Source organism: Saccoglossus kowalevskii, chromosome 7 (genome assembly GCF_978046115.1).
Source record: "Saccoglossus kowalevskii chromosome 7, keSacKowa6.1, whole genome shotgun sequence".
Taxonomy (NCBI): domain Eukaryota; kingdom Metazoa; phylum Hemichordata; class Enteropneusta; family Harrimaniidae; genus Saccoglossus; species Saccoglossus kowalevskii.
Window position 1 is genome coordinate 16,952,275 of NC_140647.1, and position 106,719 is coordinate 17,058,993.

The 106,719-nt window shown below is 35.3% G+C and overlaps 9 protein-coding genes across 12 annotated transcripts; 5 read left to right on the forward strand and 4 right to left on the reverse strand.

Annotated features, from left to right (window-relative positions):
- The first annotated feature begins 1,399 nt into the window (after positions 1 to 1,399).
- On the forward strand, positions 1,400 to 9,309 carry LOC100366365 (nucleoside hydrolase-like). Its single transcript, XM_006819552.3, has 5 exons — positions 1,400 to 1,497; positions 5,658 to 5,852; positions 5,967 to 6,264; positions 6,381 to 6,517; positions 6,766 to 9,309. Exons 2-5 carry the CDS (start codon positions 5,664 to 5,666, stop codon positions 7,102 to 7,104), a joined length of 963 nt encoding a protein of 320 aa, XP_006819615.1. The 5' UTR covers positions 1,400 to 1,497; positions 5,658 to 5,663; the 3' UTR covers positions 7,105 to 9,309.
- A 1,052-nt stretch (positions 9,310 to 10,361) lies between these two features.
- LOC146740553 (cytochrome P450 20A1-like) lies at positions 10,362 to 14,057 on the reverse strand. Its single transcript, XM_085501675.1, has 5 exons — positions 13,966 to 14,057; positions 13,743 to 13,866; positions 12,202 to 12,316; positions 11,464 to 11,528; positions 10,362 to 11,078 (listed from the first exon to the last, which is right to left on the reverse strand). The coding sequence occupies exons 1-5, from the start codon at positions 14,045 to 14,047 to the stop codon at positions 10,820 to 10,822; spliced, it is 645 nt and encodes a 214-aa protein (XP_085357801.1). The 5' UTR covers positions 14,048 to 14,057; the 3' UTR covers positions 10,362 to 10,819.
- Positions 14,058 to 14,340: 283 nt separating this feature from the next.
- LOC102808722 (cytochrome P450 20A1-like) lies at positions 14,341 to 22,301 on the reverse strand. The gene is made up of 6 exons (XM_078011337.2): positions 22,212 to 22,301; positions 18,482 to 18,555; positions 18,064 to 18,233; positions 17,373 to 17,518; positions 14,900 to 15,067; positions 14,341 to 14,427 (listed from the first exon to the last, which is right to left on the reverse strand). The coding sequence occupies exons 1-6, from the start codon at positions 22,299 to 22,301 to the stop codon at positions 14,341 to 14,343; spliced, it is 735 nt and encodes a 244-aa protein (XP_077867463.2).
- Positions 22,302 to 24,270: 1,969 nt separating this feature from the next.
- Positions 24,271 to 36,354, forward strand: LOC100379022 (all-trans-retinol 13,14-reductase-like). The gene is made up of 10 exons (XM_085501178.1): positions 24,271 to 24,550; positions 27,301 to 27,483; positions 30,683 to 30,924; positions 31,490 to 31,691; positions 31,954 to 32,151; positions 33,982 to 34,101; positions 34,480 to 34,737; positions 35,133 to 35,299; positions 35,489 to 35,648; positions 35,825 to 36,354. The coding sequence occupies exons 1-10, from the start codon at positions 24,346 to 24,348 to the stop codon at positions 35,962 to 35,964; spliced, it is 1,875 nt and encodes a 624-aa protein (XP_085357304.1). The 5' UTR covers positions 24,271 to 24,345; the 3' UTR covers positions 35,965 to 36,354.
- A 3,106-nt stretch (positions 36,355 to 39,460) lies between these two features.
- LOC144348674 (ASNSD1 upstream open reading frame protein-like) lies at positions 39,461 to 41,801 on the forward strand. Its single transcript, XM_085501676.1, has 3 exons — positions 39,461 to 39,624; positions 40,700 to 40,775; positions 41,397 to 41,801. The coding sequence occupies exons 1-3, from the start codon at positions 39,481 to 39,483 to the stop codon at positions 41,444 to 41,446; spliced, it is 270 nt and encodes an 89-aa protein (XP_085357802.1). The 5' UTR covers positions 39,461 to 39,480; the 3' UTR covers positions 41,447 to 41,801.
- Positions 41,802 to 44,698: 2,897 nt separating this feature from the next.
- On the reverse strand, positions 44,699 to 64,571 carry LOC100378874 (natural resistance-associated macrophage protein 2-like). Of its 3 annotated transcripts, none has more exons than XM_085501181.1 (16): positions 64,512 to 64,571; positions 62,291 to 62,430; positions 58,479 to 58,633; positions 57,274 to 57,396; positions 55,678 to 55,904; positions 53,929 to 53,999; positions 53,737 to 53,804; positions 52,079 to 52,234; positions 51,555 to 51,713; positions 51,095 to 51,181; positions 50,311 to 50,430; positions 50,053 to 50,202; positions 46,604 to 46,677; positions 46,293 to 46,449; positions 45,548 to 45,598; positions 44,699 to 45,441 (listed from the first exon to the last, which is right to left on the reverse strand). In XM_085501181.1, the coding sequence occupies exons 2-16, from the start codon at positions 62,364 to 62,366 to the stop codon at positions 45,286 to 45,288; spliced, it is 1,830 nt and encodes a 609-aa protein (XP_085357307.1). In that variant the 5' UTR covers positions 62,367 to 62,430; positions 64,512 to 64,571; the 3' UTR covers positions 44,699 to 45,285. The 3 variants fall into 3 exon arrangements, with proteins under 3 accessions (XP_085357307.1, XP_085357306.1, XP_085357308.1); XM_085501180.1 differs by having other exon boundaries at positions 64,466 to 64,560; XM_085501182.1 differs by having other exon boundaries at positions 62,291 to 62,427; positions 64,466 to 64,559.
- Positions 64,572 to 66,969: 2,398 nt separating this feature from the next.
- Positions 66,970 to 75,651, forward strand: LOC100377682 (2-amino-3-carboxymuconate-6-semialdehyde decarboxylase-like). Of its 2 annotated transcripts, none has more exons than XM_002737194.4 (8): positions 66,970 to 67,329; positions 70,360 to 70,501; positions 71,185 to 71,387; positions 71,569 to 71,652; positions 71,801 to 71,990; positions 72,524 to 72,696; positions 73,564 to 73,662; positions 74,133 to 75,651. In XM_002737194.4, the coding sequence occupies exons 1-8, from the start codon at positions 67,273 to 67,275 to the stop codon at positions 74,286 to 74,288; spliced, it is 1,104 nt and encodes a 367-aa protein (XP_002737240.1). In that variant the 5' UTR covers positions 66,970 to 67,272; the 3' UTR covers positions 74,289 to 75,651. The 2 variants fall into 2 exon arrangements, with proteins under 2 accessions (XP_002737240.1, XP_085357309.1); XM_085501183.1 differs by having other exon boundaries at positions 67,288 to 67,416.
- LOC100378726 (GTP-binding protein 10-like) lies at positions 75,610 to 85,948 on the reverse strand. Its single transcript, XM_002737201.3, has 9 exons — positions 85,797 to 85,948; positions 84,480 to 84,691; positions 83,992 to 84,083; positions 83,013 to 83,157; positions 81,552 to 81,625; positions 81,047 to 81,099; positions 80,122 to 80,307; positions 78,387 to 78,507; positions 75,610 to 76,158 (listed from the first exon to the last, which is right to left on the reverse strand). The coding sequence occupies exons 1-9, from the start codon at positions 85,845 to 85,847 to the stop codon at positions 75,956 to 75,958; spliced, it is 1,137 nt and encodes a 378-aa protein (XP_002737247.1). The 5' UTR covers positions 85,848 to 85,948; the 3' UTR covers positions 75,610 to 75,955.
- A 175-nt stretch (positions 85,949 to 86,123) lies between these two features.
- LOC102808275 (testis-expressed protein 10-like) lies at positions 86,124 to 106,502 on the forward strand. Its single transcript, XM_085501678.1, has 15 exons — positions 86,124 to 86,259; positions 90,341 to 90,540; positions 91,613 to 92,089; positions 92,793 to 92,965; positions 93,196 to 93,424; positions 93,523 to 93,838; positions 96,097 to 96,235; positions 96,724 to 96,893; positions 97,102 to 97,279; positions 97,952 to 98,049; positions 98,661 to 98,800; positions 99,149 to 99,229; positions 100,183 to 100,468; positions 100,729 to 100,856; positions 105,938 to 106,502. Exons 2-15 carry the CDS (start codon positions 90,349 to 90,351, stop codon positions 106,025 to 106,027), a joined length of 2,697 nt encoding a protein of 898 aa, XP_085357804.1. The 5' UTR covers positions 86,124 to 86,259; positions 90,341 to 90,348; the 3' UTR covers positions 106,028 to 106,502.
- The last annotated feature ends 217 nt before the right edge of the window (positions 106,503 to 106,719 follow it).

Below are 106,719 nucleotides of genomic sequence, written 5' to 3' on the forward strand. Positions count from 1 at the left end.
CTGCGAATACTTGACAATTCTCGGCAGCATTAAGTGTAATGAAGAGTGTGATTGTCTTAAGTAGCATTTTGTATTAACTTGGTGTTATGATGTTAGTTCATATTATTATGGCGTCCATTGTTTGTACTATTATATCATGCATTGCACTGTGACGTCTATTCGCCATACTGTGATGTTCAATTATCATATTGTGATATTCATTTATTGCAGTATTGTAATGTTCATTCACCCATATTATTGTCACTGGTATATATGTACTGAAATAAATGTTCTGCGTGCCCACACAACTCCTCCGCATATACGCTGAGGTTCCTGTAAATAAATGAATAAAACGGTAGCATTCTACCTTCAGAATTGCCCAAACTCGTGATTTTGTTGTGAACACAGGCGTTGTGTTCGGGAAACTGTGACTCGCTTAAGCTGATAACACTTACACGTAGAGATACCAGACGCGATCCAAAGGAGTACACGTTAGCTCTATTCATCAAAAAGGTCAGCTGAGGTAACGCCTCGCTGTCCACAGACATTACGGTATGAGTGGTTGGACATTATAATGTGCTGCATGAATAATAATACATGGTTAATAGACATCACGACATAATAAATGATCATCACAATTTGGTGAATGGACATCACAATTTGGTGAATGGACATCAAACTTTGATGAATGATCATCACGTACCATTTGGTGATTGGACATCACACTTTGATGAATGAACATCACAATACAGTGAATGGACATCACAGTACAGTGAATGGACATCACGATATTTTAAAAAGACATTATAACATAATAACAATGGGCATCGCGCTAATACAAACTGCTATTTTAGACAGTCGTGGCTTTTCATATAAGGATTCGAGAAGGAAAACGCCCTAGCCCACCTATTACAGCGACGTCACAGGAAGTAGTGCTTTACAAATTAAAAGCACAATGTTTGTACAATTTCAATAGAACCAAATTGTGCTAATGCATGTTTTAAAAACAAACCTTAAGAATTTGCTTTCTCTGTTAGATTTATTTATTTGATTTCATATACACGGTGCTTTGTTGCACACTGTACACATCTGTTACGTTTTCTTGATAAATTGTAAAACTTACAAGATAGAATGTCCGAAATGTAAAAATATTTGATGTAACTGATGATCAGTTGAGAATAAAAGAGTACAGTTCTTTTTTTCTCCTGGTTATTTTGATTCCTGAACCCTGTTAAGTGTTTTATCTAGCCTACGCTTAGTGTGTGATAGGACACACCAGCATTTGTGAAATCGTTCCTGGATAGTTCGTTCTAGGCTTTATCCGTGTGCAGATAAATATTCTGTGACGTCAAATATTTGAATTGCAAAGTAAATTTATTCATCGTAAGTGCACACGACATGCTATTTCAAGTCCGGGGGTATAACGGGCAGCGGTAGCACTGTACACAGTGTCGTGGTACTTGCTGAGTTGAGTGTTCGAATCTCGTGTTTCAGGTTTTCATGTTGAAGTCAAGATAGGTAAGTTGCGGTTTTGTTATTAGGCTACCCATACTCTTTGGTGAAAACAGCCTTCTCAGTACTGGCCATACAAAACTGCAATTACTCACGTCAATACAAACTGATAACGGGGTCTTCTTTCGTATATATAACGAGGTTTCACCAAAGGTGGTATCTTTCTACTGGCAGTTGAAATCATGATACTGATATTTAAGGCAAACACATCTACAATTTCCATTATAATTGTTAAAATACATTCAGACACATATTGGTGTAATACGCAATGGAGATTCATATATATGAATACGTAATCCAGATCACCGAGAAATCAAATCTCGTTGGTGAATAAATATACAATTATTTTTGAAATTATATTATTTGGAAAGCGTTGTGGTTATAATGGCAGACATTATGACTGCCTGGTGAATTATTCAACAGTAATAAGGTTATAGTTATTTTAGCCACACGTTTCCCGTTTTGGATTCGTGTTCCACTGAAATAGACAGTTATTGATTGTGTCATGAATTAGTTTTCATGTATCTGTTTATAGACTTGGTTGGCTGTGTTACTAGTGAATGGCTGTGTTATGTCTGTCACCGTTTAGACTCAAGCGGCGCCTTCGTCGTAATTAAAATCATTAATGAGGAACTAAATTTGACAGTTGGTATGTGTTTGTTTCCGATTTAGCAAGTTATTACGTGTAGTAGTTATGACGTGTTAAATACTTAGTGTGATTGGCTGTATGACTGAAGATTACGCCTTATAGTCTTTATACTCCCTTGTAATTGGTTAAGTTGTGATGAGTAATAAACGAAGTTTGAGTCAGTCTGGTTAAGGTGCTCGACAAGACGGCCACGAAGCGAGAGAGTCTTGGGGACTTTCCCCCCAGGGCGTTGTGTCTTATAGAGTACTCGACTGGCTGACTAAAGACGAGAGTTAAAACGTATTTCGTTGTGTGCGTCTATTTGACTGTAAAGTTAAAGTGACTTTCCCGCAACGTGACATAGAGACACGACGATAATTCCCCCATGACAATTGACTCATATCTGAAACAGTCGACTGATTCCGGCTTTCCGACTCCAGCGAACTGAAAGTGTGCCACAAAACGCCAAAATATGAGAGGAAGCCATACTTTTGAGCTATACTTTTATAATATGCGTAATTTAACGAAACTGTTAACGATAAATATTTTTTGGTCGGCCCTTTTTTGAAACAATTTTGGGCGGACTCAGCAATGCGTATAGTAATAGTGTGAGAATTTACGCGTTTCCAAACGATCCGAAGGTGTAACATCAGTAGTAGACGGAAGCCGTAAAAATCAATGAGAAAAAGTTAGGATGGACATTCTCCTCAAACCGCATACCGTAGATTCCTACTCCGAACAACTGTCCTCTTTTATAAAAGAACAACTTGGGCTTAAAGAAAAGTGCTGAAAGATTAAACCTGTCACAGTACTAACAATTTTCAAAGAACCAGATTCCGGACCAGCCCATGTTCACTGCGTTGGCTTTCAAATGGAGAGAAGCGTCGGGTAACTGTTTCAAATGTTAATAAATTACCAAATAGTTACTAGTATGTTGTTATGTAAGAGGTAGCAATAACGTGGCGCAAAAATCGATGGTCAAACAGGAAATCACGCAGCACTTACACGCTACTGTTTGTAATTAGGCTGCCTAGAAGTTTGTGAATTGTTGACTTCTGTCTGTGATCTTTTATTGCAATTTCTTGCAATCTGCGTTATAAGTGGGCTGTCAATATTTTGCGATTATTGTGACAATCGCAATAACTCGAATCGACATAGACATAGAGATCGTGGACAGTTCCATGGCAATAGATGTCGGCAGCTTCGTCAGAAGGGATACATTTCGTATCTTACTGAACCCTGTACGATAAACTTGATAATACTGGTATATGTTATTTTGTGGCCCACTCTTCCTCGAGAAACAAAAACGCCGTGGCACTTCAGTCAAAGACGAAGAAATTGAATAAAAACATGTGCCTTGTATACATTATCAGCAATGGGTGCTGATCAGCAAGTTCGCCTTCATACGCCACAGGGGGGTATTTGAGTATGCAGTTAACGAGTAGCCTCGTTTTAAAATACATAAAAATAAAATTGGCGTAGATTGAGTTTGAAACCCATTTTTTCACTTTAAAACTTGATTTTGAGGCACCTTAATTATGCATATCATTCACAGCCGTGAAGATTATTGTGAAATATCACTAGCTGATTTGGAACGGTTAACCTCGCAATATTTATGATAAACGCTGTCATTTTATACGAGAAAAACAAATCGTGTCACTCGACAGTAACGTGTTTATTGCAGCGGTATGATAATTTAACATTTTTCAAATTATTATGATATTCAAGAGCATTTTATTGGCTTCAATTAGATACGTTAATTTTGTATTTTCATGTTGGTTCTCCATAATTGATAATAATAAATCAGACAGTAAAATATAGTAAGTCATCTTTTATTGGGCTGTAAAATACTGAGGCCCATCGACAAATGTCAAATCACTTTTCCCGCCAAAAACACATTGATAATATTAAAATCTATCATTATTGGTCATTGGGTCATTTTTAGTCTTTTGTTACCACAGGGAAATCACGTACGCACATTTGGTTCACACGCCGTCGTTTAGAATTAACAACTTGGATGTTTAGTAGACATTATAAACATATATTAAATAGATTGTTAACTAATTATATTTAGTTGTGGCAAATTTGCAAGGCTTTACTCCATGCCTTGCCTTAGAGTTTAGGATAGACTTTTTAAGATTTATAAGAAAAGAAGGAGAGAAGTGGAGACCTCAGCTGACCGTTTTGATGAATAAAGCTGGATTATCTGTAATGAACTAATGTGTATTCCTTTGGGTTGAATCTGGTATCTCTAAGTGTACATGTTATCAGCTAAATGAGTCATAATTCCCGAATACAACACATAGTGTTAACAACATTATGATTGAACACATGTGTTGTACGTACAATTAGCCATATTTGGTCTATTATTGAGCGCACTGTGTCTACCATTGTGTACATTTGCCCCAGTATTGGATATACATATGACTTGATATAAGATCGAATGTATTAATCTAGGATTGACCACATTTGGCTTAGTATTGACACAATTGACAAAATTGTTGTATGTTGGATTACCCATATTTGGTCAACCATTGGTCACATTTGATGTATATTGTTTCTCGCATTGGTTTAAAATTGCATTCTGCATAGTGGAACACGGAACTACTTTGGGCAACATATGCATTGTAGCTTCAATAGTATAGTATTTTTGTTACTTTTTCAGTGCATCTCATCATAGGATTTCTTTCTCAATATGAATATCATACAAAATCATTTAACGATTTCAAATGTATCATTACTTATACCAACGTTGTACTAGCTCACAAAGTGCTTACTGATCTAAGATTTTATTAACAAATTGAATTCTACATTACATACCTTTTATTTGACAAGATATTTTTGAAATTTGAAAATGTACATTATATCGGAATATCAGGCGAATAAGATGAGAGGACATCATTTAGAGCGTACAATTACCAAGTTTCATTAGATATAGTTGTTTACGGTAACCCTATGTAGCCCACGGACTGTGCAGTTTGTTTTACATAACATTTATTTTGTATTTGTGCCAACAATTATTTTGTTATTCAATCAGAATTGTAAATTTATAAAATCTTTGTTCTTAATAACACATGTCTGGCACTTTTCAAGTATTTCAAAGGTTTCAAGTTGCGCAGATATATAAGTATGTAAAGGTTATACGGCTAATTTGGACATCATCATGGATTCACAGGGTCAAAGGTCACATAGGAATGCCAATATCGATTTTCTCGTTCAGCATTTGATAATAATTCCATCAGTGTTGCAAACTTTTAAAACAAGAATTGCACATGGGACCACAGTTAACTTACATACATTTATACACTATTGGGCTAATAGTATCAATAATTGTTGAGACTAGCCACAGATTTTGATAATATGATAAAATGTTAAGTCACACGTTTGTGGGGACTCGTTTTGCGATCATTTACTGTGAATTATATGTATATACACATTCCCATTAATATATCATATCATATTGGTTTGATTTTATGACAATTACCAATCGAAAATATATATACAATTACCTCTCATATATCTTTATATATCATACTAGTGTAGCATGGAGAACCATCAGTTGCGAATGATAATTGACTGCGATGCTGGACATGACGACGTGGAGTCTATTATGGTGGCACTATCACAGCCAGACGTTGAAGTGCTCGCTATAACGTGTGTCAGCGGTACAACCAACGTTGATAATGTTTGTCGAAACGTCCTTCGTACACTCAAAATTTGTGATCGCGAAAAGGTAGGACGAAATACATGAATATAGTATATGGTGTAGCGTTTTTTTGTTGTTGGGCATTCACCCATGGGGAGACGTTCGATATTTGTACTAACGTTAAGTTTCCGTTCCATTCAGATTCCGGTTTATAAGGGTTGTTTCACGTCACTTATAGGCGGTTCTACCACTCTGGAGTCTGACCACATACATGGCTTTGACGGTCTCGGGGACATTCCCCAGTACGTCTTACCAGACATGACACTTCTCAGCTCGGAGCATGCAGTCAACGCGTTGGTTCGATTAATAAATCAACACGCGGGAGAGATCCATCTCGTTGCAACTGGCCCTCTTACAAACGTTGCCATGGCAATGAGGATGGACCCTGGCTTTACCGAGAAACTCAAATCTTTGACAGTGATGGGTGGGAATATTTATGGTAGGTTTAAGTTCGTTGCGTCTTTATGCGTTTAGTCATTGCTGTATCGATACATTCAACAATGAATATAAGTGTTTCTTAATGGTAACACGATATGTTTTTCCTTCGAATTCAAGGAAGAGGAAACATTACGCTATGTGGCGAATTTAACTTTGCCATGGATCCTGAAGCTGCGTACATTGTATTGAATTCTTGTCAATGTTTGATGACTTTACTAACATCCGAAATCTGTGAAGAACACTTTCTAACTTTTGTAAGTAAACATTCAGTTTGTTCATGAAAGTCAGTATACTATTTAACAACGTGGGAAGGGTTTTGATTATTTTATGTTTATAAACGATCTGGAAATAATAAATGTATAAATAACTTTCAGATATGTGAATATGTACTGGATGTGCACAGGCTGAACTGTTTCTAAATATCCCAAATATAGTCATACCTTTTAACCTGGAACTTTGTTATGAGTTGCAAACACTGACTCATTCTGATATATATCGGTAGCAATGGTTCGAAGACAGGGCAACTATTGGAACAGAGAAGGCGAAATTTGTAACGGACACTGCATGGAAGCTGAAGAAATATTTTGAAGAACGCTTTTCGCCGGGTAAGACATGTCCCTACTTCAGTTGGGATAGTTTAGCGATGATAGCCACGGTAAGAAAGGAGTCTGTATTAGAATCGGGGAAATACTTCGCAACTGTTGAACTAGCTGGAAATGTAACACGTGGTCAGATGGTGGTTGATTGGTCCAACAAACTCGGGAAATACCCTAATGTCAATATTGTAAAGAAAATGGACATGAAGATTGTTGAGGAGATAATGACCCATTCTGTCGAATGAGATTGTATTAGGACACACAAATCCACTATAATATTATTGCCATAAGTGATATTGTCAGCGTTTGGTCCGGTGTCGCTAAAACTTTCACTGAGGTATAGTATTGTATGTTCCTGTAGCATAGCCATTCACGTGTAGCGAACTTTCACACACAGTTTAATTAGTGGACCACGAAACTGTTTTAGGGAAATCAATCATGGCTGTCAACAATTATTTTGTAATAATAGATATAGCTACGAATGTAATAAACTGTTACTACTCTTCTGCAGTCAATCAGAAATGGAATCAACATGACATACCCTTCACTGTAAATCCAAGTATGTTTTTTTAATTTGACACATTTTTTCTCTACTCTTAAATCTCTTTATGTGCTTTATAATTGAAAACATAAAAGTGTAAACACATAAAACCTTGTTATCGCAAAGTTGTATTTCAACACTGTGACCACTGTTTTGAAATAAAACATTGGTATTGTTTTGTGGTAAAACATTTAAAGTATTTATAAGCATGTCCCCACTTTGAAAACATTTAAAGTGTTTATAATCTGCATAATTAGCTGTAGTCGATATTTTTGAATGTTTTGGAAATGTTTCCAGTTATAACACATTACATAAAGTGTTTCCATCAGAAACATCTATTGACAATTGTTCATTATAATAACACATCTAAAATTGCCTTAAGTAGGCACACATATTGTAAAGTGTTTCCACTAGAACATTTTTTGGCAATTGTTCATTATGATAAAACACACACACACCATGCGTTCACTAGGCACATATTTTGGAAAATGTTCAAGTTCACGACACTTAGAAAAGTATCTCAACCGAGGACGTGTTTTAATGAAGGGTTCGTCAGCACATAGTTACAAAAAAACATTATCAGCACACATTATCCACACCCGCAATATAATTGGGATAGTGTCTATGAGCAAAATGTATCAAATTATGCAATTCGCGATTATAATGATAACAATCATGATACGAAAGAGTGCGTATTGAAAATAATTACGTCCTCGACAATACAGAAATTCAAACCTTTCGTGACACTGTAGGAACAATACCCAACAATTGTGAACATGGAGTCAGATGACTAATAACCAAAATCAAACAATAACATCCTTCAGTTCGTTCGTCTTTGATATAAAGAAACATGCCTAATCGCTTATGCTGTGATCATATTGTCTCGAATGCAGTCTCTTCAGGCACGTTCAATTCTTGGGAAAAAGAAAAAAAGATAGTGGGAGAAATAGAAAAACATTAATTTCGAATCATCAAACAAAATCACCAAAATCAAACAATAACATCCTTCAGTTCGTTCGTCTTTGATATAAAGAAACATGCCTAATCGCTTATGCTGTGATCATATTGTCTCGAATGCAGTCTCTTCAAGCACGTCCAATTCTTGGGAAAAAGAAAAAAAGATAGTGGGAGAAATAGAAAAACATTAATTTCGAATCATCTGACAATAATCACTTCAGAGGCTACCATAGGAAAAGTACCCACGAGTACGACATTGGAAGGAGTCTATTTCACATAGATCATGTTTGGCCCAATAGACCATTTTCCGTTCACTGCGAGAATCACGCGTTATGCGTGAAATCGAACGTAAAAACAGGACAAACAAAGGTCATAGCGTCGTAGTCGCGTCAAACATCGCGTGGGATTCGACAAACGCGAAAGTATTTCGGGGACATTTCCATGCTTAATAATGTGCTGTCCACATTTGATGATAGGCAATTTCGATTAAGTAAGGGTATTCGCAAGCAATATTCCTCTGTCGAAGATCGGCCGGTCAATGTAAGCTACGAAATAAAGAAATTCTAGTTCAAAATCAAATCGTTCGATTTTTGCGGCAGACGTTCGACGCGCGTCTTTCATGCATCTCGCGAGATCTCGCAATTGTACGGAAAATCACCTATTAGTGCCTCGCTGCATAGCATCTGCACCAAAACAACTACCAGGGGAGGAATCACAGTTAAATTACATTACATTGTACGTCTTTTTTATTATTTATTTTTTTCTTTTTATATACCGGCCAAGTGGTTGATAGCGCGAACAGCCAATCAGCGATAGCATTACAGCTGGTGATTGTTTGCACTAATAAGAGAAAGACAATGGTGTCACTTACCATGGTTCTCTGATGGCCAGAAAATGTCAGTGTTGTTGAAAATGTAGATTTATTTTATGAATAAAGCAGGTGTGGTCCTGGTTTCTGAGTGGTCTGTTTCAATATATGATAAAATTAGAGAATTTATGTTGATAGGGAAATAAGTTGACCTTTCTTAGACGTGTCCACAGTATATTTTCCTTCCGTTTCTCCGAGTAACAAGTCTGTTCCACTGTCATCTCCTCACAGCGTAACATTTTACTTTCGCTTACATTTCTACATCGCGATCTCTTTTTATCATGGTCGTGCTAATATTGTACATTTACATTGCTGATGTACTTTTAAAATGTACAACGCATTTTAAATGAGTTTGAATTTTCACAGCACAAAAACACAATTTAAATAGATCACTAAGCAAAATAAATAAATATATTTAAAGGTATGAAAATGTTTACGGCGTTTTAGATACTTTTGAATTAGTACTTTCTCGTGTCACAAAGAAAAATCATAGCAAGTTTGATGAAGGAAAAACGCTGGCAGTGCACTGAAAACAGCAATACACCATTCCACGGATCGTTTTCATTGACTCGAGCCGGTTCGATAAAATGCAGCCAGGTAAAGGAGGCGCATGTCAAACGCGTTCCGAATGACAGGCGTGTGTACGGTGTTTTTTGATAGAAGATTAGTAACGAAGTTTTGCCAAACTATTAGAAACAAAGCCGAAAAAATCATATTCCCTAAAGGAAGGATCGCTAAATACTGAAATAAACCATGCCCTGCCAAATACGATTACAATGTACTAATTTTCGATTAAAAGTCAGCGATCAGGGTCATATGATAATAAACGAGTTTTTCTCAGATGTGGGATCTAACACAAATGGCCGAGAGGCTTAACACAACACACGACGCGCTGGGATGACGTAGTGTTCGATATGGAAGCCATGGAAACGTTTACAATACGTGTAAAATACATTGTTTTTCACACGGAAAACACGCGCCAACGTCTAGTTTTAGGAAACCGGAAATTATGTCTTCCAATGTAAGCGGTAGCTTAGCTGTGAATCATAATGGCGTCGTCAAGAGCGAAATCGTCGTCTGAAATGTGTCAGCTTCTTGGATGTATTTGACATGTAATGGCGTACGCGTGAAACAACTTTATTAACAAATTCGGATAGACAATTTAATCAAATGGTATATGGGTTGAAAAAAAATTACAATGAACTTAAATGTACTCAAATGTTCTTACAAATTCTGCGATATTTAAATTTCATTTACACCAAAGAAAGTTTATATCATCAAAATATCTACAATATCTAATATACGACAACTAATTTAGTGCCAGGATTAAACAGCGGACTAAATTATATCTACAAAAAACTCAAATAATGCGTCGTTTACACTTTGTATAGAATAGATCGTAAATTGTTGTAATAAACCACGCTTTAGCAATAATATCAAATGTGTTATTTGTTTATTTAGAAATTATAAAACTGTCTTTGCATTGGATGTTGAGCATTGGTACGTTCTTACCATACACTCATTATTAACAATTCGTAAACTCATGGCACATATTCTCTAATAACGACGGAAAATCAGAAAACAAATATATAATTCACATTGCATCACGTTTTGAGGCAGTAACCCATATCTCCGTGTCTGGTATGGTGACAAATCCATATCTTCGTTGTATGTTTTGGCCTTCGACGATCTGGAACCTCAACCGCCTACAAATGGAAGCCAGGAAAACCACGCCCTCCGCGTACGCAAAACGGTGGCCAGGACAGATCCGCTGGCCAGCAAACCCCAAAGGCTGAAAAGACATTCCATGACGCTTTTTTATTTCAGTCGGGGAAAATCGATCCGGATCGAACCTGCGAATTGAAAATACAATAAATATCTCGTGTAATTGTGACATTATAAAATTTATAACGTATACCGTTACATATTTAGTAACCAAGATTTACATATTGTGTTATATAAATGTATATATCACAAATGGCATTGTGAAATGTTACAACATCTAGTTCCGTTGTTTAATAACCACGTATTGTTAATATTCGTCAATTACAGACATATTTGTTTTAAATATAAACAAATGCACTTAAATATGAAAGTCTGCAAATGTATCATCCTACAAAATCTAAGTAAAACCAAGTGAAAGACAAAAATAACAATGTTCACAATGTTTCTATCATCTCCCCTTTGAAATGTTTAATAGACAAAGTCTATTCGACAAAAATGATAATGTAATTTTACCTATCTGGTTCAGGCCATATTTTCTCATCCATGTGAACTACACCCAATGCCTGGACGATTGGAGTCTGTAGTAAAACATAAATGGCAACAGTAACTATTGGAATAAATCACAGGCAAACGAACACACATAACATACAGCATGAATCAGAGAATTCAAAATATTGGCCTAAGACAAAGAAGATGCACTGCCCCCTGGGACAGTGGCGGATCCAGCAAAATGTATTGGGGGGGGGGGGTCCAAGCTACGCTTAAGATATACGGAGCGTAAATCGCAGAGAAGCTATGCGTAATCCAGATGATACGAATCGTCATGCGTTGGGGGGGGGGCATGGCCCCCCTGCCCCCTCTGGATCCGCCACTGTGCCACCACCATGCACACTCACTGTTTCAAAAAGAGCAGTATAAAATATCGTCCAGTGAATGTCACCAGCCGATAATGTTAAGGTAGAATCTAATGCGTTGAAAAGTTGAACTGCGAGTAGCCACGTCAAACCCCCAGCTGGTTCAGTGTGTCCTGTATGTGTCGATGTGAAAGTACAGACTTGTACTGCTGGGTACAGTAATAGGTACAATATATTTCCGGAGGTTTAGTGTTTCCAATTAGTGTTCGTCGATGTGGAAATACATAATTGTCTTCAAGAATGTTGAAAAGCTCGGTGTTACGTGAATTTCCGTTAATTGCAAGATGAAAATATTATGATTATTCGACAAACATTTTTACGATATAAATCATCTCACGTTTTTCGGAATCGTGTATCCTTGCACTGTTGTATTCGCTTCCGTATTCACTCTTGCAGCAAACGGTCCAAGTGTAGACCATCGTAGCGATTCCATTAAAACTTGCATCGTGTACCTAATAACAAATACACAATACAGTAAATTATGTTTTTAAATTATTTAAAAAAGCAATAACTAATTTACCATAATCAAAATCCTCGTATAGGAAGTGCATTGCCAGTAGAGGAAAATCAATGGATATGACCGAGAATCGTACATTTCTTTGATACACATGTCACCACATCGTGCTCCAAATGACAAAATAAAATTGTTTTAATCATAATAAAAAAGTTTTCTTAAGAAACACTTCATTTTTTCATTATTTTTTTTTTCATTTTGTCCATATTAATTTCATTTATACACGGAATGTGTGATAACATAGTACGGTGTTGTCAATATAGCAAGAAAACGTATTTTTAAACATGGACAAAAAATAAATATTTTAGAATGAACATCAACTGTGAGTGTTACTCGTGAGATGAATAATGATGCAGTGGTAGTGGGTTGTAATTTAGGTTTAATTCATGTTGTGAGGCAGAAGAAATTGGGCGTACGAACTAAACGCATATATACTATAATAAGGATAAAAAATATATTTTTTATTTCGATACTTGATAATGTAGACCAAATAAGACTATAGTTCATCATTAATTAACAATATTGCGTCTGTAGGACACACAACAGTATTTGTTAGATAAAAAACCCAAAACACTAAATACGCAGGTGCAGTGATTGTTATTGTAAACCAACCAGTGTGATTGCAGCCAGTGCGCATGCGTATTCGATAATGTCATTGTTTCATCGAACGAATACCCAGTGTGTGCTGCAAGAACAATGTATTCAATCAATATACAGCACCAAACAACATTATTATGTCCTCGTCCATATTACATTTTTAAGACATGACGCGTTATATATATATATTTGAGATTTCTAAAATAAGCAGATTTTCGCCTAAAAACAGTACATTTGTTAAAAAACCATTTGTATTCGATGCGTGCTAACTTGAGTAACATTATTTGACGAAGATTAAGGATGGGATTGGAAATAGAATTGGTGGTTATCGTCAATTCAAATTGTGTATTTCGATGTTTTGTATAAATTATACTTTTATGTATGTGTCATGTTCATAACTATTGTTCTGTTTAAAATATAAAAAAGACAGGACAAAACAATCGAACAAATTCAAATTGAATTGTCTTTTTTCGAATGGTCCTCACACGCATTTTATTCATTTATTCAATGTACAGCCCAAACGTATGGTAGACTGTGTGGAGATACTTATCAAATATACTTATACTTGATTGCAGCCCTTATTAACCATGTAAATTACATGCAGCTATGTAAATGAAGTCCTAAAAATAAACAAACTATTTTCGATACTTTTTCGAGTGTGTTTCAACGACAATGGAGAGTTTTAAATTAAAAAAAATCCCTAAAATGTTCATCTCACCCTGAAACACGTATGCACTTGGGATGCTTGGTAAACACGTTGTACTTACTGTAGCTGTGAATAGTTGTCAGGTTCAACGTTTGATTTACTTCCGAGAACATTGGTAACTTCATTGTATATCTTCTCCTGTACGTCAGACCGGGATGCCACGTGATATAAAGACCAGACCAACACTGTAACCCAAATATTATTTTGAGTGTAATTCATAATACTATTGAACAGTTCATTTAATTTTTTTTTTTTACCGAGGTCAACAGAAATGTCATACTCACTGAATGTAGATGTATGGTAGGCGGCCACCACATAAGTAATAATATCACACACCAGTGTATTATCATCTTCGGCATTATCCATTAATTCGTCTAAAAACGTTCTCTCAATTTCATCCGATGGTTCGTTGCGTCGTTTTAGGATAATCTTCCTAATGAACTCATGCCATGCATTTAACGCTGTGACAATAGCAGATATGACATTGACGAACGTTAAAAAAGACGCATTTGAGTGTGGGTCAGATTCTCATAAAGATGTCTCGGCATGAAAACAGTGTCAAAACGTCCGTAGTGCGATGTTTGCAATTAGCAGGGGATATCATACTATATGAGTTTCGAAACTGTCGCTTTAACATGATTTTTTTTGTTCGTTTTTAATTATGCAATTTTAAACAACATACCTATATGAAATGTGTTTTTCTTTTCAGTATTTGCTGACATCTTCTTGTTCAGTACTAGCATTACCTAGAAGGATAACTCATCTTATGAATATTTAAAGTATGCATGTGCAGGACATTATAATATTAACGAAAGATGATTGCTGTAACAAATACAGCCATATTTGCAGGAGTATATTTAAAATGAACCTGAGGCGGCGCCACGAAATTTTTCATGGGGGGGGCGAGATCTGCTCAACAACCTTGGTGAAATATAGACCCTCTGAAACGCTATTCCCTGCATTTTGGGGGTCAAATTTAACTGACAGCTTGATTTTGAAGGGACGACGACGCCCCAACATTTGTTTCGAGAGGACGACTGCACCCCCCCCCCCGTGCCGCCGCCACTGTGGATGGTGGCGTGAAAACATATTAATGAAGTTATACAAGCCCTACTTTGCAAAACGATAGTTCATCCGAAGATCGTAATCTGTTTAAAAGAGACACAATAAATTATTTATACACAGACGTCGCGGATGTTGTTGTACTGAAGTACTCACGGTTTCGTAATGGCGTAACATAGTTACAGTCTGTTCGTCATTTTCTACATTCTGCCCAAATAATGCCGACATTAATGATTTCATCACGAATACAGAGACATATTCCGACAATGGGATGTGTTCTTCAGGAGGCAGTGCCATTATCTTTCTAATAAAAATTTCAGTTTTCTGTGAATACATGAGTTACATTTCATATTTATTATAAACAGACAGTTTGTTTTAACCTTTTGAGCGCCATGTTTTTTTTCTTGCCAACATTTATTTATCTATTTTTCTGTATTTTTTTAAAATAATTTTTGACCAAATTGGTTATAACAGTTTTGAAAAAGAAAAAAAAAATCGGGTTTTATTTTGTGAAAGGTGGAAAAAGTTGACTTTCGTACCCAAAGAGTTAATAATATGCAAATTACCTAATTAATAAGCACATACGGTATATAGAACTATTTTGTGAATGGTGACAAAAGTTTACCTTGGTGCTCAAAGGGTTAATAATATCCAAATTACCTAATTAATATGCACATACAGTGTATAGAACTGTTTTGTGAATGGTGACAAAAGTTGACTTTGGTGCTCAAATGGTTAATGATATGCAAATTACCTAATTAATATGCACATACAGTGTATAGAACTGTTTTGTGAATGGTGACAAAAGTTGACTTTGGTGCTCAAATGGTTAATAATATGCAAATTACCTAATTAATATGCACAGACAGTATATAGAACTATTTTGTGAATGGTGAAAAAAGTTTACCTTGGTGCTCAAAGGGTTAATAATATCCAAATTACATAATTAATATGCACATACAGTGTATAGAACTGTTTTGTGAATGGTGACAAAAGTTGACTTTGGTGCTCAAATGGTTAATGATATGCAAATTACCTAATTAATATGCACAGACAGTATATAGAACTATTTTGTGAATGGTGACAAAAGTTTACCTTGGTGCTCAAAGGATTAATAATATGCAAATTACCTAATTAATATGCACATGCAGTGTATAGAACTATTTTGTGATGGTGACAAAAGTTGACTTTGGTGCTCAAATGATTAATGATATGCAAATTACCTAATTAATATGCACAGACAGTATATAGAACTATTTTGTGAATGGTGACAAAAGTTTACCTTGGTGCTCAAAGGATTAATAATATGCAAATTACCTAATTAATATGCACATGCAGTGTATAGAACTATTTTGTGAATGGTAACAAAAGTTTACCTTGGTGGTGCTCAAAGGGTTAATAATATCCAAATTACCTAATTAATATGCACATACAGTGTATAAAACTGTTTTGTGAATGGTGACAAAAGTTGACTTTGGTGCTCAAATGGTTAATGATATGCAAATTACCTAATTAATATGCACAGACAGTATATAGAACTATTTTGTGAATGGTGACAAAAGTTTACCTTGGTGCTCAAAGGATTAATAATATGCAAATTACCTAATTAATATGCACACGCAGTGTATAGAACTATTTTGTGATGGTAACAAAAGTTGACTTTGGTGCTCAAATGATTAATGATATGCAAATTACCTAATTAATATGCACAGACAGTATATAGAACTATTTTGTGAATGGTGAGAAAAGTTTACCTTGGTGCTCAAAGGATTAATAATATGCAAATTACCTAATTAATATGCACATGCAGTGTATAGAACTATTTTGTGAATGGTGACAAAAGTTTACCTTGGTGGTGCTCAAAGGGTTAATATCCAAATTACCTAATTAATATGCACATACAGTGTATAAAACTGTTTTGTGAATGGTGACAAAAGTTGACTTTGGTGCTCAAATGGTTAATGATATGCAAATTACCTAATTAATATGCACAGACAGTATATAGAACTATTTTGTGAATGGTGACAAAAGTTTACCTTGGTGCTCAAAGGATTAATAATATGCAAATTACCTAATTAATATGCACATGCAGTGTATAGAACTATTTTGTGAATGGTGACAAAAGTTGACTTTGGTACCCAAAGGGAAATATATTGTATAAAGTCTGGAACAGATGCAAGAATCAGTCGTATTTGAGCTATATGAATGTGTTCACTTTATTACAGGGGTAATCTGCTGTTTGACCACTATTAACTACTATTGACCACTAGTATTTTAATTATGCAAAGGAACATGGTAACATTACACACGCTAATTTCTATTGTAACTTTGTGTCTTAGTTGTTTAGCCCTCCACTCTACGATCTACGTATACACTTCTTTTACAGCCGCGCATAGAACTTGATTATAGTTCAATTGTGTTTTCATGACCCGAGTAGTGTCCCTGAGCGCGTTGTATGTGAAACCAACCAGTGTATAGATAGAGACACGATGGAACAGTAATGATTCGCACATGCGCAGTTCTGACAAATGTGCCTTTATCTTAATTAGTTGAATATGCATAGCTAAATGGTTTCGCAGATTACGATCTGTTTCAGTCAACTCTGATACCAAAATCATGCACGCCTCACCTCTTGGAAAACTGGATAGTAGCTTTTCACAGCCTGATGTGTAAATGAAGCATCGTGAAGTTTACGTCGCTGTTTCCCATAATTTCCATTTGCAAACTGGATGCTATTCTCACCAAAAAGAGGTTTGACAAACTCGAAAAATCCGACTGTAACGGTACGAATGATGTGAATTGTTTCAGTGTAAATTCTTTCGTTATCAATGTCACATGAAGTAATTATTACGAAATAATATTATTGTTATTATATTTCAGCGTTGTTCTTGTGGCATGGGTCATCAACACCTCCAAATTAGTCTGAGTCAAAATTATTTAACAAAATGAAAGGTATTCGTTCAATAGAATAATGAAAAACTTTAATGCACGTGCGTCCATTCATCTATTTCAAAGCGTGCGAATAGTGTTAAGTTTACTGTCAAATGTTATCTGGTCGCAAATCAACTACCCTCCCCTCCTGCCATCGACATACAATTATGGAGACGCATGTCCCATGTTAGGCTGACAAGCTCGCATGAGTTGCGCCCTCCACGGTGTTCAAAAACCAACATGTAGGGTCTGATGTCGTTCGGCCGGTGAGGGTGCCACACACCCCTACATGTCAGGCTTTTCCAGGCTGTTTACCCATACTATCCACCACACAGAAAAAAAAACGTTATGAATTTTATATATACAAAATTATTATGATAACAATCTACCTGGCCTGTCAAACAGTTTAACTGTGTCTTTCCACGCTTCCGGTGATGCGATGCTTACACAATGTGTCTTCCCGAACCAGAACGTTGCCACGTGACCATGAGTGGCGTGGAGCTGAACTAAAAACTTGTGCATACTTCCTGCTTTGGTTATATCGCTAAGGTTTCCATCCCTGAAACGTTTTTATTGTTTTTTTCTTATAAGAATATTTAAAAACTGACAAACAACATTTAGTTCAAGTAAAAATATATGTACAGTGATATGTCTAATAAAATGGCGGCTTACAAGTGGTGTACAGTTACTATAGCGATAACACTCAGCTATAGTTACAGGAATAGACGCAAGGCCAGAACAATTGGTCACATGACCAAGGTCGGTATACATGAAAACATCAGCCCTGATGGTGCTGGTCTTACTTACGCTTTGATTGTTCCTTTCATGCCAGGTATCTTACCCAATAACTTTGCAGACGCATTGGCGTCATGTTCTTCTTTCTGAAAAGTTAGCAATAGACGTTTCATATAAGTCGCGCCCTCTCGCGACGAAGTGCTTCCATGACGTCACATATCTCCGTTTATGAGTAGTCGTATGCCGTATAGAATATAGCAAATCTCAAACCAACTGGCCAACTGGAATTCTTATTCGCAAGTATTACTAATAACAATGTCTGTACGAATAGTTTCATTCAACTGTCGTGGAGCAAAATCCTCTATTAACGATATTCACGCTCTCTGTGACTCTCATGACATAGTGTTAATCCAAGACCACTGGCTTAGTAACTCTGAATTAACACTTCTAGGGAGTATACATAATGGCTTTAATGCATGTGGAGTTTCGGCAATGAATGAAGAGACGGGAATCCGCGTGGGACGGCCGTACGGAAGTGTTGCCATCTTGTGGCGCAAATCTCTTGGCAATAAAATTAAAATACGATATTTAAATGATAACAGACTTATTGGCGTGGAACTGTGTACTGAACATAATCATATACTCATACTGTGTGCATATTTGCCCACTTGTTCAGATGATAATTTTGATGATTTTCTTAGCTATTTGGCTAAAATTTATTGTATTGTTCAAGATTGCAACGCTACGAATGCTATTATTCTAGGTGATTTTAATGCAAATCTAGGATCGCTTTTTGGGCGCGAACTTGAACATTTTTGCTCAGAAAATAATATATATGTTTCAGACATATGTTTCCTTGGTCGTTCCACTGTAAACTTTACATATTACAGCGAGGCTCATGGCAGTACTGGGTGGTTAGATCACTGCCTTAGTACACCCTCTGCTCACAACGCAATTAAGAAAATACGTATTATGAATGATTTTATGTCGTCGGATCACTTTCCTCTCAGCTTTGAGATAGAGTGTGCGGGTCTGACACAATTTGAGCGCCAGAATTGTGCCGAAGTGGTCTAATGTGACCCAACATCAAATTAGAAGGTACCAATCTAGGACTGCTCAGCTTCTGTGTACCATTAATACACCAAATAACGTACTGAGTTGTCGTGATCCTAATTGTAAAAATCAAGACCATATAATCGCGCTTAACAGTTATTATGCTGACATTGTTCAATCATTGTGGATAGCGGCTGAGGATACTATACCAACTGTCAAATCTAAACGACATCACGAAATTCCAGGATGGAATGACCAAGTTCGTGACTTTCATAACATTGCTAGGGATGCATTCATGGTATGGGTAAGTAATGGAAGACCTCGTACTGGACCAATATATGAATTGATGCGTAAAACGCGGGCAAAATTTAAGCTAATGATTCGAATGTGTAGACGAAACGATGAACAAGCGAGAGCTGATGCGTTAGCTTATAAGTTATCACAGGGGAAATCTCGAGACTTTTGGAATTCAGTTAATAATATGACTAACAATGTTGGACCTCTACCATCTACTATAGAGGGTTGTGATGGGCAAACAAGCATTTGCAATATGTGGAAAAAAACATTATGAATCGCTTCTTCAGTCTGTAACAAATTGTGAAAATAAAAATCATGTGATATCTGCTGTGAATGTCATGAATTACCACGAAGATATGATGGTCACCTGTAATGAAATCAAAGTAGCCATTAATAAATTGGAAAAGGGAAAATGTATTGGAAAAAACAGACTGTGCTCGGAACATATCATATTTGCGGATCAAATACTGTGTGTTCTACTAGCCTTGTGCTTTACTGCATTCTTTGTTCATGGACACCTGCCAGACTATTTTATGGATACAATGATTGTCCCAATTGTTAAAGATAAGACTAAAGATATCACAAGAGTGAATAACTATAGACCTGTTGCTATAGTAACCGTTTTATTGAAATTATTTGAGTTGTGCATTTTAAATCGAATTGAAAGATTTATCGAGACTAGTGATTTTCAGTTTGGATTTAAACGCAAGCATTCAACGGAAATGTGTATCTTCGTAGTGAAGGAAATTGTCGACTTCTATAAAAGTCACAACTCGCCCGTTTTTGCTTGTTTCATGGACGCAACAAAAGCGTTTGACAGGGTAAACCATTGAAAGTTATTCAAAAAATTACTTGATAGGGGAATGCCTATATTCAATGTGCGTTGTCTATTGCATTGGTATCGAGGTCAAACTTTTTGTATCCGATGGGCTTCAGAAATATCTGCGTCCTTTAGAGTGACCAATGGAGTTCGACAAGGAAGCATTCTTTCGCCGACGTTATTTTCAATTTATATTGATGATCTCAGTACTAGGCTGCAACAAGCGGGTGTTGGATGTCATTTAGCTGGTAAAATAATGAATCATCTTTTTTATGCTGATGATATTTTGTTAGTTTCACCTTCTGTCAAATCATTGAAAAAGCTCGTTGAGATCTGCGAGTGTTATGGTGAGGAGTTTGACATTCTTTTCCACACTACTAAGACAGAATGCATGTCATTTTTTCCAAAAACGTGGGGACAGACAAGGGTCCCAAGCGTGTATGTATGGTAAACCTCTTGTTTTCGTCTCAGTGAAAAAGTACCTGGGCTATATGGTGTCATCAGATGGCAAGGATGAAGCTGATATGAAGCGACAATTGCGGTGTATTTATGCTAGGGCAAATTTTATTATACGAAAATTTATAAAAAGTTCAGAGTACGTTAAGTGTTTGTTATTTAGAACGTATTTATACAGTATATATTGTTTGAATGTTTGGGGTGATTATCGTACACAAATTGTGAATACTGTGCGAGTTGCTTATAATAACGCTATAAGATTGGTTTTTAGCCTTAAACGGGCTAGCAGCGCCAGTGGTAATTGCGTGAATAGAAATATTTTCAACTTTGAATCTCTTCAGCGCAAGGCATTATACAACTTCAGTCAGCGCCTACTTACGAGCGATAATGCTTTAATTCGTACTTGTGTCAACTCTGACAGTTTTTTCTTATCCAAATTTTGGACTAATCTTAGACGTTGTATTTATTAGTGTTCGTGTTTGTTATGTATTTAATATGGGACTTTTTTGGCCTGAAATAAAGGATTAATAATAATAATAATTATTGGTGGACGACCACAGGTAAAAACGAAATATAGGGTGTTGTCAACTGTGCCTCTAACACCCCTATTACGTCACGGAGCACCTCGTCGCTAGATGGCGTGATTTAAATGAGCTGTGTATATAAGTCACGAGTACACTCTGACCACTCCATTTATGATATGTCGGTGTGTTCATACCGTTAGGTATGCATAATACGTTGTGACTTACATAGATTTAAGACTAAATTACGCGACTATCAGCACTACAGCGTCCATTATAGTGTACACAGGGGTCATTCCTGTTGTAGACATGTGCACTTATTATTTCACTGTTGATAATTGACTGGCGTTCGATTCCGTGATCAGATGAATATGAGGCTATAAAACGGGATAAAACGTTAGAAACGTAAAATAAGCAACACAAAAGTAGGAAATATAAAAAAAAAAATCCAGCATAAAATTTATTCTGCATTCCATTGAACCCCGTATACATTACCTTGTAGAGTAACTGTCCAACAACAAGCATGGGTGCACAAAGTTCAGCAAATAACGTAACTACTGCCTGGCTACTATATTATTTGCAAGAGCTTTTACAGTCTGATGATTTATATACACATGACGATTTTAATATATTATGGTAATAAAGTAATACTGACCTTGCCGACAAAAAATTCCACAATGAATGAGACGATGAGGGCAATAATCAACAGCAGAGACAAGGACATGCCAGATAAAACAACCTCCATGCTGAATGTTGTCAGCACCATGTGACTAGAGTTATGTTGAGTAAAGTTCACACATCACATGATCAGCTCGTATCAGTGAAGTTTACATTATCAGGACAATCTTTCGGTCGTCGCGATGGGTCGTATTCGATCACGTGTTAAAATACATTATTGTTTACAGAAACATTCGCAGAAAAGTTCACAACCAAAACGTGTGTTCGAGCATGGAAGGTACTAACGTTAGTACCTTCCATGGTTCGAGTCACACACGTGGTAAATGTTTAATTTCATTCAAAGTAGTATTTTTCTAGCCGTGTATTCGGTATTATTTCCTTGCTTAACTTCCAATGTTGACAGCTACTATGATACAATCATTCATTAGTACTATTTACTTGTATTTATGCTGCACTGTTATTTCACCAACTGTACAGCCAGGTCTGGCTACGCTGTGTGACGCGGACAGGAATGGACCGGTTTGGCTAAATCTGCACGTAATAAAAAACATCCTTGAGGAGGGGATGTGGCCAGGGAAGGACGTGTCGTGACGCCGCGGCGAAGCTAGACAATTTGGTGTCGGACGCTGTTTCGCGTCACGCACGCAGTAGGTATAAGTTCACTTACATTCAACCATACTTTGCCGTGTATTCGGTGTTATTTCCTAGTTTTAGTTAAAAGTGAACACGTGCATACGAGTACAGTGCATACTGACTGATACAGGAAATCCTCGTTTCTTACATGCAACATACAACGCAAAACACAAACCATTTTTTATGTTCATATTACATTATGAAAACTTATATCTCTATTATTTTTAATTATACACTCTTATTATGTTTTACAATCTTCCGGGTGTAGTAATTTTCATTTGTTCCGAGCCTTTAGGGAAAAACAAATGCAAATTACTGCACTAGTTTAATAAATCTGATGTTGTAGGGTTTACGAATTTTATACCCTGTTTATTTATCCTACTACATGCAGTTTATTTTGTCCTTAATGCGCGCGCAAACTTCAAGTGACATAGCGACCGCCCACTTTATTCAAAATAACGACTTGCTGATTGGATGATGTAGAACTAGCTCACAATCAGATTGAAATCTGACGTATTGTACGGTGTGAATTTAATTTTATTTCATATATTTTATTTTAACTATATTTATTAATTATTTTGTAATTGTTTTGACTGCTTATGTTGTATTACTTTAACTGGCGCCACATACAGAACATGAACTGTTGCCTTCAGAGCCAAGTGAAAAATTGACTCAAGTTTCTAACCACCTTTTCCGGACATTTTCCCTGGCCAACATTTGATTGAGATGAGTGTCTTCAAAATGAAACCTACGCCACGCAACACGATTTTTTTCTTGTACATTGTACATTGTTTGTTAATTATTTTCTCCAGGAAGTAGCTATTTCGATTGAACAGTCATAGCAATGTTCCCTACTTAGAAGGTAGCAGAATTCAATGAACAATGGAGAAAGACAATCATATTGTTGTCAGTGGGGGAAAGTACGCACGTAACGTAGACGTAAAGTTCTGAATATATCGTTTCTGGATTGGTCGATATGAATTCTAGCTAATTTATAAAAAAAATACATTTTTAAAACGTTTAATATTATTTCCAGCTTTAAATATATTTGTTATATTTTGTTCATTTTATTATTTTTTGTCTTCATTATTATTTTTTTGCGGTTAGAATAACATTTGTTTATGCTAAAATCAAATAATGTCAATAAATTATGATTATTGGTATTACAACAGTTGATAGACTTGATAATTTATAGAATATGACATACAAATCTCGCAACTCTGCCAGACAAATTATTTGTTAATAACTGCGTGTATCATTCATATTCGTCACGTGTGTAGATAATGTTATCCGTCGTTTATTTACCGACTCACAGTCCCTCTATCATAGAGGGACTGTGACCGACTGTAACAAATTCCATTGTCCATTGTTATAAACAGTTCACCCTGCGGGCGCTGTTTCAATCTTCGGTACACATACATTTATATTTTACTCGCAAGGCATCGGGCTAGATCTGTGTGACGTTCTGTTGCACTAACATGGCTGTTTTGAGTTTATTGTCGTTTTTATTAGGCAATATAACGACGGTTATTGTATCGTCGTTTGTCGCGCTGGTCACGGTGGTTTTGGTGAAGTATATGTGTGGCCCGAAAGCAGGGAAGAATCCATTCAGTAAAGATACGACACTGACACCTAAGCCATTAGTGACGGATCAAAACGTACGAGATGACGTCATCAAACAAGGCAAGTACCGATATACATAGACAGACATCTTGTGCAACTAGTGGTTCAGATTGCATAACTCGGTGTTCATCTCAGGGTTGGAAGAGATGGCCGATCCGGGAACCAAAGTGATAACCACAGTCCCATATAGACTATAGAGGGGCTTTGCCACAACATTGACCTTTAAGTGCCCTTCAACCCGGGCCTTCAATCTACGTTTCCCATCAACGGTGTGGCCTGAGTCCTGGACTTGTGTGTGATACAAAGGGAGGGCCTAAATATACGTCCATATCCCATCGGGTGCACGTGGATTCGACACTCGCAGTGTTCAATCAGCAGTATCAAAAATATCAATAGTGTACAACTTGCCCGGACGCCACTATCTTGTGCCATGATATGTTTGAGCAATATCACTCCCTAAGTTGGTGTGGGATGCACTAGTTTTAAGGCTGCCTATCGGCTTAGTCTTTTCCACGAAACGAAACGAAACGAAACGAAACGAAACCCAAACCCAAACCCTAACCCTAACTCGCATTTTTTTTTCATTGGCCCAATAATATCTGAGAAAATTTCACACTGTGAAATACGGACGTGACGATGTTTGAGGTCGTTCAAAATCTAAAGTTAGGGTTAGGATTAGGGTTTCGTTTCGTTTCGTTTCGTTTTATTTTGTTTCATTTCGTTTCGTGGAAAAGACTAAGCCCTGCCTATCTCCTGATGATGTACATCGTCTCGTTCAAATATGGCTGATGTCGTCCATGGTCGTAAAAAATGACAAATCTACGAATAATAGGCGAGTGAATCGTGTTGTCAATCCATGCATGCGTGTTTCCATGGTAATGGAAACTGCTAATCAATTTAACTTGTTCAATTTATTAAAAAACGAATAAAACTGCTTGGACGGAATTTAAAGCGGGGGGGGGGGGAAGCCGTCACCTACGCATGCGTCGGGTGGCCATGGCGTGTCATTGTTTACAAACAAGCGCCAACTCATGAGCCTTTGCATTTTTTAGCGTGTGTTGTCGCTTGGGACTCAATTCCCGCGCGTGCGCGCGTGACGACCCTTCCGCTTTAAATGATCACAAAAAAGAATCACATATGATCACAAATAAAAGTTACAAAAATACACATACAATAGTTAAAAAATAAAATAAAATACGGATCTTGCTTTTCATTTTCGTACGAAGTTCAACATTTAATTGATAAAGTAATTCTCATATGTTCTTAGTTTATTATTACCTTTTCGGTTATTAATTTCATTACTGACATTGAAAATGTCTTCTTTCCATTGTAATCCGAATATTCTAATTCATTAGTTATTATTGTAACAAAATATTTTGAAATTGAACTTCTTTGCTCTATATTTTGTATTGAGTTGTATATTGACAAGAGGGGCCCAGTTATAGTATGTTTTAATAAATGGCGAGGAAATTTTAGGTGTATTTTATGTTCTTCAGAGATTAATATGCACCTACTCAACTTTCGACATCACTACCATAGACTAACATCGGACGGACTTATTTATCGAAAGTGACATCCACGTTTTTGGATTTGGGTTAGATTTGTATCCTTTTTTCTGCCTTCAGCCAAAAAAGTGCTTGTTGCCTTTCTGTTTTAGGATATTTGTGTCTGCTTTAATTATTCGATTGCTGTTTAGAAACACTCCGAGTTAATTAAACTGTTTGACTACATTGACTTGGTCATTTTTATAGAAAAATAATTAAAAACTATTGCTTTTGTTAAAAAATCATAATATTTGTGATGTCACACATGGCTGGATGTGTTATTAATGAGACAACAATTACAGGATAAGATCCTAATTTGTGCCAAGAACACACGTCCACATCACGATCGCTGCGTCTAGGTAATCTTAGTTACCGGTATATATATATATATATATATAAATTTATTTATTTTTGAACATATTTACTATTTACAAAATGAGTTTGGGTTGGTAAAACGTGTACTGAATATTCTATCTATACTCATAGAAAAAGTAGTTGAATAATTCGGATGAATCGTCAGCATATTATTTTTATTTGATTATTTTACCTCCCAAAAATGTGACATTGTTTGAATACATGCGATTTATCATAAATTGGATAAGAAATATTGTTAATTACAAGAAAATCGCAATATTGCGGTCTATGATGAACTCTGTCATGATTCTATATTATAAACCTTTGTCACCATGAATGAGAGAGAAACCAGATACGAACACGTAAGATTGTGTACTCTTTTTCAACTATGAACAATTTACTATTGGGCGACGAAAAGGCATTTGAACAGCGCATGTACATGTCATGCATAGAAAACACACACATATCCGGGTTGCCATAACATTACAATAAATAACATGCAACGAATTGTAGTTGGCTGTCCAATTATAAAATATAAAACCATTATCATAATGATTAATTGTATACTTTTGAATTGATCTACTTTATTATATATCTACTGGGTGCTATTTATGCTCTCATTTATATGTAATATTTTATATAATTTAACAATAATATAAGGAATAATGCACACAAATTATATTTATTCACAAATAATTATTTATACATTTTATCATAAATACGAGCGGAACATTTTCGGGCCTTGTGTTGGAGCTGGAATCCTGTCTTCAATACAGGCCTAATAATGAATATTTCTGGGGCGTAAGTCTTCACTAGTTTTCTGTTGTCAAGGGATTGGGATCGTTCGATGAAAGTATGTCATTCAAATTTGGAAAAGTATTATATATTAAAACTCATATTTTCATATACTAGGATTTGCTGTAAAGAAAGTTCCAGATAATTTAGATGCTATTGTCATTGGTAGTGGTATTGGAGGTCTCGCAGCTGCCTCTCTTTTAGCTAGAGCAGGAAAGAAAGTATTGGTATTAGAACAACATGACCAGGCTGGTGGATGTTGTCATACATTTATTGACAAAGGATATGAATTTGATGTGGGTAAGATATCTTAACATTGTATGTGTACAACCCTGACTGGTGAATGATGTCATACATTTATTGACAAGGGATATGAATTTGATGTGGGTAAGATATCTTAACATTGTATGTGTACAACCCTGACTGGTGAATGATGTCATACATTTATTGACAAGGGATATGAATTTGATGTGGGTAAGATATCTTAACATTGTATGTGTACAACCCTGACTGGTGAATGATGTCATACATTTATTGACAAGGGATATGAATTTGATGTGGGTAAGATATCTTAACATTGTATGTGTACAACCCTGACTGGTGGATGATGTCATACATTTATTGACAAGGGATATGAATTTGATGTGGGTAAGATATCTTATCATTGTATGTGTACAACCCTGACTGGTGAATGATGTCATACATTTATTGACAAGGGATATGAATTTGATGTGGGTAAGATATCTTAACATTGTATGTGTACAACCCTGACTGGTGGATGATGTCATACATTTATTGACAAGGGATATGAATTTGATGTGGGTAAGATATCTTAACATTGTATGTGTACAACCCTGACTAGTAGATGATGTCATACATTTATTGACAAGGGATATAAATTTGATGTGGGTAAGATATCTTAACATTGTATGTGTACAACCCTGACTGGTGAATGATGTCATACATTTATTGACAAGGGATATGAATTTGATGTGGGTAAGATATCTTAACATTGTATGTGTACAACCCTGACTGGTAGATGATGTCATACATTTATTGACAAGGGATATGAATTTGATGTGGGTAAGATATCTTAACATTGTATGTGTACAACCCTGACTGGTGGATGATGTCATACATTTATTGACAAGGGATATGAATTTGATGTGGGTAAGATATCTTAACATTGTATGTGTACAACCCTGACTGGTGAATGATGTCATACATTTATTGACAAGGGATATGAATTTGATGTGGGTAAGATATCTTAACATTGTATGTGTACAACCCTGACTGGTGGATGATGTCATACATTTATTGACAAGGGATATGAATTTGATGTGGGTAAGATATCTTAACATTGTATGTGTACAACCCTGACTAGTAGATGATGTCATACATTTATTGACAAGGGATATAAATTTGATGTGGGTAAGATATCTTAACATTGTATGTGTACAACCCTGACTGGTAGATGATGTCATACATTTATTGACAAGGGATATGATTTTGATGTGGGTAAGATATCTTAACATTGTATGTGTACAACCCTGACTGGTAGATGTTGTCATACATTTATTGACAAGGGATATAAATTTGATGTGGGTAAGATATCTTAACATTGTATGTGTACAACCCTGACTGGTGAATGATGTCATACATTTATTGACAAGGGATATGAATTTGATGTGGGTAAGATATCTTAACATTGTATGTGTACAACCCTGACTGGTAGATGTTGTCATACATTTATTGACAAGGGATATAAATTTGATGTGGGTAAGATATCTTAACATTGTATGTGTACAACCCTGACTAGTAGATGATGTCATACATTTATTGACAAGGGATATAAATTTGATGTGGGTAAGATATCTTAACATTGTATGTGTACAACCCTGACTGGTGAATGATGTCATACATTTATTGACAAGGGATATGAATTTGATGTGGGTAAGATATCTTAACATTGTATGTGTACAACCCTGACTGGTAGATGTTGTCATACATTTATTGACAAGGGATATAAATTTGATGTGGGTAAGATATCTTAACATTGTATGTGTACAACCCTGACTGGTGAATGATGTCATACATTTATTGACAAGGGATATGAATTTGATGTGGGTAAGATATCTTAACATTGTATGTGTACAACCCTGACTGGTAGATGATGTCATACATTTATTGACAAGGGATATGAATTTGATGTGGGTAAGATATCTTAACATTGTATGTGTACAACCCTAACTGGTGAATGATGTCATACATTTATTGACAAGGGATATGAATTTGATGTGGGTAAGATATCTTAACATTGTATGTGTACAGCCCTGACTGGTGAATGATGTCATACATTTATTGACAAGGGATATGAATTTGATGTGGGTAAGATATCTTAACATTGTATGTGTACAGCCCTGACTGGTGAATGATGTCATACATTTATTGACAAGGGATATGAATTTGATGTGGGTAAGATATCTTAACATTGTATGTGTACAACCCTGACTGGTGGATGATGTCATACATTTATTGACAAGGGATATGAATTTGATGTGGGTAAGATATCTTAACATTGTATGTGTACAACCCTGACTGGTGGATGATGTCATACATTTATTGACAAGGGATATGAATTTGATGTGGGTAAGATATCTTAACATTGTATGTGTACAACCCTGACTGGTGGATGATGTCATACATTTATTGACAAGGGATATGAATTTGATGTGGGTAAGATATCTTAACATTGTATGTGTACAACCCTGACTGGTGAATGATGTCATACATTTATTGACAAGGGATATGAATTTGATGTGGGTAAGATATCTTAACATTGTATGTGTACAACCCTGACTGGTGGATGATGTCATACATTTATTGAAAAAGGATATGAATTTGATGTGGGTAAGATATCTTAACATTGTATGTGTACAACCCTGACTGGTGAATGATGTCATACATTTATTGACAAGGGATATGAATTTGATGTGGGTAAGATATCTTAACATTGTATGTGTACAACCCTGACTGGTGAATGATGTCATACATTTATTGACAAGGGATATGAATTTGATGTGGGTAAGATATCTTAACATTGTATGTGTACAACCCTAACTGGTGAATGATGTCATACATTTATTGACAAGGGATATGAATTTGATGTGGGTAAGATATCTTAACATTGTATGTGTACAACCCTAACTGGTGAATGATGTCATACATTTATTGACAAGGGATATGAATTTGATGTGGGTAAGATATCTTAACATTGTATGTGTACAACCCTAACTGGTGGATGTTGTCATACATTTATTGATAAGGGATATAAAACTGATGTGGTTATATATCAATGATAACGACTATTAAATTCTAAATCAAAATGATGTTCATTTACCGGTATACAAGCACAATATCATAATATTACTCTTCATTTAAATACATTTCATTGAATTATAGAACCCACCATAATATCTTAAATTTGACAAACCTTCAGGTATTCACTACATTGGCGAGATGACATACAATAGTATGCTAAAGGTTTATGTAGATCATATTACCGATGGACAGTTACAATGGGCTACTATGGCTGATCCGTTTGATACAATTGTTATTGGTCAAGGGGATGAAGCTAGACACTATCCGCGTTTCAGTGGAAAAGAGAAATTCAGACAGGGACTTGTAGACAAGTTCCCTGATGAAATTGTAGCCATTGATAAGTGGATGAAGTACATTGAGGTAAGCAGCTTATGGACAATGCTAAATACCTCTTCCTCGTTGATAATTATGTTATAACTTAACGTCTCTAGTTTGAGCGAGTGTACCATCTTTCCTCACGATATCCTTGTGACACCATATCGCGTGACATCTTCCTTAATAACAACCTTACAGTTAAAACAATCCACTTTTTTATAGCCAATATTCAAATATGCAGTCAATTTCATTACCATTATTCAAATATACATTTATAGTTCCATAACCAATTACATTTTTCAAATACGGACTTTGTTCTATGGACAATATTCAAATGTACACACGATATACAGATATACACGTTGCTCCATATGGTCAATATTCAAATGTACACACGATATTCAGATATACACGTTGCTCCATATGGACAATATTCAAATGTACACACGATATTCAGATATACACGTTGCTCCGTATGGACAATATACAAATGTACACACGATATTCATGATCAGATATACACGTTGCTCCATATGGTCAATATTCGAATATATTCATAATATATTGCTTTGTTGACAGCCAATTGAGTTATGATATTATATTATTTTAGTCATCGGAGAATACAGATCTTGGCCAGGTTATGACTAAGCTATTGCCAATGTGGTTAAATAAATTCCTGTCATCTACTGGGTTATTCAATCTGTTCACCAATTATTACAAGTATTCTCAACGTAGTGTCAAAGAGATGGCTGAAGAGCTCACGACAAACAAAGATCTGCAAGCTGTGATGTCATATTGTCACGGCGACTATGGTATGTTCATTTCTTCATATTTGACTTTCATTATTGAACTTAAAATTGTAACTGTCTTAATAGCTTAAAGCAAACGTCTGTTGGGTGATTTTATGCAAAGACGAATTATTAATTGTTAATTTTATTATATTTTAATGTTTAAATTATATATATATATATATATATATATATATATATATATATATATATATATATATATATATATATATATATATATATATATATATATCATCAAGTTAACCATTTATCATTTTGTTGACAGGTACCTTGCCAGGCGATGCCAGTTTTGCCTTGCATTGTGGACTGATGTTTCATTTTTTAAAGGGAGCTTCCTACCCGGTTGGCGGAGCTAGTGAGATAGCTTTCCATATCATACCTAGTATAGAGAAGGCTGGCGGTAAAGTCTTGGTTAGAGCGCCAGTATCTCAGGTTTTACTCGATGGAGAGGGTGGGGCGTATGGTGAGTGTGGTGTTATTTTTTACTGAAATTATGTTTTGCAGATGAATATGCCTATATTCCTATATAATCGCTATGCTCTATTCTCTTCTCCATTGTCCACACACTCAGAAATATCAATATAAAATTCTATATAGTGTTAATGTTATGCAAAGTACCGTATGTTCAAACCGTGTGTAAAAGGGAGTGTTTAATTATACAAACCTCACTTCATGGGTATGTGGTCAGAATGATGCCTCTCGTTTTGATAATCAGAATGCTTGGAGTACATAAGTTTTTTTTCTGTAGTATATACTCACGATTATAGGTAGAATACAACTTCGACTTAAGCACAATTTCGCGAAGGCAACTAATGGGAAGGCATGTCTGTGTCATGCGAGTCTTTATTCAAATCAACGTGTTAATATAAACTGTTAGTGACGATATATCCTTTAAAATCAGACAATGGTGTACGACATATCTTGGTGGTATAGTACTATACAGGGCGGAGACATCACAAATGTTATTTGAAGTCACACTTAAAAGTGATCTTTGAAGTTTTCCAAATGTTCTTTGGATTTTTAATATCCCTGTTTGATTTATATCACGATCATTTGAAGACTAGAACGTGGAATTACATTAAGATTAATTAAATCTTAAAGCACTATCCTCCAATCAGATTCTCGCATTTGCCAGACTAAGTCACTGTTTTATAATTGTAACTTCCCCAGAGGTAATATCAGATTCTGCGCTTGATAGTAATTTAACAATACTAGTAGCTATTTTCCCATTAAGGTTTCTCTGCGCTTTTTCAATGGATCTCCTCTAATTTGTGACAAGGTCGAACAACCGGAAATATTCTAATCACTAAAGTATGGTGTGCTACCTGGACCGAGTATTATACTCGATTATACAGTAGTGTTGAAACTTACATTACAGGAATTGTTTAGTACTTTTATTTATTTCACCAATGACTTATTCATGTGGCTTAGATTAAATAGTTCATTTAACTGGAAAATTGTTTTATTGCATTTTAATTAGGTCTGATTGGCTTTGTTGTGCTAATGTGTATCTTCTGGTGTTATTGTAGTGTAATAAAGTTATCTGTGCTGTTTGTGTGTGTGTGTGTGCGCGCTTCATATTTAAACATCGCGGCTTCTGAAATGTCAGACGGTAATCATCGTGTTTAAAAATGTGATAGTGAGGGAGTATGCACATACTTGTATATTATTATTTACGTATACAATGTAGTGTAACATAGAATATTAAATGTATCTGTTTTATCCTGTTTTATAAATATAAAAGAAGTGGGAACTTATTCGCCTTTTAAGGTGCTGAACTATAAACAGGCATTACATAACTTTATTTTGGAAAGTGTTTTTAAACACCAACTTCTGCTTTATTATTCCCAGTTGCACGATTGGAAATTTTCTTTGTCAGGTTGACAAATTAAGTCAGCATATATAATTATGCAGATGTATGGCGATTGTGTTGACACTCTATGTCATTATTCAGTTATGTAATATGAAAGATTAATTTTAATAAACTGAAGCAGTTGTGGCCTCACAATAGTATGTTAGGATTAATTTACGTACGTGAGGTAACAAATAAATAAACATTCTGACAAAGCTTCACGATCCAGAATGTCACATTATCTGAAAGGTGACATTAAGATAATGCCCTGGAGTGACATCGTCATATTGTCTTCACTGTGTGTTATTATTTTGTGAAAACCATTGTGGTATAACTTTAATGTACATTACAGAGTATCTATCCATGCGTTACCGAGCGCGTCATTGGTTTGAGTCTTCTATGTGGCACCTTCTTGAGCTTTGTCTCGCCATCTTTCTGCAGGTGTTCGTGTTCATAAAAGCAGTGGTGATGTTGATATTCATGCTCCAATAATAATATCAGATGCTGGATTCTTTAATACGTTTCAGTCTCTTCTACCACCACAAATTATGGATAAATCAGGTTAGATTATCGTTTGTTTGCGTCGACAGACAAGCCGTAGATCTTGTCATAGAGATTCCCATCTCCAGAATAAACTGGTTCAGTGTTGTATTGGGGATATTTGGCCGGCGATGAACGTTCTTGCTGTTTAAACCATCTATGATTTGATGTTTGCATATTTATATTTAGAGTAACATGAATATTCAGTTTGGTGTTTGTGTTATTAACTTCATAATACTAATGACATTTTGGGTTTTGATCAAAGCACAGATACGGGAATTATGCTCCCAATAGTATGTGTGACCATCAAATTCATGATGTGAGAATGTAGAAAATATATATTCAAACAAAAGTAAACACGTGGTTGATATCATTTATGATGTCTCGTTCTCTTTCCAGTATATAAACCGTTGGTGGACAAGGGAAATATTAAACATGGTGTGTCATGCATGTCATTGTTTGTCGGACTGAAAGGATCAAAGAAAGAACTTGGTATAGAAGGTCGTAATTGGTGGTTATTTCCTGATAATGATCTGGACAAACAAAGCAGGGATTTTTTATCACTGAGTGGTGATGAGATCGAAAATCAAGACATACCACTACTGTTCATTTCATTCCCGTCTGCTAAAGATCCAACGTGGGAAGAACGTTACCCAGGTAACCAACTAGTGTAAGAATAGAATGAATCTTTCTTTTAAATCGTGGCCTCTATGTGACGCATTTTATGAAATAAAGTTCATTCTATCACGGTTACTAGTAGTAACCGTGATTCTATGTCGTTTTGATTCTGAGGTCAATAAACACAATTGTAGCAATTTACTATATTCTCAATGACGAAGGATATCAAATGCAAACACGGCTTTCACCAATCTACGTTTTCTTGACGTCACAGAAGCGTGTCATCATTAGAGAGCGCAATTTATAGAATAATACTTTTGTGGTGGTGGTTTCACTGTTAGTTAGTTAGTTGATTATATACTTGTATTTTCATTACTGGTTATGGGTATACTATTGCTGTCATTGTACCTACCGTTCACTTCTATCACCTTCAGGTAAAAGTACATGTGCTGTCATTACAATGGCCAATTGGGAGTGGTTTCAGGAATGGGAAGCTGAACGTGTTATGAAGCGTGGTGAGGTGTATGAAAAACGCAAGAATGCATTAGCTGATGCATTGTGGAAACGAACATTAAAAATGTTCCCCAATCTGGAAGACAAGGTATTTTGTTTCAATTGATTAATTTTGTTGACTATTCAGCTTAAGGGCCAAGTTTATTTACTATTATAAATCACCCAATACATGTGTATAAGAAAATATTCATTTAAGTTTCTTAATCACCTTTTCTCGGCTGATATGAATCACGGAACACATTTGATGGCAGGTGTGCTTTGTTTTTGTACTCAATAGGTGGAATATTTTGATATTGGCTCACCAGTAACCAATAAATATTACATTGGTTCGCCAAAGGGAGAAATTTATGGTTTGGATCATCAATTAAGCCGATTTGATGCTGATACTATAAGTGCACTGAGATCTAAAACACTGGTTCCTAATTTGTATTTAACAGGTATGATACTCTGTATTGTTTTAACGCACATTTCAATAGGTATCTAGATTGTGCTTGTTAACCAATAGCATATTGAATGCCTATCTATATAACTGATTATATAGTTTGAAGCTAACATCGGAACACTGCATTGCCATTGCATTGATTCACTGTATGTTTTTCTTCTATTTCCACAGGGCAAGATGTGTTCTGTTGTGGATTTGCAGGTGCATTGATCGGGGCTTTACTCTGTGCAGGCACTGTACTCAATCGAAATCTCTTCATTGATGTCACAATGCTACAGTACAAAATATCACGCAAGAAAAAGGGAAAATGAGTATGCTCCGATAATGGATCTACTCGAATGATGTGACCTTATTTTATATACCTCCTAGATCGTCAAATAAATCGGTGGAGAGAGCAACTGCGACCACCCACATATTCGGTATAGCTATTAACTCATTAATATTAATTCGAACTAACGACGGTGTTCCAATATTACCGTAATTCTGGATTGGACAATTTGATTTCTAAATAATTTAAAACGACCCTAGCTTTATCCCCTTCACTGTATTATATTGACATTAGAACCTTATGTATCGCATTTATACTGTAAATCTGTGGAAGAAAGATGTACAATCTGTTGAATCAGTCCTCGAATGTTTAGATTGTGGTTGTTTCTGTAACCACTGTTATTTTTTGAATAAAACTAATTATTACTTTCAAATATTTGGCTCTTAGTTACTTGCATCTTTTATTAGTCCCCGTTCAAACAGGGACTTATGTTTTGCCCTGTGTGCGTGCGTGCGTGCGTGCGTGCGTCCGTGATCACCTGTATCTCGAACATGCATGGACCGATTAAGTTCAAACTTCACTCATACATCACACGTTATATGGGACATATGCACATGCATTTTTTTCATGATCCGATTAACGATAGCCGAATAGCGGCCATTTTAAGGCCGAAAATGCATCAAAATCGCACATTTTCACCATTCCGGACCCGGGTCTCAGTTATGCATGGACGGATTTTGTTCAAATTTGGTACATACATTAAACATAATAGGACCTTGATGCACGTCTTTTTTTTTCGGATCAAGTTCGAAATAGCCGACTGGCGGCCATTTTGTTTTAAAGAATTCAGTTCTGGATCCGTATTCGAGACATGTCTGGATTGATCAAGTTCAAACTTCACACACACAAGGTACATCATGTCACAAATATGTATGTGCATTTGTTTCATGATCTCATTAACGATAGCCAAATGGAGCGCTTTAAGGCCGAAAATGCATTGAAATCGCACATTTTCACCATTCCGGACCCGGATCTCAGTTATGCATGGACGAATTTTGTTCAAACTTGGTACATACATTAAACATAATAGGACCCTCATGCACGTCTTTTTTTTTTCGGATCAAGTTCGAAATGGCCGACTGGCGGCCATTTTGTTTTAAAGAATTCAGTTCTGGATTCGTATCCGAGACATGTCTGGATTGATCAAGTTCAAACTTCACACACACAAGGTACATCATGTCACAAATATGTATGTGCATTTGTTTCATGATCTCATTAACGATAGCCAAATGGAGCGCTTTAAGACCGAAAATGCATTGAAATCGCACATTTTCACCATTCCGGACCCGGATCTCAGTTATGCATGGACGGATTTTGTTCAAATTTGGTACATACATTAAACATAATAGGACCTTGATGCACCTTTTTTTTTTCGGATCAAGTTCGAAATGGCCGACTGGCGGCTATTTTGTTAAAGAATTCAGTTCTGGATCCGTATCCTAGACATGTCTGGATTGATCAAGTTCAAACTTCACACACACATGGTACATCATGTCACAAATAGATATGTGCATTTGTTTCATGATCCGCTTAACAATAGCTGAATGATGGCCATTTTAAGGCCGAAAATGCATCAAAATCACGTATTTTCACAATTCCGGAACCGGATCTCAGTCATGCATGGATGGATTTTGTTCAGATTTAGTACAATGTGTTGTACATATGCAGGTGCATTTCGGTCATGATCTGCTTTGAATGTATATGTCACTCAAATATGAACGGAACGGGGACGTGTCATTGACAATGACTTGTTGAGTTATGTGATAAATAAAAAGTATTTCTCATTCGTTTGATGTATTCCCCATACACGTGTATTCCAGCTTACATAAATGTATATAGACTGGCGCAGTCGGGCGATTAATTTGTTTTTGTACTTTAATTAAAATAAAAAAAAATCGTGAAATGGAGGTGTTAGCGCGAAATCACCCCGACTGGTTTATTCTGCATGGCCCTCTATCGACACTGCAGGAACCCGTCGATTTTTCAACGGTTAATTATGTTAATGAGTGCTCTAATTGACAACCATCTAAGCCAATCACAACGTCTCTTCAACTGACCTCTGACCTAAAAGACGTCGGCTGATTGTAGCAGCCGATTTTTTTTTTAATTCTACGACTAGTACGAGTTACTTTTTTTACATAATGTGATGAATTAGAACGACGACTACGACAAACTCGAATTTCAACGTGCCGCCATGTTGTGTCTGCAGTGTGACCTATACCATGTTGACCTCATTATGCACGTATTTCCGCGCCCACCTTATTATAATATGTGCATCATGAATATTTAATAGCAATGAATTTCCTGCAGAATAAACCAGTCGGGATGATTTCGCGCTAACATCTCCATTTCGCGATTTTTTTTTATTTTATTCAAAATTCAAAAACAAATTAATCTCCCCGACTGTGCCAGTCTAAAATGTATAGTACAATTGTCAAGCTGGCGTCGAAATACCAAATTCTGTCTTTCAAAATACATTTGTATTACAGCAAAAATAGAATATCACAACAATAATTAAACGTAGTATTTCACTGAATCCAGTCACAGAGGATTTCCGGATCTAACCAGAACAATTGGGCGTATGTAAACAAAGTTAACTGTTATGCGAACTAGAATATCATGGACGAGCATTGTTCACACGTGCATTATGCCCCATAGCCTGGTAAGTTGACGTAGGTGGCGCCCTGGACTGCTGCTGGGCGCCACCTACGCCAACTTGTCAGGCTACATGCCCACAGTAGACGTACAAATCAAATTATCAATGCATTGATCAAATTATCAATTTATTTGTTCTAAATTTCATCTGATTATTTCATGATGTGGTGTGGACTTAACATACCCAACTGTGGAGTCGTGTAGGAAATTTACAAGTCTACGAACATAAACCAAACATGTGACAAAACAATTCACAAGAATATAAGTACAATACTGTAACACTTCATAGACAAATCAGTAAAAGGAAGATGTATGGATTCAATGGTATAATGAAGTGATATCCTATTTTTTAAAAGAGTGAGCATATCCTGTTCCACATTTATCATAAGTCATAGTCGAATAGTTTCTGTAAGAGACCTGACATCTACATCATTTTCATAAATATTTTATTACAGTTACATTAGGATATTACTCGTAACTGTGGAGGAGTGTGTATTCAATATATAGTTATAACATAGACATTTCTGCCATTACTCAGTTGCCTAATTTTATTTCGCTCTCAATATAATTTAGTCCTGGTTGATGTCGAAATCTAGACTGCCCAGCCGTGTGGAATTTAATGTTTAGATGTCAATTCTTTCTTTTTTTATTTTAAATCTTATGCACCAACAACAGAGATTTTATAAATTCGTTTTTAAAATGAATTATCATATAAAACAATAACATCTTCGTGGTTGTCTTATAACTTTGATGTGTGGTACGGAACTTGTCGGGGAGGGCGCTTCTGTTTTTGTTTTTATTTGCTTTTTGAGACTCTAGAGGGCGGTATCCTATTAATAACAACATGGCCGCACACACGGACGGAAGCATGTCCATTCAACAGCAGGTCGAATTTCATCGCAAAATGCGACGTAAAGCAGATCTTGAGAAGCAAATCAAAGAATGTAAAGTTTTAGAAGTCGAATTGGGTTCACTGAAGAAGGACAAAGTAAGTGTAACCCGTTTTTAAATTGAATTGCACACGATACTACTTGCTTCAGTTTTAGCTTAGCCCCGATCGGCCTACATGTACAATGTTTGCTGCAGTTTAGCAGCTCTTATTGGCCGCTTAAGCTATTTTGATATTACGTTGCGGCCATCCGCAACGTATACCACGACTGAGAGAGCTGCATAAACTGCAGCAAGTACAATGTATGTTTCTTGAGGGAAAGGAATGTAATAATAATAATCATCTTTATTGTTATCGTATCCTCTATGGGACTTTGATTGAAGAATACAATAAAGGTATAGCAATAAAAAAATGTAGTTAATACACCGTTGGGGCCTGACGATCTATTCGTGTGGTCTGACATGGACGCCTGTGGGATGGAACGAATGTGTCCCGCTACATGACTTTATTGTTGCTCAAAATAAAAGAAATAATAGAATTGACACAGTTTAGTCCTGTAATGCAAGTCGCTAATTTTAAAGGGCGGCAGTCGCCGTGCCGCGTCCTGTTCGATATGGGACTCATAGCGACGTATACAACGCGTGTAAAATGCATTGTTTATTTACATGAAATTCGAACACGCGCTGCGCGACGACCACCGGCGCGCTTTAATCATCTGCGCTCCGAAACTCCCAAAATCACTAATGTCAGATTAGCCTGCACTATACTACTTCTTGATTAGTATGGAATAGATCATCATGCCCATTTGAGATAAGTATTCAGAACTTTTTGTTTACACATTCTGTTTTTCAATATGTTACATGTATTTAAATATGAAAAGACAAAGACAAGACAAGAAAAAAATGTTTCCAATCATTTTTTTTACGTGGGTGCCTTTTTATTTTAATTTTGAAATTGTTATTAAATTTTGCTTTTATTATTATTTGATTTTTTCTAAATTTCTGATAAAAATGGTGAGCCATGTATATTTTTAACTGACCTATACAATAACCATGAATTTCATTTTTTCTCAGCCTCAAATTCTTGCATGTTGTTCTTGTCTTGATATTATATTAATGATCCTTGAGAACTTAGCTTTCTTTAACAGAGTCTCACTTTGTTTTCATAAACACAGTTGGTGTACAAACAACAGCCCAACAGCAATATATTCTTCAAAAGTGAATTCTCGCAAACATTAAAAGACAGCAAAAGTAAGTTTAATTTTTTTTTTCCCACACAAAATAAGGAAAATCAGACAAGGAATTCCAAAGCATATACCTCATCATAATTGTGTTGCACATGGTGCATGTGAACTTTATGAAATTTTTTGAAATTAGCAGCAACATTAATGGGCATCTATTTTCTATATTTCACTCAGGGTACTGTAAAACGTTTTTTTTTTTTTACTGGTGATTAATTTCCATATTTTGATGCTTTTAGCATTTTCATTGGGTTTTATGTTCACGAACTTGGTAGAGAAAGAACGAGTTTTGTTATTCTTTGACATGTTCATGATTATTTAATTTAGCGGATGTTACTAATCGACAAAATAAAAACCATTGAATAATTAATGCATTTATAGTATACTGTAAAATGACTAACTTTCACAGGGTTTAAATTTTGCTGATTTACCATTACAGGCATATTCAATGGTTTTTAAATTCACGGTTTTATCATTTAGATAATGTGTTCTATGCTAAATTTGATATATTTACTGTGTTTTAATTTAGTGCATTTTCCAGTCAGCAAAATAAGCAAAATTAAAACACAGTGAATAATTAACCCTTTTACAGTATTTTCCATCAGAACATAAATTTCTATTTTTAATACAGAGACGCTGACTACTTTACAAGAGCAGTACAAACAAATAGACACGTCCTGAATGGAAATACGGGAACATCAGATGAATAAGAAGTTATTTATGTTGAAATGCTGTACACAGTTGCTCAGTGCTTAGAAGTGTGAATCTACCCTCAAAGAGTTGAAAATACAGTATACCATATTTGCTCTTTTAGTAGAGTTTCTCCAATAGAAAGGGATGTAAACCAACAGTTGCATTTATTGGTTTATGTCTATAGACTAAACCATGTGGGGTAGAAGTGAGTGTTGCATTTCTAGATCACAACAACCATTATGGTGAACATGATGCATTAAAACGATTCATAATACATGCATTGCACACATTGCAATATTAAACTAAGAAGAGAATGTGGCAATAAAGTATTTAAAGAATGCAATTCAAGAGAAATCAATTAAATATTGATTTTAATTTTGTTTTATTAGTCCCCGTTCGGACGCAGTCCGAAAACGGGGACTTATGTTTTGTCCTGTGTGCGTCCGTCCGTCCGTCCGTCCGTGCGTCCGTGATCACCTGTATCTCGAACATGCATGGACCGATTAAGTTCAAACTTCACTCATACATCACACATTATATGGGACATATGCACATGCATTTTTTTCATGATCCGATTAACGATAGCCGGATAGCGGCCATTTTAAGGCCGAAAATGCATCAAAATCGCACATTTTCACCATTCCGGACCCGGATCTCAGTTATGCATGGACGGATTTTGTTCAAATTTTGTACATACATTAAACATAATAGGACCTTGATGCACGTCATTTTTTTTTTTGGATCTGGTTCGAAATGGCCGACTGGCGGCCATTTTGTTTTAAAGAATTCAGTTCTGGATCCGTATCTGAGACATGCTTGGATTGATCGAGTTCAAACTTCACACACACAAGGTACATCATGTCACAAATATGTATGTGCATTTGTTTCATGATCTCATTAACGATAGCCAAATGGCGGCCACTTTAAGGCCGAAAATGCATTGAAATCGCACATTTTCACCATTCCGGACCCGTATCTCAGTTATGCATGGATGGATTTTGTTCAAATTTGGTACATACATTAAACAAAATAGGACCTTGATGCACGTCTTTTTTTTTCGGATCAAGTTCGAAATGGCCGACTGGCGGCCATTTTGTTAAAGAATTCAGTTCTGGATCCGTATCCAAGACATGTCTGGATTGATCAAGTTCAAACTTCACACACACATGGTACATCATGTCACAAATAGATATGTGCATTTGTTTCATGATCTGCTTAACAATAGCGGAATGATGGCCATTTTAAGGCCGAAAATGCATCAAAATCACGTATTTTCACAATTCCAGAACCGGATCTCAGTCATGCATGGATGGATTTTGTTCAGATTTAGCACAATGTGTTGTACATATGCAGGTGCATTTCGGTCATGATCTGCTTTGAATGTATATGTCACTCAAATATGAACGGAACGGGGACGTGTCATTGACAATGACTTGTTACCATATACCGTAGTTGTCACAGTATAAACCCCTACGAAAAACGGCAAATTGGGGGGGGGGGCTTAGAAACGGATAAAAGTTAAAACTTCTCCTGAGTGATAATTTATGCTAATTTATTCATAAGCAAATCATGGTGTGTACAATACTAGAGTGTCTTCATCAACTAGCATTGTCCAAATTAACTTGAGGATCAGCCATTACGCTCTGGGGTCACTAATAACTCTTGGGTGCGTTTACTTAGTGGAACAGCATTCGAACCTGCGTTTCACGTCAATATTGGTCTGTACGTTTCAGGGTAACGAAAGTATATTCCTAATGAAGTTTCAAATAAAAACTTACACAAATGCATTACGTAGCAGCAAATGATCACTGTAGCGCAATCTGGTCATGCTGCGTTTCACAATTGTTGATTATTACTCAGTAGCAATTATAATAACATACAAAGAAATAAATTCGTTGAATTGTTATGAAATGTAAATAAAATTTAACTTAGTTTCATCGTAAGCAAATGATTCTGTATAAACGCTTAATGCTGTAGGATATCCGCCATGTTCTTTGTTTTGCACGAATTGACCTAATAGGTAAAATCGCTAATTAACCAATCAAAATGCTGGATGATGCCAACGTGTTCAAATTACCATAGCTCATAATATAATTGGATGAATGACTTGTTGTAAAATGCTGTAAATTTGGAGGGGGCGTATACTCGAGCAGGGGTTTATACTCAGACAACTAAGGTAGTATACGGTCAAGAAAACAGTCCCAGTTTGTTATTCACTTACAATTTCAAGGTAATAAATATAAAAAAGTTTAAGTTTGTGTGTCATTAAAAAGAACGTCTGATCGGTAGCTCAGTAATTTATGCTCAGTGCACATTTTAGTCAACATGCAGTTTTCTTCCAGCAAGAAGAAAGAGGTATTAATTCTTTGTATTTCTTTGTATTTATGTTCCTTACCATACAAAAACCCTCTGAAGGGGTTTAGTAGTGTAATAAAGTTATTATTAATTAATTGAGTTTCCAAGTTATCCTTTTTTTTTCCAAAAAGGGACAGGCCTGGGAGAACACTGGCATGGTTATTAATGTGGAAAAAATAATTTATTTTAAACTGTTAAATTTCAATTGCTATGGTGACTTGATGGTGCACAGAAAAGTCACTAACTCCATGTTTCAAAGCATCCCAATGTAAATTTACCTGAAACACAGTGTCGGGATTTCCCCAACAATTGGGATTACAATGGATTACAGTACTTTTAATGTACAAAAGCAGTCTGAACATTCTGACATGTCACAGCCTGCTAGACTTAAATCCTATTGGTAGACAGCAGTGAATGTTCTTATAATTATCTCGTTACCATGGTTTTTGTGTAGAAATTGTAATCTTTTGATGGGATGATTTTATGTATTTATATATATATGTGGTTAACGTAAAAATAAAATATTAAAAAAAAAATAACACATCTCTATCTATTTTCATTTGAATATATGAAACAAATTTGTCAAAATATGAATAAAGTATAGATCACTTGTTCTTGTTTTCATGTACTATCGGTAGTTAGTAGTGTCACAATTAAAAATACACGGAATTATACTATAAAAAAAAATGTTCAGCTAAAATAAAGGTTGCGAAACACCCACTTAAATTGAAGAGCATCACCTCTTTCATAGTATTGTTATGCATATATATATACATGTATATAATATGTGTGGCAACAAACAAACAAAAACATGCATTTGTTTTTTGCTAACAATTTTGTCACTAAATGAGAAAATAAAATGTATAAATATATATACACAAACAATTTGGGAAGGAACCATTTCCAGTTTAATACAAAAAGCACAAAATTGAGAACAGGTGAAATAGATACATAAATAAATTAAAAGCAATTTAGACTTTAAAATTAGTTTCTCCCCCGAGTGCAATAAAAACCTGTATACACCTGTCAGGAAGTCTACCACAGAAGCATTTACCGGTACCAGTAATTGCCTACAAATTCTCACTATTTTTTTTCTTGGTTGAAATATTGAAATTTAAGCCACTTTTTGTGTTTTGAAAAGAAGAAAAGAGTATGAAAACATCCTGAATTAAATTTGTTAACAGTTTCTTACTCAGATAAGAAATCACGACTAGATTTGTGACTACAAAATGTGACCTCACAGCTAATAATTTCACCATAGAGAGAGTACTTTTAAAATGCCAATACCGGTACTATAGCTTGGTACATACCACAAACACAACTTTGGTTGTTGTGCTTATATAATTTGTTTAAATCATGGTAGCATCCATAGAACATGTTAGTAAGTTAGTGATATAGATGATATAAACACCATAGATACCGGTACTAAAGATGCAGAAACTTTCCCATCATACAACAGAGCAGAAAAAAAATCAGTTCTTATTATCTTCACTAATTTGTTCTATTGCATTTATTTTTATCTGTGTATTATAAATTGATTCTTCGGAGTCAGACGTTAACAGTCTATTCTGTTCTTTCTTCCAATTAAAATTCTCCAACTCGTATTCCGCTGCTGGTGCCGGACAACACTTGGAAAGAGAAAAGATTGGATGATTTAATTGATCCTATATTAAACAGTATGTAATAAAGTTCAGACAATGTCACTGAATTATTTATATTTACTGATATACTTACAGGAATTCTTGCTAAGCATTGTAATCCTAAAGATATCAGACATTTCCATGTCTACAGAGCGGAAATAAATATCAAATAATATTTGAATATAATTATAGATATGTGTATTTATGTCCTTTAAGATTATATTATTATTACTTATTTTTAAAAAAAAAAATTTTTCCTGTGTAACACACAATCGGTCATGGTAAAATACATATTAAAGTGAAATTAAATGAATTCCACCTGAAACAATTTGTGTAAATTAATTCTGCACAAAAAAAACACGTTTTTTATCATATGCACTTGAAAGTTGTTTGTAACTTAATTATCAATATGACCCGTGTATACGATCTGATAACTACAGATTATACTACCGGTAAACATAATTTAATTGGGTGTTATTTAACAGCTCCACATTTTGTTATAGGGTTACCCCATTTGAAAAAGGAAAGGTGGGCTGGAAGGTTTTGTGAGAACAAGAATTGGATGAGGATTAGGAAAACAAATTTCAATTTATTTGAGTGATAACTGCATAATTGTGGAAAAGGTGAATTACAAAATTATTGTGGTGTTTAATAGTGAATAAAAATGTGAAAAAAAAAAAATTCTCCCGGCCCAACTGAATTATACTTCAATTTTTTTCATGATTTAGGACTAGGTATCTGGTGAAATTGAAGATTGAATTTTACTTCCATGTTAATCACACAATTATATACAAGTATGAAATTACCCATAATGCATAGTACAATAACGTTATACTCACCAAATACATAATAAATGCAATATATAAACCGAGTAAAACGGCGATTACTGTGTATACAGCCCAGTTTTGCGGTAGAACACCAATAAATACAGAGACAAAGTATAAATTTACACTCATAACAAGTACAGCCAGTGCACTAGCTACAACTTTAGAAAATCTGGAAGATAAAAACAAACATAGTTAATCCATGTATACCTTGCCCTTGATGAATCCAAAATAGGCGTGTGTACGAACTAATGTTAACTTTTGTATCACATAAGACAAAATTATGGACCTTAACGATATCAAGTGATAATTTGAAGATTACTTACATGCCGTTTTTAAAATCACCCATTAATGAGTTGACACTTGTAAATGTTAAAATTGGAATTAATGCGAATGGGAGCTATAAATAAAATGAATTAAATCAAATCAACAAACGGATCTTCTTATCATAGCTGTAGTAATAATAACTAATATGAGTTACTGTGGAATACTTTATTTTTACTTGGATTTAATTTTCGCTGAAAGAATGATTCAGTGAAAATACTTTTTTTTCCTATATTTTACTTTCGACTCGTCAAAAATCAGTGAAAATAAATTCCATACAAAACCACCCAAAAAGTCTATTCAGCGAAAATTAATTCCAGCTAAAATAAAGTATTTTACAGTAATATCATATGCATACAGTGTGATGTAATATGTATGGGACACATTTCTATAGGCCGTCACACTTGTTTAAGCTTTCTGCATGTGCTAAGTGACTGGATGACAAAAACCGATCAATCTATTCAATGATAAAATAAAAGCATTGTTTGATGCTTCCTTTATTGAATATTTATGAATGTGCCCTGTTACTAAAACAATTTAAGAGCAATATTGTTTCTTAATAATACTGCAATTCCAGTGCTGGCAGAAAGTTCACAGGCAAAATGTGAGGGACTTCTAACTTCAAGGGAAATTGTTGATACATTAACTTCAATGAAAGAAAATAAAAGCCCAGGAAACGATGGCTTAACGGTTGAGTTTTATAAGGCATATTGGCCACTGGTAAGAAATCTGGTAGTGAACTCATTAAACTTGGCCTTTGAGCAGGGAGAATTTTCGACCTCTCAGAAACAAAGTATCATTACACTAATAGAAAAACCTGGACGAGATAAACGTTTATTGAAAAACTGGAGGCCAATTTCATTAATGAACGTGGATGCAAAATTGGCATCCAAATGTCTTGCTAAGCGATTGGAATCTGTTCTCCCTGAATTAATTGGCGAAACCCAGGCAGCTTTTGTTAAAGGCCGCAATATTAGTGATTATGCAAGATTAATTAGTGAGGTGTATCACTACATAGAACAAACTGGTAAGGAGGCTCTGCTAATAGCAGTAGATTTTGAAAAGGCCTTTGATACGGTCAGTTGGGAGTATCTTGATAGGGCATTAGAGAAATTTCAATTCGGTCCTCAATTTCAAAGGTGGGTGAAATCATTGTATACAAATATTGTATGTTGCGTGATGAATAACGGATATAGTACGGGATACTTTGAGTTGCAAAGGGGAGTCAGACAAGGAGACCCTCTGTCTCCGATGCTCTTCATTTTAGTTTTAGAAACTCTGCTGGTGGCTATTAGATCAAAACAAGAAATCAAAGGTATTATCATATCGGGAAAAGAAATTAAAGAAGCAGCATTTGCGGACGACATGTCTTGCTTCATTTCAAACGAAAAATCTGCTGAGGTGCTATTTAACTTATTGGGGGATTTTGAGAAATGCTCAGGGCTGAGAATTAACATGGACAAAACTGAAGCTGTCTGGCTCGGTAAATGGAAATATAGGCAAGATAAACTGTTCGGGGTTAGGTGGCCCACATCTCCTATCAAAATTGTAGGAATTTACTTTTCTCACAATCAAAAGGAAAATAGGAAAATAAATGTTAAAAAAGCTATGGACAATATGAAAATTATTTTGAACTCTTGGAAGAGCAGGAAACTTTCTCTTTTTGGCAAAGTCCAAATTATTAAAACTTATGGTATATCCCAGTTCACATATATTATGAGTACAACTGCAGTTGGGAATGAATTTATTCAGGAGGCTAAAAGACTGTGTATAATTTTATATGGGAAGGAAAAGACAGAATTGCTCGTAGAACTATGATAGGAGGTGTGGGCCAGGGCGGTTTGGGTATCCCAGACATGCATATCCTCAAAAAACAACAGAGGCTACTATGGATTAAAAGATATGTAGATCCAAATAATGAACATCCATATAAACTATTTATTGATGAGCAGCTTAAGAGTATAGGAGGTAATATCATCTTCCAATGTAATTATAAAACAAAAGTTTTACCAATTCGCTGTACTGACTTCCTGCGAGAATGTCTTGAAATTTGGGAAGCTGAAACTAAAATGAGTTACAGAAACACAAACCAAGTAATTTGGAATAACGAAAATATAAAAATAGCCGGAAAACCTATTTTTTATAGAGAATTGGCTGAAAACAGAATTAAAAGAGTTTCAGACCTGTTTAACGAGAATGGTCTTATACCATGGGAAACAATAACCCAAAATGAATGGAGTCTACTACATAAACTAAAATGGATTGGCCTTGTTACTGCCATCCCCGAAAATCTAAAATACAAAAACACTGACATAGTCGAGATAAGCTTATCGGTGTCTGGAATTCCAACACCGCTTGATGCAATCTCAAAACCCTATATAAAAAAAGAATTAATAGACAGGCAATTCATCCCTCCAGTGAGTCAAAAGAAACTTGAAGAGATGCTGAAACTTGGCCTAATAGAATGGAGTAAAATGTACAAATTAATGATAAAAATGAGTATCGACAGCAAAACACGTGAATTTCAGTTTAAACTTTTACATAACATTCTATATACAAATGACAAACTTCATAAAATAAACCCAGAAAAGTTTCCTACACAGATGTGCACATTTTGTCAGGAGAATCCAGAAACTCTGGAACATATCTTCTATGAATGTGAATATGTTGTTGCACTTTGGAGAGACCTACTTTTTAGTTGGGGAAAGATATTAAAACAAAATTCACCACCAAGCAGAATGTGCTTAATAATATCAGATCCAGGCGAATCGTTGACAATAAATTTTATTAGCCTGTTAGTTAGGAAACATATTTACCACTGTAAAATGAATGATATAAAACCCAACTTCAAGGGTATTCTAACGTACATGAAAAGAGTCTACCAATGTGAAAATTGGATAGCAAATCATAACAATAAAATGATACAGCACTTAAAAAAGTGGTCCCCTTTAATACCATATATGGAATAAAGGGGCAAATGGCATGAACTAGAACTGAATGAGATAGACAAGTAGCAATCTAGTGAATATAGTGATCTTAGGGAAAAAATCCGTCCATGTGAACCAAAAGCAAACATAAAGGTTCTGGGTTTGAGCAATAAACTATTCCTCTTCTGAAGCTTTGAGAAATGTCACTTTGAAAAACTTTGAGTTATACAGGAATGTAAGCATAACCACTTTATTCACAGATATGTAAATTTTTATGAGTACCCAATAAAAAAATATATTAAAATACAAAAAAAAAAAAAAGAGCAATATTGTCACCGCAGATTACGAGCCAATATTGATCAGTGAGCGATACTTGTTATCACACAATTGCATGCTGGTTGGCAAAAGCGTACGACGTCACAGTGCAACGACCTATACTGTCCAAAAATTATAAGCAAGCTGACTGTTTTATTTTCATTTAATTGCGTAACAAATTTGGTTGAGAAAAAAATATAAAATCTCACCTGTAGACTTTGTAGGACATTCAATGCATCATTCATACCAGTGAGCTGATTGACACCTCGAAATGTAGCGACAAATATTGTAGGTACGATTGCTATAGAGCGGGTCAATAAAACTCTTTTCCACCTTGACCATTGTAAATCAAGAAATCCCTACGATTATAGATACGAATAAATTATCACGATTACCATCTTTACCAGTGTTGAATGTAATCTTGAGTGATCACAAGTAGATGCACCATAATGAGACTTTTAACTTACCTCCATAACAAATTGCCCTGCATACGTTCCAGTCATGGTTGAACTTTGACCTGCTGCTAAAATACCGATAGCCCATATATACAAAGCGGCTTTTCCATATGCACAGCCTAAAAATACACCCTGTAAAAACATAGTTTTGTGTTGTAAGTGAGACACAATTTAAATAATTAATGTTTTTTTGCCTACTTTTGATAATTTGAGTTCATCATGTGATCTTGATGAAATCTTCATATCTCAAGTTGCATACCTTTACTTATTGTGATTTCAATGTGGTCTTCATTGTAAGCTCAAACTACTGAAGAACAGAATACGCTTATCGCTGTAGGTGTGAACTGGGGATTACGCCGGTAGGATGCATGCTACGACTGAACTTGCTACATGTAGTAGTTTACTGGGACACATTTACCTAAAGAACTAACATTTATCTGCTTTGTGTGTTTTCGTAATGTCATTCTAGTGCCAAACACGCAGGTGCATACTTTCAGAATTAACTGGAAATGAAATTGGTGAGTTTTGACTTTTTGATTGTTGTACGTTATAGTTGCGTTAGTTCAGTATATCGTTTATTGGGTTAAAAAGTTAAGCCCCAAAACAAACGTAGCACACATCTGACAAAAGGAAAAGCCATGTTGCTAGTGGTCTGAATTTTAAGTCAGACTGTTGGATACCCTTATTTTTATCTACCCTTGATATCATTTATCTTGTCTCATGAAATGTGTGAGGTTATTGCATGATTTCAATGAGATCTTCTCATCTCCATCTATAAATACATTACGATACTTACCCCTTTATGTAAATCCATTTCGACTACTGATGAATTTTTATAAAACACATATGAATAAGGACTGTCGCGTTCCTCACATTGTTGATACTATTAACAGAAAAAAAAAAAATTTCACGTCAGAGCCGTCTCAAAATGGCCACTTGGTGTCCATGGTTACGGTTATATGCCATAGTAACTTGATTGTGGCATATGATATGAGATCAAAGTACCGATAACATCGCAATTGACTACTTATAAAACTATGTGTGTTCGCAATGACAATTTCATTTGTTGATGACAGCCGACATAGTTTTATATGCCATAATCATATCACATAACCATGATACAAAAACATTTCAATCAAGAATCAATATTATAAATATATTATTTATCATAAACTATTTTGCACTTCTGTGTGATCTAACATTGATCAGTCCGACCGTACATTTTGTAACTTCGTCTTATATTTATTTATACTCACGATTTCATAATTTGTTTTTCCATATAAACCTTCAGCAAATACAGACACTACGAATATATTAATAATACAGGACACCAATAAAGCCAACGTAGCTTCAATAAAAAAATACATGTTGGCTTCTTTGATTTCCTTCTTTTTATTTCGATCTATTTCTCGTGACTGAAAACAAACAGATTACTATTACAAAAAAAATTTAACTGAAAGTTAAAACAAATGAAACTGTGCAACTTTTTTGTTTATTGTTCATAAAACAATCTGTAAGCACCTATTCAATGATTTGTTTGTTTTGAGAGATGCAGGCAGTTTTTGCTCAAGCCAGATGTTGGTGGCGCTGTTGCAAGATGCTGAAACTCCTAAGATTTGGCGTTTTATGCAATGGTTTTGCAAATGGCAAAATACTAACTTCTGCATTATGTAGAATTAGAGAGAGAAAACCTTTATTTCCATTTTACAAATTCTAACCAGAAAATACTAATAATAACTTTTACAGTGTAATAATGACTACTGATATTATTTTTCCTCACCTTCACCAGCGCTGAATGTAAATATATATTATGTGGCATGATAACAGCACCCAGTATACCGACAGCTTGCTCAGTAGCTTTAGTTGTACATGGACCACAACCCGGTATAAACAACCCTTTAAGTACCTCTGCTTGGTCTGGCGATGCCACTACGTACTAGAAAAGAAAAGAATGAAAATAATGATGATTTTCACACTGATTTTAAAAAAAGAAAAAGTTGAAACAAAATTGCTTAATTTTGTTGCCAGAGAGGGCTATACATAATTAGCACAAAGACTTGTGCACTAAAAACAATGCTATAAAACAATACAGTATTATATGTTTTAAAGTGAAGCGGGCGGCACATGTGGGAATTGCGTCCCAAGCGACGATAAAACATGCTAAAAATGCAAAGGCTCATGGGTAGAGGCTTGTTTGTAAACAATGACATGCTATGGCCATCTGACGCATGCGCAGGTGACAACTCTCCTGCTTTAAGTTAACGTGCACAGTCTTCACACTACCAGTACATCATGATTTATATTGGACCATGGGACATTTACATGTGTGCCAAATGTTTATGAGAAATTTAATGACTGACACGCCTTCATTTATAATGGGGGGGGGACTTAACAGATTACTGGTATTTAATAGCTTTTTGCTGAACTTTGACCCTTGAAGGGGCACAGTCGACAACTCAATGTTTAAGATACATGCTTAATTTTTACACTTTGTTCTCATGTTGTTTTTAAGCAGCATGAGAGCAGTTTTCATCAAGTTGAAACCAGATATTATATGTATAAAAACAGCGCCACCTTGGGTTAAAATTAAGTGAAGCTGTAGTTCCTCAAAATGTATGCACACTGAAGCCTATATTCTCTGTAAGGCTGGATATAGGGAAAAACTAATCGGATATTATTTGTAACCTTGTGTGATTTAAGGATTATGTGACAGTCAAGTTATATTTCATTGAACTTTTATATGATGTGCACTCCTTTTAATATGATGTGAACTACAATATGATGTGCACTCCCTTTAATATGATGTGCACTCCCTTTAATATGATGTGCACTCCTTTTAGTATGATGTGAACTACAATATGATGTGCACTCCCTTTAATATGATGTGAACTACAATATGATGTGCACTCCCTTTAATATGATGTGCACTCCCTTTAATATGATGTGAACTACAATATGATGTGCACTCCCTTTAATATGATGTGAACTACAATATGATGTGCACTCCCTTTAATATGATGTGAACTACAATATGATGTGCACTCCCTTTAATATGATGTGAACTACAATATGATGTGCACCCCCTTTAATATGATGTGAACTACAATATGATGTGCACTCCCTTTAATATGATGTGCACTCCCTTTAATATGATGTGCACTACAATATGATGTGCACTCCTTTTAATATGATGTGAACTACAATATGATGTGCACTCACTGAAATGTTCATAGTTGTTTAGTACTATGAAAATCTAAAATTAAATGAAGTCAGGATTGTACTCAGTTGCAGCTTCTAATTAAAAAGAATTTAAGAGAGGCAGTTTATCAGTTTGTTTTCTTTCACATCAGCTGTGAACATTTCAGCAACCTAGCACAAGATACACATGAAATCAGTTTCTATAATAATTTTCACTAAGCTTAATAATCACATTCTTACCTCATAGCCAAATGTTACAGCCATGACAAGTATCAAAGATGCAAAAAAGGCTTCAAGTTTTCTAAGACCTGCAAATATTAGTACAGTATATGTTCTATTAGAAGGAAATATATATAAAAAAATTCATTTGTTGGTATTCTGAATCCTTAAAAATAATAATTAATATTATGACCACAAAAAAATAAAAATTACCATATTTGTCAAGAAATAAAAATAAAAATGTATCTGTTATTGTGATTAAAACTCCAGCATATAGCGGTATTCTGTGAAGAAAAAATAAGAAAAATCTTTAAAACAGAAAAACAAAATCAAAGAAAGCTTAGAAAGAACTCCCGTGTGCTGAGAGTATTGGAGACACATTAAAAATTAATTCAAAATTACTTGAACTTGAGATATTGATGGAAATGCAGAAAACTAATTATGCAAATAAGGTAACTAATATGAACACATTTAAGTGTAAAACTAATAAGGTCTGCGCAATGTAAAAGTAATAAGATCTGCGTAATGTAATATCTATGTACCAAGTTTCATTGAAATGTGATTAGAACCAAAAAATTATTAATTATTGTGCTAATTAAGAGAATTAATATGAACAGATTTTAACCCAAAATTAATCAGGCTGTCTATTGTCCTAGAGCATTTATGTACCAAGTTTTATTAAAATGTGATGATCAATACTTGAGATATCAGTATTAATTAATTAATTAATTAATTATGTTAATTAGGTGATTAAGAAGCATAAATATTTACCAAAACTAATATTTACCAAAACTGGTGTATAGTCCTACACATGTAGGTTCATTGAAATGTGATGAGCACTCTTTAAAAGTTTCATTAAAATTCAATGAGTGGTTCTTAGGACAAATTAACTAATTAAGCAAATTAGTAGTTAATATGCACAATAATTTATCCTAAAATTAATCAAGTCTCTGCATAGTCCTAGAAGATCCATGTCGCAAGTCTCATTGAAATGTGATGATTAGTACTTGAGATATCAGGTGAAGGGCTGAAAATTAACTAATTATGCTAATAAGGTGATTAATATGCACAAATATTTCTCCAAAAACTAATTAGGTCTCTGCACAGTCCTCAAGTAACTATGTACCATGTTTCATTGAAATGTGTTCATTACTACTTGAAATATCAATAGCTGAAAATTAATTAATTATGCAAATTAGGTAATTAATATGTACTGATATTACCCTAAAAACTATCTGTGCAGTCTCATATGACATCTATGTACCAAGTTTTATTGAAATGTTATGATTAGTACTTGAGATATCAGTGGAAAAGCCGAAAATTGATTAATCATTATGCAAATTAGGTAATTAATATAAACAGATTTTTACCCAAAACTAATGAAATCTGCGCATTAGATCAGAGCATCCATGTGCCAAGTTTCATCAAAATCCAATGAGTGGTTCTTCAAATATCAGTGGAACAGTCATGGAACAGCTTAAAATCAGTTAATTATCATGCAAATTAGGTATTTAATATTCATAGATTTTTACCAAAAACAAATCAAATCTGCGCATTAGTTCAGAGCATCCATGTGCCAAGTTTCATCAAAATCCAATGAGTGGTTCTTCATATATCAGTGGAACAGTCATGGAACAGCTAAAAATCAGCTAATTATCATGCAAATTAGGTAATTAATATTCATAGATTTTTACCAAAACCTAATCAACTCTGCGCATTATCCCAGAGCATCTATGTACCAAGTTTAACCAAAATTTGATTAGTGGTTCTTGAGATAACGGTGGAACAAATAAAGTGACATACATACATACATACATACAGACATACGGACATACAGACATACAGACAGGGTAACTGCAAAGACTCCCTTTTGTGCTTCGCACACGGGAGTCAAAAAAGTATTGGTAATTGTTTTGGAAGAAATTTTAAATTTGTATCACTATAAAATCAACCAACACTTACTTTCCATTTGAAAGTAAATTATATGCAATTGCCGTCCCAATGACTTCTTGCATATCAGAACCAATAATAGCAATCTCCACCATGATCCAGAGTATAATTCGTGGTACTTTGGGGTATTCTCTATAACATACTTCAGCTAAATGCAACCCTGTCACCACTCCCAGTCTCGCTGCCAGACGTTGCAGTAATAATCCAAGACATGTAGCAAGCAGTAACATCCATAGCAACTGCACATAAAATAAATAAATTAAGTATGATATACACTGCCATGAGTCATGTTTTTAATAAGCAGAAATACTTGCATGCATGTGCAGCAACTGTTTGACACATTAAAAGAATGTTGTTCATGCTTTTATTATTATGAGGTACATATGACCAGGATGTAGGAGGCACATGACCAGGATGTAGGAGGCACATGACCAGGATGCAGGAGGCACATGACCAGGATGTAGGAGGCACATGACCAGGATGTAGGAGGCACATGACCAGGATGCAGGAGGCACATGACCAGGATGTAGGAGGCACATGACCAGGATGTAGGAGGCACATGACCAGGATGTAGGAGGCACATTACCAGGATGTAGGAGGCACATGACCAGGATGTAGGACACACATGACTAGGATGCAGGAGGCACATGGCCAGGATGTAGGAGGCACAAGACTAGGATGTAGGAGGCACAAGACCAGGATGTAGGAGGCACAAGACCAGGATGTAGGAGGCACAAGACCAGGATGCAGGAGGCACATGACCAGGATGTAGGAGGCACATGACCAGGATGCAGGAGGCACATGACCAGGATGCAGGAGGCACATGACCAGGATGCAGGAGGCACATGGCCAGGATGTAGGAGGCACAAGACTAGGATGTAGGAGGCACAAGACCAGGATGTAGGAGGCACAAGACCAGGATGTAGGAGGCACAAGACCAGGATGTAGGAGGCACAAGACCAGGATGCAGGAGGCACATGACCAGGATGTAGGAGGCACATGACCAGCGTGCAGGAGGCACATGACCAGGATGCAGGAGGCACATGACCAGGATGCAGGAGGCACATGCCAGGATGCAGGAGGCACATAGCCAGGATGTAGGAGGCACAAGACCAGGATGTAGGAGGCACATGACTAGGATGTAGGAGGCACAAGACCAGGATGTAGGAGGCACATGACCAGGATGCAGGAGGCACATGGCCAGGATGTAGGAGGCACAAGACTAGGATGTAGGAGGCACAAGACCAGGATGTAGGAGGCACAAGACCAGGATGTAGGAGGCACAAGACCAGGATGCGGAGGCACATGACCAGGATGTAGGAGGCACATGACCAGCATGCAGGAGGCACATGACCAGGATGCAGGAGGCACATGACCAGGATGCAGGAGGCACATGCCAGGATGCAGGAGGCACATAGCCAGGATGTAGGAGGCACAAGACCAGGATGTAGGAGGCACATGACTAGGATGTAGGAAGCACAAGACCAGGATGCAGGAGGCACATGGCCAGGATGTAGGAGGCACAAGACCAGGATGTAGGAGGCACATGACCAGGATGTAGGAGGCACATGATCAGGTTGTAGCATGCACATGAAGCCAATTTCTTACCTGAAATTCAGCAACAAATCCTGACTGTAAATCCGATTCAATATTTCCTGGATCAAGATATGCTATACTCATTAAAAATCCAGGACCGGTAAATGCCCAAAGTTTGCGAAAACTGAAGCTAGACTGAGAAGATATAAAATTTACTTCAATTATAACAATAAATGGAATTTATACGTAATGCTGTATTAGAACATATCAAATGATTTAAAGGGGGAACTTCCAAGCCCAGGGATTGCACCAAAGAATCATGGGACACTACTGTTTATGTTGTTTACAAATTAATCTATCTTTTGTTATCCATTGTAATTTTAATCCAGAAAGTAAATTTGTTGTGAGCTTAGACTAAGCTGCAAGTGCCCCTTTAAAAATCATTGTCTTTTTGCAGCCAAAGATTGAAAATTCTGTGAACAATCAATGTATTTTACAGCCAATATGCCAACAATTTTGGAAATATGCTTTTATTGTATTTTGTTATAGTCAGTATATACTTTACAACCACTATACTATTAGCACATTATTGTACTACAGTCAAACCACCAAAGAGACTTCATTGAATCTTTATAGACAGGTGGTCTTTATGTGGAGGTTAGATTTATTTTTTTATAGATTGCCATTTCATACATTTGACATATTTGTGATGATGTTGCAACAAAAACACAATTATTTGGTTTAATAAAAATCAAATAAATTTGACTTGCTTAAATTACAAAATTGTTTTATAAATAGAACGATGATTATTATATTAATAAAAATGATCACTATAGACAGGTGGTCTTTATATAGAGGTGGTCACTAACACAGGTTTGTATCAAGAGGGGGGGGGCAAGGGGGGTAGCTGGTACAGTTTTAAGGGAAATAAAAAGGGCTTTTTATAATTTACAAGGAAAAAAAGACGTTTTTACAGTTTACAGTGAAAATTGAATGTTTACAGTTTACAGAGAAAATAAATTATTTTACATTTTACGGAAAATTAAGAAAGAAAACCTAGGAAATTCTTGTACGTACCTAGGAAAATGACACATTTTTACAGTGTACGAAAAAAATATCTGATTGATTACGTTGTACGTCTAGCCTGTGATTACAGAGTTGCGGAATTTATTTTTTTCAATTTACGTTGTACGAACAAAAAAATATTGCAATTACGTTGAACGAAAATAACCCTTGCCCCCCTCTATCAAGCATTTTATAATTTACAAAATACTCACGCTTTCATCGCCATCAGGGACTGGTATCTTTTCATTAAAATAACTGCTAGCTGATCCTTCCACACCATGTTTACTGAATGCCTTTTGCTCTGTAGTTGTTATTTCATGATTGACTGACACATGGCTATTAGTGTCATCTTCGGGGTCTTTTTGCTCTGACAATAACAACATATACATGTTAGATTCATTATAGGGATGAACCATTTAGAATGATGGGGACAGTTTGGAAAATTCCATGTGTTTGATATGGGTCCCATGTACAGGTGACATATAAAACGCATGTAAAATACATTATTTGTTTACATGATTACTGAACACTAAACACAGATGAATTATTATTTCATTTTTAATCTATTTTCAAAACTCAGAATTGATTAAGAATTCAAGACAACAAAATACGATGCAGGAATATAAACCGTGTTCCGAGTTTATCTGGTAAAATAAAAAAGATGGCCGACAGATTTCATTATGCAAATGCCACTATGTCGTTGCCATAGAAACCAGTGATAAAAAGGTTTCAACATTGACAAAATAGTTGCTATTACCATAGTTTATAACCAATTTTTACTCAATAAATATCTTCTAGTATTACGTAAATAAATAAATAAATTTGGATACATTCTGGATATTTGTATAAGGCTTCTACCTAAATTAATACTAAGATACTGCATTAAATTAATGTAAGGTTATTACAATGATGGTGTAAAGCACGTAGTTTCAAATATGGAATATGATTTCTACATTCAAACGCAGTTTACAATTTGCATTTATATTAATCATCAAGAAAACAGACATTGAATGCATGAATTGACATGATAATCCAGAGAGATTTTAATGGCGGTGGTCAATGCATCTTGTTCTGTTCAATATGGAACTCATAGCGACTTACACAACATGTGCACTGCACGACAACCACCACACTTTAATTGTTTTTAATTTTTTTCCCAACATTATAAAAATTATCCTATTTCCTTTTTAGGATACTTCAAGTACTTTTTGTCATTTGAAACTAAATAGATATGTACATGTACCCTTATATAATACATTTCAAAAAATACAATGTACATATTTAGTAGGAAAACAGAAACAATGAAAATATGACACGGTCAGTAACTGCGATAACAAGATGCAGGTATTCAGTGATATTAATAAAAATAGGACAATGTGACTGGCTGTCCTAACTAATATTAACATGACATTATTTGACATGAGTCAGTTCACAATTTACCTTTTATACCTACATTTAAGGGTTGATTTAAGGGTACATTGATTTTTGATGAAACTTGGTGCATAGATGCTCTGATCTAATGCGCAGATTTGATTAGTTTTGGGTAAAAATCTGTGCAATATTAATTACCTAATTTGCATAATGATTAATCAATTTTTGGCTTTTCCACTGATATCTCAAATACTAATCATCACATTTCAATAACACTTGATACATAGATGTCATAGGTCACTGCACAGACCTGATAGTTTTTAGGGTAATATCAGTACATATTAATTACCTAATTTGCATAATTAATTAATTTTCAGCTTTCGATATTTCAAGTAGTAATCATCACATTTCAATGAAACTTGGTACATAGATGTCACAGGGCACTGCAAAGACCTAATAGTTTTTAGGGTAATATCAGTACATATTAATTACCTAATTTGCATAATTAATTAGTTTTCAGCTTTTGATATTTCAAGTAGTAATCATCACATTTCAATGAAACTTGGTACATAGTTACTTAAGGACTGTGCAAAGATCTGATTAGTTTTGGGGTAAATATTTGTGCATATTAATTATAAACTTGTTAGCATAATTAGTTAATTTTCAGCTTTTCGCCTGATATCTCAAGTACTAATCATCATATTTCAATGAGACTTGCTACACAGATCTTCTAGGACTATGCAGAAACCTGATTAGTTTTACGGTAAATAATTGTGGATATTAATTACCTAATTTGCATAATTAGTTAAATTTGTCCATGAATGTTCCACATATATATAAAGAACCACCAATTGGATTTTAATGAAACTTTTAAAGAGTACTCATCATCAAATTTCAATGAACCTAGGACTATGCAGAGACCTAATTAGTTTTTGGTAAATATTTATGCTTATTAATTTATGCTTATTAATCACCTAATTAACATATTAATTAACACTGATATTTCAATTACTGATCATCACATTTGAATAAAATTTGGTACATAAATGCTCTAGGATAATAGACAGACCTGATTAATTTTGGGTTGAAATTTGTTCATATTAATTCTCTAATAATAACATAGATATTCATTACGCAGGCCTTATTAGTTTTACACTCAAATCTGTTCATATTAGTTACCTGAATTACATAATTAGTTTTCAGCTTTTCCATCAATATCGCAAATATAAGTAATTTTTAATGTCTTCAATACTCTCAGCACGCGGGAGTTCATTCTAAGCTTTCTTTGATTTGGTTTATATTTAGACGGTCTACAATCTCTCAGATTTGGTCATTTTTTAGAAAAATTGTCAAAATTATGTTTGCAATATTTCGGGGGCATCAGGTGAGGACGTTAATAAACATTGTTTTTATATTCCAATAAATCATACCATATTGTCTTTATCAAAATGTAATTTCCAATTTTTTTTTTTCAAGGTTGAATTTTGCCACCATTAACAAAATAAACCCTCATTATTTGTTCCTAAATTTAGACACAAATGAGAATCAAGCCCTGCAACCAATCTGCAATTATGTCCACACGGTCAAAATAAAAAAAATGTACAAACATTTTGGCAGCAAAAATTTATAATGTTCAAAAAGTTAAAAAAAAGCTAAAAATACTCCACATTGCCAAATTAATAACAAGCAAAATGATATTTGTGCGTTGTTGAAAAATAATATTGGATAAAGACAATAGTTAATTTGTATCTTACTATGAGAAAACAAAACCTTTGTAACTTGTAGAGTAGTTTTAAAATATTATTTACAGAGTAATGTGTGACTCATTGGTCATTATCACATTATTCCTTCATGATGTATAGACAGACCACCACTCCCATAACATCAAAAGTTAGAGACTGGCAGCTCCACTCTTGTGCTTGCAGTGACACTTACGGTACCAGTAGAGTGGTCACCTTCTTTGGCAATATGAGACACACACCAGAAGGGCACAGTGAGAAAAAAAAATCAAAGACATTGTATTTTATGTATTTTAGTTTTCAGTGAAATAAACACAAGCAAATGACATATGGGAAAATGCATTCATGGGTTATTTTACAGAAGAAATATGATTTGAAATCAAGCAAAAGAATCATGGGTTTGCTATTAACCCAATCCGTCCATATATGGGACATTTTCATCAATTAGATTTCTGTTGAGATCTGGTTGCCATGGATGATTTGGGAGGGGGATTTTTCATTGATAACTTTAATGAATAGGAGCAATTTTCAAAAGATCAATCGATTAGATGCTGGGAAGGATCTGGATCTGGTTTCCATGGGAACAACAATTTTGGGAATGATTCCTTAGGATGGATGGCCCTTGAAACAAGGATCAAATGGTTAGTTTGACAGAGATATGAATCTCATTGTCATGGTAACAAGAATGTTTTCAATGATTATCTGCTGATAACTAAAAATTTAATATGAATTCTCATGATTGTTTTGGGGAAAGGTTGTCATTACATTAACAAATTGAATAGATTCTAAGTGGGATCTGTATCCAGTTGACATGGAGACAGACAGAAAGATTCTTCACCACTTTAGCAGATTGGGGGTTAGCACTCCTTGAGATCTTTCAAATTTATAAATGGAATATGTTTTTATTTACTTACTCTTACTGTTCGCTAATTCTTCATTAGAAGAATTCAATGACTTCAGAGATCCATAAGTTTTCAAATCTTGCTCCATTGTTACACAGCACACAAATATTTCAAAACAGCAACCACGATTATTCCTTCATTACATTGTACTTCTGAAAAATGTGAGAAAAATTATTTCTTATGAGAATGGTAAATCCTTGTTCAAAGATGGACAGAATGGTTTTCTTCAATCCTTCAAGAACCAACATGAATGAATTTCATTTATATTAATTAAATATAATTAACTTCTTTATGGGATGTAGTGTAGATGTAATTCTAACCATTTCAAATCAAGATTGATTACATCAGTTTCTGTATTCATCTAGACCTTGCATTACTTTTGCATTTGCACCATGTATTTATTGTGCAATGGTCGCACATGTATCAGTTTAGGGTTGCGCATTTATTGCAGTTGTGTCACCAACTGAATGACTGCTGACTGCCATCTCATCACGCTTGCATTACACATACCATATTTGCTCTATTACAAGCGCGTTTCCAGTAGAAGCGCATATAAACCAGATTGAATCATTAAAATATTACTTATTTTGACCATAGTAAAACAATAGTAATTTATTTCTGCACATGCACTAATAATAGTTCAAATAAAGCCTGTATCAGAAATTTTGACTATGGCAGTGCCCTACAGATCTAACCTTATATGCCGGGAACACTGAAACCTAACTTTTATAATTACCAGCCACATGTACTTGTACTTTGACCTGACCATATATATATAATACAAAGTGCACTGAAAGTATGTGATGAAAGCACGATAAAATAACAACATAAACGCTATAATTGCACCACACTAATGCGATAAATGCATGACTCTGTGCAACAGGTTGGACGAAAGCTGTACCATACGTAATGTTTTCTGGATTTATACAACAACATAGATTTACAGCTGATTTAATTATAATTGTTTTTTTCTGGACACCAAATGTTTATATACACATTTATAACACACGATACAGTGTTAACAAAATAATACAAAGAATTTCACGAAGGCATAAACTTATATATTTATGAATGTTTTATAAATTTAAAATGATAGTTAGCAAATCACAATGTGTTAACAAATGCATGGCAGGAAATTGGTCAATAAATTAAGAAAACGCGGGTAACATGCATTAACAAATGGCTTCTATAGTCAATGAAAGTATATATTTTGAATCTGAATGAAATGCAAGGGTATAATTTAATTAAACATAATATCTGATTACTGATTATCAAAGAATGGCGCCAAGAACGATAATAAACCTTAGTTAAAGGGCTGTTTGAAGTTGAGGTTCTAGTAAACAACCGAGACGCATATGGCCAAGGACGTATAACCGAGTCCCCAAGTCGTTAACCACAATTATAGTCAAAAATGCCAATCTCCAGGTATATATTGGTATTCGCTAGTCTTCGCAGAAAAATGTTTTATGATTTAAAAAACATTCATGTCTTTCTGAAATGCTTTATATATTTTTTGACTAACCATATTTATCATATATCATTAATTTCATTCATTCATTCATCATTCATTCATTCATTATTATTTAATGGCCTGTTATATTTTTGATGGATCTTTCTGAGTATTTATATGTTAATTTCAATAATTTTAAGGAAGAAGAATATAATATAATATAATATAATATAATATAATATAATATAATATAATATAATATAATATAATCATAGACCCTCTAAAAGAAGGATCCCTCTTTTTAGAGGGTCTATGATATAATATAGCATACTATTAATATTAGCTAGATGTAACTGGCTACATTCTACGGTCAGCTAGCTGTTGTAGATACCGCACACTCTAATACAACGTACAAGGTATCGGTATAGGATTTTTGATTTGCTATTAAATGTCACTCTGGAAGAACTCTGTGACACACTAATAACACCTTCCAGGCAATCGCTGAGTTGATAGTATTGTGTACATGCTAGCTAGTACATCAAAAAAAACTAACAACATTTGGAGATCACACTATGTACGTGTATTCGACCAGTGACAGTCCCTCTACAACAAAAACTAAATTTAACGCAAAGTAGCCAGTGCGTCAATTTTTAATCACACAAGAAGAAAAGGAAAATAAATGAATTCATTCAAACTCGATCGTTACGAATAAACAAATGTACGTTTACTATCCTTACCGTAATTTAAATACCGACGACCGATGCTGCAGTTACTGTTACTTACATTTCAACCTTGCATACGACGATAATATCCGGCAACGTGGAACAATACAACATCGGGACACTAATAATAACACATGTGAAGATAGTGCGCTGTGACAGCCTGCTATAGAAGCTGGCACCCAATAATGGCCGGCAAGAGTCACAATCTATCGCCATCACTTTGACGTCGGCGAAAAATACAGCAGGCAATAAAAAAAAGTCCAAAATCATTTAATTTCCAGCATGTTTTTTTTTTCATGTACAATTGTGAGTATTCGACAACGAATATAGCATTCCCAAAACGTAATTGCATTTCAATTTACCCGGAGAAACAAAATTTGTGTTTATCAATGACATCTCAGTAAATTTCTTTCTGAAGGCGAAAAGCTGTACCGTACCAATTACTCAGTTGTAAAGTACAATATGTAAGCATATTTTAACTTGACAAATAAATTACAGCCTAGGGGGTAAAACACAGCAATAACATTTTGGTTGGACAAAGGGTTCAAGGAAAAAAACCCACAAAAATGGGTACCTCCAAAAACACATCTACCATGTATTAGATTAATTATATTAGGGATTATTTTCAGGACAAATAGTCCTGTAAATGCATTCATGAAAAAAAATCCTCAAAATGCAGTATCAATTATGTGAATAAGTGAAGAACTGGTATATCTAATGAAAATTTCAAACTCATAACATACTGGAGCTTTATTTAAAAAGTAAAGAACTTGAATATATATTTTCCAGATAATCGTTTTGTTTTCCACCTTAGGTCAATTCCAAAGCTGTCTTTTTCGAAGAAACGACGTCGACGTTCATGCAAAAATCCTTTTTTTTTTGGTTAGATATCATAGTCAAAACGAGACAATTTTGTATTTTATTTATTTTTGAAATGCACGTTTTGGCATTTGTTTTAATCTCAATATTTCACTTTTTTTTCATTTTTGAAATGAACGTTTGATATTTTTGAGCCCGACAATTTATAGTTTAAGTTTTAAAAAATGACGAACGTGCCTAATGCATTTAAACTGTTTAAAACTTTATCTTTTTCTAAATGCGCGTCGACATTTTGGAAACTTTTAAACTTTTACATTTTCGAAATGCAAGTTTGAAGCAGTTTCAAAGTATGACAAACGTGCATTTAAATATAAAAAAATATTTAAATCCTAATTGTAACCTTACCCCTTACCCTCTAAGGTTAGAATTAGGTCAAGGGGGTGGTACATTTAAAAGTCTTTCCAAGTCACTCTGCTGTTGGTCATACCTCAGATGTCCGGGAACACACAATTACACTCCTTGCCTGAAAAGTGAATATTCGCGTGAATGGATAAGTCAACCAGGGAATGTGAGGCTAGTACTTATGCATTTGTATTTAAATGATAATATTTATGTAACAATCAGCACGATTGTTTCAAGTATCCTATATCAGAAAACCAAATTATTCAAAGAAAACAAAGTTAATCCCACGATAATGTACACCGGGGAATGTACAGGCAATTTTGAAATGACCTCGTGTTTGTCAGTGCATCAGATATGGTTTTATTTAATTGATTGCAGCAGTCAATTTGATTAAAATGTAGTCGATGATTTTAAATCACAGGTAGTTTAGCTGGTCACTACTATGCGTGCCTTGTATGTTATATTATTGTATGTTATCACAAGCACTTCGGAAGTACCGTAGATATTACCAATAGTCAATGTTTGTTAATGGTACACCTATTAATTGGCATATGTACATATGGATGGCACATTGTTAAAAGAACATCCCACGACGATACGTCTTCCTGCTATATTATTATCACAATACTACATTATCACACATTTCGTGCATAAATGAAATAAACATGGACAAAATAATTCCATTTTGAAAAAATAAAGTGTTGCGTACAGATGAAGATATTACAACCCTTCAAAAAGGTTTACAATAAAGAAAGAAATTTTCCTTACTTAATTTAAAACAGTTATACGTCTATTTTGATAGTTCTGCTCATATGTGTGCTATTCTCTCGTCTTAATGATGACTATCATTTGTACGGAATTTCTCTTTGAATTTCTAATTGCCTGCCCCATAGCGGAAATCATGATTCCTGACGTAAATAGTGGGAATCCCTAAAAAGAGATAGCCAATTATTTCCTAAACGTGTCTTGTCATTGGGATTATGGCAAATGGTTGGGTAGGTACGATTAGTATATTATTTTTTTATTAGCCAAAACACGCATTTCTTTACAAGTAAATTGGCCAAATCTTAAATCTCTTTTAGGGTGTTGCCAAATTGCTAAACAGTAGCTATTAGATAGGTTGCAATGACGTCATGTGAAAACTATTCAATTTTGTTTTTGTTTTTTTTTACAATTTAAAGATGTTTTGTACAGTTGTATAAACGTGGTATATAAAATGTGAGCAAGCTCTCCCTGTCAATACCGGTTGAGAGGTCATAAATTAGCATACAATCTTTACAGGTCGATCTTCACTCAAGGTTACGAGTACGTCATTTCCGGAATTGGTCTCCGCAAGTTTTAGACTCCACAACTGTGACGTATGTTGTTTTTATCAGAAATGTCATCATAAACCTGATACGTGTCGACAAGTTTATCTTTTGACCAAGTGCGAGAAACTACGTGGAGCGAATAGAAGCCAGAAATCGACCAATATATATCTGTGTTCTCGGTTCGGGCTTGATTCACTACGTCACCTGGGACAACAACCCGATCCTGGCAGACGGTCAAATTTACGGACGTGAACGTTCTATGCCAGAGTGATTTTTTGTTAGACCGTGACTATGAAAATTGATATTCACAATCATATTCTGCCAGAGAGATGGCCGGACTTGAAAGAGGTGTGTTTATTGTAGCAGTTTCGTGGTAATTCGGTTGTTTTTTTCCCTGGGGGTTTACGAAGGGGCCTGGTGATCTAAGTATGGCAGGTAGGAGCCACTGTGTCTCGTAACCTTTCTATGTCTGTGCATGTGCATGGGCATGGTCCATGTTACTGGGACGTAACATTAGCGAAGCCCATACAGAAAATACCGGTAACAAAGACGTAGCAAGTTTACGAAATCCTGTGGTACTGGTAGGACCTAGCTGAAAAAACAAACATAAAATAATTACTTACTATAGTTTTTAACGAAAGATTGATTAGATATCATTTAAAGAAATGCTCAAAAATGTCACCCCATGGGCTCAATGTGGGTTGGTTTTTAGTTCCATGGTTTCACAGTAGACATATAGATTTTTCTCCTACCATGGGTAAATTCTAGTAGTGACATTTTAGATGTTATTTTTTAATTATTTCTAAGCAATATTTCAACACAAAATAGATATGTAAGCGGTAATCAATTATTGTTTTTTTTATTTTCCTCTAGATCCTACCCCTGGGGTGGAGGTCTGTTCACCTGTCACAATTTGCCTTTTAAGGCTTATGTTGATCATCAGATTAACCAGGATATATATATATACACACAAGACTGCCAAGTCTTTAATAGCTACTCAGCATTATACTATAACTACCTATCATCAGACTATGAATATGATAGTGCATATGCCCTACCAGTGTCGATAGGGATTACCTGACAGCTAATTTTAGAGTTCAAACAAATTTAACAGTGGTTTTAAGCTTCGCGAGGTTTTGCTTTACTATCATTTACTATGTTCACGATACAGGATCTCGGCACATGCCGAAATTTTTAATTGTTTGCAAAGGCATTACAGCAGTTGCGTTCACATTATTCGAGACCCACTTAGGACCGACACCCTTATTCGTTGATCTGTTATTTGACCCAAACATGGAAAACAATACGCATATGATGATAATAATTGCTATATTGAAATTATATCGATCTGTTGTTATGGTATTTATTACGAGTCATCGTACTCATGAACGAATAAGATTCGAAAATACAATTATTTTTTTCACGGCTATGTAGCATTGCCAGAAAATAGCAGTTGCAGTAGCACATAAATATGCGTTGCTGACGGCGGTTTGCATTCATTTCATTCGTAACTACAGCATCCGAGCATATACTAGTATATCTGCATTTCCTGTCATCGTCATTTCATACTAGTATGATTGAGCATATGTTCTCTTAAATTTACCACCAAGGGCGTGATTTCGGCTTGTGCCGGGCGTACAGGCAGCAAATCTCTGCATGTGTAGAGTTTCGATCCCAAGCATCTATCTATCTATCGAGATTGATTTTTTTTCGGCACATGCCCGTTCACACACAAGTTTTGGCAGGTGCCGACTTGGTAAACGTGAACGCCACTGTTATTTGATCATAGCTAGAAAACAAAGGCGAATAAATAGTCTAGAACATTATGAATGTCCTGTGTAATTCAAGGGTTATTCACATGACTAAAAGTGTTTAAAATGGTGTTTCAGATAGTCAGAATTGTAAAAAATAGTTACAATTGATAGTCAGGTAGTCCTTTAGGCAAATATTGGTTCTGCATATGCATTACCATATTCACTAATGTCCAAGCGTTAGACGATGTATAGGTTGTTATAGTAACATGTTTAGTATCTTTTAAAGAATGTCTGTATCACAGATGAATTTTTAACTAATTTCCCCTTGTTGTTACCTTAGTTGTATTTAGATACAAGCATATGAAACTGTAGCTGTTATGTCATGTTCGGGTATCCAATTTAGATATCCATGTACAGAGATATGTGATGTATTATTCTATGTGTGCATCAATTGAAAAGGACTGGGTCTGGATGCAAAATCACTGTTTGATTAATTTGATTTGATTTAGAAAAATAAAAAGTAGTCATTACTATTTCCGTGCACACCGTACACAAGTGACAACATACAAGTTGTTCACTGTTCAGTAGTCATCAACATTTAGAATACCATTAATAATTGATGGTTTGATTCACATAGTTACACTGAAGCTGATTATCCATGGTGGACCCAACGAACCTGTTCATTACCATGTTAGGAAAAGCTGTATTTGACCTTGGTTAAATTGACTGATTTGATTTTGTGTACCAAGGAGCTGCATTCGTCATTCAGCATTCCTGTAACAACTCAAATCAATCTCAAATTTGAACCAGGAGCGGTACATTTAATTGTTTTTGTGACATTTAATTCTTTTGTTTTTTTGCAATAATCAAATATTGATTGTACGAGTTTCAATTTCAATATTATTGCAAATGAAATTTATATTTATTTATATACTGAGATGGAACTTAAAATGGTATAAATTGTGGAAAATAATCAAGAATTCTCTGAGGTTCTTCCAAACTAGCATGAATCTTCATAAATTTTAACACAAAAAAATACATCAGCATTTGAATATTATGAGGATACTTCAAAGTATGCACAAAGACAGTACAGCGGGAGTATTGGCCGACATACAGCAGTATTCTCGTAATAACCTTATTATTATACATCATTTTCTCCCAGGAATTCATCATGGGAATGCCGAAATCCGAAACATTTAGAACAGATTTAATGAACTTCTTTGTGTGGGGTCCAGTCAAACCTTGAGGGCAGCCATGTTTCTTTTTATTATTAGAGAACGTTAACGCACATAATCATTCCATATTTGGAATTCGCATTTTTTAATATGAAGGGATGAAAATACCGAGTGCAATACGGAAAAATTACGGCAGACTGTAACTTATAACGTTACGGTGTTTATTCTTATTCATCTGACACCGAAAACAATAGAATGTAAAACGCTGTTAAAAAATGTTTAAACACATTTGAATGTTCACCTTGTGCATTACGTTTACAACACATTCAAATATTTTCCTTTGTGTACTTTTGAGGCAGAATCTCAGTGCATGATGGAAATAGAATTCTGTCACTGAACGCAGACGTTAGCACAGTCATTTATCAATTATCAAAAATTCTTTTCTCCAGAGATATGGTTATGGTGGATGGGTTCAGTTACATCACCACTGTAAAGACAAAGCCAAAATGATGAAAGATGGACAAATGTTCCGTGAAGTTCAACCGAATTGTTGGGATCCTGAAGTTAGAATACAAGAGATGGATGAAACTGGTAATGAATCTTAGTTGTATTTTTGTTAAAAATATCTGAAGGACCATGTATAAGGTTTCTATAAAATTGTGGTGCCCAGTAATCTGGACCAAGCTTTTCAATCTGTGAAGGTAGCTCACTTTTTAATCCTTTTACCGGTAATTCTCTCTGTATTTTTTGTCAAGCCTTTCTTATCAAAACCAGCAAAAACTTTCACATTGTAGTCAAGTCACATGATTATTGCTGAATCCAATGGACTTGCTGTATTTATGATACAGAGAATTAGGATTTTGATGTTCACGATGTTCACTTTCCAGTGATGTGTTTGCATATGTTTTACATAATTGGTTGACACATTGTTTTCTGAAATCCTCCATAAATAGCCAATATAAATGGTAAACATGTATAACAGTGTCAGCAGAAACTTTGTTAACTCTTTGAATGCCATAGTTTTACATGCAAAAATTTTGTGCAATAAGTGCACATTTTTATGTTGTTGTTTTTTTTCACTAATTTTTTGTTATTTTTTGGCTAAATAGGTGTCAATTTTCATTGACCTTAGGTCTTGCTCAAAATTGAAAAAACAAATCTGGAAAATAGTATTAACAGTGCTCAAATTTGTTTAATTTTAATATTGTATGTTTTCAGCTCAACAATTTTAACTTGATGTTTGTTTACCATCTCATTTATAATCTCATCTTTAGGTGTTAGTGTACAAGCGCTATCTACTGTACCTGTTATGTTCAGTTATTGGGCCAAACCAGAAGATACACTAGATCTATGTCACATTCTAAATGATGACTTGGCAAAAACATGCAAAAAGTATCCAACACGATTTGTAGGTCTTGGAACAGTACCTATGCAAGCACCTGAGTTGGCTGTGCAGGAACTGAAAAGATGTGTTCAGGTAAATTCTAATCCACAGACAATACTGTTATGCTAAGTGTCCCAGTGTATATGCATGGTTAGAAAACACAACTCAACCTTGGATCGAGGTTCAGTGTTGTTTGTACTTACCCTGCCATAGTGAATTCATTTTTAACAATGCATATTTTACTATGTTATACTACATGTACTTATGTTTACAGGAGTTAGGATTTCCTGGTATTCAGATTGGTTCCCATATCAATGAAATGAATCTTGATGCACCAGAATTACAACCCATATATGCTGTAAGTACTAATTGTACTTATACCAGTATATTAGCTAAGGTTATCAATAGCTAAAATCTTCATCTGATTTAATCCTGGTGTGAACAGAATCTTGTGTGTTTCAGATGAACAACAAATTATTGATGCATATTTGTACATAACTTTGTAGGCTGCAGAGGAGGTTGGTTGTGCGATATTTGTTCATCCCTGGGACATGGATCTAAGTGGCAGAATGTCTAAATACTGGTTGCCCTGGTTGGTTGGTATGCCAGCAGAGACCACAACAGCTATGTGTTCTCTCATATTTGGAGGTGTTCTTGAAGAGTTTCCCAAACTTAAAGTTTGTTTTGCACATGGAGGTAAATACTGTCATGCTTTGTAATATGGTATCAGATCCACAACGTAATGTTACTTGCAGCTCTTGCACGTTATAGTTTAGCTACTCATCCATTATCTGCTAAACAGAAATGCTTGTTAATGTTCAGCTATTTGTAAGAAACTTTTGATCTGGATATCTTGCAAATACTGTAAATTGTTGTATTTGGTATATGGCACATACTAGTTCATATTAGTATGTCAAAGGCTACAAACAAAATATAAACGATAATGAAACTTGAGTAGCACTATACCATGGTAGCAGCCAAGGGAAGCCAACCTTCATGCTCCACGCATACAGCTTTTTGATCTCGCCATTCAAACATGAGTTGATGAGCTTGCACTAATAATCATGAAAAAGTGAAGGACAGTTTGTACGCATATACTTCTGAAATGTGGGATAGAATACCAAAAAGATTCAGGGCTTACAAATACATTAATTTTACTATACATGATCTTCAAAAGAATGATTTTTGCAACAATAAGTGAAACACTGTATATCATTCCAATCTGACAGGTGGTGCTTTTCCTTATACCATTGGTCGTATCGAACATGGATTTAACGTCAGACCGGACCTGTGTGCAGTGGACAATCCAATTAATCCACGCAAATATCTTGGAAAATTTTATACAGATTCGTTAACACATGATCCTAAGGCTCTGAGTTTACTGGTTGATGTTATTGGAGAGGTAAGCATAACACTACACTTATAATTATTAATCTCCTTGGCTTCATGATAGATTGAGGGGAATGTACATGAAGCAAAATTGGCTGTTGAGGTCATCCTCGTAATAATCAACAACTCAAATAATTGTTATCCGGTCTTCTTTATAATTGGATATACATTATGAAAAAAATATTGGCCAAGTTACATTTTGTTATGTCTCGCATGTATATTTCCCTGATATTGGTGTCTTATTTTGTATTCGATCATCCTAAAATTACCTTTATCATGATGCCTTGAGCATTCAAATATCACATATCAGTCTTGTTTTTGTATTCAAATTGTTCAAAATAGATTTGCCCTGTATGGCCAACACTTAATAAAGCATGTACGATATCAATCTGATCAATAAAGTACCGGTAGTCCAGTTACATGAATAGATGAGTGAAGGGAAACTTGATTGGTTGCATAACATTATAATTACATAAGTAAGGAAGTAAACGTAATGCTATACATATATATGGAGAAAGAACCATATGTGTGATTCAAACTGGCTACCACAGCACCAAATCTTCTAGCTACACACCCAAGCTTGGCTTCCTCTTAGCCACTAGGCATCCCCAAAAAGTGATGCTTAAACACACTGAGAACTACAAGACCATATGTGTGATTCAAACTGGCTACCACAGCACCAAATCTTCTAGCTACACACCCCAGCTTGGCTTCCACTCAGCCACTAGGCATTCCCAAAAAGTGATGCTTAAAGACACTGAGAACTACAAGACCAATTGAATGCACACACAGCTTATCGGTACTTTTGATATATACAGCATTACTTCCAGTTATGTCCCGTTTTCACAGTGGGGTAATACTATCTCAATATCTTTTGTAGGGTAATGTCTTGCTGGGGAGTGATTACCCATTTCCTCTTGGTGAACATCATCCAGGTAAACTGATAGAATCCATGGAAAATTTCACTCCCGAGCTGAAGGTTAGTACAGACACAACAGCAAATTTGAATTGTCAAACTGTTGCAATATATCTATGTTGTATTAATTCAGAAACTCTGTCATCAATTCTGATTTGTGAGCAGCATATTCTAATTTGTATTTAGTAAGAATCATTTTATAAAAAAAGTGAAAATTGGTACTATTTATTCATCACAGAACGGTTCTATATTGCTAAGACGCTCACCACTGTACCATGCATTTCTATGGGCTCTGTTTTTCAGCAGAGTCTCTCCTAAAGTACTTTTGTTTGAGAGTTTGCAACTGCTATTTAATCAGTTGTGGTTGTCAGGTGGTGAAAATGCCTGGATGTTCTCTCCTGAAAATACTATTCAATTGATTTTTCATGGGAAAAATACAACTTACTTGGGGGTACCAAGTAGTGTAGTCAAAATGTATATTTTTGATATTATTCATTGTCATTGATACTGATGAACATGTATATTTCTTGTAGGACAAACTACTTGCTGGCAATGCCTGTGAGTTCCTCGGGTTGGACAGGTCAAAATACAAACCAGCGAAGTGTTCAAGCCCAAACCAAGATTCAAATGATAAAGGTGTCAACGATACTACTGATGTGCCATCACCTAAGCGGGTTAAAACAAGTTAAGCTTCTACCCGGATAAATGACCAGGAAGTGAAGTTTCAAATATTCAATTAAATTGTTCATCATGAATGTACACTAGGGTATTATAATACCATTTGCTGCCTGTTATTGAAATGCTGCATTCTCATTTGTATTACATGCACTGTGCGAGGTCAATGCACAAACAAGATAGTGCACGTGTGCGACTCAACATTGAATGTATCCCCAATTTTGTATAGATGGTTTAAATAACAAACCCATTTCTATTTGTTCAGGTAATGAAATCCTAGTCATTTTCATATATTTTACGTTTACGTTCAACTGAAATACACGTGTCATGCAGACGCTTACCACACTATACCACTCCCATGTATATTTAAATTTTTCAATAGTTCATGGTATTATAATTTAAATAAAGGACTCTGCACTGTCTTTTGTGTGATAACAGGGTTCGAACAGAGATCTTTGCTTAAATAAATTAAATTGGCTTGACTTGCCTATTGTGCACACCCCTGTCCTGTTACTATGCAATAATTAGCAGTGTGTTGTCCTTTATTTCCAAGTGGTCAGTATACTTGTAGTAAAAAAAAAACTGCATATATAAATGGAATGATATTTTGTTTATTTGCTTATACATTGTATTTAATTTTGTATATGAATTTTGCTATCTAGACACTAAATGCTTGCTACAATGATGCAATCATTTACAAAGTATTGGATTTGTGGTGCAGCTATAGAGGGCCTTTTTTATATAAATAATTGATATATTGTGGTATTTTATATATTTAATTACTGCCATGTTTTTGAATAGTCGACTGGTGGGTGCTGCAAGGTGTTGGTGCCAGGATGTGCATACTGAGCCAGATTATTTTTGAAGTTGTATAAATTTGATATTAAAAATTGTCAAATGCTGGAGTCAAGTAAGACTAGCAGTATATAATTATTAGCACTAGCTTTTACCAACCATCCAAAGGACTTCATTAAAATGGTCTTTATACACGGGTGGAGTTTGGATTATTTTTTTTTTTTCATGGATTGCCAACACGTACATCTGTCATGTCGAAAAAATAATGAGGTACTGTTGCAACAAAATCAAATAAGTAATGTTAATTATCATTTTGGTCTCTTAAACATAGGCAAATCTACTGAAAGGAGTTTTTATACACGAGTTGCTTATGCCTCTGGACTGTCTGAAAGTGGTCACTAACACAATGGATGTGGATGTAGACTAGTATAAGTACATTTTCATTGCTGTGCTTTATTGATTCACAATGAATTGTTGGTTGGAATTACTAAATTCTTTAAATTTACATACAACTCCAATTAATAGTCACACATATTCATATCACTATCAATACATTAACTTTAATAAAAAATATGATAACAAGTTTTGTGTGTTCTGGTATATGTGCCTTGAATTGTAAGTGACTGTTGTGTCCCACTCCAGTAAAATATTTTAGCCAAACTGCTAACCATAAGAGTAAGAGATTTAGCCATCATCTAATTTCCTCTACATCGTCTTTAAAATTGTAGCCGCATATCCTGCATGTCTATTTACATGTAGGCATGTATTCGTGCAACCTGTAGAATAGGGCTCTATAAAGGAGAGCTTTTAACACCAGGTTCACCACACATAAGAGTGCACTCCAGAAGTATAAAGGGTATTTATACAGGCTTGTCTGCTCAACATTCTATATTTTCTCTTTTGCTTTCGATTGTAACAGTTCTTGTCTATCATTTTCCCTTTCCTCATCTGCTTCCTTGTCTAACAGTTCCCGGATTCTCGTTTTCAGCGGTTCAAGTCCGGTTGATTCTTTAGCAGATATTTGAAGAATTTCTTTAAATTTAATTGGCATTGATGGTGCTATATCTTGAGGAAGATCGGAATAATCACCTAATAAAATAACAAACAACATATTATTCATTGAAAGAGAGCTATCTGATTACAATCCTCTGAACCTTGAACCGCAATAAATCTCAGATCTTTGAGTCAACTTTCACAAATTATTAACCCGGATTATAATATTTAAAAAAAAAAAAATCACTCAATTTTTAGACAATTCCACTATTATCATAAATATTATGTCCACTCAGTCAAAAAATTGTATGCTGTGAGCCAGAAAAAGGATTATGTGACATTATTTAAGGCAAGAAAGTATCCTGTTATTCAACTTCGCCAAAAGTTCTTGACAAAAACATGCACCGAGTATACCTAGAAGGAGTGTATCAAAATGTGAGGAGGTGGTTACTACATGTACTGGTAGTTGTTTTCAGACAAGTATGTAAGTACAAGTTCTAATTCTACACAGACTGGTTTGAATAATTATTTCAGTCTATCACACTAGAACTGAACCCTTGTGATAATGTGCATGTTATTGTGAGGAGCATCTGTCATCAACTACAGTCAATCATAGAATCATAATTAAAGTCAAAGCAATGTGCAGCAGCTGTCCGAATAATTAGAACTGATTTCATATTCCCCAGGGTATTCAGACTACAATAATGTAATGCAATGTAAGAGTGATTTAATGGTTTGTAATATTACTAAGCAATATAATATTACAGTGTCAGTAATGTTACACGAGTGATGTAATGCAACACAGTGTACATCACATTATTATACATCTGTCACCGTAACGCCACCGTAAGTTACAGTGTGCCGTAATTTTGCGATATTTTACGGGTAATTTTCATCCTACCATACAAGGAAATGCGAATTCCAAATATGGGATGATTATGCGCGCAAGCGTCCTCTAATAATAAAAACAAACATGGCTACCACCAGGGTTTGACCGGACTCCACACAAAGAAGTTCACTGATTCTGTTCTAAACATTTTGAATTTCGGCATTTCCATGGTGTATCATTGGAACGAAAAGATGTATAATAAGGTTATTACGAGAATACCTCAAAGTGTGCACTCAGACAGCACGCTGCACATTAACCTCCGCTGCGTGTCAGCCGATACTCAGCTGTACCGTCTTCTTGCATACTTTGAGGTATCCTCGTAATAACCTCATACCGGATTCTGCCATAAATTCGCCCAGGGCCGTTAAACGGCAGTTTGGGTTTTTAAAAAAAAATTGGGACCAAGATACCGCCCAGGGCGATTTTTCGACAGTTATTTAAGTTGCTATTTTAATCTTTTCTGATGCCTAAAAGTTTCGCCGTAGCCACATCAAGAGTATTGATGTGTATTGCGACTAGCGTGATCGGGTTAGCTTCGTTTCGACAATGAGTTGTTATCGCTGTAAATAATGTTCAATTATTCTTCAAATGCTCAGTTTATCTTTTGAAAACAACTATTTTTTTATTTAAAAACAAATCATGCCGCTTTCCCATTAAAATCCAAGCCAAAAGATTGTACAACAACATCGGCAAATCTCTTCCATGCTGGGTTCAATAACATTAACATATTTAAATTTGTTATGGTAATTTGAACACGTTGGCATCATCTATCGTTTTTATTGGTTAATTATCGATTTGACCTGTCAGGTCAGGTCAAAACATGGCGGATATTCATTTCTACAGCATCGAGCGTTGAAAATGCGATCGGAATCATTCGCTTACGATGAAATAAGTTGAAATTTATTTGCATTTCATAACAATTCAACGAATTTATTTTTTGCACGTTATTATAATCATTACTAGGTAATAATCAACAATTGTAAAACGCAGCATGACCGGATAGCGCTACCATGATCATCATTCGCTACTAAGCAATGCAGTTGTGTTCGTTGTTATTTGAAACTTCTTTTAGAATATACTTTCGTTACTAATAAAATGAAACAAAATAATTGTATTTGACGCACGATGTTCGTTAATGTGATTTTATTGGAGAAAGATGTGCTGTCTACTTATTAATCCAGCTAGAAAAAAATGTATACAATTTTAGTTTCTTTCGTTTTGGGTGGTCCAACTGCCAGTGTTGAAAGTCGGCGTAGGTGGATTTTTCAATGAAAATATAAGCCCCCTAAAAATATTTGAAAATTTGAACCCCAAATAAAGGGCCCACCAGCTGTGAAACCGCCCAGGGCGATTTTTCGGATGGGCGAATTTACGACAGAATCCGGTAGTATGCAATGTACTGTAGTGTAATATAACATGAAATACCTGAACTTACCACATTGTTGGAGTTTTTCTAATAAAGGCTGCAGTTTTTCCTGAGACTCTTCAGTGTCCAATTTATTAATGGCTAATATTGCTGGTTTTGAAATTAACTCTGGTTTGTATAATTCTAGTTCCTAGATGAAATAGAAACAAGCAGCCTGTCGGCTGAGATAGCTCCGCTGTTAGCAATGCTAATGGCAATTAAAGAACAGAAGATATCATTAGAAAATGAACAAATCTGAGAGAGGTCCACATGTAGTACCTATATATGTAATATCAAAGCAATTGGACTTGCGGTTTTCAACAAGAAGTCGAAAATATCACTTTTACCAAAAATGACAAAAATATTTACCAAAATTAGAAAATTAAAGATATCATTACAAAATGAACAAATCTGAGAGAGGTCCACATGTAGTACATATATATGTAATATCAAAGCAATTGGACTTGCGGTTTTCAACAAGAAGTCGAAAATATCACTTTTTACCAAAAATTACAAATTTAAAATATTCACCAAAATTAGAGAATTGAAGATATCATTACAAAATGAACAAATCTGAGAGAGGTCCACATGTAGTACCTATATATGTAATATCAAAGCAATTGGACTGAAAATATCACTTTTTACCAAAAATTACAAAAACATTCACCAAAATTAGAAAATTAAAGATACATGTATCATTACAAAATGAACAAATCTGAGAGAGGTCCACATGTAGTAAATATATATGTAATATCAAAGCAATTGGACTTGCAGTTTTCAACAAGTCGAAAATATCACTTTTTACCAAAAATTACAAATTTAAAATATTCACCAAAATTAGAGAATTGAAGATATCATTACAAAATGAACAAATCTGAGAGAGGTCCACATGTAGTACCTATATATGTAATATCAAAGCAATTGGACTGAAAATATCACTTTTTACCAAAAATTACAAAAACATTCACCAAAATTTGAGAATTGAAGATATCATTATGAAATGAACAAATCTGAGAGAGGTCCACATGTAGTATCTATATATGTAATATCAAAGCAATTGGACTTGCGGTTTTCAACAAGAAGTCGAAAATATCACTTTTTACCAAAATTACTAAAAATTTTCACCAAAATTAGAGAATTGAAGATATCATTATGAAATGAACAAATCTGAGAGAGGTCTACCCAAGGTACATATACACCAAGTATCAAAGCATTCAGGCTTGTAGTTTTCAAGAAGAAGTCGAAAAAGTAAAACATTGACACGGACGATGACGGACAATCACTCATATGATAAGCTCCGTTCGACAAAGTCAACAGCGAAGCTAAAAAATTAGATTTATAGAACATGTCACTGAGGTGATCATATTAATAAAGGGCACTGATTGTCGCGACACACATGCACAAGATATGGGTCTCGTAAACAAAAATGGCAACTTTGACTTTTGTGCAGATCATTGAGTACAAACTTAGACGTTATCAAACTTTAATTAGGTAATTTCTTTGATGATTGAAAGATAATGAAAAAGTCACCGGTGATAATTAGTGCAAGTTGTGCCCAGGTCAAAATGCATACTTGTGATTTCCAGAAGAGCGCATTGGATTGTGGGAAAAACGATTTATCAATACAAATCTTGCACATATGCAGTGTGACAACCACTGCCCTTTAATCATATTTTTTTTAGCATGTAATGAATTGTAAGGTGACATATTATAATTTATCGTTATGAAATGCTTCTTGATTCTCCTTACGTCATTGTCCCCTTACCCTATTAAGTAGAGAGAGTGTTTCAAACGCTGTCCTGTGGAGATATTTTGGAGATAACTGGAATCCATGCACATCAATTATGAACAGTAATAATTTTGTTCTTTCCACATGCTTCAAAAACATGTGTCCCATTCCAATATTGAGATGAGCGCCCTCTACCAATCCAGGCAAGTCTGCCATGCTGATCTGCAATATCAAATTGTGAGATATCTTCATCAAATAAAATCATTAAACTGAGATTCTATGAAAAAAAATTACTGTATTTGCTCTATTAGAAGCACATCTATAGAATCACATATAAATCCAAAATAGCATTTGCTGTACACAGAATTATTTAAAAATCACTAAATTTCACCCTACTAATAGGACAAATACAACACTAGTACAGAATACAGTGGAATTCCATCAGGTGTTCACCTATAAATGAAAACCATTTCATTTGGCTCCTCCAAACTTTGAGTGTTTTTTTTTTCCAATTGACACAAGGGTTCTTGCGATCATGATCCTATGCTCAAACTAACATTATTTTTCGAAAAACCACTCAACTCATCACAGCAAACTAGGGCAGTTGAGGTCAAAAATATCTTTATCATCAACATATATTGTTTGTATTTTATATCTTTCATGCACTATTAAGAACTTGTAATAAACACTATTATTATACATCTGTCGCCGTAACGCCATAAGTTACAGTGTTTGCTGATTCTTTTCTAAATTCCTATGATGTATCCTTGGAAGGAAGATGTATAATAATAAGGTTATTACCAGGATACCTCAAAGTATGCACTCAGACAGTACGCTGCACTGTCGCATCGACCTCCGCTGCGCATTGATTGATACTTCCACGGTACTGTCTTTGTGCATACTTTGAGGTATTCTCTTAATAACCTCATATTACATACATATACATCAAGATAACCCTTACCTGTCTATTGTCGTCATAATGAATAATACCAATTTGTGGCTTTACCGTTGTAACTGAAAACAATTGATTTGGACATTAGAAGATGTTGTTGTTGTAGCCACAGTGCAAATGTTGGTGAATGATACACAATTGTGGCATAAAGAGAAGTATGCATACCTATTGTGATCAAGAGAATGTGTGATGACAACAGGTTGATTTCAAGGACTCATTGTAGTAGTGTGAATATTAGGACCAAACAAACCAAACGAAAGATGTTCAAAATCTCACCACTGTTAAACTGTTCAGCAGCAAGTTTCAAACATGTGTTTGCCATGTGATAATAATGTTATTCATTCAAAATGGCATCTGTAACCACAGTTTCTACAAGTGTTATCATATTCAGTACAACAATGTTGGTAAGAAGAGTACACAGTATAAAACCTAAGAGGAATTCACACCAAAAATATATCTACACTATTTTTATAATTCCAGTTAACACAACACTACTCATTCCACTGACACTTACATGGATAGTCAGCAATCTTTGGTTTGGTTCTAGATAGTCCTCCCAATAGAGTGGATTTCCCGGCATTTGGAAACCTAATTCATACAATAAGCAATTAAATTTCCTGTACTTGCCAATGAGGGTGCACTAACATTGGAAAAACAAAAATCTTAGGGGGCGGACATCCGGGCATTTTCTACCGCCTGGCAACCCTCGCGGTGAAAACAAAGACCAAAAACTCGCAGAAAACGGTACTTTGCAATGGTTGTTGAGAGTTCCATGAACAGTGTAACAAGATTAGCCCTACGTGTGTGTCATATATAAATTTGGTTGTTCAGGATTACTTCAAAGTTGAGTTTGTGTTGTTTTCTCGAGTTTTCACCGGCTCCACCGGCGTTCCACAGCAGCGCGCACAAAGCCCATAGAAATACATGGTACAGTGGTGCGCGTCTTAGAAACGTAGAACGTCTGTGACGTAGCTCCGCCCCCGAGGATAGCTGTGAATAAAAGAGGAAACTAGACCATCTTTCTAACATGATGGTATTATGGTAGTTTAATGTGCTATGCCAGCCCAGTCAATCCACTGACCTCAAGAAGGTTAGGGTTGAAATGAAAATTAATATATTCACAGTTTTTGTGTACATATTATTAATACCATTAGAATACCGATAATTTAAAAAATATGAGTCTGCCATGCCATGGTGAAATGTGACATGAATGAAAGAGTTGAATATTGTTATTGATATGAATCCTAATATTGTTAATTTTGATCTCTCCCACAATGCATTGCATATATGTGCAGTAACATGCTCAGTAGCTTAAAGCGTGAACTGCCTTGTCAGTAGCCAACACCATCAAGCAGTTCCGTGGCTTCGCTTGTGATTGAGTTTTCAGTGTCTTATGGTGTCATCAAGTCAATAAATTGCATGTGGTATTCTCTATCTGATGACCAAACTGGGGTTTATGATATTACAAAATAAATATTCAGTGTGAAGCAGTTTCAATTAAGATGTATCTGAGATGTACACCACACTCTTCAGATGTTTCTAGAATAGGCATTTTATTTATTTTTATTTACTTATTGACTCTTACACAATCCCTGGAGGAAAAGGAAATGTTCACAAGGTACTTAGATCCCACCTATCAAAGTTTACATGATTTTATTCATGTTACCACAGCATCCAACATTACCTAACATTTGCACGCCCTAGGTTAGTTGTGAGCAAAATTGGGAAGCAAAATTGTAACAGCAAACAATACGGAATTTGTTGTAAAATACTCAATAAACAGTACAATGCATCTGGTTTTTATTAGTATAAACTTCCAAATCCAAACTTTCAAATTTGATTTTTGGGCAAGTTACTTAAAATTAAAAGGGCTGTCAATGAAGTTTTGCTGACAATACAACATATGTGTTTGGCTAAATAAAATAACTCTATTGTATGCAATAGGTTTGGTTTTCACATTCTGCCAATGACCTACCCAACAAGTCCAATGTCAGCAATTAGCTTTAGGTCAAGTTTGACAGATTTTCTTTCTCCTTTCTGGCCATTCCATTCAGTGGCAGCACACCCTCCTTTTCCACCTTTTGCTACAACAACTTGTTTTCCGGGTTGATCAAGATCAGCTACAAGTGAGGATTATTGACATAATTAAGTATAGTACACTATTAATAATAATAATAATAATCTTCATTGAAACTGTATCCCAGGGTGATATCTTGGTTGAAAATACAATAAAGTAACAAAAAACAAAACAAAAACAAAGTGTAACAAATAGACAACCACAAACATTTAAATGTAAAGAAAAATAAGTATAATAGGTATAGTATACTATTAATTTTTATTGGGTTGGATACAGATTTTGTGGCCCAAGGTTGCGTAGTGGAAGCGCCCAAGATTGCAAGGGTGTGTTAGCAGTACTATCAAGGGCTGCAAAATCCGTTCCCAGTTCTTAAAGGTTTCATCACATGCCTAATAGGTGTAATTACAATTTTACCATGGCATGACCATAAACACATAATATAATTTAAAATGAAATGTTTTGTTCTGACTGATGAAAAGTGGGTGTGCTTTCTATAGCGTTACAAGGCCGGGCAACAGTGTTCTCTCTAAGCCTTATTTTCGCTCAATTTTCTCAGATTCAATTATAGTTTCTCAGTGAAATTTTGTCTTTTGAGAAACTTTCCATGCATTTTGTATGCAGAAATAACATTTCAAGGGGAAAATGGGCAAATTTTCACAGTATTTTCAAGATTCAAAAAAATTTAAGGGAACAGTGCCGGGCAATACTAGATACCGTATATAATAAAGGTAATAATAGATACAATATGGTGTTGAACATAGTAAAACAATAACAGCCTTGCCCTGAGTACAATGGACTTATTGAGAAGATAGTAATTGAGTTTTAGCTCGACTGTGTTCAAATTTGGACTAATGCCAAAATGGTCTGATGCACTTACCAATAACTTGCCCATCATCTGAAACAACAGTAACTCCACTAGGTACAGAAACAATTCTATCTACTCCTCGTATTCCTGCCAAACGCCTCTCCCTGCAAGCAGAAAATTGAAAATAAATTGTCATTGGGCATATGCTATTTCAGCGGCGCTGTTCATCTGTTGTAACCCTGGTTCCCATAATGTAATTTGTCTTCACTTCTTTGACTTTCATTTTTTAGTCACATCATCTTAAATACACGAATAATAATAAATAATTGATTGGTACGTCATGAGGAAAACTGTTACACCAATCACAAATGAAAATGACCAAACATCCAACTTGGACATCAATTTTACACAAGTTGCTTGTTATCACAAGCTTGCTTGCCTTGAATGGTATTCACACCAACCCCTGCTACAGAGATACAAGTAACTAGAAGTAACATGATAGTCTCATAAAATTCGCCTTTGAGAAAACGCTTTAAGTATTGATATAAAGTGTACAATACCTGCTATTCACTCCATTTGAAGCAGTAAATCTTTTGGTCGGTTCAGTCATCTGTAATTTTCTAAGCGTCATTTTGGACGACGTTACTAGAACCACATCTCCTCCATCTCCTCCCTGTCCGCCTAGCGAGGGAAGTCCCATACCACCAGCACCTCCCTTAACATAGATACGCAGTGTGTCTTGAAATCCACCAAATCTTTTTTTAAATGCATCCTGTGATGTGTAGAGTTATAGACTGATTTAATTATTTTGAAAATTATGTGGGACCACATAATGAAATAATGCATTTCACAACAACTCAACTACGAGGCTAGGATTTAACAGGATACTGTAAAACCATTTATTTTCACTATTTGTTGATATTTAAGCAATTTTACACAGATTTAATTTAGCTGATTTTACTTATCAGTGAAACTAGTTAAATTAAAAATTCAGTGAACGAATAATGTGTTTACAGTATGCAGATTGCAATGGCAAACCAACACAGGGTAATAATAGCAAGCACAGTAAGAGGGGACGAAAGCTGCTTCCAACGTAAGTTTGTAAGATAACATAATTGTTAAAAGAATATTAATTAAAAGTTTAGAAATGCTGCACTTCATGTCTATCTTGAATTGTGTTCAATGTATGCGTGAACTAATAATCAACAATCTATTTTTCGTAAATTGATATAATGCGTTTTCTCCACGCATAACACACCAGGGAAATGTGGTTAGTAAAATCTGACTACATCCTTATAACAATCCGGCATGATCCATGAAAAAGTTATGTTTTGTAGGCTGGAGTGTTATTAAAATAATATGCTTATATTTTGTATATACCGGTATATATATTTAAAAAAAAAAAATTAAGTTTTGCTAAACGTGAAATATGTTGCGATAGTTACAATAAAAATAAATAATAATAAAATATATATAGAAAATAAAAAATAAATAAAAAACACAGTACAATAAATCAGATTGGGGTTGCAAATAACTGGTGGACAGATTATTAAATTTCACCCAAATGGAACCACTCAGGTGGATGAATCAGAAATTATAAGTCAGTGCATAGACCCTCTAAAAGAGGGTCTATGGTCAGTGACACTGCCTTCAGATGTATACAAAATAGTGAAAACGGCCGTTTGTGCAAAACTAGCCCTACGTATAGTGATGTGTTGCTCGGGGTGGGGTGGGGCAATGGACAATATCTCTACGGAGAGGATCGTCTGTTGGTACACTATTGTGATACTACGAGTAAACGTCCCATCACCAACACACAGTCCATGCTAATGTATAATAAGATATGTATTGAAAAAAAAAAAGAAGGAATGTCATACTCGAATGTGTTCAGACGATCGCCTATACAGAAGCCTTGTTAAATAAACCATCGTACATACTAAGTTGTTGAAGAAAACTTGGAGTTTTCCAAGTTTTTTATGGAAAGGTGCAAAAACATGTTTTACGCATGGACGCCGCCATATTGTATTGAGGGAGCATTATGGGTAAGATGTGTATGAAATGATTTAATTTTGCTTTATTTAAAAAACAACAACAGTTATTTAAATAATAATAATAATATAATAATTTATTAGTGGTATGAATATCTATTTCGACGTGGATAGTCAAAAATAACGCGGTGACCACATGTGTTACTCGTACATGAAACGAAAGTTTAAACAGACGTAAAGAAGAGGGCGCCCTTTCAAAGATGGCTGCGTTCAGTGGTGTTCAACGTGTTTGACTATACCTCAGTGGTCTGAGACTATACTAAAGCAACTTTTCGCCACTTTGAGAGGATCGGTGAGTACTGTTCCAGGCGTTGATTAATTTAAAAAAAATATGTAACTAGTACAGAGAGTAATAGATATCAAATATGTATATATCCAATATTTGATTGGGGTTTTCTATGACCCTCACATCTGCAGTGGAAACATGGTCATCATCCTCATGTACGTCACCACCCACATGGTCATATTGGAGAATTATTATCCGCCACTTGAACAAGTACATCAAGAAAATTCCTAATGAACTTGTGTGGTGATTTAAGTATGTATTGTGACAAGGAACACCAATCATGGCTGCTGTCCCATAGTATCTCATGCAACTCCCACATCTGCTTAAGGTAGCAGGATAGTTTTTTTGCAAGAAAAATGTAAACACCTATAATCGGAATAAATTTTACAAGAAACCATACAATCTATATATGTTTGGAAAGCTCTTGACTTGTACTTTCCTATTATTAATATTTTGTGAACATTGTGTTTGTTTTAGCGTCACGTGATTCTGAAAATCAGCGGGGCTGATAATTTAACTAACGTGAATAAAATTTTAATTGTCATCTCTACAGTCATTCATGCGATCAAAAACTTTACACTGTTTTGAAGCAAAGGTCATGAAGTTTAAATCCGTATTTCTATTTTTTGCATTAAGTATTTTTTTCCTTTCCGAAAATCACAAATTTCAAGCACGTTTTTTGGTGTTAAAGTTTGTGTATATCCATGGTTTGCGCGAGGTTTGTGAAAAAACGCAATAGACTTTCGCAAAAATGTAAATACGGATATGAAGCCAACAAGAGTAAGAAAAACCAAACGGCGACATTGTAGCGCTACTCACTGAAACGCTATTTAAAATTAGGTCAACGGTAATTGTCAGAAACCGAACACCGAGAAATCTGCACTTTAATGATTTCAAACTTCAATCAACGTTAACTCCCGTTTTAGCAGCAAAATTTACATGGGCTAATTGTAAATGAAATACTTTGAAAGTTGTTTTTGAGAAAAATCATGAACCGACATTTATATCTGTGAAAAACTTTGTTTTTTGGCCGTTTTCTTTCACGCTATGGAGTTTTGTGACGGTCTGTTCTGATAACGAACGGTGACGTCATTCATTAAAGCTTGGATTATGCAAAGTGGGCGGTTCTGTTTGCGAGTAACAAACAATACAGACACTACACTTGGCAGTTGAAGTGTTTGCAAATACAGTGTATTTATTTTTGGGCCGTTGTGTTTGTAAACTTATTAGTTCAAGCATGCCACGAGTTTCGAAGTCTCCTGGAGGCAGAAGAACACCTTCCGACAACAACTTGCACGGCATACGATTGCAAATGAAATGGCGGCTTTGGGGTAATCGCTCGCATTCCAATGGCAGCCTTTCTATTTATTTTGAAAACTGCTCCCTTCTTTCGGGATGACGGGAAGCTAGGCGGGCTCAGTTTCGATCGAATACAATTGCCTTGCGTGCAAAGGATTTCAAGCTGACTGCCCAGGCCGTGACGCCTGCGCTCCACTATTGAGATATTGCCTACTTTGCAAAATTGACAAATCGCTTTTTCTAGGGTGCCATGTCAACGAGTCGAATCTCTCCGTCTTCAAACGATCAGTCGTGACATTCACTCTCGTTTTCTTCTTCTACGTCGGAAGGTAACAAGATTTTCCTGCGAGATACAGACATCTCTCGAACGTTTTGAACAGGAGTATCACCCACTATATCGAAGTCTGATTCATGGTAAAACTTTCTTCGCCCACTTCATGGCTGACACTGGTTTCGACGGGGAAATCCATTCTGTACGAACCCAGCATCGTCTCTTTCAACATTTTTTTGACAAGAGTGATCATTCTTTTGACGTTTTTCTTCTTTCTTCCTTGCTTTCTTTTTTTTGGGGAAATTTTCGCGTGCTTACTATCTCATCCATAATTAGTGAACTAAAGAATACTGATGACCCTCTCCTTCTTTGCATATTTTGCACATTAATGAAGGAAGCTGCCCTGCTTTTTAATTGGTGTGAATGAAATAATTGTAAAATGTGACCCAGTGGTGTATGCCGGCATGTAGCATTTCCTGTGCTATTAAAAATCAAATCCCGCAAAACAGAGTTTTACCGACGCAGTAACCTCGGGTCTTATACTTGTAGATGAATCTCTTTAAAATTTAATTGTAACCGGACTCACTGTTATCATCTATAAAAACTACCTAGATTTTAGATGATACTTTTATTTTTTACCAAAGTCGTACGAAAAAAGTCAACCCTTGCCTTCCCATATCCGATGTCAAGACGTCGGCCGGGGTGGGGTGGGGGTGGGGGGTTTGTGTCACATGCTACTATTTCGTTGCCGTGCATTTTGTTCGCATGAGTACATTAGATAAAACAACCAAGTATTTATCAGACAGATTTATTACATGTAACATAATTTAGGAATTTAGAAAAACCAAAGCATGCAAGTATGCCTACTTGGTGAAAACTCCTCTGACATGGGGATCATATAAACCAGGTCCAAGCATATTCTTATCATTGATCAACCTTTACATGTAGTTTGTGGCCTGTTATCAGAATTTTCATGCAATGGAAAGGGAGCCCCCCCCCCCAATGTAACTGCATTACTTCTGGACTGTAAGAAAGTACCCCCGTGGTCAGACACCTTTCAATGACAAAGCCAAAAAAATAAAATATTATAAGTTTTTATTCTGTTAACACATAATTACATTGAAGTGGTACATTCATGTACTTTTTTGTATATTCAAAATTTGTTGTGTTTCAAAAGCGATTGTTTTGTCTTTGCTGTACTTCCTCATCTAGAAAAGCAGCAGTGCACACATCTTATCAGCTGTGTGTGAACTACAAACAGATATCTTATCAGTTGTTTGTAAATAGCAAATAAAGAAAGTGGCCCAACTTAAAACTATTTACCCTCAGTTCAGTTATGTTTGTAAACCATGCATATTAATGAGATGTACTAGTTGGGTGTACACTGGATAAACATAAACTTGGCAATTTGTTTGCAAACAAGAAAAAAACCAGTTTACTTGTACAAGATATTTTTTTTTCAATAAAATAAATACACCAATGCATGTAGCATGCCTTAGGGAGCTATTCGTGTGATTTTCAAAAACAAATGTGAAAAGTGCCAAAAAAACTATTCTGCTACCTTAATATCATTGTGGAAAAGTAAAATTAATGCGAAAAAATTTAAATCCTGAAAAAACAAAAATAAAAAAACTTAAGAACCTACAGTAAATTTAAAAAAGAATTTAAACAGAGCAATAATTGAAGACCCAAATTATAGAAAATATATATGCAAAACGATTTAATGATAGAGAAGTGCACAGGCATACAAGACCAAATAAAATTGAGGATGGATTTAACACCTGATTGGCAACAAAAAGGAGCTAGAATAAGGACAATACAAACTTCAGATCCACAGTTCATTTTGTTAAGACAGTGATCAAAGCAAACGCCACACATAAAGAACTTGCTGTTCATATTAATGAAAGTGCTATTAATTGTTTCATCAATGGATACAGTGATTGATCCCTTGCAAAGTTGCGGGTGGTGGGATCCAAGCAAAAAACATGACTTATCTGGGGTCGCAACTTTCCAAGGGGTCTTGTGAAAGTGGGGTTCATGCATTGAAAATGGATAAAAAGAACATAGCGGCATACACACATGGATTTATTTATAGTATGTTTTCTTTATTGTGAAATATCACACTGTCACTGCTTTATCCATGTCATCATTGTCGGATAATTTTGCACATTTTCTGTTCAGTCCACCTCTTTGCAAACTTTGAAAACAAATTTTCTCTGCTTTTCTTCATTCTTTACCCACCCACAAATAGTGGACTCATCGACGGCTAGACCAAGTGCAACTCTTGATTTGACTTCACTTAGATGACACAGTCGATCGCTGCAAAGTTTTAACGTATGGACAGACTGGATAACTTTCGCTTAGACATGCTGCTCAGTTGAGAACTAGAGATCAGTGATGGATTCAACTCATTGTAGCGAGTTTTACAGAGCTATATCAAAGGGGACCGACCGAAAAGTACATAAAAAAAATTGTTTTCATTCGTATATTCTCACATTTTTTGATAATTTGCTATAGTTGCAGTCATGGGAAGAACTGCAAGAAAGAAGAGAGAAAAAAGAAAAGACTTTCAGAAAGTAAAATTGAGAGTTGGTAAAAAGAAACAGCCTGCAGTCAATGCTACTAATGTGAATTTTCGAAGTCAGGCGATTCACATCAAGGAACAACTGAAAACAGATTCATCACAACCAACAAATCGAAGGAAACAAACAGTGCAGGTAAAACATACACATAACGGGTCCTACTATTTAACGCCTGAATATTATACAGTACAAGGATTGCTGCCGCTGCCCCGCGTGTTAGGTATTCCGGGCGTTAAATAGTAGGACCGCACATAACACACGTCTATTTAAGTACTATTATTATTGTTCAGTGCTTTATTTTGCATTTTTCTTTTCTTTTGTGATTTTTGACCAAATAGACATCAGTTTCCATGACACTGATCTTGATCAAAATTGTTAAGCAAACAACATGAATATGATGTTTTATTTTGTGAAGATGAATTGGTATTCAATTCGTTAAAAATGCTATACAAGATTTAAGTTGTTTTATTTTCCCAATTTGCAATAACAAATTTTGGTTGATTTTTTTTCTGGCTTTTTTTTTATTCTATTTGCACTAGTTTTTGTTTTAAAAAACAAATACATGTATATGGTATAACACATAAGAACAAAATGTTTTGAAATTTGCTGTCACTCCACCAAAATTTCTACTGCTACAAAATTTAACGATTTTCACAGTCATGTGAAATTAGTAAAAAGTTTGTCTCTCAAATAATTTGAGCAGTTTACTTTCCTTTACAAGAGTTGAAAATTTCTCAAAATTTAAATGTCACCATTCCTGCAAGAAAGATACTGCCCACATTAGAGATCATTTCAAAGTACTCAATGTTCACATTCAAAGTAAGCACCACAGAAATTCAACATTCTACAAAATGGATAATTTAAATTTCCCATTCTTTGTTTCACAATTTTTGTATCAGCCATCAAAGAAAAATGGCATTTAACTTTATCCAATAATATTATTTAGTAAAAATAGATTTTTTTTATTGAAGCAGACAATGAACAAATTTTACTAGACCATTGGGCATGTAATTCTTACCAGCCTGACTGAAAAGTAACAGGGCTCAGTAATACGAGCAGGCAGTAATATCAAACACTGTGTTAACTCGCACATAAACTTATTAAACAGAAATAACCGGGGGTACATGTTTTCAAACATCAAAGGATTTTGTCTTACTAACAATTACTTCTTTCCAAACTTACTTGATAATTTTTTCTGCAATTATAGGAGCTCTTCAGTCACCTTAATCATTACAATTCTTCAATAAGGCAGGATTCTTTACTCGGCTTGAAGGATTTATTCGTTCAGCATCCGCAACAAATATCAAATCATCTCTCAAACGTTCTGGAGCATGTCTCAAGTTTATTTACTGACTCTGAACATGATGTTAGAAGGACAGCTATTGGTCTGTTGCAGTATATATTTCCTCATCTGTCAGCCAATCAGGTGTCTCCATTCTTTGGCATCTTGAACTCTCACCTCTGCTGTGCGATGACACATATCTTTGAGGATATTCGATTTGATTCGTTGAAAGTGCTCGATTTGGTTCTACAGTATTTCCCGGAGTTGGTCACCAAGCATAGTAATCAGCTTGTACCTAACTTTGTGAACCAGATTTCCAAATCATCTGGAGCTGCAAAGTCGTCCCGGATACTCACAGTTAATCCATCCAGTAAATTATCTTCACAGAAATGGAGACGAAAGGTACGTTGTTTGACTAAATTTTTGCCAATCATCATAATCTAAAAATCAAGTACAAATTTTGTTAATCCCAGCCAAATACAATTCTGTTCTGTTCAATTTTGTTTTTGAAAATTGATGCGAGTGGGCATTTTTTTAAAATTTAAATTGTCAAGAAATTGTTCTCCTATTTTAATTTTTCTCAAATTTTTTTTTTAAAAAAACAGTGATAAAACCTGAAAAAATGCTGAAATGCATACATTTGTAATCGATGATTTCTTTTTTCTACATTCATCAATGAAGAATCAATGAAGTATTGAAATTATTAAATTATTTAAAGCATGGTGGTCGTCGTGCATTTCATGTAAATAAACAATGTATTTTACACGTGTTGTATACGTCACTATGAGTCCCATATCGAACAGGACGCTGCACGACGACTGCCACCCTTTAAGATACTTCTAGTCAGAGTGCTTACTGACTTACATAACTGCATTATCATTTGTTTTTTTCAATTTTTTTTTGGTGCCAGGCGACAGTTCAGGACATTGAATGTCACTGTTGTCTCTCCTGACTTTTATTTGTATGTGCATTATCATTTATACTAAGATTCAGAAGCATCACAATGCTTTGAGGCGTATCCCATGCTATATTTACAATGCTTGTAAGAAAACTTGCAACACTCGTCATGCAGATATGTTTCAATATGGTTCACTCTGATTTTAAGGTTCTTCAGAGACTATATCAGTTTCTGAAAGCATTGTTAGAGTCCCAGAACAAAACAACATCACTCAACAATAAAGCTGGGCAATGTATCGTGAAATGGGACAACATGAAGTCTGTACATGTACAAGTATTCTCAGCTCCAGAACCAAAGAGTACTCCTATCTTCACGCTGAGGTAACTATTTAGCTTACATCTCGCGTATATTTATTAGGTTTTATAACAAATCTAGAAGATTATAAACCGATTATTTTATCTCTTGTTGGTGTAATGATCATTTTGTATGGGTTTTTTTCACAACAAATATTGACCAAATCGTCAATATAATATTGATTACCGTATGATGAAGCAGGATCAAACTCAAAACATGTGCAATCAAGTGATCTAATTAATGTTATCTTTTATAGATCAACATCACGATTGGGTAAATCTACGGAAGATGAATATTTATCCCGGCCAGAAGAACTTTTAGGATTTATCAGAAATCTTGTACCAATTCTACTGCAGATATGGGTAGAAGCTAATCCTGAAAACCAGTTGTCTTTTGAATCTATGGAGACATTTTATGGAATTCTTTCAATTCTTCAGTTGCTATGGAGACAAATGTCTGACATATCAACCTCAGAGGATGGCTGCGTGAGTATCTTTTATATATCGGTTTTATCGTTCTTGCTTTCCTGAAAATAAGAATCGTTGTTGTCGGGTTTCACAATATTTTCTCTGTCTTTGCTCAGATGGATAAATTATTATCATCGCACATCAAAGACTTCCACCATCACCTCATGACCTGCTTTCCGTATGCTTCCCATGAACCTTTGCAAACTAGAAAGCCACAGAAGGTTCAATCAGTGACAGGTGTGGCACTGAATCTGTGCGTGTGTGAGGTGATGTCCTATTTCATAACAGAGGGAAATTCCAAAGAGAAATGGGTCAAGAGTTTGGTGGACTATGTCTGCGGGATCCTGAGGGAACAAAAGCAGATTTTGATGGAAAATCTTCAGACGATTCTGCAGTTTATACGAAGACTATTGAATGTACTTAAAAATACTGGTTAGTGAATAGATCACGTATATGTTCTCCTAATGTATAAATGTTTCTTTTGTAATAAATCCAAGCAAGGTTACCGTATATTATATTATAGCATTATCAATACCAGTGGATTTTATGACGTCATTGCAGCAGATTATTCGCGATAATGTATTACATTATTGAGCATCAAGGCCCTGTCCCATGGATATGAATACAATGTTATTTTCGAAAACGAATAAAGAAGAAACTATTGAAAAAGAAGAGAAATTGTTAGATAACAAGTATGTAATACCAAAAATAGCATCAAATAAAACGATCCATAACCAATAACAGCGGATTCCAATATCGAAATCAGACAATATTGTGAGGGAACTGTAGTCTGCTCTGTACGCTAACGCGCGTTCGGTCGAAGCGTTCCATCTAGTACGCGCGCTTCTAGATTCCGCGACTGATGCCGCTGTCCTTGTGGCCTCCTGATTACGCCCTATCGTGTTGATGAAGTGAGGTTAACCGAGGATAATTTACCCAAGCAAATGCGATAAACGAAATGGGGTACAATGTATGTCTACGAGTACAAAGAGATGAATTTGTTCTGTTTTTGTAGTGAGTAGTACTACAACATTTGCGAAACGAGATCGACGAAAGACCGACGTGACTTGTATTTCCTCAGCGTCGACTCCCGGTAAATGTAACAGTCCGGGCACAGTTTGCATAAATAAATGAAAGTATCCGTGTTCCCAGGTGTGTATCTGTTTATTTATACAGTGAGATTAAAATCACTGTTGGTTCTCCTTCTAGGATGGTTAACACCCACTAGCTTTCCGGTCATGTTCGTTCGCCCGCTTCGAAGTATTCGTCAAATCCCCGCCCTGTCATGGAATTTAAAATAACTCTTACACAGAAAGGACAGTTGCCAATAATATCCACCTTGATGGTTTGAAAACATTAGTGGGATGGGGTAACGATGCAACTACGTGCATGTACCCCGCGTACGCACCCCTATGCACAGTCGATCCAGCTGGACCATGGCGGTGATCTAGCGTAGCGTAGTGCAAGGCCATGGTGGTCACTGATACGACGTACCAGTCACAGCGTGCCATTCGCTCGAGCGATCACTGCAATGCTACTCCACACCACACATCAGTCAGTCATTCACTCGCAATGTAAATGAGTTAAATACAATAATATTTGATGGATTAAAACTAGTTTCTTTCTTAGTTTGCCCATGGAACTATAGGTTTATAGTTCCATGGTTTGTCATATGAGATTGTGGAAACAATTTCCAGAAAGACATTTTAAATTATTCAGCCAGTGACTGTGAAACTATTCCGCTCACTGTAGATTTTTCTCCAATTTTTTCTGCTTTTTAGAGGCAGCAAATCCACTGGTAATGACAACGCTACAAAATAATAACAATAATGAACTCCCCGACAACCCATAATGGACTCAAGCACACTTTGTGCTCCATATATGTACTCGGCTCACGCCTCGTACATATATGTCGCACAAAGTGAGCTTTCGTCCATTATGGGTCGGTGGGTCGTTCATTATTGTTTAAATAATAGTAGTGAACAAAATTGGGTTTAGGGTACATTCAATCAAGTTATTTCAAATAAAAGTATGCCCTCGATGGTGAAAAATGTTAATTGTGTACAAAGGTCGCATTTTGGGGTCAATCATATGTTCAGTGCCAGTACTGCAATTTCTTTTTGAAATTACTCAAATTAGGGAATACCAAAAGATGCATCATTTCAGGATTTTTTGTTATTAACCTGACATGTTCACAGATATTGAAAGCAACACCACACTATACCTTGTTTTAGATTTTATGGACATTGAGCAATAGATAAATACTTAAAAATGAATGGTCACATGACTAAACATTGATGCTCATGAGTGAACATAGTTGATCGAATGACTGGCCATCGTCACATGACTAAAGAAACATGATTGAACATAGTTGATCCAATGACTGGCCATCGTCACATGACTAAAGAAACATGATTGAACATAGTTGATCGAATGACTGGCCATCGTCACATGACTAAAGAAACATGATTGAACATAGTTGGTCATCATATTACTAAACATAAATGGCTGTGATTTAATATGGTTCACTACATGATCATAGTCAATCACATGATTGAACATACCCGGTAGTTGATTGCATGACTGGTCATAATGGGTCACATTACTAAACACTCAAATCATCTTTGAACATTCTCTCTATTTTGTTGGAATGAATTGACATCATATACATCTTTGCTTTTTCTTTGCAGATATCCTGGGAAAGTTAGTAAAGTCACTATACAGTTATTACAAAGTGTGTCATTTATTGTCACAGAATAAAAGATTGGTTATTGAGTTCTTCAGTAGTCTGGTTATACATAACGTCTATGGTTATAAAATAACTGAAAGGTAAGATGAACCACTTGAAATGAGATGACTTTTATGGTACGCTGGTAGTGTGTAAATTATCATTCATGAAATTGACCCCATTATAAATGACCAACCTCTGTTAGGTTTCAATATTCAAAATTCTGCAGATGGATTTACACAACGATCACTGTGCCGCATCATGTTCGACATAGGTCCTATTAGGTGTATACAACACGTACTGGTATAAAAACATTGTTTTGTTTTTTTACATAACATTCAACCACAAGCTGCATGATAACCACCATTGTTTAAGCAATAAGCCATGTAAATGTTGAATTACAAGTAACCGAACAATGTATTGCACACATCTTGTACTTCACATGGGACCCCTTACACGTAGACTGTGCAATTTTAAAAAGCAGTGACAATTTAACACACTAATTGTATATGATTTTCTTTGGTCTTTGGTATGCATGCACGTCTTCAAAGAATGTTGAATATCTACAACTTTTACTGTTCTTATACAGGTTTGCTGTTATCAGTAAATGGTTACAGGGTCTACCACAGTTACTGTTAAATATCAAAACTCACTGTCGATCAACGACCACAGAAATATTACATGTAATGAGTGTAACTGCATCACAACGAAATGAACAATTGATGGTATGCCTGCAGGAGAACGTCAGACAAATTGTTGGTAAGTTCAAATTATGCAGAATTATAAAATTTAGTGATAAATGTTATTAATCCTCAAGATCCTGAATGTTGACAACAAAATCTTCATCTTTTCTCACAGGAAGTGTATATAGCTTTCTCTATCAAATCTGCTGTTATAACTTTTACTGAGAATTGAAAAAATATAAAATTAGCTATTTATTTTATTAATTTTCGTTGTTTTTTTTTAGATCCTGGACAGGGAGTGTTGCTTCTTCTACCGACTGAAAATCAAAGACAGATCATAGAACTTTTGTACCATGTGCCAAATATCACCTTAGAAACATTTATTTTTTTGGCAGATTGTTGCCATGACAACAGATTGAGTTCAGAAAATGTGGCATATTTGTTACAGATACTTTTTTTTCGGTAAATTTTCAAGTTTTTCATTCTCTCGGTTAACGATCTATCACCACTCATTAGACATACAGAATGTGTTACTCTATGCTTTTGTACACCATAGGTCATATCATGTCGTCAGTGTTGTGTTTGTAATATGTTTAATATATGGCGATGGTAGTCCATCATTGTGGCTTAAATACTTTTGGTGATCTTTTTTGTGTGGGTCTGATTGCTGATTTGACTACTAAGGGTATGCTCAGGTCATCTTGTAATTATTTTCATACACACCAGTAATGTCAAAATACAGTTGCTGTGATTGGTTGAATAGTTTCTAACTGTTGAGTTTCTAAAAGTTATTTAAATATTAATAAACAACCATGAGAAATCTGAAATAAATCTATACTAGCTGAAATTAAAAATGTTATTACAATTTAATTTATTATCAAAGATTTATGAGATAAAGGTGTAATTGGTTTTATGGAAGAAGATTACAAAATCACAAATACATTTCTACAAATATTATTGATAATTGGTGAGTCTGCAAAAGAAATTGTGTTCACTGGTTTTTTTAGTGTCTTCATTTTTAACTTTTTCAAGCATCCACTGCATCTGTGTTGCCATTGGTTGGGACATAGGCAGATTGATGAGTGAATGGAACTATCATGTAACGTCCTGTATCTTGGTGTAATTTATTTTCAGATATCAGAATGCAACATCCAACATGAAGGCCATGAATATCGAACCAATAGCATTTGATAATGTAGATTATCTGAGATTTCTATTCTCAGTACTCTTAGGTAGGTCTCCTCATAAAGTTGTTGCATTGCATTGTGGGATTGGGGGGGGGTCTGTCAAATGATGCCATAAAAGTGAGATGTATCTTCCCAGTCACAAGCTTCTTGAGTACTTGCTTTGCTAATTTTTACTTTGCTTTCAATTTCAAACGCTGTTGTCGACCCTTTGTTTGATAATTCACTTCTTCAAAGAAATTCAGAAAGCAAAATTGAATAGTTTATACCAAGAGAAGAAGATACATACAAACATGTGTTTCAACTGCATTTTCAACTGCATTTTTAAACTTTGGAGAACTGATAAGTTTATCAGTTTTCTACTACTTTTTGGAAAGATTTCTGATAAATTTAGTAATATCATAAGATAATAGGCATAAACAACAGTATGTGCAAAAAATATAAATATACGAAACACTCATGTTTAATTGATTTTTCTTTACTTGATAATATCTATTGCAGTTTCTTCTCAACTTTGAAAAAAGAAAGAAAAGAATAACAAAATAATTGTCCTGATCATTTGGGGGGAGGGGAGGTACTTTATGAAATTAATTATTACATATATATTCAGTGTTCATAATTAGATAGTGTAAGTAAAATTATGATGTTTTTTACGGTAGGTGTATCAAGTGCTGAACACGAGAAGCCAGCAATCCCTCAAGACAAAGAAGTTGTTTTGTCGTTACCTTCATCAATATGTTCTGTTGTCATGGTACCCTCTACAGAAGAGCAATTTAAGAGGCATAAAGATGTCACAAAGGTAATGATAACATTTTATCTTCTGTGTATCATGAAATATAATCACCTCTGTGTGTCAGTGGCTTTATTTGTATATTTATTTGACAATAACTCAAGGCAATCTTTCTCAATATTGACATTTAGCTTTTCATTCTTATTTTCATTATTAATTTGCACTAAATGTCAATATTGAGAAAGATTGCTTTGAGTTATTGTCAAATAAATATACAAATTTAATTGCATGTAATAAAGAATCTATCATGTATATAAAATAATTTTAAATGTAATATGACATGATGCCATATTGTTTTTGACTAACCTGTTGCACAAGTTGTTTTTGTGACACGTTAACCATTTGTAATTACTATAGGCTGTGTGTGGTTGTCTTGCCATGCTGTCAAGTAAAGACCAAGTTTGGGAAATCTTTCAAACTGCAGTGCAAAACTATTTGGTGAGCATAAACATATATTTACAATGGTTTTGTCTTTCCTCATTGTAATGCCATATTGTTTCCTGCTAAAATTATAGGCCTCGCAAATACTGTAGAATACTTTATTTTCGCTTGGAATTTATGTTCGCTATTTTTGCTGAAGGGATGATTCCGTGTAAATAAAATCCAGCGAATATACTTTTTTTCCTATATTTCACAAAAAAATCAGTGAAAATAAATTCCATACAAAACGCCCAAAAAGCCTTTTCAGCGAAAATTAATTCCAGCGAAAATAAAGTATTCCACAGTAAATTGTTTTTTAAAAATGGGAAATATTTTGATGGGCTCAAACTTTGCAGGTTTCATAATTTGTCTACTAAAGTCAATTTTGCAGTGGTGAAATAAGTGAAAAAAGATTGACCAACATTTTTTTGGGCGATGCGCATAATTATCAAAAATGTATCTTTTTTTTAAGGACTTAGTACAACATTTCGCATATGTATTTTTCTGTAAACTCTTTGTCAAATTTTTATTTATGGACATAAATTTCTTTTGGCTACAGATCTACAAGTTAAAATTTCAGTAAAACTGCTGTGAATGTTACAGCTACCTAGCATGATTTCACTTTTGTGGATTCTCTTCGCTTTCACTCTTGATTTTCTGCCATATAGTATCCACCAAGCAAACAAGGTTACAAAACATGTCTTTATGTGCTCTCTGATGTCCATGCTCTCAAAATGTTAATACATTGTCACAGTTAAATATACTGAAACTGACAACGATTTAAAAAAATGATTGATAATGCTGATTTCACAAATGATGGAACTACAGTATAGAACCACACATTGTACTGTGTCACAAATCACAATATTATGCACATCATTCTTTACTTTATCTCCATTTTACTTTTAAAAAATTTTAAATTTCAGCTTTTATTTCTTCATCAAAATTGTTTTAATTTTTTTCCTTTTCAGAGTAAGGTTACTCACCTTCCCATTCCCACACTAAGTGCAGTATTGCTCTCGATACTCCATTTGTATCCTGGCAACACAGATGCATCACTTAGCAACAGAGAGCTAACAGATGCAATAGTGATGTGCTGTTTGGCAGCATTGTATCACACATCACAAGTTTACAGGTCTGGTTGCTATACTGAAGACAGTTGGGTTATGAACCTAGTTGCTATGGTAACTGGTGTTATGGTAACACTGAATGAAATATGGGAATCGTTTCCACACTATCTGAATTCAGTGCTTGATGGTAAGTTTCATTTCACGTTTCTAATGTTACAAGTCAGTGACCATTTAAAAAGTTTTGTGTTAGCCATTAATTTCCAACTAGTAGTTTATGTATATGTACAAATGGCAGATTCTGATGTGATGATTTATGTATCATTATGGTGGGAATTGAATGCACTTATCAATCTTGGGGGGGGGGGGGTATATTGAGTATTGTGTGTATAAGAATAGTTCCCATAATGCACTGGGTTGTGAAATGTCTTCTTTTTTTTATTATTATAGATTCCCTGTCAGAAGATAATTTAAGAGGAATCGCTTTGATAATTATAAAACTACTACAAACTACAGAACTGAATTCTAGAGTTAAAGAATCAGAAGAAATTATGCAAAGTATTATCGAGAGCATTATAGTAAGTGTTCAAATTATTATTTTGGTTACTTTTGGTCCACTTGGTGTAATATCCACCTTGGCTGACATATCAGGTGAAAGGTTATGTTGGGTCACCTGGTGTAATATCCATCTTGGTTAACATATTAGGTGAAAGGTTATGTTGGGTCACCTGGTGTAATATCCACCTTGGCTGATATATTAGGTGAAAAGTTATGTTGGGTCACCTGGTGTAATATCCATCTTGGCTGACATATTAGGTGAAAAGTTATGTTGGGTCACCTGGTGTAATATCCATCTTGGCTAACATATTAGGTGAAAGGTTATGTTGGATCATCTGGTGTAATATCCACCTTGGCTGACATAACAGGTGAAAGGTTATGTTGGGTCACCTGGTGTAATATCCATCTTGGTTAACATATTAGGTGAAAGGTTATGTTGGATCACCTGGTGTAATATCCACCTTGGCTGATATATCAGGTGAAAGGTTATGTTGGATCACCTGGTGTAATATTCACCTTGGCTGACATATTAGGTGAAAGGTTATGTTCGGTCACCTGGTGTAATATTCATCTTGGCTGACATATTAGGTGAAAAGTTATGTTGGGTCACCTGGTGTAATATCCATCTTGGCTAACATATTAGGTGAAAGGTTATGTTGGATCATCTGGTGTAATATCCACCTTGGCTGACATAACAGGTGAAAGGTTATGTTGGGTCACCTGGTGTAATATCCATCTTGGTTAACATATTAGGTGAAAGGTTATGTTGGATCACCTGGTGTAATATCCACCTTGGCTGATATATCAGGTGAAAGGTTATGTTGGATCACCTGGTGTAATATCCACCTTGGCTGACATATTAGGTGAAAGGTTATGTTCGGTCACCTGGTGTAATATTCACCTTGGCTGAGATATTAGGTGAAAGGTTATGTTGGATCACCTGGTGTAATATCCACCTTGGCTGATATATCAGGTGAAAGGTTATGTTGGGTCACCTGGTGTAATATCCATCTTGGCTGACATATTAGGTGAAAGGTTATGTTCGGTCACCTGGTGTAATATTCACCTTGGCTGACATATCAGGTGAAAGGTTATGTTGGATCACCTGGTGTAATATCCACCTTGGCTGATATATCAGGTGAAAGGTTATGTTGGGTCACCTGGTGTAATATTTACCTTGGCTGATATATTATGTGAAAGGTTATGTTGGGTCACCTGGTGTAATATCCATCTTGGCTGACATATTAGGTGAAAGGTTATGTTGGGTCACCTGGTGTAATATCCATCTTGGCTAACATATTAGGTGAAAGGTTATGTTGGATCACCTGGTGTAATATCCACCTTGGCTGACATATTAGGTGAAAGGTTATGTTCGGTCACCTGGTGTAATATTCACCTTGGCTGACATATCAGGTGAAAGGTTATGTTGGATCACCTGGTGTAATATCCACCTTGGCTGATATATCAGGTGAAAGGTTATGTTCGGTCACCTGGTGTAATATTCACCTTGGCTGACATATCAGGTGAAAGGTTATGTTGGATCACCTGGTGTAATATCCACCTTGGCTGATATATCAGGTGAAAGGTTATGTTGGGTCACCTGGTGTAATATTTACCTTGGCTGATATATTATGTGAAAGGTTATGTTGGGTCACCTGGTGTAATATCCATCTTGGCTGACATATTAGGTGAAAGGTTATGTTGGGTCACCTGGTGTAATATCCATCTTGGCTAACATATTAGGTGAAAGGTTATGTTGGATCACCTGGTGTAATATCCACCTTGGCTGACATATTAGGTGAAAGGTTATGTTCGGTCACCTGGTGTAATATTCACCTTGGCTGACATATCAGGTGAAAGGTTATGTTGGATCACCTGGTGTAATATCCACCTTGGCTGATATATCAGGTGAAAGGTTATGTTGGGTCACCTGGTGTAATATTCACCTTGGCTGATATATTAGGTGAAAGGTTATGTTGGGTCACCTGGTGTAATATCCATCTTGGCTGACATATTAGGTGAAAGGTTATGTTGGGTCACCTGGTGTAATATCCATCTTGGCTAACATATTAGGTGAAAGGTTATGTTGGATCATCTGGTGTAATATCCATCTTGGCTGATATATCAGGTGAAAGGTTATGTTGGGTCACCTGGTGTAATATCCATCTTGGCTGACATATTAGGTGAAAAGTTATGTTGGGTCACCTGGTGTAATATCCATCTTGGCTAACATATTAGGTGAAAGGTTATGTTGGATCATCTGGTGTAATATCCACCTTGGCTGACATAACAGGTGAAGGTTATGTTGGGTCACCTGGTGTAATATCCATCTTGGTTAACATATTAGGTGAAAGGTTATGTTGGATCACCTGGTGTAATATCCACCTTGGCTGATATATCAGGTGAAAGGTTAAGTTGGATCACCTGGTGTAATATTCACCTTGGCTGACATATTAGGTGAAAGGTTATGTTCAGTCACCTGGTGTAATATTCATCTTGGCTGACATATTAGGTGAAAAGTTATGTTGGGTCACCTGGTGTAATATCCACCTTGGCTGACATAACAGGTGAAAGGTTATGTTGGATCATCTGGTGTAATATCCACCTTGGCTGACATAACAGTTGAAAGGTTATGTTGGGTCACCTGGTGTAATATCCATCTTGGTTAACATATTAGGTGAAAGGTTATGTTGGATCACCTGGTGTAATATCCACCTTGGCTGATATATCAGGTGAAAGGTTATGTTGGATCACCTGGTGTAATATCCACCTTGGCTGACATATTAGGTGAAAGGTTATGTTCGGTCACCTGGTGTAATATTCACCTTGGCTGAGATATTAGGTGAAAGGTTATGTTGGATCACCTGGTGTAATATCCACCTTGGCTGATATATCAGGTGAAAGGTTATGTTGGGTCACCTGGTGTAATATCCATCTTGGCTGACATATTAGGTGAAAGGTTATGTTCGGTCACCTGGTGTAATATTCACCTTGGCTGACATATCAGGTGAAAGGTTATGTTGGATCACCTGGTGTAATATCCACCTTGGCTGATATATCAGGTGAAAGGTTATGTTGGGTCACCTGGTGTAATATTTACCTTGGCTGATATATTATGTGAAAGGTTATGTTGGGTCACCTGGTGTAATATCCATCTTGGCTGACATATTAGGTGAAAGGTTATGTTGGGTCACCTGGTGTAATATCCATCTTGGCTAACATATTAGGTGAAAGGTTATGTTGGATCACCTGGTGTAATATCCACCTTGGCTGACATATTAGGTGAAAGGTTATGTTCGGTCACCTGGTGTAATATTCACCTTGGCTGACATATCAGGTGAAAGGTTATGTTGGATCACCTGGTGTAATATCCACCTTGGCTGATATATCAGGTGAAAGGTTATGTTGGGTCACCTGGTGTAATATTCACCTTGGCTGATATATTAAGTGAAAGGTTATGTTGGGTCACCTGGTGTAATATCCATCTTGGCTGACATATTAGGTGAAAGGTTATGTTGGGTCACCTGGTGTAATATCCATCTTGGCTAACATATTAGGTGAAAGGTTATGTTGGATCATCTGGTGTAATATCCATCTTGGCTGATATATCAGGTGAAAGGTTATGTTGGGTCACCTGGTGTAATATCCATCTTGGCTGACATATTAGGTGAAAGGTTATGTTGGGTCACCTGGTGTAATATCCATCTTGGCTAACATATTAGGTGGAAGGTTATGTTGGGTCACCTGGTGTAATATCCACCTTGGCTGACATATTAGGTGAAAGGATATGTTGGATCACCTGGTGTAATATCCATCTTGGCTGATATATTAGGTGAAAGGTTATGTTCGGTCACCTGGTGTAATATCCACCTTGGCTGACATATTAGGTGAAAGGTTATGTTGGGTCACCTGGTGTAATATCCACCTTGGCTGACATATTAGGTGAAAGGTTATGTTGGGTCACCTGGTGTAATATCCACCTTGGCTGAAATATTAGGTGAAAGGTTATGTTGGATCACCTGGTGTAATATCCACCTTGGCTGATATATCAGGTGAAAGGTTATGTTGGGTCACCTGGTGTAATATTCACCATGGCTGACATATTAGGTGAAAGGTTATGTTGGATCACCTGGTGTAATATCCACCTTGGCTGATACATGTATATCAGGTGAAAGGTTATGTTGGGTCACCTGGTGTAATATTCACCTTGGCTGATATATTAGGTGAAAGGTTATGTTGGGTCACCTGGTGTAATATCCATCTTGGCTGACATATTAGGTGAAAGGTTATGTTGGGTCACCTGGTGTAATATCCATCTTGGCTAACATATTAGGTGAAAGGTTATGTTGGATCATCTGGTGTAATATCCACCTTGGCTGACATATTAGGTGAAAGGTTATGTTGGGTCACCTGGTGTAATATCCATCTTGGCTAACATATTAGGTGAAAGGTTATGTTGGATCATCTGGTGTAATATCCACCTTGGCTGACATATTAGGTGAAAGGTTATGTTGGGTCACCTGGTGTAATATCCATCTTGGCTAACATATTAGGTGAAAGGTTATGTTGGATCATCTGGTGTAATATCCACCTTGGCTGACATATTAGGTGAAAGGTTATGTTGGGTCACCTGGTGTAATATCCATCTTGGCTGACATATTAGGTGAAAGGTTATGTTGGGTCACCTGGTGTAATATCCACCTTGGCTGACATATTAGGTGAAAGGTTATTTTGGGTCACCTGGTGTAATATCCATCTTGGCTGACATATTAGGTGAAAGGTTATGTTGGGTCACCTGGTGTAATATCCACCTTGGCTGACATATTAGGTGAAAGGTTATGTTGGATCATCTGGTGTAATATCCACCTTGGCTGACATATCAGGTGAAAGGTTATGTTGGATCATCTGGTGTAATATCCACCTTGGCTGACATATTAGGTGAAAGGTTATTTTGGGTTCAACCTGGTTGATACATGTGTTCAAGGTTAGATGTAGTTTATGATCTCAGTACATGTATTGTTCTTTACAAGTCTACAAACATTCATTATCATCTTAAATAACTGTCACAGTAATGATCATGTCTATCATATTTGTTTTACAGAATCACAGACATTCAGAAACTAACAGTCAATGGATAACAGAACTGAAGTATGAGGCCTCTATAAGGTTTCCAAAGCCCTCACTTGGATAAGGGACATGGTGGAAACTGAAGAGTTTTGATCACACAATGGGAGCCTTTGTGGCTTCCTGATCTGTGTGTCTGTTCCTTTCACTGGTATCTCAAGAACTACTCATGAGATTTTAATGAAACCTTGTACACAGATGGTCTGGGATAACGTGCAGACTTGTTTTGTTTTTGTTTGAAACCTGTGCATATTAATTACCTAATTTTCGTGATAATCAGTCATGTTTCAGCTATCCCAATGACGGCTAAATGCTGACTGTTTGAGTTATAAAACTATATGTGTTGTTTGATTTTCTTCAAACTTTGTAGAAGGATTAAACATTATTAGAGGTTGATGCATGTCACTTGATTTGTAAAGTCTACTCAAGATGGCTGACTAAATCCATCTATCAGGTCGCCCAAGTAAAGAATAAAGTGTTTACTGGGTATACTATGTAGAAATCGTATACAATATTTACACAAATAAACCAACTTCACCATAGACATACCTCTTATTTATTTATTAAAGTGTATGTGCTGCTAATAGAGAAGGGATTTTTTTTTACAAAGGGTGCAGCGCCCTCATGCCATGGCCATGCGCCCCTTACCCTGGGGAGCAGATCCTCTGGCAACCATAACATTCTGATTGACCACATGTGGCCAGTTTTCAACTGCGACCTGTCTGGTAGTAATTTTGGCCCCAAGGAAGCCATAGAATG

Bases quoted from the DNA above. Each gene is read 5' to 3' on its own strand.
- LOC100366365 (XM_006819552.3), top strand. From the start codon at position 5,664: ATGGAGAACCATCAGTTGCGAATGATAATTGACTGCGATGCTGGACAT. The intron at 5,853-5,966 runs GTAGGACGAAAT...CGTTCCATTCAG, and splicing joins AAATTTGTGATCGCGAAAAG to ATTCCGGTTTATAAGGGTTG. The intron at 6,265-6,380 runs GTAGGTTTAAGT...TTCGAATTCAAG, and splicing joins GATGGGTGGGAATATTTATG to GAAGAGGAAACATTACGCTA.
- LOC146740553 (XM_085501675.1), bottom strand. From the start codon at position 14,047: ATGGATAATGCCGAAGATGATAATACACTGGTGTGTGATATTATTACT. The intron at 13,867-13,965 runs GTGAGTATGACA...TTTGGGTTACAG, and splicing joins CTACCATACATCTACATTCA to TGTTGGTCTGGTCTTTATAT. The intron at 12,317-13,742 runs GTAAGTACAACG...ATTTGTTATTAG, and splicing joins GACAACTATTCACAGCTACA to GTACACGATGCAAGTTTTAA.
- LOC102808722 (XM_078011337.2), bottom strand. From the start codon at position 22,301: ATGGAGGTTGTTTTATCTGGCATGTCCTTGTCTCTGCTGTTGATTATT. The intron at 18,556-22,211 runs GTCAGTATTACT...CTAACTTTTCAG, and splicing joins TGGAATTTTTTGTCGGCAAG to AAAGAAGAACATGACGCCAA. The intron at 14,428-14,899 runs GTGAGTACTTCA...TTATCCTTCTAG, and splicing joins TGTTACGCCATTACGAAACC to GTAATGCTAGTACTGAACAA.
- LOC100379022 (XM_085501178.1), top strand. From the start codon at position 24,346: ATGGCTGTTTTGAGTTTATTGTCGTTTTTATTAGGCAATATAACGACG. The intron at 31,692-31,953 runs GTATGTTCATTT...TTTTGTTGACAG, and splicing joins ATATTGTCACGGCGACTATG to GTACCTTGCCAGGCGATGCC. The intron at 35,300-35,488 runs GTATTTTGTTTC...TGTACTCAATAG, and splicing joins TCCCCAATCTGGAAGACAAG to GTGGAATATTTTGATATTGG.
- LOC144348674 (XM_085501676.1), top strand. From the start codon at position 39,481: ATGGCCGCACACACGGACGGAAGCATGTCCATTCAACAGCAGGTCGAA. The intron at 39,625-40,699 runs GTAAGTGTAACC...TCATAAACACAG, and splicing joins GTTCACTGAAGAAGGACAAA to TTGGTGTACAAACAACAGCC. The intron at 40,776-41,396 runs GTAAGTTTAATT...TTTTTAATACAG, and splicing joins AACATTAAAAGACAGCAAAA to AGACGCTGACTACTTTACAA.
- LOC100378874 (XM_085501181.1), bottom strand. From the start codon at position 62,366: ATGGAGCAAGATTTGAAAACTTATGGATCTCTGAAGTCATTGAATTCT. The intron at 57,397-58,478 runs GTGAGTATTTTG...ATATCTTCTCAG, and splicing joins TCCCTGATGGCGATGAAAGC to TCTAGCTTCAGTTTTCGCAA. The intron at 55,905-57,273 runs GTAAGAAATTGG...TTTTATGTGCAG, and splicing joins GATTTGTTGCTGAATTTCAG to TTGCTATGGATGTTACTGCT.
- LOC100377682 (XM_002737194.4), top strand. From the start codon at position 67,273: ATGAAAATTGATATTCACAATCATATTCTGCCAGAGAGATGGCCGGAC. The intron at 71,991-72,523 runs GTAAATACTGTC...CCAATCTGACAG, and splicing joins AGTTTGTTTTGCACATGGAG to GTGGTGCTTTTCCTTATACC. The intron at 72,697-73,563 runs GTAAGCATAACA...TATCTTTTGTAG, and splicing joins TGGTTGATGTTATTGGAGAG to GGTAATGTCTTGCTGGGGAG.
- LOC100378726 (XM_002737201.3), bottom strand. From the start codon at position 85,847: ATGGTTTATTTAACAAGGCTTCTGTATAGGCGATCGTCTGAACACATT. The intron at 81,626-83,012 runs GTAGGTCATTGG...TGTATGAATTAG, and splicing joins GCTGACATTGGACTTGTTGG to GTTTCCAAATGCCGGGAAAT. The intron at 81,100-81,551 runs GTAAGTGTCAGT...AATTGTTTTCAG, and splicing joins AAAGATTGCTGACTATCCAT to TTACAACGGTAAAGCCACAA.
- LOC102808275 (XM_085501678.1), top strand. From the start codon at position 90,349: ATGGGAAGAACTGCAAGAAAGAAGAGAGAAAAAAGAAAAGACTTTCAG. The intron at 97,280-97,951 runs GTAAATTTTCAA...ATTTATTTTCAG, and splicing joins TTACAGATACTTTTTTTTCG to ATATCAGAATGCAACATCCA. The intron at 98,801-99,148 runs GTAATGATAACA...TAATTACTATAG, and splicing joins GGCATAAAGATGTCACAAAG to GCTGTGTGTGGTTGTCTTGC.